This window comes from Xiphias gladius, chromosome 14 (assembly GCF_016859285.1).
Source record: "Xiphias gladius isolate SHS-SW01 ecotype Sanya breed wild chromosome 14, ASM1685928v1, whole genome shotgun sequence".
NCBI classification, from domain to species: domain Eukaryota; kingdom Metazoa; phylum Chordata; class Actinopteri; order Istiophoriformes; family Xiphiidae; genus Xiphias; species Xiphias gladius.
In genome coordinates this window covers 23,582,194-23,711,621 of record NC_053413.1, presented here as the reverse complement: position 1 = coordinate 23,711,621, position 129,428 = coordinate 23,582,194, and the positions used below count along the sequence as shown (strand labels likewise).

At 43.2% G+C, this 129,428-nt stretch overlaps 5 protein-coding genes, 1 long non-coding RNA gene and 1 pseudogene across 10 annotated transcripts; 1 reads left to right on the top strand and 6 right to left on the bottom strand.

Annotated features, from left to right (window-relative positions):
• Positions 1–5,317: 5,317 nt before the first annotated feature.
• Positions 5,318–7,821, top strand: LOC120799328. Its single transcript, XR_005708808.1, has 3 exons — positions 5,318–5,623; positions 5,767–5,907; positions 7,349–7,821. It is a non-coding gene; the product is annotated as an uncharacterized LOC120799328 (long non-coding RNA).
• A 29,230-nt stretch (positions 7,822–37,051) lies between these two features.
• LOC120798547 (acyl-coenzyme A thioesterase 1-like) lies at positions 37,052–46,884 on the bottom strand. 5 transcript variants are annotated; one of them, XM_040142891.1, is made up of 5 exons: positions 42,650–42,916; positions 42,413–42,435; positions 39,572–40,080; positions 38,989–39,191; positions 37,052–38,636 (listed from the first exon to the last, which is right to left on the bottom strand). In XM_040142891.1, exons 1-5 carry the CDS (start codon positions 42,695–42,697, stop codon positions 38,028–38,030), a joined length of 1,392 nt encoding a protein of 463 aa, XP_039998825.1. In that variant the 5' UTR covers positions 42,698–42,916; the 3' UTR covers positions 37,052–38,027. The 5 variants fall into 5 exon arrangements, with proteins under 5 accessions (XP_039998825.1, XP_039998829.1, XP_039998826.1 ...); XM_040142895.1 differs by lacking the exons at positions 42,413–42,435; positions 42,650–42,916 and adding an exon at positions 46,814–46,884 and having other exon boundaries at positions 37,053–38,636; XM_040142892.1 differs by lacking the exon at positions 42,650–42,916 and having other exon boundaries at positions 37,053–38,636; positions 42,302–42,640.
• On the bottom strand, positions 42,912–46,807 carry LOC120798549 (acyl-coenzyme A thioesterase 1-like). The gene is made up of 3 exons (XM_040142896.1): positions 46,007–46,807; positions 45,329–45,516; positions 42,912–44,883 (listed from the first exon to the last, which is right to left on the bottom strand). The coding sequence occupies exons 1-3, from the start codon at positions 46,584–46,586 to the stop codon at positions 44,275–44,277; spliced, it is 1,377 nt and encodes a 458-aa protein (XP_039998830.1). The 5' UTR covers positions 46,587–46,807; the 3' UTR covers positions 42,912–44,274.
• Positions 46,885–47,894: 1,010 nt separating the features above from the next.
• LOC120798548 lies at positions 47,895–51,785 on the bottom strand (annotated as a pseudogene).
• Positions 51,786–53,734: 1,949 nt separating this feature from the next.
• On the bottom strand, positions 53,735–55,976 carry LOC120798550 (acyl-coenzyme A thioesterase 1-like). The gene is made up of 3 exons (XM_040142897.1): positions 55,456–55,976; positions 54,808–54,995; positions 53,735–54,368 (listed from the first exon to the last, which is right to left on the bottom strand). The coding sequence occupies exons 1-3, from the start codon at positions 55,910–55,912 to the stop codon at positions 53,760–53,762; spliced, it is 1,254 nt and encodes a 417-aa protein (XP_039998831.1). The 5' UTR covers positions 55,913–55,976; the 3' UTR covers positions 53,735–53,759.
• A 3,198-nt stretch (positions 55,977–59,174) lies between these two features.
• Positions 59,175–115,585, bottom strand: LOC120798994 (supervillin-like). Its single transcript, XM_040143793.1, has 40 exons — positions 115,447–115,585; positions 103,750–103,917; positions 100,996–101,059; positions 99,877–99,968; positions 99,712–99,772; positions 99,401–99,549; positions 98,609–99,134; positions 92,510–93,862; positions 91,829–91,999; positions 91,597–91,634; positions 91,370–91,434; positions 90,967–91,103; positions 90,544–90,579; positions 88,549–88,840; positions 85,478–86,213; positions 82,872–83,352; positions 80,550–80,682; positions 78,811–78,867; positions 76,921–76,998; positions 76,197–76,344; positions 75,273–75,368; positions 74,882–74,962; positions 74,475–74,652; positions 73,975–74,153; positions 73,445–73,600; positions 73,024–73,160; positions 72,261–72,408; positions 71,935–72,080; positions 70,973–71,148; positions 70,517–70,664; positions 69,918–70,197; positions 66,973–67,124; positions 66,266–66,383; positions 65,769–65,976; positions 65,507–65,640; positions 65,233–65,388; positions 64,834–64,977; positions 64,103–64,224; positions 63,649–63,804; positions 59,175–60,100 (listed from the first exon to the last, which is right to left on the bottom strand). The coding sequence occupies exons 1-40, from the start codon at positions 115,583–115,585 to the stop codon at positions 60,014–60,016; spliced, it is 7,926 nt and encodes a 2,641-aa protein (XP_039999727.1). The 3' UTR covers positions 59,175–60,013.
• A 5,848-nt stretch (positions 115,586–121,433) lies between these two features.
• On the bottom strand, positions 121,434–128,677 carry LOC120798993 (junctional protein associated with coronary artery disease). Its single transcript, XM_040143791.1, has 3 exons — positions 128,352–128,677; positions 122,285–126,189; positions 121,434–121,468 (listed from the first exon to the last, which is right to left on the bottom strand). The coding sequence occupies exons 1-3, from the start codon at positions 128,675–128,677 to the stop codon at positions 121,434–121,436; spliced, it is 4,266 nt and encodes a 1,421-aa protein (XP_039999725.1).
• Between the last annotated feature and the right edge of the window lie 751 nt (positions 128,678–129,428).

Here is a 129,428-nt window from a genome sequence, read left to right as displayed (position 1 = left end):
TCAATACGTCCTCACAACCACTGCTCCCTGTAAAAAAAAAAAAAAAAATGCTAAGACTTGTGTAGCACACTGTGGGGTGCTGTGAGGGTGATGCCACATATATTAATATCATTTCCCACCTCTTTTCTTTTCTTTTCTTTTGCTGTCTGGTAACTGATATGCATTCACTTGTATGAAATACAATATGCAGTTTAAAAGTGATTGGTCCAATGATAGTTGAGATTGACTGAGAGAAAAAGTGATTCGCTTTCTGGTCAGAGCTTCTCACAGGAAAAGAATTGTTTTTCTTTATTGCATAAATTGAATATGTTTGGACTTTGTTCGTTAGAAAATGTAGGTTATCACTTTGGACTTTCATTGGTCTTTGTTTTACGTTTTATCGACTAAATGTGCTCTGGATATTATTACTTAGTGGTTAAAGCGCCTTGTTCAACTCAGATTGACTAAATAAGCAACGGCCAATCACGCTGGGACTTAATAAACAGGCCTTTTTCACGGCAGACGTTTTGACCAGTCGAAGTAGGAAAAGCACGGATGTTACCAACAACATCAACGATACCTCCGTTCAAGTGTCCCGGTGAGCCCTGACAGTGAGCCAGAGCGTGTACAATACCAGGACCCTGAACCTGAAGCAGCCAAACTGAATTCAGCCATCAATAACTGCATTATTTACACCTGTGATGTTCCCGCTGTGATATGTAAAATTGCCTCTGTAATTGGTTATTTGATAAACAGAGAGTCTGTGACAGTTCTGATTATTTGTTATTTGCTTTCTGGTCAGAGCTTCATATGTGCCAAGAACTGTTTTGTCTTTGTTGTGCAGGCTGAATGAGTTGGGACCTAATTGGCCAATTAAGCAGGAACCAATCATATTGGGAGGTAATTACTGCCTTTCTAATGGCAGCACACAGTCTCTGGCTCAGCTCGGAGAGTGTCGGGGATCTGTTTTCCACATGTGTTGAGCTTTAACTGTGGGAGCATAAAGACCTTGGTTCATATCTTAAAGAGACAGTCCACGAACTTTACATGTGTTACACATGTACGCAAGCTCAGTTTACTTGTCATGGGGAGCAATGCTCTGCCTGTGAAAGCAGTTGAATAATGTTATCTGTGGCTGTGGAGGGAGTGTTGCAGAGTCTGAAAAAAAAAATAACCCTGGTGATTTCATCTGGCCTGCATTACACACCGAGGTTATTGAGATTGAAAGGTGTGGGCATACCCAACGGGGATTGTCTAATGAAAGACACAAGTTGCGTTATGGGAAGTGTAGGATCCAGCGTGTTTGGAGCTTGACCCATATAGGAGCTAAAACTCAGGGTGTCTCAAGCCTCTGCTGCTTTGCTTTTTACCATTCTTTTTGTAATCCGTCTTTGGTGAGTCCCCCAATTTTAAGGGGGGGGTGCGGTACTAAATTGCCGGGATACTCCTTTAAGTGTGCATGCAGGTAAGGAAACACGTGTACACAGACGAGTATACACACAGTATACCTGGATGTAAAGATTAATCAGCGTTAAAGCCGTGCTCGTGTGCATTCTTACTCCTGCTCCACCGCAAACATAATCTGATTAACCAGCTAGCCCAGATTCAAATGTAAAGTCGACACAACAAAATTATTGTTGAATACTCAAAATAGTTTCTCTATGACCCGATCCTAACAATAATCATTAGTAGAAGAAATAAATAAAGCACATTTTAATGTGGCTGGAAGGTTTTGTGCGTCACAGTCTCCTTCCTCGGCACCCACACACATACACACATCCTTTTGGTAGAGAGCTGATCAGACCATCGGTTTGAAAGCCCCCCCTCAAAAAAAAAAAAAATCACAAGTGACCCCCGTCCAACACAACAGTAATGCTTTAGAGGAAGTGGTTGCCATTATTCAATGCTAATTCGGTATTGACACGAATATTGGCCTCAGAGGGCTTCTGAGTTTTTTCTTTTTTTTCTCTCTTTGGTAAATTTATTTGTATTTCAGCTGGAAAATCTTTCTCGAGGAGAGGTCAGTGGACTATGAGTATTGTTCTTTAAAGAAGAGCTGTACCCTCAGGCTAAATGCCTTTTTATTCCCTTGTCAGCAGTTACTTTTGTCACGCGTGAGGCAGGGGTTCTACCTTTAACAGTAAAGCTTTGGATTTGACTGGGCTATACAAGGAGTTTAACCCCTAAACCTGTTAGCGTTAATACCTCACTCTAACCTTTTAATGACACAGGGTGACAGTTGCTGCAGTGAGGTGTATAATTAGGTTTAAAAATAAAGATCGGATGCCATTCTCTATTTTGAAATTAGGGTGGGAAACTCTTGCAACTGTTGCAGGCCACGACATTAAAACTGGCAACTGGTTTTAAAGTTGTGGCTGATCGGTGTGTGTATATATACACACATAAAATCTCCTTTACCAGAGGCCTGAGAGTTCTGCTCAGTATATTAGCTGCTCCTACGACTGCGCTCTTGTGGACAGAGACCTCAGATGTTGTAGATAGAATCTGCTGGAGCCACTCTCCCAGTCCTGGGGTCACAACCCCTAATGCTCCTATTACCACTGGGACCACTTTGGACTTCACCTTCCACATCTGCTCCATCTGTACATACTATGAGGCTATATAAATAAATTTGAAAATAGCTGAAAGGCTAACAAATGTTGTCTATGTCCTTATTATCTGTCTGGGTTATGTACTAAGACAGTTTTAGACTAATTGGTTCCATAATTTTTATCCCTTATTATTTCTGTTTTTAATTCCTCATGTTTAGTTCTTTGAGTAAATATATAAATGTGTAGAGTTTTGTCCCATGTTGTGTGTGTGTTATGGACCCCAAGAACCTTCTCGTATGCATTAATAAAAGCTTATGAGGATGCAATAAACAAAAAAAAAACAAAGATAATAACAACAAGAAATGACAAATGCAAGCAGCTGTTATTATAGATGTTGCCAAAAATGTCTAGCTTTGCTAGACTAGATCATATTTAGCTCCTTTTTTCAGTTTCAGGTAGACCTTGAATGTTTTGTACCTGATGCACGCTAATGTTAAATGCTAACACAAACAAAACTAGTGTTAAAACCGTGACAGACGTGGGTCGGTGCCTTTTGATGCCGTAACTCTCAGAGACCTTTTCTACCCTAATGTGATACTTGTTTTCATTCTAATGTCCCAATAGATTTGGAGTGTGATGCAGAGCCGTCCTCACGGGCGACATATGTCCGTCGGTCCCCCTCCTCCCTGTTTTGTGCCCATGTGTGTCAGGTGGTACGCAGGTTAACGGAAGCTTCTGAGAGAGAAAGGGAGGACAAAGAAAGACAGAGCTATACTCTGTCTGTGATATGTGAATCAGCCCAAACATGTAACATTTCCTCCGAACAAATCAATTAACCTCAGCTCCGCTGCTCTAGTTCATTGACATAGAGGGGCTCTGTGGCCAAAAGATGAATAATGTAATTTAGTGTCAGGATGAGTAATGCTGGTACAAATCACTTGTCTGGATGAGTGGCTGGGGAACTGATAATGGCGGGCCTTCGAGTTGGCTTTATAAGGCAGGAGGAGAGAGGAAGATAATTCATCCTCTCTCTCTGTCACTCTCTCCGTTAATGAAATGCTGTAATGGCTGCGTGGACGCATGGCATTATGAATGAAGAGAAGGGCATGAACCCAGAATAAAGGAAACTATCTCCTGGGAAATGTTTTCTTTATGACAAGGTTAATTAAAGGGTACGTTTTGAAGCCTCAGTTCAGTTTTAAACTGGCATCTAAATGTCTTTACACAATGATATGGCTATAATTATTCTTTGACGTGACTCATTAATCTGTCTATTAGGATAAAGTCAACCTCGGGTATTTCTAAAACTTGATTATTGGGTTTCCAATCACGCAAAGCGCTTTTTATTGATCACGCATTGAGACAGTTTGATCTGAGCTTCAGCTGCATCCCGTTACCTGAGATAAGAGTTGTGTTTGACAGGACAAAGTCTGGAGGGGTGTTTTGGCTTTAACAGGTAAACCAAGGGTCAGTTGGCTGACCACTCTCACAGGTGTGTGTGTGTGTCTGTCTGTGTGTCTGTGTGTTTGTGTGTGTGTTATTCTGCTTGTCTATGCGATAACAGTCTAAACAGCAGAGGAAAGCAAATAGGTAAAGTGATGAAGTGGAGTCCACAGTATCTTGACATGTACGTTAGCTTATTGAAATGAACAAACACCCAGTGGACACAAATGGTTTCTTTGAATAAAATGATGATGCTCAAATTGATGATGGATTAACATAATTTAAGGACACTTGACTCAACTAACTAGTACGAGTACTAATTTAAACCTGCATTAAACAACATCCTTGAATAAAACATGCACTTAATTGATTGCACTGAATTCACAGTGCAGAGGTCACACACTGTGCACTCCGCTCTGCAGCAATATGGAGCTTTTACACCACTTTTAGTTCACGGGTTTGGTTTTGACAGCCTGCATATTTTCTGGACGGTTTCAGTCTCAGCCATTTTTATCACTTCAGCAGCTGGTGAGCACAGGCTAGCGTCTAGCAGCTGAAGAGCAAGACACCTAGATCATTTCCTCAGGGGTGTGTGAACAAAAAACAGAGCTAAAAGGAGGGGGAATGTTTTTACTTAAATTTGTCGTTTGGGCAGAACTCGAGATGAATGCTAATGTGGCTCCGTGACTGCTAGATGTGTAACTAGACAACTGTTTGCTAACGTGTTAGCGGTGTGAACTCGACAACACAGTTCACACCGTTTTTTTTTCTTTTTCCCCCCCCCCAGTGCTCAAAAATAGATGAATGCAGCTTTAAAGATACAAATCACATGAACGGCCCGATATAGCTGCTCAAACGCACACTCAGATACCCAAAACACCAACAGAAACTCACACGCACTCTCGCGGTTCACCTTCAAGATGAGCCAACCCCCTCGCCGCCTCTCCTCTCTTGCACAACGTTCATTTCCTGCGCAGTGACCATCAACCTCGCCACATCACAGTGGTGATCAATAGGCCCATGTCCAGTTCAGGTGATGTGTGCAGCGATAGCCTGACCTGTTTGCTCACCCTCAGCAGTGATAGTGCTCGGCCTTTGGTGGCCAGTGTAATGAGTCACATGCAGAAACGGGAGGGACTGATGTCATTTTGCATCACTTCACCTCCGCTGGGACCAGACACACGATGTTTGTGTGTATGCCTTTGTCTGTGAGAGCAAGTGCCACAGAGCAAGCCTCTCTACATGGCTGGATGTGTGTGAGAGTGTGTTTTTATTGCATGCCTGTGTGTGTGTGTGTGTGTGTACAAAAGGCAGTACTTGTCCTGAGGCGCTGCCTGCTGTTCAAGCCCATACCTGGAGGCTGACCTCATTTGTTGCAGCGCTGCAGCTCTGGACAAACGGACGTCACATGACTGAGCCCCCTTCACTCCATATGGAACGAAACCCTCCCGCTACAGACCCTGCTGACCTTTATTATCACAGCAGCCATTTTGAGCTTCGTGCTGGAGAGACCTACTTCTTCTAAACTTCCGCTGACCCCTTAAAATCAGTTCCTACCTGCGACCCAGTCAGTGAATTCCAGTGAGTGGTGAAGAGATTTTCCCTCCTCAGAATGTTTCAACTAAATATTTTTTGGAGGTGAAACAGAGGTAAGACCATCTGATATTCCACTGGAAAAAACATTTCCCAGACATTTGGAAAAAACAAAGAGTATGATTTTGTGTTTCCTCCTCTTACCTATCCTGTTTATCACCTTACGGCCCCTAACATTGATCCCCTGACCCCTTGGCAGGGTCGGGGACCCCTGCCTCCATGTGACTTCAATACAAAAGTGAGAATAACAGATGGACTTAACACTCTGTCCAGGCTCAATCGCCGTTTTAAGATCCACTACAGTAACCGAGGGACCTTGAAGTGATGACAGATAACTGAGGTACCTATTGAGCACCACATTTTACCCACAGACTCATGTTTGAGTGTCTTTGCTGCAAATCTCACAGCAGTCAGATGAAAGGGTTTTTTGGAGGCTGTCACGCTATCAAAGAAAATAAAAGGTGTATCTTATCATCCTCCACTGCGCTGCAGTCACCGACAGCAAAGGTGGCGACTCTCACCCGATCTGCTCTTCTGCGCGGTCTTGTTCAGAAGATCCCGTTCGACGCTCCGCTTCAGTCTGATCCTGTTGCGTGAGGTTGCTTGATGCGCTGGTTTTCGAACTCTTGGTTTTCAACTTGGCTATTGCGTCACAGTCCACATGAACGTACGTGTGTTGTTCAGTTCTGTTCGTCTTCCTAAGCTAATTGAGACCCTTTTTCACGGCAGATATTTTTGACTTTTCGCAGCAGGGACAATGGGTTGTAATAAATAACATTAATGACTGCTCCATTCTACTGAAGAGGACCAGAGAGCCGTGCCAGTGATTCAACATGCACATTGCCAGGCCCTCGAAGCGGGACACCTAAATAGAGTATTATTAATGTTGTTGGGTACGTGTGTGCTTTTCCTGCTATAAAAAGCACAACCTTTCCTGCATGTTTGCCCATGCTCCTGTCTACCTCTTTACTCTATGTCATCAAATACAGACTAAAATATACAAGAATAAGTCTTAATAATTAAATCTGAAAAAATACACCTGTATTTAAGTTATCGATGATCACTTAGATTTGTCCAAAACACCTTAATATCCGTCTGCAGGGTCTTAAAACCCAAAAAATTAAATTTTTGACCTCGGTTTTCCCACTTTTTCCCAGCATGCCGCACAAGGCAACATCAAGGCAAGTGCGTGGCTCCTCAGCGCAGCCCCGTCGTCATTCCCGCAGGATGTCAGTGTTTGGCTGTGTGACACACAGGCAGTACATAATTCCAGGCGCCGCATCCCATTTCCAGTCCTACCGTAAACTCTCGATCCAGTCCACATGCGGACTTTGTCACATCCGCCGGTGTACCCGCGGACACCCGGGCCAGCATTTTTACACCCCGTGCTAGACCTTTCGCAAAGGATTCACTGCAGGAATGCGTGTTACCTTTGGGCTGGAGCTCAGCGGGCATGTGCGTGGGAAGATGAAATATGCTTTGCATGCGGGCATGCAAATTGTGCTGAATTACACCACCTACTACGGCAAAATGTATGCCCATCTATGAAATTTCCATGCATATGAGAGGAGGTAACAGGCAGCGCTGCATAAGAATTATGGCTCCACACCCCTTACAACTGTGACATCTTAACTGCTGATGCACTGTGAATGATACACGGGCTTTACTGTTTCATTAACATTTCAGAGGAGCCTTAAGCTGATATTTTTGTATAAGGTGTGTTTGTATATTTTGTGCGTGTGTTTGTATTCTACTGATCCTAAATCCTGTGCCTCTTTTAGCAGCGGGATTCAGCAGTATAACATGATATTATTTCTAACCCATCCCCTGTGGTCTGACATCCCATCAGAGATGACCTCATCCCTACCTCAGCCCCAGTGTATGATGGGATAGGGAGCAGTGCTCTGTGTCTGATTGGAGGATAAGTCACTGCTGAGACGTCCCCGTGACTCATCCCAGCTGACATTATTCAAGATGAAAGTCAGACTTGCTGCTTGTCATGCTTTCGCTAATGACTGGAGGAAAAGAGAAGGAAGAAGTTCAAAGAAAGGAAAGAAAAACCTCATATTATTTATGCTCTGAGCAGTTAATGGAATTACTGGGAATGAATTCAATATGTAAACTCATGGTGCAAGATGAGTGAACGTCATGTGTCTGTAATTTTGCATAGATCATCTATAAAACTACATTAGGGTATGGTATTTGTTCCCCCTTATGTGTTTTCTACATGAAAAGTTTGTTTTCAAAACTGAGTAAATCCATTTTGGACAACAACCGTCTCTCGGGACTCACCTTTTACGTGATCTAGTCTGTTTAAAGGTTGTCAATCCAACAAGGGTTTATCTTTGAATCACGATTTCATGTGTATAATTTCTACTTTAAACAGTGGCTTCTTTTTATTCTATCATTTTATCGTAACAGTGTCTTCTACACCACAAAAATATACTAATATGGTGCAATTAAGTCGTGCAGATTAGTGAACAAAGTAATTCCCTGAGTGTAATGTAAGTTGAAGAGTTTCTACACTCCAGACCGTAAGTATTTGGACAGTTATACATTTTCTGTTCTTCAGGTTCTGAGCTTCAGCACAGTCAATTTGAGGTAAAATAATGGATACCACATCAAAGTGTCAAGTCTCAGCTTTAATCTGAGTAGGGTTACATCAATACAATAAGAACTGTGTGGGACATATAGCCCATGTAACATAAAGTGCCCAAAATGCAAGGGTTCACAAGTAATTGGACAGACACACAAAATCCTCATAATTAATATTTAGTGGAAAATCCTTTTGCAGTCAATGAGTGTTTGAAGTCTTCGATCCACAGACATCAGCACAGTCTTTGTTTCTTCCCTGGTGATGCTCCCCCAGAGCTTCACTGCAGCCTCCCTCAGCTCTTGCTTGTTGCAGGGTCTCTCTGCCTTTGGTCTGGTCTTCAACTAGTGGAGTGCAGCTCAGTCGGACTGAGACCAACTCGGCCAGTCGAGGATGTTCCACCTCTCCACCCCGGAAAGCTCTGTGGCTGCTTTGGCTCCTTGTCCCGCTGATTGACGAAACGTCGCCCGATGAGTTTTGATGCATTTGTGCATTTGGCTGAATCTGATCACACAGAAATGCTCCCGTAAACCTCTGCATTCATCCCGTTGCTTGCGTCAGCAGTGAAACCATCAACAAATGCCAGTGCCACAGTTCCATATTACCCTCAAGTGAGTCTGACAGGAAGCATGCTAACTCGCCGATGTTTAGCAAATGTGTCGTTCACCGTCTTAGTTCAGTGTGTCAGCATGCCAATGCTAGCAAATAACAACTAAACACAAAGAACAGTTGATGGGAATTTCCATTAGTTTTACACATATTTGGTCATAAACCAAAGCGTTTGGGCAATTTTGACCTGATGATGGCGATAGATGAAAAGCCAAGTCATTATGATTCATCCTGAGGGGGGGCATGAATGTTTGTACAGGATTTCATGGCAATTCATCCAATTATTGTTGAGACATTTCACTGAAACGCAAAAACCTCGTCAACCTTTTGGTGGCGCTAGAGGAGAAGCCAAGGGATCACCAGAGTTATTAGGAGACATCATCTGGGAACCGTGAATGTTCGTACCAATCCGGCTCTTAGTTGTTGAGGTATTTCATTCAGGATCAAAGTGGTGGAACAACCAGCGGATATTGTCGTGGAGCCATAGCGCTAGCGTGGCTAAAAACGATGGTTTCCACCAGAAATTGTACGTTGACAAGACCAATCAGAGACAAAAGCGCACAAATTGTGCAAGAATGGAAAAGAGGAATATTGTGTTAGCTAGAATATGCTCAGCATTTACTTCTATCCTGCTCATATCTGTCACTACGAACAGACAAACTGCGGGGTGCCTTGGCATTACCTTCACCACAACAGAGAGATCAGGACATTAACAGTATCTCCGCCCATTAGCTCTTGATGTGTACCTGTACACACACACACACGCAAACACAGTTAAACTGCTCTGGTTCAAACCCCTGAGCGCCATTCATCATCATGCAGGTAACTCTCGCCCTTCATCCTCGCTCCGTCCTCATCCTCAGATCAGCAGAATCCATCTACCCTCCACTCCTCACTGTTTTGACACTAATTGCACTTTGTCGAGATCAAACTGCCTCACGGTGTTTTCTCCGCTCGCCCCGAAATTCACTCTGACACTTGACAGTCACCGAGAGAGGCTTCAAATCTCACACATCAGACAGGCATCTAATATGATCTGATAAAAGCTAAATTTAATATTCAAACCTTTTTCTTTTTTTTTTTTCAACCTACCATCTTCTTCCTCCTCTGCTCCTCTCAACTTCAGAATCACACTTTAATCTGCCGGGGTCTTGTTCAAAGTGGGTTACGCTGGAAAGATACTGTCTTTACGGTTTGATTCAATCTTACTTCTGTGGCATGCTGTTGCATGGTTAATGATGAAGATTTCCTCTTAAAAAAAAAAAAAAAAACAGCCCGGAACCAGCCTGTAGACTTAAAATGGAGGGGGAACCAGGCTACAAAGGTGACAAACCAAAAAATGTCATGACAAAACAGACAAAACAGTCCCAAAAAAAGCCACCTTTTTTTTTTTGTACATTTTTCTGGCATCAATCACTGTGAAATAAACTCTGTCCTATTTTTCTTATTTTACAGCAAATCTTATAGACATGCTGGACTTCGGGAGTTTTATGATTGTCGAATTTTATTTTCGGCTCTAAAGTGATTGTGTCCGATATCAAAAGAGTGTATTTTAATAGAATTTACGAGGCGATATATAATGTCTGTCGAAAAATTGCAGTAAAACATTTGAATATAAATGATTCAGCTTAAAAAAAAAAAAAAAATCTTTAAATGCTCACAAATTCCCTGAAATAAAGCTGTAAACATACTAAAACAGCCAACAGCTTGTGGTTATTTGCATCAACTTGTCAAAAATCCACTGATTTTTTTTTTTGTTTTTTTTTTAAGAGACATTAGTGGATAGTGATGCATTTGTCCTTGTGTTTGCAGTGGTTTTCAGTCCAGTGTTGTGCTCTCAAACGAGCGTCATTGTCATTAACACAAGCAGTGAGGCTCACGTCAAACAATACATGTAGACGCCGCGGGTAGAGCACTTCATGAAAGTTTGGATGGAGTGAATATACACAGAGCTATTGTGGGGTTTTTTTTTATTTTTGTTTGTTTGGGGGGTTTTTTTGGAGGTAGAAGAAAAAGTGTGAAAATATGGAATTGGAGCCTGGTGTTTAAGTCACACGGGGCTTGATTTATCAGGTCACTGAAGCAATACGCAGCATCTGACATGAAAACGCTCAGGACAGGAACTTGATTCCGTCAATAAACTTAATTGTGCCCAGGGCAATTGAGAGCCGTGTCCTTCTTCAAAGGGGACGAAGCACGAACGAACCAAACTTGTCCTTAGGTATAATTCAGGGCATGATCAAGATCCTTGTGAAAATGCAGGATTCTGTGAGATAGTGTTGCGTGTTTGCATGTGGATTGTACATTTTCGTTCGAAAACTAAAAGTACAGTAGAAATTGCATGTGCTGACACTTAAACAGCCTCACTCCTGCATGTGGACTAGGCTCTTTTAAAAAAAATCTCATGGTTTCACAAGTGAAATATCACATTTTTACAAAGATATTTGGAATGAAGGCAAGATGGATTATTGAATTACTATTTATTCTGATTTTGCCAGTACTATGTGATATATGTTATAGACAGTGATGATCCAAAGATTTGATTGTGAAACATGCATTAGTTTGTTGTGTTGGTTTTTTTTGTCTTCTGTCTGTCTGTGTGTGTGTGTGTGTGTGTGTGTGTGTGTGTGTGTGTGTTTTCTGTTCATTTGGTGGGGTGTATTTAAAATTTTGGAGAAAAAAAAGGAGACAAAGTCTGAAAATCACAACGTGCCACGTACTTTTTTTTCACACGGGAAATGGTGTTCCACATATGACAAATTCTCGTGTGCACTTTTTGTAATGAATTATAAAGTGCTATGTTTGTTGCACCTACTTGTACAAGTGTTTTCTTCCTGATGGTAACAAGAGACTTGACGCATTCTGACGATGAAGCCAGTGCACTTAAAGTGAGAGAATTTACGCTTTGTAACGGATTTGATTTGAAATACACCGCCGTAGTAAAAAACATACTTTTAAATGTGATGAATTAAACGTACTACGTACAAAAAACACTTGATCAGGGGGGGGGAAGGACAAAAGTCAGTTAGTAAACAGTCACTGGACTGCACTGCACACCCACCGACGCACACCTACATCCCTCCTTCTTCCTCGTTCTCTCTTAGTTTTGTCTCGTAAAAAGCTCTTCTTCAGCTTCAGTCTCGAGCCACATGTCAGCAACAACAACGCTAGAGGAACAGCCACTTTAAGTGATCACGCGGCCGACCCCCGACGCTCCTCCCTCTGCCTGCGGGACGTCCCCTGCAAGGCTTCTCTCTGCCTACCTTGCCAGGAGCGTTGGCAACACCTAGAACACGGGAAGTGCATAAAGGATTAAATTATGAATGGAGATCCGGCGAGGCGGAAGGAAATGGTTGCGATAATAGCATGACGGCATATTTAATTTGCAGATAATTGTACTTTGGGGGCTTTCAAGAGGGTCGTCTCACACTGGCGGTTCAGACGAAATGGGCAAATCAGAGCTGTCGTCACCGTCCAGCCACTAAAGAAACTCAAGGTAGATGGAAAAAAGAAACATAATGGAAAAGTGAGTGAATGGACTGTGTCAGCCGTTTTAATGATTCAGCCTGTCACGTGAACACGGACGCCAGTTCTTCGCACCGCCGCTGCTACATGACAGCACTCTGACTTCAGCGCTACGGGTGGCACGGTGTGTTGCTTTCGGTTTTCGTTTGCGAGCATTTCGATGCAAGACATCGAAGCACAGTGAAAATTTGTGTTTGCGGGAACCGTGGCGGTAGATTGGGCGTCACACATAGAAGCTTTTCGGAGCTTTGAAGGCCTGTAGAAATCTTTCCTCTCGTCCGACAGACACGAATTCCTGGGCTGCACCTTTTCAAGTCCGGCGGCCCGTCGTATCCTGCCCTACACATTGTACTCTACATCGGGAAATGTAATTCTCACAATTTCTGATGGCGCCGGACGGGGCAGAGCACAACACTGATATCACGAAAACCCCCTTGATTTCTGAAGACAACAAGTGAGGTGACATGCTCACTGCAGTTGCTCTCTGAAACGAGCCTGCTTATAAATGATTCTGCTAAATGATTCACTAGTCAGTAATGGTTGTTCAAGCTATCTATTGCTTTAATAATCATTTATTAATAAATCAAGCTGAATAAATTATTCTTGCTACATAAATCCGACTGGACTGGCATCTGCTAATGGTCATCAGTATACCGCACATAGAGGCACACGCTGCTAGCTTACAGGCTAATTTAGCAGAGTTTAGCGGGCGGAGCATTAGTCCCGCCGCACTGCAGCCTGTCTGGAGGAGGTGCTCCACAGAGGGGCGCCCCGAATCCCCGCTCACCCTTGTGTTTGAGTCTGACAGTCAAAGATGTTTGCCGTCCTACATTCACTGGATACCTTGTCAGTGTCATCGCCTATACTTTGAAATGGGTAAACAGGAACATAGTGCCATAGGAGATGCAACACGATATTCCCGCAAGACCCCCCTCAGGGATGGAACCCAACGCCCGTCTCCGCTCCACCTTCGAGCGGGCGTTTGCCGGTCAGCTGAGCACGTGCGCACACTTGGCGGCTCACAAGCGTTTAAATCGACTGAAGCTGGGTATTCCTATTTTGCAGATTAATGAGGTAATTCATGTAAATGGGTTGGTTTTTCATTAGCATAGTGTAATGAGCAGAGCAGCCTACTTCAGTCACTGGCCTCTTCTTCTTCTTCTTTTTTTTTCTCTCTCTGCCTCATCATGGGTGAGCTACACTTGTATTTACAGGCAAATTAATACAAAGAGACAGCCGTGACCTCCTGAAGTGTGTGTGTGTGCGTGTGTGTGTTCGTGTGCGTGTGTGTGTGTGTGTGTGTGTGTGTGTGTGTGTGTGTGTGTGTGTGTTTTTGTTTGTGTGTGTGTGCTTATCAGCTGTTTTATTCAATCATCTGTGGTGTCAGATGTTTGTAAGGATACTGGAAGTTTCTCAGCTTGGTGTGACGAAAACAAGTGCGGATTTTGAGCATGATTTAGCACAGCCACACACACACACACACACTCTCCGGCTCTCTCATACACCATCTTCTCTTCAGTCATTAGTCATTCTCTCTCTCTCTCTCACCTTATTTTTACATTTTCTCTCTCCCTCTCTTTATGTCACTTCAGCTCCGTTCAATTTAATTCAGCTCGGTTCAGTTGGTGCTTTCTCGGCATCAATTTGCATAACTGCCACACCAGTGGGGGTGAAAAAAAAAAATTAATTACTATAGAACAATCACGATTAAATTATATCAGTGACATAATGTTTCAGTCTGTGTTGCTGCAGTTCTGAATCACTTACGTGGAAAAGGGTGTTTACGAACGCACGTTAGAAAGTGAGCAACCAGCAGAACGGCTTTTAACAGATCATTCTGGATTGATACAACTGGGGTTCTAGTTTCCTATCTTCGGCAATTTCATTTCTACCGGTTGTGATAACCCTGGGATCACCAGGTTAATTGTGGATTTGAGAAAAAAAAAAAATCACCTCATCTCTGCAGCAAGACTGCAACAAAGTTTGATGAGCAAAGGAACACAAGTGGTAAGATGACAGGAACTATGGCTAAAAACTATTAATCAAAGATCCAAGTTGTTATTATACCAGAATTATCCTCTAAGGTTTCTGGGGCACGTCCAAGACTCAGGTCTTCATAAGCAAATTGTGAATTAATTGAAAGACTTTTAAGTCTCTTAACACTGACCATAAAATGACACAATATTTTAACATTTCCCTTTCAAGGCTGAGTTAATAGTGTTCCAGAGCTGCGTCCAAGTTCCCCTTGAATGCGCTGACCTAATGATTAACTACGTAGTATAACGTATGCTGTCATGCTGTGTTGTGTGGGATTTTATCGGCTCAAAACTTGAGACTTAAAAGTCGTGACTCTCCTTGGGGAGGAAACTCTCGCAGTAGTCGAGTCCAAGTCGGGACTCAGGTCCAGATTTTTGAGACCTAAGACCGACTCGGGTCCTCACAATGAGAATGCGAATATGCAGATGTTAAGCTGGTATAATGTTTACCATGTCCGCCCTCTTTTTAACCCCCCCGTCTGTGTTCAAAGATGCTCTCTAGAGTTGAAGTTAATGCCCCTCCTGTCCTCCTTCTCTGCCCCCCCCCTCCAAAATCCCAGTTGATACTGTGCCATGTCCTGGTCTGGTCTTCACAGACGGCTGGTGTTGCCCGCGTCCGAGCTGTTGCATGCGATGCCGTACACGTACGCCGCTACAGCCCCCCCCCACGGGGCAGGTCGTGTCTTTAGCCTTCAGTTTGTGAGAGCGTGAGCTGAATCGGTCGTCGCGATGGAACGTGTGGAAAAGTAATGTCCTGACCCCCAACTGCTTCGGTGACGGCGCAACAGGAGATTACGTTTTACTGCCATTTGTGGATCTGGATCGGTGTGAAGCAGAGGGACTGAGAGCGGACTGCCAGGAAAAACACAGGCAGAAAAATAAATAAATAAATTAAAAAAAAATCTGTGTGTGCATCTCGGTTGGACTCCGTCTGATCGTGTCGAAAACGAATCCATAAAGCAAGCTGTTTCCCTTCAGCTGATCGCCCAGGTGATCAGACTTGAATGCCAGGATGCTGTAAAGAATTACAGAGCTGATGTCTGAACACAACAGCCAAGCAAAGAGCCGGTGAGATCCTTCCATGTACCTGTCAGCCTGAAATGATGGCTGACTTCCTGTAGGCTGGAGAAACACTAATACTCTCCAGCTGGACAGAAAGAAATCTGTGTGTGCGTGTGTGTGTGTGTTTGCCTCTAGCAGCAGGAAACTTTACACCTACGTTAGGTCAGAGGATGACTTAAACATCTGTGAATTTCTGTGCACACCTGATGTTGTACTTTCCCGGCAGAAGAAGAGCTTTGACCGTTAAAAGGTTGAGAGACGACGCGGAGGTGATTTCATGAACGCTGCACTCTATCACATGCTGGGAATTTCTTTCGTCCTGTCAGGTAGATGATACTGTGGAGGTCTGGCAACACAGTGTCTTACTTTCTGGAGGTTTTGCAGCTGCATTGCAGACGTCCTGCCAACACTACTGTCATGGATCTCCTCTGGAGAATCTGATATGTGCAAAAAGTGGCCAGATACACTGTGTAACAACCGGGCCAGAGATGGAAACAAAAAGATTGTGTTCATGTGAAAGGAGGCTGACTTAGGAAATGTCTTCAGACCCCTGCACTTTTTGCACTTCCAGTGGATAAAATTACCAATTTTTTTTCCACCAGTCTACACTCAGCAACCCATAGTGAGAAAGTGAAAACATGTTTTTAGAAATTTTTGCAAATTTATTAAAAAAAATCGAAAACTTAAATCTCTCCGTTATAAAAGTAATCATACCTTTTTCAGTACTTTGGCGGCCATTGCTGCTTAGAGCGTTCCTGGGTAAGTCCCTGCAAGCTTCGCACACCTGGATTTGGGCAGTGAATGCCATGCTGCCTCAAGGATCCTCTCGACCTCTGTCGGGTCGGATGGGAGCAATCTGTGAACTGCCATCCTCGGGTCTCTCCACAGATGTTCTATGGGGATTTAAGTCTGGGCTGTGGCCGGACCACTCAAGGACAGTCAGAGACTCGAGATCCATCGCCCCCGTCTCAGGTTGCGTGCACTCCGGGGCAGGTTTTTTCTTCAAGGACCTCTCCTTCGATTCTGTCGCCGAGAGGCTAGAGTGAGTTCTAGCCTTTTAATAATTCCATCAAGTGCACATTTTCATTCCTCTTACTTGCAGCAGATATGCTCTGTATTTAATAGTCAAACTTGGCGTCCAACTGTAGACACGTAACTGCAACCCGGACTGTACTCTGACACTTCTTCTGATTAAAGGCACATTGCTACAGTGACTGTGTACTGGGCAGTGGGCGCGCTCCTCGGCGCCGATGGAGGGTGGAAGCTGCCGCGGCAGCTCTACTGATGTGCTGCTGCCGCTTCACCGTCGGGTTTAGACGCGGTGTCACATTTACAGTGATTCATGCAGGTGGTTCATGGCCGCTTTTGTTTTGTTTTTTTTGACCATGTCATCATGTCGAGAGGACAACTCATTTACGGCCCATGTTTATTCATTTCGGCTGGAATTGAAGGAAACGTGTTTTAAAAACTTTCTCAAAGAAAGAAAGAATTTGTAGGAGGTTAGATTGAGTGGAGGCTGTAAAAACTAAATGAAGGTTGGTAGTTTTATTTGAGAAATAGGCGAATAGGCTCCTGCGGTCACAGTGGCCTTATAGTAATGGCCTCCTCAACAGTTTCTCAAACTGAGAGCAGGTAGTTCCCTGTCGACGAAAAGAGACACATCTACCCATCACACTGTGGCTGATATGGTTTTTTCTACTACCTCTTCTGCACATTATTTCACAACTGTCTACAAGCACTTACAGCTGTAACATAATTACATAAACCAAAGTGAAGGCAACGCGTGTTTAAAGCCCTGCAAAGCTGCGCGAATTCAAGGACAAGTCCGGAAGGTGCAAGCAGGGATCTTCGCTGGTCTGTAGAAAACAACTCCACCTCTCCCCTCCCCTGTCCTGCCTCTGGCCCAAAACCAAACTGAGCTGAAATCAGACATTATCAATTCATATCTCCACATCCTCCTAAAACATTTATTTTTTTTCCCCTCCTGTCTTTACAAGTTTTCTTTCCGCTTAAGCCAGGAATTCTTCTTGTAATCCTGTCATGTATGTTTCAGACATCCACTCAGCCCTGTCGTATCTACAGCTGCAGCTCAGTTGCTCTGATCTGACAGGAAGAACGGCGGTGTCTGTCTCAGGGGGGGGAAGAGACAAGCATTTCTCACATGTCTCCAACATGCATCCAAGAGTTTCCTCAGAAGATAAACAACTAATACATCAAATAGCACTTGGAAATAATTCCCAGCGTTTATCTTAAGGTGTGAAGTGTACGAGTAGTTTGCGGTTTAGCATCTCAACAAGCATCTTATATTTATCTTTGAATATTTTCTTGGAATCATCTGGATTTCTTGGTACACCAACACGATTTAACCCAGGTCTAATCTACTGAAACGGAGAGAATGAAAACATATTGAGATCATTACGGAACCTACGTGCTTTTCGACAATATTTCTCAGCTTCTTCCAGGTAAGCGCCGAAGTAAAAACCGCGGCGCATACTTGAGATATCTGGCTCCAGGAATGTGTGTGTGCCATGCTGCTTTTCATCCCGAGGTGTGTTTTCACGGTCTCCAGGCTGCACGGAGGTCCCCGCTCCACATTAAAGCCACATGTCTCAGTTTTTCTTTTTCCTACAGGCATGTCCTACCTGCAGCTCTCAAACCGACACACATGCTTGCCGCGGTCGTGAGGCGGAAACCTCGTGGATCCACACCGGCGATTGTCTTGATTTTACTCAGCGTGTAAGATGAATTGGTTCACAGAGGTTTTAGACACATTTATAGGCACATGAAACCTTTTTGAAACATATATGATGACTCAGAGAAGGGGTGAGGTAGCCAGTGACCGATGGAAAAAATGACTGGATGTATGTTCACGTTTCATTTCTTTTCACTGGGGAAGTCAGCGTGAAACACCCGGTGAGAAAAATCCTCACCGGTGCCAGTAAAAACATCTCAAAAGCCTTTGGCAGATATTTTGTAATAATCAATGAAACTGAAAACGTAGAAATCACTTTCAGAGCCCCTGAAAATGTGTTAAAGATGACTTCACAAAAGCTTCACAGAACTGCAGCAAGACACATTTCTTCTGGGATTAAATTCTTTAAAGCTGTATTAACTGATTTTTGGCCACTTGGGGGCAGCAGAAACACACACACCTCCCCCTTTTATTTATGGTGGACTTGGTCATCTGATGATTGCGAGTTCAACATTCCCTCTCCTTTAGCTCCGTTTTTACATCTCCCCCCGTCTCCTCGGGGAAATGTCTGGCTCCAGTGCATTCACCGGCTAATCTCTGATGTACTGGGGCCGAAAACAACACTAATGAGTGCGGTTAGAGCGAATGTGAACAGTTCAGTTGTTGGCCGGAACACCGAGACGGGGAGCTGAAAGACGCCAAAATGCTCCACGCAGCTGAACGGAGCTGCAGAGTCCGGTTACGATTCTCTGTGGGTTTATCGCTACCTATACCTTTGACATATACCTCATTACTTGAGGTTTGCAGTGTGTTTCAGTGGCACGTATGTGCACGTAAGCCGGTTTACAACAAAAAAAAAAAAAACAAACCAAAACAGACGTGCCGGAAATACAAGCCTAAATTCATGAGTCCTGACTCCGTATTCTGTAGGTCCTAATGTAAAGAGAACACAAAGTGACTACTTCAGACTTCGGTACGGTTTTATTTCTTCGTGCACCTTCTTGTCCTGGACGTTTGTTTGATTTACTGAGGATTTTTTTTTACAATCGATCTCTTTAAATCACCTAAAATCAAGGTAAGGGTCTGAGCATGAACCCTCTCTATCAGCACCAGGTTCGGTTACATACAGTACATTCACACACAATCATACCAATGTGATATGATACAATCTCTTTCTCTCCCACACAGACGCACCCAACACACACACACACACACGCACACACACTCTCAGAGTTGGACAGGAAGGGGTTGGGTTTCATGTTTCCTGTGCTGTATTCCCCAGGCTGTTGGCTCATGTCTTGATGTGAAACGTTCCCAGTTTCCCGCAGCTCCCAGGTGAGTGTACGGCTGTAAACTTCTGTTGTTATGGGGAAATGAGAAATCTCCTACTTTCACCTCCTTTCTGGTAGTTATTTTGTTCGTTGCGTTTTTTCCCAAACATCGCCCTCTCACACACACACACACACACACACACACACACACACACACACACACACACACACACACACACACACACACACACACACAGAAACGGGCAGGTGCAGTGTTAAAGCACAGGCACATATAGTGTAGGAGAGGATTTCTCTGCTGGCCTAGATCAATGCCTAAAAGCACCATTTTCACACATTAACACAGTAATATCGGGGTAGCACTGTTGGATAATACTCTGTAATTAATTATGATGGCAAATCTATGCATATTCAGTAAAAAAGAAAAAAAAAATCACTGAGAATTGACGGTGTCAAAAAATGTCTCTTATAGCTCATTAAAACAATTTGTTTTTAAGGAACGCAAGGAACTATTTGAGTGTCCAACCACATAAAACTGCATGTGTACAGTAGAAAAAGAAGTTCAGAGGCTCAACGTTTGCTTAAGATACTGTGGTTCTCGACCTCTTTGAAGCAATGTTTACATGCAAACCCCTGTCACCACACCCCCTGGTGACAGGGGTATGTTGTCTCGCTGATTTGTTTTCTAGTTTTTCTATGACAAAGGTGGTAAAATTAGACAGTAATTCGCCTAAAAATAGACTTCCTTCCTTTTCCTGTTAATCATCTTGCGACCCCTAAGACCCCAACCTGGGGTCCCGTTGGGGACCGCTGCTGCAGGTAATCCATCAACGGAACATCGCTAAACTAATAGCTCCAAGTTACGTCATCTCTGCGGAGCGATGCTTTTGAGCGCACAGTGCGACGTGAGGAGTCGCCACTGCACAGAACAGTAATGGCACCATGTCAAAGATAAGAGTACATTGAGTTTGTGCATATTGATCAGCTTGAACGGTTGGACAACACTCATCAAACATCAGACTAAACGCTGACTGTATATGGATTGGGCCTGAAACTGAGACCTGTCAAAAACTTTTACTTGAAAAACTTCCCCTCATCTCTGTAACTGTAAGCTGTATTTCCCACATCTCCCCTCTTCTCCGTCCATCCTCTCCTCCCCCTTTGGGGTTTCTTTAATTCTGTCCCCCTCCTCGGTCTCAATGCCGCTGAGGTGGAGTCGTCCCGTCCTCACGACGCGCTGGTTACGATGCCTCGGGGCGCACTTTCTCCACGTCGATTCCCCTCCTCAAACCAGACGCAGGCCCGCTCTGCCGAGCACGACCGGTTATGGCTCGTGTGCTGCGTGCACGGTGACTGCAGGTCGGCTCAAATCACGGCAGTGTGCAGAATTATGCCGGAAAAAGAGAGAGCGCTGCGGTGTACAGGGACACTCACAAAGTATAACCCGCGAGGAGTGAATGTGCCGCAGGATGCCCGCGGCCAAACTACTCAGAGAGGGAAGATGAATAAGCCGGAAATTCAGCAACTAAACTTTTTATTCTTCTTTAAAAGGCCTTCAAGGGTTTAGACGTGTGAGAGAAGAGAGTTACTGGGGCGGACAGCTGTGCAGCAGCAACGCCGGTGCAGTTCAAAGTTATGTTTTTTTTAATTGGAACAGAGACTATTAAGCCCTCCGAGTAAACGCAGTAATCTTGCAGGGACTATGAATTCAAAATAAAGCATAATACACACAACTGTTTTTGCCGGCAGACGTTTGCTATAATGATCCGTCCGCTGCTCCCACTGCTGCCACGACTCGTAGCAGCAGTGGGAGCAGTAGAAAGTAGTTTGACTGTTACACAGCTAAAAGTACAATCAGTACCAATTCTTTTTTACTTCTTCTACTGTTAAAAATGGACCGCTGCATCAGTGATGACGCTACTACTACTACTACAGCAGTTCTACTACGCTACGCTTCTGTTGCTGCTCCAATCATAACGGCTACCACCGGTACTACCGATACTATTACGAAAGATACTACCACCAAACTACTTCTACTACTGTTACTGTTATGACTACCGATACATCATTAACGCTACTACCAGCAGTACGACCACTACTACTTTTACTACTGCTACTAACTACTTGCCTAATACTAGTCTACTAACGTAATGATAGTAGTAATATTAGTTATGTGACCACACATTAACACTATTATTATAACTACTACTACTACTACTACTATCAGTACTGGTAGTACTACTAGCAATACTGCCAGTAATTTTACCAATTCCTTCTGACAAACTTCTTCTTCTACTTTTATTAGTACAGCCACTACTACTGTTGGTGCATCATTAATGCTACTACTAGTCATAATACTACCAATATTAGTAGCTCTACTACTATTCCGATTGTTACTACAACTAGTAGTGGTGTATTACTAGTAGTAGTCATTGTAGAAGTACTGCTTTTACGGCTCATCCATGCTACTGCCCCTACTGCTCTTAAAACTACCATTACTCCTATCACCAGTATCACCAGCAGCATTGCTCCTACCACTACTGCTGTTGCTGTTCTGTCTGCGACAATTACTGATGCATTATTGATGCTACTACCGGTTGTACCTCGATACTACAGCTGTCTCCTGCTGCTGCTGCTGTTAATACTGTCACTACCGGTAGTATTACTACTTTTTCTACTGCTGTGTTTACTGGTGTTATCACCACCTCCACCGTTACAACCACTTCCAACAATAACACACGTGCGGCACAGCGCAGGAGCTTATGAATGCGTAAACACTGTGCTTCTTTCTGAGAGTCTGATATCAGACAACCTGATATCAGACGCTGAGCTTATTTTCCATCCCCGTTCCCCGGCGCTAATGACAATATTTTTCCCACATTTAGTTCTGTGGAAAATGTATGAAAGAATAAATGAAAAAAAAAAAACCCTCTCCCGTGACAGAGGAACCGAGCGGCCTCTTAATACCTCCCTGGCTAAATATAGCCAGGAGATGCATGTCTGTCAGCCCAACGCTGCCCTCCCCCCTTTCACCGTCCCCTCAAGCCCTTATCTTAATTATTTCCAGACTTCACGGTCTAGGTACAGACGCTCACAAACACACACAAACGCGCACACAGCTGATTAAAAAAAAAAAAAAAAAAAAGCAGTGTTGTGTTTACAGGCCTTTCCTGCTGATGTTTAACTCAGGCAAGGGCGTGACTCTCTCTCTCTCTGTGTGTGTGTGTGTGTGATGACAAATATTTTGTTTGTGCGCACAGGGACATTTGTCTTTGTTTCAACGGTTTACGTGTGTGTATGTGTATCGCGACAAGGAATGTGAACATTATTGAGCAAAATTCCCTCTCTCATAAAGTCCACTGAGGAGGTGAATCGAGGTAAATGCGTGTAAAATTTATTTTGTCATCACCTGTCAAAAGATTTTTCGAGGACCATGCCCGTATGTTTTAGCTTCTTAACAACAACAACTCATGCATCCATGACAGTTTACCTAACAGTGTTTGGTCAGTTTTACATTTTTTGGATGCATTTTTCTTCCACCGTTCCATGAGACATCCGTTAATTTCCTTTAAAGAATCAGTTGGCGTGCTGCTAAAAACTTGCCTGAGGCTGCATAATGTATAATGATATAAAATCATAATCATATCAATGAATTAATGAATCTAATTAATTGCATACCTTAGTTACCCATTAGTGTTACATTATCACTTATTATATAATGCGGTTTAAGCAAACGTTGACTTTTAAAATCTGCACTGCGTCACGTCAAAACGTCACTTTGACGTAAACGAAACACCCCAGCAGCTCACCCGTTAATGTGTTGCTTCCATTGTGCTCTTCCTTGTGTGACAATGTCAGCCTCATTCTGTCAGCTGCAACCCCGGTGGAGTTGAACAGACGTGGCAGCAAATAAGATTTAAATATAAAAACATACTTCAAAGCGGTAAGTGGGCTCACTTTCATGCCTTATGTACATTCGCACACCTTAAGTACAACAAGTACGAGGCTTTAGTGCTTCCATCAGTCTCTGTTGTAGGATGATATATAGCGGTACACAAAAGCACAATGAAATGGCTTTTACATTGCTTGCAGACAGCAGGGGGAATAAAAAGGAAAATGAAATGAAAAAGACAGGAGGCAGCCCTCCTACACGAGTACACTCCTGCTGAGGAGCTCGCCTTCTGCACTAATGAGGGTCACTCGTATAAAAAAAAAATCATCCTCTCATGATCCACACACGAGCTCCAGGGGATCCTCTACGAATGGTGATGAACAGACTGGTCAGTAGGCGGTGTCTTTTATACGCCCCGACCCGTCATCTGGATCATAACCCAGGCTAGGTGTGCGGCCTAAGTTAGCGTGGCGATGTACCCCGGCGAGGAGCGAACCACCGTCGTAACCCTGCAAACCCGCGGTTTAAACCTCACCAACCCCAAATCCTGCTTCGTAGTGCAGGCCCCTGTTGTCACTTCCCCCGTGGCTCTGCCCCACTCTCTCCCTGTGTCGGCGTTTGTCTGAGCGGAAGCAGGTGGGCTGGAGTCAGAGCAGAGCCACGCCAGCTGCAGCTCACCACCATAATCGAGCCCTCTACAAATACCCAGCTCTGCCACCACCAACCCGGCCGGATCGTAGCCTCTCTCTCTTCATCCCCTCTGCCTCCGGCGTCCAGCTCCTCCGCTGATTTCACCCTCATCCACCGTATCATCTTCAATAAGTGATCTTCTAACCTACTACTTGCCTACCCCGTGTCTTTGTCTGCGCTTGGGTTCGCTAGTTCAGAAGCCCCACTTACCAATAACGTTGACAGAATCACGATGGACAGTGTAAAAAAAATAGTCAAAATCACTGCAGCAGGACCACGGGTATCGCCTTTCTTTGTTCCGTGCAGTCTTCTTCCTCGTCAGGACCTGGCGCCTGCTTCACCCACAATGCAGCTTGACCATCCACAGCTCGGGCAGATATATTGGGTGTGTTAAGCCCGCAGTGGCTGAAGTAGCCTCCAGCTGCTGGCCTCAAGCAGAGATGAGTAGCGGGCCGCAAAGGTCCGGGAAACCCACTTCTTTCTAACTCCACACCCCCGGATTTTCTCATTGTCAAACTTGTAGTCTTCAGCCCCAACCGACGCTGACTCAAGTCAGGTCACTAATGGCAGTTTGTCAGACTTTGCACAGACGCCTTCTGGAGCCACAAAAGGCTTTATACAACTTTTTATAATATGTAATAGTACTGCACAAAACCTGCAATCGGACTTTGATATGGTCGAGTTCCTCTTTACAAACTCATTCCGTGCAGCCAAACGTTGTTCAAACCAACGGACCTTTTATTTAAACTCTAGTTTAAATCCCAGTTTCCAAAGACGCCAAATATGTCTGTAAGAATTTTTGGAAATGTTGTTATATATATTCCCACTTGATGGTGCGGAACAGTGCAGCGGTAGAAGCAGTAGAGCCTTTGTTTTAAATATTTCACTCAGTGCAAACGTAAAGTTTCAGTGAAGTGCTGGAAGAGGCCGATACAGAATATACGGCATATATCCTACGCATATATTATGCACATTCTATTTTAAGTACCCACCAATCTGGTTTTAGAGGAAAGCACAGCACTGTTCCCGCCGCCCACTCGTTTTAAATGACATCATTTCAACTTTGGATAACGCATTGCTCTTAAAAATACTTCACAATTTTGGTGTAGATGAAGTTGCGTATAATTGGCTCCAGAGTTGCCCCGTGGACAGACAGCAGCGTGTAGCGATAGGAACTGTTAAATCAGAATCTGTTCAAATTGCAAAAGGTGTTCCACAAGGCTCAGTCCTAGGACCTGTTCTGTTTACGCTTTATATAATCAATACTGTTTCTGCTGTAACTGGAAGGAGTATTCATCTTTAAGCTGATGATACTATTTTGTATTGCACTGCTGATAGAATCTCTGCAGCACTGCTTTGCTGATTTTTGAAGTTGCACTCAGTAACCCTTAGTTAGTTTGAGACAACAATTTGGATAACCTTGTCATCACCACTAAAAGTGGCACCGATACTGGAAGAGTTTTATAACCCTGGCATTTCGATCGATGAGAAGATATCCTTCAAAAATTGTGTGCAGTTTTAGATTATGGCGACATCTTGTGCGGGCATGCTGCGGCTGCAACTCTAAAGCCCCTTGATGCCGTCTACCGTTCTGAGCTCAGGTTCATTATTGGTGATGCCTATAACACTCATCATCGCATCCAGTACCAAAAGGCTGGGTGGTCCTCCCGCTCTCTCTGAGAGGTTCGATTTTCAGATATATTTGTTTATTTGCAAGGCCCTTATCGGAAATGCTAGTTTGGTCCACGAGACCACGCTACACTTGGGGGATCTAGTTTTGGCGTCTCTGCACCTTCCACTACACTGAAACTAGCTACAATTCACTTTAAATATTATCTGTTGGTAACTCTTGGTCATTTTAAATCCATAATCTCAAACCTTTTAACTTCTGTTTGTACCTGTTTTTAATTGATTTTTTTGTTGCTGTTACGTCATTTATTATTTAAATGTTTGATTTTAATTGACTGTTCTTTTATTTTGTATATTTATTATTTTGTATCTGCTCGAGGTGATTATACATGAGGGCTTTGCCCTCAATGATTTGCGAGTTTAAAAAAAGACACGATAGTAATCATAACATATAATACTGTCAGACTGTGTGGCATGAGATAGCTTTTCCAATCTTAAAGCAGGTTAAGGAGAAATAAAAGAGGAAGGGTGCATGTTACGGTAGAAAAAAGTAGAGAAAAAGTTTTTAAAACACAGCAACGTGGTTTAGAAAATGTTTCGCTGTGATTTAAAGTATCCAGCAGCCAACGGCAAAAACACGCAAAACCACTGGTTAGGTCTGGACCGTACAAAAGGAACGCGATGACTTAATATCCGGAGAACATCTTTGCTCAGACAGTGAAAATCTATATTCTGTAGTGTGCGTGGCTCCGGGACAACCAGAGAGTGTGTAGAAATGGTCGTGTGTGTTAGTAATGATTAGATTACGTCCATCCTCTGGCCTCTCCTCCGCCTCATGGAGAGCTCTCAGGTGTGAGATCCACTTACCAGCTCTGACCGAACACTCCAGCACGCTCACGCGTAATGTCACCGCACGGATGCCGAGTGTGACTGCCGCTGGGTCCGGACCACGTGTCTGCAGTGAGGAGGAAAATCAGCCTACAACCAAAGTGCCCTCCAGCAGCAGGGGCGCATACTCAAGAATGCAATTTCGCGTAATTGTCTACTCGTGTTTTCCGAATACCTGTCCATTTTGGAAATGATAAAATGCATTTGGATAGCCGTCGTCATCGCCAACTCTGTGGGTCTTCAACCCAAGCAATAACATGAGATGAACCTTTAATGATCTCACTGGGGAAATTGGGTTGCAGCACCAGCAGCTAAAAAAATAAAACGACGCCAAAGACACAAACTGTAGATTTGAAAAACGTAACATGAAAGCAACAACAACAGCAAAAACAACAGCGAAACTATTCAACGGCTTTCAAGGAACTGTTGCCTCTGATATTGTTGGCAGTGAACACTGCAGGCTTATTATCTTTCCTATTCAGATGTGTCATATCGAGACAAATTCCCTGATGGCAAAGAATATCCACTCATCAATAATTCATCATTTAATTCAGATAATTAGCTGCTCTTTCAGAAAACACTGTAAATGTCAAACACTTTCAATTAACTGGTTCGTCTCTGCCATAGTAAATGAACATGTGAGTGGTCCTGGAAAAATGAAGAGGGGCAATTTTTTTATTATTTTTTTTTTTTAATATATAAAGGCCACTAATGAATTGCAGTAAAAAGCTGTTATCTCGAACAAATCTCTTACAAAACCAAACCTATAAAATCTTACACAGGAGGTACACTGTAGACCAGAAAATGATAATAATTACAAAAATAATAAAATAATAAGGCTGGTGATATTCTATTTTTTCCTTATTTTCAACAAATCCAAGGAAAAATAAAAAAAGGAACACTACAGTGGCCGGCTGTCTTAGGAAGTTACTTAGTCATAAAAAAAACAAAACAAACAAACTAGGTATCCGTGACATGCTTTTAAAAATGTGTCTTCAGACACGGTAGGGGAGTCAGGAAGGGTTGAGATGGACCAACACGTTGCTGGTTTTAGTCTTTTCATGGGATGTGTTGACAGTAAGACAAGTATAGAGTAAAACCGGCCTTATGCTTTAAGCTTCGAGACAATTGGTGCTTTTATTTTACTTTATTTATTTAAGTGCACCTCCTCTATGATTTGCCAAAAAGTAACAATGTGTTATTTGCTGCGTTACTTTTACAGTCTCCAACGATTCTGCTTATTAATAAACGATTCAGTCTGATTCCTGCTGATATTTTTTTTTCTCCAGGTTTCAAATGTGTGATCTAATCAGTCTCTGTTGATAATACACAAAGTTGTGCATTCCAGTTTTTAAAATTTATCTTATGCTCGTGAAAAGATTGAGAGGCGATAATGAGCCGGTAGGAAGTCCCGCTGTCTTTATGTGACCAGCAAAATCGGAGGCATCATCACTGTGGAAAAAAAGTCTGACATTTGGGCCCACAGCCAGTTCCTGATTTCTCTGGAAAATCTGAAAGAGAGGTGACGGGATTTAAAAGTGTGTGTGTGTGTGTGTGTGTGTGTGTGTGTGTGCGCGCACAAACTGTCTGCTATCGATGCCAGGACAGCGGATGGTCAGACAGTTTCCCACAGGAGAGAAGTCCTGCCTTTGTAGGCAGGACACATGCAGCAGATCAACCGTCACACAGTCGCTCTTGAATACGAGTGTGTGTGTGTGTTTGTGTGTGTCTGTGTGTGTGTGTGTTCGGACCTGAGTGTGTTCATATATGTGTCCATCCACTTTACATTTCATTGTTCTCCCCCCTGCTGGTGGCGTTCTTCACAGGACGAGAGCGGACACCTTACCAATACGGACACTTTAAAACTGCACAAATTGCTCAAACCGGTCGTATTTGAAGATGGACATAAGTAAACAATGGCACAGGGTTTAATGCAAAGGTCCCCGCACAGCTAAGCATTCTTACACGAATGTGGCCTTTTGTCGCCTGTACACACTGTTGTGACCGGTAGCAGCCACTAGGGGGCAGGTAGGCCCACTGCGACTGAGGGAAGCAAGAGGGAGAGTGTGTGAGAGTGTGTGAGGGAGCAGAAAAACATGGTTGAAAAAAACATTAGAAGTCGATGACTGCATTGAAAGCCCTGAGGCTCATGTGTTTCTGTTCTGGGTTAAAAAGTTAGATCAAGCAAATTTACAAAATGAAGCCTTTAATTCATTTTGCTGAAAAGGACTGAATGGCTGATTTCCCCGGAGTCCTTCGAGTTTTTTTCCAGGGTAATAATTCCCCATATATATATATATATATGTGGGTGAAAAGTCTGACACTGGACAGAGGAAACAACAGCCGACACCTGCTCTAAAAGAGCCCGTGCAATCGTACCGTGGAGTCTTCATCGCCGGTGCATCATCAGCATCAGCGGCGTAACCAAGAGGCGTAGGAGGAGGAGGAGGCTCGCATCCTTATTGCCGAGGGCTTCCTGCTTTGAACCCTAAGGGCCTTTGATCGACGTGCTGAACCAGCGTTACTTTATTTCCATCCCATGTGAAGAACGAAAAGAAGAGGAGGTGTTTCAGGAACCGCAACGTGCCAGACCCCGCCGGCCTGTTCGTTTTGGTTATTTTTCCTTGTGAGCTCTTGAATACCTTTTATACCCTTACGTGCCTCTGAAAATCCTCCAAAGGAAACAATCTGAGAAGTAATCACACCTGAACTGCTCACAAGTCACGTCCGCACCGTGGCCGTACCGTGGGAGGACGCGTCACGGGTGAAAGCTGCTTCATTTTAAGGGGGTCACGGGCAAAAAGCGGCCGGGAGCCACCGGTCTAAAACGAAGCGAGGTCAGACGAAGCCGTTGAAATCACATCGTTTGGAGAAGAGACTGGGATCTGTAGCAGGGGCGAGGCCCCAACGAGACTCGCCACCATCACTTTCTCTTTTTCAGCCAAAACCTTTTTCATTTTCACACGACGCACAGTTGTGCCGGGGGAACCACCGACCAGCTGTGTCCTGCTCCAGCGGAGAGGCTGGGAAGTACATGCCTTGCTCAAGGGCACGACGGCGTCCAAGGGGAGCGGGGGAAAATGAAACGGCAAGAATCCAGCCGCTCCTCTGCGTCTGATGGTTTTATCCTTCACCTAATTTGTTCAAGCACGCAGACACCTCCTCATCTCTCTTTCCCTTTACACATGGGATTCAATATATAACCACTGTGTCCCCTCTCTCGTCTCTTGGCTGTCACCAGACCTTAAAAAAGGAGGCCACAGGTTCATGTGAGGTTCGGCTGTCACACACAGACAGACACACACCTCCCAGTGGTTTCGTCTCTTGCGCAGAACTCACGCTGCGTACGAGATGAAGCTGCACTTTGCTTTCCCTCGACTCCATCCGCGCTTCGCCCACGCATCCATGCCGAAGGCGGGTCCAGACCTATTATTTACCAGCCTCTCTGTGCAGCTTCTTCCACGTTTGCTTTCATCCGTGTTCTTTTAATCTAGCCGGTGGACTACGAAAGAAAGGATCCCCTAACAGCAGTTCTTTCAATTCAAAGGTGAAATGCATGTAGGAACAGAACGCTATGGACGGGGAGAAAAAAGGAGTTATGACTGACTGCAAACGTCTCAAAGTGGTAAAGAAATCCTGTCTGTGCAATACATGCCTGTACCAAATTTCATGGCGATCCATCCTGTGTGCATGCACGGGCAGTATCGTGTCACAAAGTGTCCCGAATGGACACGTACTATTCATTTTTTACGTATGGTGTGTAACCACTGTGGGTATCCACTTGCCAGTAAACTCACCTATCAGTTTGCCTTATCCGAAAAACGTCGGAAACCCCAGCGGCGCCTCTTCCAACGTGCTTTATCTGCCCCGGTGACGGCCTGAGAATTCAATCAGGTTCTTCATTTGTGGTTCCAGTTGAGGACGCCCCAGCCACTGTCCCTCCCGACTCTCCCGATTCTTTCAGTCGGACCGAGAGGGGTGTTGCTGTCACCTGTATATGAAAAAAAAAAAAGAGAGACATGTGCCAGATCAGCTCGAGTAAAGGATTTGCAAAGTACGGTGTTTTAATTACACGCACTCTAGCTGCTGTAACTAAGGTAACTGGGTGCCTACTAAGTTCAGAAACTTTACCAAAGAGGTTTTTTTTTTTCTGAAGTATTGTACTCAACCACCTTCTGAGAGGCAAGAACTACGGATCATCCAAACAGTATAGAAACCCCCAGATATCTTTTTTCTCCTGAGGCCAGTCGAGTGTGTTCCTTCTCAGAAGAAGCCCGTCTGTGCTCAACAGCTTGTACGTCTTTCATGTAGTAAAAAAATCAAAATGAAATAACAACAGGAGCGTTTAAAGTCTTTTTTAAAGCAAGATCCAGCGCAGCGTATGGCTACTAGCGACTACTGAGCTGTGGTGGTGCGGCTGCGTGCCCGATGAGCCGCAGATGGGCTGCTGTGATCGGTTGTGAACGGGCAGTTGCCTCAGTGCTTCCTGGTCGCCGATCGGTTTGCCCAGGGCAGCCCCTAGGCGTACAAAAGCTGTGCCGCCACTAGTTTTGCACAGGCTTCTCTCCGCGCCGCCGGGGGCGCCAGCCTGCTTTTGCGCGACTACGCCGTTTGCAGGATATCTCGGTGGTTTAAGTAGTGAATGGAAGATGTGGCAGGAAGCCGCTTTGTTTATTTTGGTTTGCTTTAGTTAGGAGCTAAAGTGGTGGGGTACGTCATTGATACAGTGGTTTTTAGGACACAAGTATAGGTTTGATTTATTTAAACCCGCTCTCTTGGTTTTCTGCTGCATGTTCCCTACATGAAGCTGGTGCTTTAATGTCTTAAGTCTTTATTCTTACAAGTAGGGAAGGGGGGGGTCCCATTTCTTTGCTGATCCAGGGAGATACCTTTGTATTTAACATGAGTAGTGTGGAATTCAAGAAACCCCGAGTCTACTGGCCGCTTGAGGCTTACTTAAGTTATGTAGGACTCTTCTTCTTCTTCTTCTTTTTTTTTTTCTTTCCACCAGTCCCGCGAGAATGCGTCATCCCCTCGAAAGTGGACCACCGTTACCTGCGGTGTTGTGTTTCAGTCTCCAAATGTTTAGCTATATAGTACCCTCGTGAGGCTGTGCGAGGCACTACGTCATTAGGGGAAACCGTTTCGCACCGGAATACGTGACATCCAATGACCCAGATGCAGACAGTAGTAGAGTAGAGTCCAAAAAAAAAGAAGTACCTCTACACCTAAAGACAGGCAGAATGTCTCAGGGAAAGCGGGTTTTATGGATGTGATCGCCTCTATTCTAACGGATCTATCAGAGACAGGAAAAAAATAAGGGTATAAAGTTGGATTTTCTCATCATTTACTGCCTTTTTTGCATAAATACATACATTTACACAGCATTAGCGAACATGACTCCGAAAACTATAAATATGCACGCTTCCATGCAGCTCTGACACGTGGAAATTTGCTGGGGCCGCCCGTGTTGCCGAGCCTCCGTGAACCTTTGCGGGTCTCGCTGGGATTAGTTCAAATGACCGAACCTGCGGGACGAACAAGCAGATTTTATGCCTTTGCCAGAGGCACGGGAGTCTTTGATCGTCTGTTTCCAAAGCCTGGCTCACATGGGCCTTCGCCTGCATCTTGGCGAAGGCCTGTGGAGAGCTGCCAAACTGCTGAACTGCTGGGGGGATTTGAATAAATGTTTCTTCAGTCGCCGATTCCTTGTGTAGTTGTTAAATGAATTAAAAGGAGATGATATGGCAGCTCTGCTTGTTTTTGAGTGTGTGATGCAGGGAAAGAAACAGGGTCCAAAGATAAAAAAGGGTTTAGAGGCGCTCCTGGTTATGTAAATGAAAAGGCAATTCATGTCGCTGGATGAAAACAGTGAATGTGAATTGACACACTCTACTTTTTTACTGTTGCCCATTTATGTATAAAATCAAACACCGATTTTCTTCACGGGTCATCACAGATGCTCAAATCATATTGACCGAGCAAGATTTATTTTCCAGCTAGACAAAGAAAAACTCTGTGTCGGGGGTTTTAACAACCTGGGTCATTTTTTTTTTGTCATAGGCTGATTCCATTGTTTTTAAACTCACTATATTAAAATGTGGCTACTTTTTAAGTCAACTGACAAATAGAACGGTAAAGCATTGACGTGTCTCCCCACCAGGACTGAATTTTTGCCGCGTGAGGAGAAAGCTTTTAGTGAACTGCATTCACAGAAGATTTTCATGATGAGAAGTAAAATTTACACATGGCATAAGTGACAGTGAAATAAAATATGAAAATACCAAAAAGATATATTTATTTATTGATTTCTAATTATGACATCAGACTGGAAACATTTGGGGAAATCCCTTTTTGATTACGTTCTTCCTGGGACTTAAATGAGATTTATTTTCAATTTCATATTCTGTTCATTCATTACAGACTTATACTGGATTCATGTCGTCGAGTCAGAAATAAAACTCATTCATTTCAGCCTCCTAGTTGTAATTCGGAGTTGGAGATATTGGGAATATTGGACAGCAATGGTCCCGTCCCCCCTAACACTCGGTGAGAAGAACTACATGAGGTATCGACAACCCTGCGGCCCAATGGCGGCCAAACTACCACTGCCGGCAGTTACATCTGAATAACCTCGAATGTTAACACCCCATCTATTCAGCTTATTCAAAGGAGCCGCGCACAGTTTGCTTGTATCTTGTTAACGGACCTCTACAAATACCCGGCTAAACCATGTGACTGCACGGTTGGCGGTATGGGTAACCATCTCGGAAAAATGCATGAGCACTACCACAGCGGGAATGACGGGGGGGAGGGGCTTTCCGTCTCTTCTCATTCTGCCGACTTTGCGTGAGCGCAGCATGTGCTCCGGCGCTCGCTTAGCTTAGCATCGACGCCGGGAGCAGAAGGACGCTGCTAGCCCGGCTTCATCACCAGCGGCGTCTGACCGTTCCGAAAAGCCGTCGTTTCCCCCGTGTGCGTATCAATTTAACGCGTCGATCGGCAAACTGCTTCGGGAGCCTCTGCCATGGGGCTTATTTCAATATCAATAGCCCAGTTGCTACGCAGAGCATCTCTGATGTCTTGCCCTCATTGTAAATTTGCCGGCTTCGCACAAACAAAACCCGACTCACTATTTTTGGGACGAGCTTGCTAACAAGATAGAGATAGAGATGGCACGGAGTGAGAGAATTTTGAAGCTTTTTGAAGCTATACTGTATGTCTCCTCTTTTGGCGGAGGCTGGCTGTGGGTTTTTATTTTTATTTTTTTCCAGTCTTTGTACTGAGCTGGGACCGATGTGTACCAATTAGGATGTACAGCAGCAATATTTGATTCCAAATCTGATGATGGTGGGTAGTTTTCTTATGCTGCCGTCTACTGTCAATCAAATCTGATCAAACCAAACGCACAAAGTCCAAATGAAGCAGACTAGCGGAGTTTTTGACTGCTGAACTCTTAATAAGGACGTTTTTAGACTAAAGTTTAGCTAATGTTAGACTTGAAAAAAGGGCTTTGAAAGAATAAGACAAGATTTCAGTTTCAGGTGAGAGGAAAACAACAAGTCTTAATAATGCTCCTATTCCAGACTCCAAATCAACAAACATCAGCACCAGTTTCCACCTGAAGCTTCGAGATTTTGACTCCAGGTTTGACAGATTTTTCCTGTTTTTAAACTGACCCAACATTGTACACAGCCGTTATTTTTTAAAAGCAGGACGGGCTTCGTTTGCAAACTGAAATAAACACATTTTAAAGGGTCAGAAAGGTTAGAAATCCTGTAACACCCATTTGGACTAAAATCACTGTTTCGGTCTGTAGCGTCTCGTCCTCAGTCGGCAAACGAGATAACAGACCCTGGAAACCAAGGGCTTTTTAGAGCAACTTGGAATGCGGAAGAAAAGGAGGTTGACGTTTGATGCATTATTGAGCAAAGTGCAAGAGATTCTTTTTGAGTTTCAAATATAAAAAGAGTTGTGGCTTTCAAGAGTTAGAGCTGTCTGAATTTAAGGAACTGTGGGCTCTTTTATGTCTCTAATGTGTCCCGTCTTTTGATGCTTTCAACACTTCCCAGGTTGTGCCGGTTCACGGCATAATCAGAACTACGGGACTGACAAAAACATGCGCGATGCGGTCTCTCTATCGTCTACAATCGCTCAAATGAATAAATAGATACATTTGCGCCAGATGGGAACAGAGATCCTGACTCCCATCAGCCCTTGCCATTGGCCCGCTGTGCTAATTACATGTATGGCAGCTAATTATACACAGGGGTGACATGATAGCCGGGTCTTTTTTTTTTTTTTTAACCAGTTTAAACACACAGCACAAACCCAACACAGTTTGTTTTTTGTTTTTTTTTTTACTCTGGCCAACCCGAGCGATTGAACACAGCTGAAAAAAACAAAAAAAAAAACGAAACAAAAAACACTCGCATGCAAAGATCCGTGGGATGTTTTGACCGATGCTGAAATTCGTCCCGTGCTTATGTACAGTCAAAGTAAGCATGGGAAACATTAACGAAGGCTGTGCAAGGCAGAATCATTGTGCCAGTAAGAACGTAAACATTTTCTTTTGGTCACATTGTTCATTCTACTTTCACCGAGTCTAACCCTGTCACCTAGAAATGACTTTTATATACTACGACTAAATAAAATACCTTTTCGAGGAACATAATATGCCGCCTGGGTTACGTTCACTGTCAGCGTGTGTTTTTAAGTCAGGGAAGTGTTACATGCTTGTACCTCGGTCAAGTTGTAGGAAGGTGACCCGGGTCTCGTTTTGGTCAAAATTTGTTTTAACAAAGTAAACACATCCAGTCATTGTCAACCTTTCTCCAGCCATTTATCCATTCAACATTCAAATCCTGCATCACCTTGACCAGGTGCTGTGTGACTGAGCGTGAACTTCAATTTTTAGCTGCTAACTCAAGACAAGGTGCTGGGGCCTGCCATCAAAATCCAGATTATTTAAAAAAATGCCCACGAAATCTGGCACAAAAATAAAGTTGATTTAAAGAAAAAATAATAAACACACTCAATCGCAGCATTGGTAGAAGCCTGCTAAAACCCGGTCAAGCTGTGCCTACATCTGTGCCGCTCGAAACGCCTCTATCTGAGGCTAAACCAACGGGCGGGACGGGGTTTCGCGATCCTCAGACAGACCCGGATCACTTTAAAGAGCGTGTTGCAGTATCTGGATGTTTGCTCTTTGATTTTGTTTCCCCTTTCAGCGCGGCTTCCTGCTTCCCTGTCATAACTGCTCATTAAAAATCCAGCAGTTGTGGCTGGCGTACACGGGGCGCCTGCAGCTACAATCGCAGAACGCGGCATCGTGATGGATATCCTGTCAGAGGCAGACTGGCATTTGTTCTCAATCAGAAGAGTAATGGCAGACTGCTGTAGGCTTAAAGTAAAGTGATGATAAACTGCAAAACAACAACAGTGTGGTAATGGTATGGGGGTAGAGCTTCTTTGTTTCTGTTAATGCTGCTGACGCGACTGTTGGAGCAGCGAGATTTATGACGCAGGTGTGTAATTGTGGGCACACCTAGATCGGCACTGGATGTGTCACGCTTTCCTAAACCTCCCTCTCTTTTCCGTCCCCGGCAAAAGACACGATTTAACCATAGCGAAGAGATGAAGGAAGCGAGCCAGGCAACTGAATTCATGACCTGAGGTTCAAAAGTTCAAATTTGGGCGTAGAAGGGAAAACGAGCATCCGTAGTATTTAACTTTCAACAACAACATTCACATCCCATGAGCTGTCAATGCCCCGGGGGAGTTGTAGCTGTCAAAGCCTCATGTTATCTTTGGTGACGGAGGAGGTGCTCACGCTTTACCATTCGGTGCAGATGGTATATTTGAAATCAGAATCACGTTTTCTTGCGCAAATGTGCACAAATATACGAGAATTTGAGTCTGGCACTCTGGGTAGTTGTGTGCTTGCACACAGTACAAATAACAAACTCAGGAGAGAGACCAACCTGGTCACACAGCTAAATTAAAGGACAACAAAGATAGTAAAAGAAGCATTCGTACAGATACAGGATTATGTGTGGGCTCCAAGTGGGTCAACAGCAGCAGCACAAACACATTTTATTCAGAGTTTTGGTCCTACAAAACGTTAAGGACATGCTTCAGCTTTTCAGACAGACAAGTGAGAGAAGCCCTCTTTCAGAAAATGCGCAGACACTAGTAGAAAAGCAATTTGTGATCCTGCAGCGTACAGGACAGCGGATCAAAAAATACACACCATGACCCGACTCCGGTTCATGGGAACTCGCGTGGCCTCTGTTGCTACACCGTCCCTCCCTAACACACCAAAATGAATCCGCTTTGACCCGAGGAACACGGAAGTTCAAATAGAACCTCGACCTCAAGTTCCTGATGTTTCTACATCTATTTGTGCAGATAAAGTAGTGAAACAAATAATTCCCTGCCTTCCATAAGCCAGAGGTGGCTGAAGGCTCTGTCAAGCTGAAATGACACGAAAGGAGCAGTTGGAGACAGAAACACAAAGAGCGGCAGAGGAAGAGAGAGGGAGAGAGAGAGAGAGAGAGAGAGAGAGAGAGAGAGAGCGCATTTCAACAGTGCTGCCTGATAAACTCGGGAGGCAGATAAAGGCTGGCTCTGCCATCTTGATGAACGTACACAATAGTGAACTTGCCAGGAACAATAACCTGTTATCCATTTGCAACAGAGACAGGGTGAGATAGTTACCCATAAGTTGTTTTTTTTTGTTCCCAGCCTCTCATTTCCTTATTAGTTCTATTCTATTCGGTTTTGCCAAGGCTGTTGCGATGTAACCAGCTGCCGATTCCTGTACCCTATCTGAAGGAAAGCTTGAAACATCAACTCATAAAAGCTTTACAATTTTCCACCAAGTCTTCTTCAATACAACTAAATACAAGAGGCGTAAAAACAATGAAACCGAAAACAGTGGAAAGTGTTTTGAGGCAATCAGTGTTTAAGACATTCTCTCTTTTTTTTGCCTGCGTGACATATTTAGCACATTTTAATCTGTTGTGCATACAAATTTTATGTTGAAATGTTTTATTGCAGTTTAAGATTTTACACACAATATCGACTAATATCATAAAATGTTTTTCTTTTGGTGTCACATCTCCAAAATAGAAAGGAAAAGATCCTTAATTCTTTCTAATGTCATACTCTTACTGTATTATAATCCTGGTCTTTACAAAAAGTTATTACATTTACATTAGAGTAACACTACAGTCTTGATTCTAATAAAGTCAAACTTTTCATCACCACAGTCCAGTTTGTAAGCAAAGAATCTACATGATGAGCCACTAAGAAAAATACATGCTCGCACTCCGACTAGAGCTACCTGCTTATAGTGAGCAATGAAGTGCGCAGAATTTAAACAGATAAAATGCTTCAAATAAAATGCCAGAAAGTAAGTTTAGAGCAGTAACTACAGAAACAAACAGAAAGTGAGCCACAATGTAAGGCACTTTTAGTTGGGTCAAACAATTTGTGAAATTCAACGTAAAACAGCTTTTTTTTGCCTAATGTTTGTATCGATATGTTTGCATCTATAACTTGGCTTTAGACCGTGTAGCATCACAGCTCAGGTGAGTTCTCAAGAACTCCTGGATCTTCTTCCACAGGTGGACTTCAGCTGCTGCGTGGGACCTGGGCTCACCCCCCCACAGGACCTGTGCACCCACAATCCAGTGATGGCTGGAAGGGCAGTAGGGTCCATAAGGTGGCTCTAGGTAATGTCCTGCTCCCGGGTAACTCAGACTCTCAAAGTTCTCCTTCCCATGACGCTTCAGTCTCGCCACCATCTCGTCCATGTAAGCCTTGCTGTCCCAGTTGAGGTCGTCCTCTCCAGCAGCAAAGAGGAAATGTCCCTTTGCTCGTTCAATGGGGACCAGACTGGCCTTGTTCTCCTCGGCCAGGGGATTTTTCATAACATACCTGACTATGCTGGCTCCCGAATCAGTGGGAATGACCTTGCTGAGGTCAAACATCAACGCAGGATGGATTTGGCTTTTCTTATAATAGAGGGGTAAAGCTGTGTTGGCACAGCAGCCGTTGATCCACACTGTGGCCTTGACATCTGGCAGGTAAGAGGCTATTGAAAGTGCAACATCTCCGGTTTTTGAAAGGGATATTACACCAACTCCTTTACTGGCCACCTGTGGAAAAAAAACAATTACAAGTGACAAAAACAAACTACAAATATAAGTTACCTTTTCACTGTATTTATTCTATTTATTGTGATGTCGTACAGATGGGCTTGTCTACAGATAAACATGAATTGCACTTCAACCAAGACTTCTCTGTCAGAACATCCTACAGGGACTGTGTATCCCATCTGGCCTGGAAAAGCCTCTTGATCCACCAGTAAGAACTACAGGATGTGGCTCGGGAGAAGAGCATCTGGGCTACCTTACTTAGCCTTCTCCAGATAACACACTGTAACAGACGCAACCAAACGAAGAGATGTGTGTCCAAAAATCAAGATTCTCAGAGATTCGGAGAACTAACCTTGTCTTGTTTTTTTAAAAACTCTATCGCTTCCTCAAAATAATCCAGATGAACCTCTTTGATGTTCCTCGGCATGTCGTCATAGCCATACGCCACTACAGACAGAACCACAAATCCTTGACTGGCCAGCAGAGACGCCTTTTTCTCAGATAAACGTCCTCTGAAAGTGTACAGATCCAACACCCCAGGGAACGGGCCTTCTCCTGAATCAGAGGACATAATACAATGCAAGATTACATACATCTGAAAATATGATGATGCATCTTTTCATGTTTTCCTATAATTAATATGTAGAACCGCTACCACTAAGGCACAGTCTGGTTATGTTCATTATAAAGAGTTATGCCAGCCAAAAAACAACTTTGAAAAACATTGGACTTGGCACGAATCATAAGCTATACATATTAGTATACATTATTATAATTAGTGGCTACACAGACAATACTTGTTAGGATAAATTCAGACTTGGTTTGTCTTCTAAGATTTCGATGAAAAAAAAAGTTAACATAGCACAAGTATTGTCCTTTAAACATGCTAATTATGTTAATTAAAGCCTGAAATAGACGACAACAAATCCACCAGCCTGGGGGAGTGAACAGGACTCCACGAATATTCCCCTCTTTGACGGGGAGCCGGCTGACCCCCTGTCTGGTCAGAAACCTCTCGTTAGTCTCCTCTGCTAGAATTCTTCCTTCGCTCTCCTCCTCATGCACAGAGAACTTCACCACGTGGGGGTTTAGCGAATTCATTTTTTGAAACTGTTGGTGCAAGGTGTCTGCCTTCATTGACCACAGCAGACCCATGGGTTCGACCCCGACGTAGCTCCCGCTGAGTGAGGGGTCTCTGTCCAGGTCGATCTCCCCGGTCTCATCAGCCCTGTAGGTGGCTGAGGATCTGAACAGCACTCCCCTCTCGTCTGTTGATCCGGCTCTCAGGGTGACCACCTGCCTCGACCTCAGCCCGGCCACCTTCACCTGAACGGGCTCGTCGAACAAACATCTGGCACTCGGCAGGAGCCTCAGTCTGACTTGGGACGACATCTCTTCAGGAACTAAAGATCCTGTCTGCACAGCTTTAGACTTCGTTCTGTGACTGTAACAAAGTAAACAGGTCAGTACCACTTTCTGGCCAGCGTGACATAGCAGACACAAAAAATATCAACCATAACTGCAAGGACCCTGCCACCTTTACACCATTAATATCTAAGTGTCCCTCTAATACACACATTCTAAATTGTTTCACTGCATTCATTGTAACAGCTATACTGCACCTATGCTATTCAGTAAATAAGCATCTTGACAACAGTTTGTCACAATAATCATAACTTTTTAGCTATTTAGTCAAGAGTTCTTATCTAAAGTGGCAAATGTGAAAAAGTTCCCGGATTTGGTGAAAGTACAGCAGAAAGAAAAGTTAAGCACGAGAATGCACAGACATACGGGTGTCCTGTGCTCAGATGATGGACCACTGGTTAAAGCAACCGCATATGTGTTTGCACTGTCAAAACCCACGCAGTCCTCATCAATGCGCTTTTTGTATTTGATCAGTGTCTTCCCTCTCGGACACAAAAGCAAACGACACATAAAGATGTGTGTTTGCTGTCCCTTTAACAGAGGATGACGAGGCAGCTGATAACTGCGGAGCCAAAAATCAGAGGGCATTTAGAAATAGCACTGGACAAATTAACTCTGATCTGGCTGGTGAGGAAAATGGTTTGGCATGGAAGAGGGTTCATTACTTACGTGGAAGCAGAAGTGATGAAGATTGGCTGTTCATTGAAAAAGAAAATGATTAACTTTGGGTTTAAGGTTCCCCTCTGTGCTTCACTGTTTGTAAACGTTTTTCTCTGAACTGTTGCTACAGCACAGGACGTTCCTCCAAGGAATGCGGGTGCATGTGTGTAAAGCACACTAAGCAAATGTCACTCAACGTTTCAGCTCACTGGGCTGTTGCAATATCTGGACAATGCTTAACATACTGGGCATAAGAGGAAGATCATTAAGAGGTTTCTAAGGAGGTTTGGATTCTCTCCCTTTTTGCTGTGACAGTAGTTGTTGTGGACATAATCGTAATAACAATATCTTGCCTTATAAAAACTAAATAGACTCAAACTATATTAGTCTGTATGTTTGTTCTCAGATTTGTGAATGTATAAAAAGAAAACTGAATTTAAATTTGTATACACACGTACCGGGTCTTTCACACATTCACATGTCAGGCTAGGCCTTTACAGATTCTTGCACACATTCACAAATCTGAGTACACACACACACACACACACACACACAGCTTGAGATACAGTTAAACAAGTCTCCACACACATTTGTAGAAAATATTTCTACAATAATGCCCCTGTATAATAAAACTACACCAAACATCAGATCTTGCTGCGAGCATTATTTTATTATTATAGTGGCTTAAGTTTGGAGTAGTCACACTTGTGTTACAAACAGTGATGATACAGACCAAGTTAGGCCTGCGATTAACATTTCATTTCATGATCAATTGATCCGCAGGTGATATCCTTAATTCGCCGATCAATCATTTAGTCTATTACACACCAGAGAACAGTAAATAATGCCCGATGTCCTCGGAGCCTACGGTGACAGCTAGCTGTCTTCCACGACGAGGAACAGAAGCAAATCTCATCCTCAGAGAAGCTGAGACCAGTGGATGTTTGGCCATTTTTTGGTTGAAAAATGACCCTAACGGCTATTAAAATCGCTGCCGATTGAGTGATTGATAAAAATGTTAAAAAAAAAAAAAAGGCCCCTAGATCACATTGTGTGCAGCAAGTGTGTTTTGATTCTGTTTAGTTCACTTAGTAACTCCATTAGCAGTGTACCCCACTTTCTCTTTGACAGCCCCGGATGCTGTAAGTTTTGAAATAGGGACGTGGTCGTTAATGAAATCGTCACTGAACGTTTTTTGCCAACCCCGTGGGCCCCTGCCGTAGTTTTCCCTCGGTTCACGCAGCGTAGACAGATTAAACTTCCTCACTAGAACTCTCAAGACACGGGCTGAGACAGGATGGCTGGAAAACAGAGGAAAGGGCAACGGGAACGAGGCAAAAGAGGCATTGCTCTGGCTTCGGCCGTGGCTGGTTGACACGAACATGATCGATTCACACAATCGGCTACTGTCGTCGTTCGCGTCCCTACTGCCGGAGGTCGGCAGAGTCCGTCCTTCGGCCCGACACCAACGGACGGCTTTACGGCTTACCGCGAAGCGCTATCGTGGACGGGAGAAAAATGGTGTTAGCTTAGAACTGCTCTCCGGAAAAAGAGGGTTTCAGAACACTCGTCTGGCTTACATTTCGTTAGGAGAGCCGGTAAAGCTTAAGCTCTTCTAACACCCTAGTCTTTACAGTAGGCTACTCCCCTCGGATTTCAAACGGTTGAGATAAAAAACACCCGTTTCTTACTTTAGTGGGTCCACGTCCGTCAAGTGTCCACTCGCGCCTTTTAATCTCTGTTTGTTTGTTATTTTCACTCCCAGCAATATCTAAAGCAAATATCATTTGTTAAAAAGCAAACAAAGACACACAAAAAAAGAAAATAAACAGTGAGACGAACTGTTTTCACGGGCGTTTTTTTTTCTTTTCTTTTTTCTCCCCCCCCCCAGATAGAAAAGTTATCTTCTTCCTGATGTTCAGGAACAACCTCACCGGAAGGTGTCGCTGTTTCACAATAAAAGCCTCACGTTGCATGAGCCGTGAAGAGCTTTAATTGAGAGCAGCAAAAGGAAGTGTCGCATTTATGTCATCGCAGGAAGCAGGAAGAATTCAGTAGACTTCCGAGGAAGAGCTGTTATAGCAGTGAGGAAGAGACTTTTAAATAACATAGGTTTATGCCGATTTTTAACTTAATCTAAAAAGCATAAATTTGTCTTGGATTTTGATCATTTTGTGAATGCAGTTTTTTGTTTTTTTTTTAAAGTCATATCGTGCTCAAAATGAAACTAAAGCAGTGTGAGAAATGAGAGCAGACAGTGAAGCCCCCCCCCAAAAAAAGTGGTGCCGGCGGTATCGCGTCTGTGCCGAGCACCACAGTGGGGGCCTTGGTAACGAGGCTTATACCGCTCTCTAGTGGCCAGACCGATGACTGACAGGCTCCGAACACAAAGACAATTGAGGGGGGGGCAGAGAATGGGCAAAAGAAAAATGGCCAGAAAAATGACCACTTTTCTGATTTTAAATATTTCAATTGTTCAATTAATCATTTAAGTCATGGGTTTGCTGCTTTTCTTTGTTTGTATATGATTCTAAATGGAATATCTTTTGTTTTTGGACTGTTGGTCAGACAAAACAGACAAAAGTAATTTGAAAAAGAAACTTTCTATGCACACAATTCATAATTTTCTGACACGTTACACTGTAGACTAACAGATTGAGTGACAAAAAAATTGCTATATATCTATTACATGAAAATAATTGCTAGTTGCAGCCCTAATCCAATCAGATAAACACACCCACACATGCCTGGATGTTCACAGAGACGGGAAGGGAAGTAACATGTACGGAGATATAAGGCCATCACTTTCTAGCCGCATTCAGTAAAACAACTGCTACTTTATAGTTAGAGTTAATCTGGAGTTGACCAACAAACAAATACAACACAGAGCTGCACCCTGAGTCAAGACTTCAAACCACATTTCTGTTGACGGGCAGACGTAGGTCTAATCCTCAAACGGTCAGATAACTGCTTAATTCGCTACGACGTGCAAAAGGCACTGAAAGCACCCCACACTGCACTTTGAGACTTCCATTATAAACAGCTCCCTCGGAGGTAAGCCTTTTCAAGCCTCTCCACTAGAGAAGCTCAATTATTTGAATGCTTTGTTATTCATTAAACTCAGACACCTCTTTTACCAAAAATGTTATTGCCGTTGGAAAATGTATCACTTCTCCAACAGAGCCACTTGATGTTTTCGCATTTTTATCAGCTTCTGTCTCACAATTTAGCAATCTTTAAATGGCACCTGGCATTTTCATCTTAAATTTGTATTTTACATTTTCCTTTTAAATCATAACACAGACTCATGGGCTGATTGTGCTTATTAATGCATTAAAATATTTTAACAATATCTCTTTTAAATGTAAAAACCCTGCATCAGGTTCAGTCGTAATCTTTTAATGTGTGAAATATTAAATGCTCTATCAGCTAAATCGTTCACTTCATCACAAAACATTAATCCATGATATATAATTATCCACAGTTATGTAATTGTCAGCGAAGATGTCGGGATTTATCTCCTCCTAAGTCTTTCCTATCATCCTATTTGCATCTATAACTTGGCTTTAGACCGTGTAGCATCACAGCTCAGGTGAGTTCTCAAGAACTCCTGGATCTTCTTCCACAGGTGGACTTCAGCTGCTGCGTGGGACCTGGGCTCACCCCCCCACAGGACTGGTATATCCACAACCCCATGAAAGCTGGAGAGGCAGTAGGGTCCATAAGGTGGCTCCAGTAAGTGTCCAGCTCTTGGGTAACTCAGACTCTCAAAGTTCTCCTTCCCATGACGCTTCAGTCTATCCACCATCTGGCCCATGTAAGCCTTGCTGTCCCACTGGAGGTCTTCCTCTCCAGCTGCAAAGAGGAAATGCCCCTTTGCTCGTTCAATGGGGACCAGACTGGCCTTGTTCTCCTCGGCCAGGGGATTTTTAGCACCATACTTGACTATGCTGGCTCCCGAATCAGTGGGAATGACCTTGCTATGATCAAACAGAATCGGTGAGAGGATTTGGCAGTTCTTATAGTAGAGAGGAACGGCCAAATTGCCGTTGCAACCGTTAATCCACACTGCGGCCTCAACCCCCGGCAAAAAAGCAGCAATGGAAAGAGCAATATCTCCTCCCTTTGATCGAGATACTACACCAACTCCTTTGCTGCCCACCTGTGAAGGAAAACATACACATTAGAGGTGATAAAACCTCCCAATGCTTGGGAACTGGACTATGAAGGTGAATCAGGATAACAATGTCAAAACTGGGTGTAATGTGGAGGTCTCCTCAAGCATAGGGGCTCAATCATTGTAAAAAAAAAACAACTGTATTGCAGACATAATTAGTAAACTGTAAAATAAAAAAATAAAACCCCATGACAATAAAGATATCTTGCGTTTGTTGTATTAACTGATATTATAGGAATGAACATGCTTAAAGAAATGGGGCACCAAAGTTGCACATAATAGTCACTTAATTTTAGTGTATCCCTCCTTTTTTTTTTTTTTTTAACTAAACCCCCAATAGAATGTTTTTCTTTCTTTTTCAAAATCAGAGTCAAAATCAAAGGCTTGTTACTTTATGCTGCGGTCATTAAAAGTTACTCAAACAACTTACCTTGGTTTGTCTTAGTAAGAAACCCACTGCTTCTTCAAAGTAGTCCAGATGGATGTTTTTGACGTTGTCAGGCTCTTCATTGTACACCGCTACAGCCAGAACCACAAACCCTCTGTTGGCCAGGAGACTGGCTCTTTTCTCACACATAAAGGTGCACACATCCAACACGGCAGGGAACGGACCTTCTCCTGGACCATAAGACACATTCGAGTCAAAGTCTGTAGGTCATACTAAGTTGTAGATCTTACATAATGTGCATCCTTTCGATGAAGTGTCAAGGCCAATGTCAAACAACATAAACCAAACTTCAGTGGAAAAAAAATCAAATTCATTGTAAATGATCCAGATCTGCACCAAAATTTTGTGGGCTCTTCCCTGGCCCATGCCCCATTTCTCCACCGCGTTTGGTGCAAAGCGGTTCAGTACTTCTTGCATAAACCTGTTGACAAATAAACAAACCAATAAACAAACAGACAAACCAACATACAAGGCTGATTACATGACCTCCTTTAATTAAGGACTTTCATGACAGCCACATTCCTTTTATTTCAGCTGGTTTCAGGGGCCTGGTATTGTGCCTGCTGGCTCACTGTCCCACCGTCAGGGCTTACTGGGACACTCATAGCAAGACTCTATTAGGCTGTTATTAAACTAAAGAGTAAGCTGAGAGCCACCAACCCGGGGGAGTGAACAGGACTCCACGAATATTCCCCTCTTTGACGGGGAGCCGGCTGACCCCCTGTCTGGTCAGACACCTCTCGTTAGTCGCCTCTGCCAGAATTCTTCCTTCGCTCTCCTCCTCATGCACAGAGAACTTCACCACGTGGGGGTTTAGTGAATTCGTTTTTTGAAACCTTTTGTGCAAAGTGTCTGCCTTCATTGACCACAGCAGACCCATGGGTTCAACTCCGACGTAGCTCCCGCTGAGTGAGGGGTCTCTGTCCAGGTCGATCGCCCCGGTCTCATCAGCCCTGTAGGTGGCCGAGGATCTGAACAGCACTCCCTTCTCATCTGTTGATCCGGCTCTCAGGGTGACCACCTGCCTCGACCTCAGCCCGGCCACCTTCACCTGAACGGGCTCGTCGAACAAACATCTGGCCCTCGGCAGCAGCCTCAGTCTGACTTGGGACGACATCTCTTCAGGAACTAAAGATCCTGTCTGCACAGCTTTAGACTGCGTTATGTGACTGTAACAAAGTAAACAGGCCAGTCCCACTTTCTGGCCAGCGTGACATGCCAGAGCAAGAGGAAACAGCATTTGGAAATAGTGCCATCTACCTGCAGAAACTCAAACTTCATCCAAAAAAAAAAAAACCCATCAAAACCAAACGGGCTAGTTCAGACCTTAAAGTAGACTAATCATAGGTGTAAATTTTCAAATAGTAAAAAAACTAAATTATAAAATGGAACAAGGATAAAAATTGCAGATGTGTCTTTTTTAACTGGTAAGAACACAAACACTCTCAGCCATTTCAAATAACTCACCTTATCTTGTTTCACCTGAACGGGCTCGTCGAACAAACATCTGGCACTCGGCAGGAGCCTCAGTCTGACTTGGGACGACATCTCTTCAGGAACTAAAGATCCTGTCTGCACAGCTTTAGACTTCGTTCTGTGACTGTAACAAAGTAAACAGGTCAGTCCCACTCTCTGGCCAGCGTGACATGCCAGAGCAAGAGGAAACAGAGCGATGAAAGAGCCAAATGTGTGCCAATACAAACAAAAGCTGATTAATACTGTAGTCTGGTGACACAGACCGCTCTGTGCAAAAAGGTCTCACGTTTTGGGGGAAAATTTCAAATATTTACGGATTTGCCTTCATTGAAGAATATAATCCAGTGTGTATCCAGATAGCTGAGCAATTTTAGTATCTACATACAGCACACTCCCATTTATATCAATGAAGGTACGCTACACAACAGAAACACCTCTTTGCACAACTGTTAAAGATCAACAGCACCACAAACTACTTGAATCAAAACCTCTCTCTGAAACAGTTTCAACAAAAAAAACGGAACATTATAACCTTCATGAAGGAGGATTTACTGCAGGACTGTTGTATTAGACTGGATCAGTCCTACCTAGGTGTTCCTAGTAAACTGCCAACCGAGTGTATTTCAGCAGGTCTTTTCGGGTCACTCGACGACTCTCCTGTCCATCAAAATCTGCAGTAAAGACTGACCAAATTTCTTCCATGTAGCAACCCAATAACATTTTACTGGCTACACATTAACCTCATACAGCCAGATTACGTTGTATTAAATCGTTCACTAATGTCATAAAAGGACGTGTTCAGGGGACATTTTTTTCATGCCTGCCAATAGAATAATATGTGACACATAAGCTTCAAAAATGGAAAAAAATCCCTTCGCAGTGTTGAAACTGAGCCTATTGCTCTTGTATGTCCCTAGAAGAAAGTGAAGACATTAACACCAAATTACATTAAAAACGTTGGCAATTTTAATTTGTTTATTAGCAAGAGTCCATGTATCTTTTGGTCACTCAGCATAAAACCTGTCTCAGAATATGAAAAATTGATTTTTTTTTCATCCCTGTTTACTGGTGATTTTTTTTTTTTTTTTTACGAAACAAAATGGTGATCAAACAATTTTTCAAAGTTCGCTCATCACTTTTTGACCATGAAAAAGAAAAAGCCTCGTATATCAATTTTAATTTTTGTATTTTAAAAAGGATCCACATCTTAATGTGACTAGTGAGGGCACGCTGGCATTCACCATGTCAAAACATGCGGTACGCAATGGAAGCCCCAACCCCCCCCTCCCACAGTGAGCCACAATGTAAGGCACTTTTATTTGAGTCAAAAAAATAGTGAAATTGTGAAAACGTGAAACCAATTTCAACGTAAAAACAGCTTATTTTTTTCTGATGTTTGTATCGATGTGTTTGCATCTATAACTTGGCTTTAGACCGTGTAGCATCACAGCTCAGGTGAGTTCTCAAGAACTCCTGGATCTTCTTCCACAGGTGGACTTCAGCTGCTGCGTGGGACCTGGGCTCACCCCCCCACAGGACTGGTTTACCTGCAACCCCATGAAAGCTGGAGGGGCAGTAGGGTCCATAAGGTGGCTCTAGGTAATGTCCTGCTCCCGGGTAACTCAGACTCTCAAAGTTCTCCTTCCCATGACGCTTCAGTCTCTCCACCATCTGGCCCATGTAAGCCTTGCTGTCCCAGTTGAGGTCGTCCTCTCCAGCTGCAAAGAGGAAATGTCCCTTTGCTCGTTCAATGGGGACCAGACTGGCCTTGTTCTCCTCGGCCAGGGGATTTTTCATTGCATACCTGACTATGCTGGCTCCCGACTCAGTGGGAATGACCTTGCTGACGTCAAACATCAACGCAGGATGGATTTGGCTTTTCTTATAATAGAGGGGTAAAGCTGTGTTGGCACAGCAGCCGTTGATCCACACTGTGGCCTTGACATCTGGCAGGTAAGAGGCTATTGAAAGTGCAACATCTCCGCTTTTTGAAAGGGATATTACACCAACTCCTTTACTGGCCACCTGTGGAAAAGCAAAATGCATATTACAAACTGCAGATTTTCTCTTCTGTCGATGAACACGAAGCATCTGATTGTATGCATGTGCCTGTAAAAGTTCACCTTTTGATTTAACATTTTTTGAGACACTATGGCGAAGGAATAGGAATGTATTTCCTTTGTTGTCCTGCAGTCGTGCTGCGAACATTGCCCAAGGCAACCTTCACATTTGCCACTGTATGTTTGCTTTTTAATGCTCCCTGTGAAACAATGGCAAGTGTGTTTTGCTACCACTTTATATCACTGATTAGTGTCGATTTGACAACTTTTGCATTTTCTGATATACACCACTTATGCGCAGGTATTGCTTTGCTGTGGAAAAAAAAAAGTCTGCTGCACAGAAGATGATGCATTTCATGTTTGTTCAATCAGCATTTGCCACCGTGTCTGTACAGAGAGAGGAAATAGTGCCATCTACCTGCAGAAACTCAAACCTCATCTATAAAAAAAAATCCATCATAACCAATCGGCCTAGTTCAGACCTTAAAGTAGAGTAATCATAGGTGTAAATTTTCAAATAGTAAAAAAACTAAATTATAAAATTGAACAAGGAGAAAAATTGCAGATGTGTCTTTTTTAACTGGTAAGAACACAAACACTCTCAGCCATTTCAAACAACTCACCTTATCTTGTTTTTTTAAAAACTCTATCGCTTCCTCAAAATAATCCAGATGAACATCTTTGATGTTCCTCGGCATGTCGTCATGGCCGTAGAGCGCTACAGTCAGAACCACAAATCCTCGACTGGCCAGCAGAGACGCCCTTTTCTCAGATAAACCTCCACCAAAAGTGTACAGATCCAACACCCCGGGGAACGGGCCTCCTCCTGGACCAGTGGACATATGAGACACTATAAATAGCACCGCATATCATAAATCTCATTTCATGTTTTTTATGATTTCTTACTTCTCGATATTTTATTAGTTATTTATAGGTTTTGGATGACAGGGATTTTCTGTGGCATGAAATGTTGACTATATCAGCCTGTGGCTGAACAGACAGTACCTGATGAAGCATAAATTCATTTTTGGTTTTGTTCTCTTAAGAGAATTAGTAAATTTTAAGATCATTAACAAATTTAATAAATTAAAAAATGTCAAAGATATAGACAGAAACAAATAACAAATCCACCAGCCTGGGGGAGTGAACAGGACTCCACGAATATTCCCCTCTTTGACGGGGAGCCGGCTGACCCCCTGTCTGGTCAGAAACCTCTCGTTAGTCGCCTCTGCCAGAATTCTTCCTTCGCTCTCCTCCTCATGCACAGAGAACTTCACCACGTGGGGGTTTAGTGAATTCGTTTTTTGAAACCTTTTGTGCAAGGTGTCTGCCTCCATTGACCACAGCAGACCCATGGGTTCGGGCTCCAGTGGAGCTAGCTCCGCTGGGTGAGGTCCGATCTCCCGCTCGCCAGCCTCATCAGCCCTGTAGGTGGCGAGGATCTGAAAACCACCTTCTGTCTGTCACTCTCTTCTCAGGGTGACCATCCGGCTCTCAGGGTGACCACCTGCCTCGACCTCAGCCCGGCCACCTTCAGCTGAACGGGCTCGTCGAACAAACATCTGGCACTCGGCAGGAGCCTCAGTCTGACTTGGGACGACATCTCTTCAGGAACTAAAGATCCTGTCTGCACAGCTTTAGACTTCGTTCTGTGACTGTAACAAAGTAAACAGGTCAGTCCCACTCTCTGGCCAGCGTGACATGCCAGAGCAAGAGGAAACAGAGCGATGAAAGAGCCAAATGTGTGCCAATACAAACAAAAGCTGATTAATACTGTAGTCTGGTGACACAGACCGCTCTGTGCAAAAAGGTCTCACGTTTTGGGGGAAAATTTCAAATATTTACGGATTTGCCTTCATTGAAGAATATAATCCAGTGTGTATCCAAATAGCTGAGCAATTTTAGTATCTACATACAGCACACTCCCATTTATATCAATGAAGGTAGGCTAAACAACAGAAACACCTCTTTGCACAACTGTTAAAGATCAACAGCACCACAAACTACTTGAATCAAAACCTCTCTCTGAAACAGTTTCAACAAAAAAAACAGAACATTATAACCTTCATGAAGGAGGATTTACTGCAGGACTGTTGTATTAGACTGGATCAGTCCTACCTAGGTGTTCCTAGTAAACTGCCAACCGAGTGTATTTCAGCAGGTCTTTTCAGGTCACTCGACGACTCTCCTGTCCATCAAAATCTGCAGTAAAGACTGACCAAATTTCTTTCATGTAGCAACCCAATAACATTTTACTGGCTACACATTAACCTCATGCAGCCAGTTTACATTATATTAAATAGTTTTTTTTCTCAATTACAAAATAGTAATAATAATAATAATGATTAATTAATTAAAACTGATCTTTCACTTCCTATGTGTCCCTGGGAACACGAAGAGGTTAGCACCAGATTTCCATTCAAAAGTTTGGCAGTTTAAATGTTCCTCATTAGCTAAGGACGACATAGCCAACTGCGTCGCAACAACAACAAAACGTAATGAATCTCTGGGTTTAACAATGGGAACGTAGGGGCCAAGGTTTTTGCTGTTAAAGTCGGTGAAAACATCTCAACCCATGGTGGGGTTCACCATTTACCGTGACAGCTAGGAAATTATAGCAGGTGTCCGTCTTTAAAAACAAAACAAAAACAAAAAAAAAATGCCAGACATGTGATCTTAACCCGTAGCTTTCGGTATGTTTGAAATGTGCCGAACTGTTGACCGGACACCGAGAGACTGTTCAGCCGTTTTACATTTAATTGATCTGTGCTCTTCTCCCAGTAGAGAGAGAGGACTCGTCAGAAAAAGAAGAAAAAAATAAACCCGAGGGGTTCTGAATGCAGAGGAACGTCTCGAAGTTATGTCAGGACGCCATTGTTGTTGAAGTTACTGTCCCGTATTAAATTAGTATTTATTTTTTTATTTTTTTTTATTTTAAATAGAGAGGTTTAAAGACAGGCCGGTGTCTTGTGTTAACCTTTGCCTTACAGAGTGGACGAGAGGTAATTGTCAAATAATCAATTTACCCGTTTTGTCAAATCAGCATCATTACGCAATGATGTTTACGTTTTTTTTGTTTTTTTTACCTTTTTTTGTTTTTAGCCTCCGGGCTTCCACCGCGAACCCTCGCCCTTTACGTCACAGCACTATGAACTATGGGTAGTTCCCTCAGGCAAAGTGTGCGGACACGCGGACTCCAGAGTCAGCGAGTCCGTGGCTGTGGACCTTGGCACCGGGCCCGCGTCGGCGCCTTCGCGCTGACCACGTGCGACGCGGTCTCGTGCTCCGTCGCAGCTCCGCGCGACTGGCCGCGCAAGACGTCTCCTCGTGAACCACCGAAACGAACGGACGTTAACGACTCAAACGCTACGCTGCATTCGGGGTCAGGTGTTACCCCCTCCAGTCTCGAAACCGGTGGACGTGTTCACTTCATTGTAAAGTGTACCGGGCGAAGACCGAGCAGCCTATAGACACGAGAGGATGTTTACAAAAAAAAAAAATTAAAAGTATGATTTAAGTTTTATTTTCCTCCATTGATTCAGGCCTGACTGCAGTGAGTCTGCCAACTCACTGCCCCACACTGTAACTGGCGTAGCCTATTATTAGTGCTGTGTAAAATATGCCATATTTTTGGTGATATATATTACTTATGGATTCAAAACAATCCACAGATTATCTGACGATTAAAAAAAAACAAAAAAACAACTTCCCCCCCCCCCCTGTTGTACATGGCGGTTTCCTCATTCCCCCAGGCACCCAGAAACCAACCAGTGCTCCGGAGCTGAAATGACCAGATAGTTAGTCGACTAGTTGATTGACCAAAAAAACTTAATGGGCAACAAGTTTGACAGTTTGTTGGTCTCTTTCTGGCTGGTTCCTGCGTCTCCAATGCAAATATGCTAGTTTCGCAGTTTTTTTCTAGTTTTTATACGTTAACTTTTAATATGTGAATAATGATGGGCATTTTTCACTATTCTCTGACATTTTATACAATGAACAATCAATCAGTTGATAAGATAATTGTCAGACGTATTCATAATGAAAATAATCGGTTGTTTTATGAGCTGAGATTTGTGATTAATTGTACGTGTTTTCAAACAGCACGGTTTGTTTTAACAAGAGAAAAGAGGTCAAGGGATGAGGACGATCGGGTTAGTTTGTCAAATTTTTAATCAGGTTAACTCAAATAAGGAGGAGAGGGCTAACATGTCGTCCTAAAGAGCTGCGTTTTCAGTCACTATTTCAAACTGTTTCCGTTGCCTGACAACAGAAACAGAAAGAAATGTAAATGAGAACAGCTTTCTAGGTAATTCATCTGTATTAAGATATTCAATATGTGAGCACAGAGAGTAGGAGAGAAGCAGGCTGAAACCGGTTGACACAAGGCAGAATCACTTTAAGCATTTCATCTGATAATTTCCACTTTAAGTCTTAAGTGTTTGGTAATTTTATGTTTTCTGTTCAGTATAGTTGTTTTCTTTTGAATTTCTCATTGCACTTCTCGATTAGCTTTTCCTTTACCCATTTCAGGCTTTTTGATTTCACTTTCCATTCTCATACTGCCATTTCATGATGCCATTGTCAATCTCACATTTCTATTTTCCATTTCCTTTTTACAGTGTAACATCAAATTTTGGGCAGATTATCCCTAGTAGTTTACTGCAGTACATACATCTTACCATTTTCTCTTTTAAACGTGGTAAGCTTGCACCAGGTTGTGATAAACCTTTCAATGCATGATATAGTCAAACATCAATCAAAGATTCAATTTTTGTATTCATTACAGAACATTCAACCATAACATGATTTTCTACAGTTGATTGGCAGCCATGGTCTCATGATCTCTTCCTAAGTCTTTCCTATCATCCTATTTGCATCTATAACTTGGCTTTAGACCGTGTAGCATCACAGCTCAGGTGAGTTCTCAAGAACTCCTGGATCTTCTTCCACAGGTGGACTTCAGCTGCTGCGTGGGACCTGGGCTCACCCCCCCACAGGACCTGTGCACCCACAATCCAATGATAGCTGGAGGGGCAGTGGGGTCCATAAGGTGGCTCTAGGTAATGTCCTGCTCCCGGGTAACTCAGACTCTCAAAGTTCTCCTTCCCATGACGCTTCAGTCTCTCCACCATCTCGTCCATGTAAGCCTTGCTGTCCCAGTTGAGGTCGTCCTCTCCAGCTGCAAAGAGGAAATGGCCCTTTGCTCGTTCAATGGGGACCAGACTGGCCTTGTTCTCCTCGGCCAGGGGATTTTTAGCACCATACTTGACTATGCTGGCTCCCGACTCAGTGGGAATGACCTTGCTGTAATCAAACAGAATCGGTGAGAGGATTTGGCGGTTCTCATAGTAGAGAGGAACGGCCATATTGGCGTTGCAACCGTTAATCCACACTGTGGCCGCAACCCCCGGCACAAAAGCAGCAATGGAAAGAGCAATATCTCCTCCCTTTGATCTAGATACTAGACCAACTCCTTTGCTGCCCACCTGTGAAGGAAAACATACACATTAGATAAAACCTCCCAATGCTTGGGAACTGGACTATGAAGGTGAATCAGGATAACAATGTCAAAACTGGGTGTAATGTGGAGGTCTCCTCAAGCATAGGGGCTCAATCATAGTAAAAAAAAACCAACTGTATTGCAGACATAATTAGTAAACTGTAAAATAAAAAAATAAAACCCCATGACAATAAAGATATCTTGCGTTTGTTGTATTAACTGATATTATAGGAATGAACATGCTTAAAGAAATGGGGCACCAAAGTTGCACATAATAGTCACTTAATTTAAGTGTATCCCTACTTTTTTTTTTTTTTTAACTAAACCCTCAATAGAATGTTTTTCTTTCTTTTTCAAAATCAGAGTCAAAATCAAAGGCTTGTTACTTTATGCTGCGGCCATTAAAAGTTACTCAAACAACTTACCTTGGTTTGTCTTAGTAAGAAACCCACTGCTTCTTCAAAGTAGTCCAGATGGATGTTTTTGACGTTGTCAGGCTTTTCATTGTACACCGCTACAGCCAGAACCACAAACCCTCTGTTGGCCAGGAGACTGGCTCTTTTCTCACACATAAAGGTGCACACATCCAACACGGCAGGGAACGGACCTTCTCCTGGACCATAAGACACATTCGAGTCAAAGTCATTAGTAGGTCATACTAAGTTATAGATCTTACATAATGTGCATCCTTTCGATGAAGTGTCAAGGCCAATGTCAAACAACATAAACCAAACTTCAGTGGAAAAAAAATCAAATTCATTGTAAATGATCCAGATCTGCACCAAAATCTCCACCGCGTTTGGTGCAAAGCGGTTCAGTACTTCTTGCATAAACCTGTTGACAAATAAACAAACCAATAAACAAACAGACAAACCAACATACAAGGCTGATTACATGACCTCCTTTAATTAAGGACTTTCATGACAGCCACATTCCTTTTATTTCAGCTGGTTTCAGGGGCCTGGTATTGTGCCTGCTGGCTCACTGTCCCACCGTCAGGGCTTACTGGGACACTCATAGCAACACTCTATTAGGCTGTTATTAAACTAAAGAGTAAGCTGAGAGCCACCAACCCGGGGGAGTGAACAGGACTCCACGAATATTCCCCTCTTTGACGGGGAGCCGGCTGACCCCCTGTCTGGTCAGACACCTTTCATTAGTCGCCTCTGCCAGAATTCTTCCTTCGCTCTCCTCCTCATGCACAGAGAACTTCACCATGTGGGGGATTAGTGAATTCGTTTTTTGAAACCTTTTGTGCAAAGTGTCTGCCTTCATTGACCACAGCAGACCCATGGGTTCGACCCCGACGTAGCTCCCGCTGAGTGAGGGGTCTCTGTCCAGGTCGATCTCCCCGCTCTCATCAGCCCTGTAGGTGGCCGAGGATCTGAACAGCACTCCCTTCTCATCTGTTGATCCGGCTCTCAGGGTGACCACCTGCCTCGACCTCAGCCCGGCCACCTTCACCTGAACGGGCTCGTCGAACAAACATCTGGCACTCGGCAGCAGCCTCAGTCTGACTTGGGAGGACATCTCTTCAGGAACTAAAGATCCTGTCTGCACAGCTTTAGACTGCGTTATGTGACTGTAACAAAGTAAACAGGCCAGTCCCACTTTCTAGCCAGTGTGACCTACCAGAGCAACGACACTATCACTACAAGAGAAAACTGACGACTTAAAAGCCACTGACTGATCTTTTGAGATAAATTAAAATAAATAAATGAATCAAGAAGTGCTTACCAAGACAAACAAGTTGATTTATAGTGTAGTGGTGCTGGCATAGAATCCACTGTGTGAAAAGGTCGCATATTTTTGGGGAGATTGCAAACATTTGTGAATGTGCATTGACTGAAAAATGTTATTTAATTTGCAAACAAATAGCTGAATGGTTTTATCATCCAGGTTTCATTTTCTTGGATCTGATATATATTTCAGAAGGTCTGTGGGAACAACTGCACGGGTCAATAAAAATAGCACCCCAGTCCAAATAGCATGAATATCAACATATAAAACTATGACCGAACAACTATTTTTTTTTCCAAAAAGGAGCTCCATAAGAATTTAGTACACATTAACCGACTTTAATCAGTTTAAGCTGTATAATAAAATACAAATCGGGGTCACGTGACGTGCGTACAAATGGAACGTGATGAGATACCTTCACAGGAAGTCAAGTTTAGATTTTGTTTTGTACCTGTAATAAATTAAAAAGGACAGTCAGTTTTCCAGATAATTTGGTGCAACACACATAGAGGTGAGTTCAGTGGCACAGCAGCCAAATTCGGCCCCCTGACTAAAGGTCAGGTTCTCTCTGTAGTTTGCACCAATAATGATAACAACATAAATACAAATAAATCCCCTAATTATGACAGAGTAACATCTAATGCAGGCCATTTGAACAGTTCACGGTGCTGAATACTGAAGCCAAAGTGTGTGTGTGTGTGTGTGTGTGTGTGTGTGTGTGTGTGTGTCTGTGTCTGTATATATATATGTATGTATATGTGTATATATATGTATGTATATATATGTATGTATGTATGTATGTATATATGTATATATTGCTGTATGTATATATGTATATATGTATATGTATGTATGTATGTATGTATGTATGTATATATATGTATGTTTGTATATATATATATATATATGTATGTATATTTATAGAGAGAGAGAGAGAGAGAGACTAAGACCTTTGGTCTTGTTTACATTGCTCACTCTCATTCAGTGAGTGCAAATAACATTTTAACTTTAAAATATGTCCTGACAGTTAGAATTAATGCATGGACTCAGTGAGCATTTTCCTAGCAACACCTGTGCTCCTGCTTATTCATGCTGTTGTCCAATCAGCCAGTCATGTGGTGGTAGTGCAATGTATAAAATCATGCAGATACAGGTCGGGAGCTTCAGTTCAAGTTCACATCAGAATGGGAAAAAAAGTGTGCTCTCAGTGACTTTGACCATGGGATGTGGCTGGCGCCAGACAGGCTGGTTTTAGTGTTTCTGAAACTGCTGATCTCATGGGTTTTTACACACGACAGTCTCTAGAGCTTAGAAAATAGTGCCACAAACAAAACACACCCAGTGGGCGGCAGTTATGCGGACGAAAACACCTGATGGATAACAGAGGTCAAGGGAGAGGGGCCAGACCGGTTGGAGCTGACAGAAAGGCCCCAGTAACTCAGATAACCACTCTGTACAACTGTGGCGAGCAGAAAAGCATCTCAGAATGCTCAACACGTCTACCCTTGAGGCGGATGGACTACAACAGCGCAAGACCACGTCGGGTTCCACACTCGTCAGCCAAGAACAGAAATCTGAAGCTGCAGTGGGCACAGGCTGCACCAAAAACAGTACAGTTAGAGACTGGAAAAACACGGCTTGGTGTGATGAACCTGGATTTCTGCAGAGGCAGCAGATGGTTGGGGTCAGATTTTGGCATCAACAGCATGAACCCTTGGACTCAACCAACCTTGCGTCAACAGTCCAGGCTGGCAGTGGTGGTATGAATGTTTTCTTGGCACACTTTGGGCCCCTTAATACAAATCAGGAATGGTTTGAATGCCACATCCTTCCTGAGTATCGTTGCTGACCATGTGCAACACTTTATGGCAATTTATCATCTCCTAATGGCTACTTCCAGCATGATAATGCAGAACAAAAGTCGTCTCAAACTGGTTTTAATGAACATGGCAATGAACTCAGTGAACTTCAGAGGCCTCCCCGGTCTCCAGATCTGAATCCAGTAGAGCACCATGGGGATGTGGTAGAACAGGAGATTGGCAGCATGAATGTGCAGCCGACAAATCTGAAGAAATGATGTGATGAAATCGTGTCTACGTGGACCAGAATCTTTATGTTTCCGCCATCTGGTGAAATCCAAGCCTCAAAGAATTGAGGCTGTTTTGAAAGCAAAGGGAGGCCCTGCCCAGTATTACGTCCTTATAAATGTTCCCAATAAAGCGCTCACTGACTGTAAGTAGAGTGAAAGACAGTAACTGTTATGGGTTTTAGCTTAGTCAACCAAAAATTAAGTGAGTCATGAAAACTATTCAAACTTGGTTCAATAAAGAAAACTGTTTGTCACAGAAAAGCTTGATTTTTTAATGTATTTCTGTGACTGAAATGTTTGATTTTGCAACCCAATATAAAAATGGTTTTAAATAAGTCTTTTCTGTTTTACTTTGATTTAAAAAAAAGTTAAAATGCAACTTACCTGCTGTTATATATATATATATATATATGTGGGTGTGTGTATATATGTATATATATATAATATGTATATATATATATATGTGTGTGTGTGTATATATATATATAATACGTATATATATATGTGTGTGTATATATATATATATGTATATATATATACATATATATATGTGTGTATATGTATATGTTTGTTTATGTGTATATATGTATATGTATATATGTAAATACATATATATATACTTTTTATAACATTTAAAATTTCTTGTTACATCAAGTCAATTAAATGACCAAAAAGGGACTCAAACCAACTACAAAGACACAAAACGACTACAAAGAGACACGATACAAAGAGACGCATGAAACACACCATTTGATAACATTCTCTTAGCTCTTTGAATCTGTGAATTTTATCACCACATTTTAATGTCAGAAAATAATTGGCTTATCTGCTGACCATTCAGAGATGGAGATACAGTAACTGATAGTTTCAGCCCTACAATTTTAATGAGGTGTTTTTAACGTATGTAACAAGAGACACGGAAGACACAGAGTCCTGGTTTGATTTGAGCATTATTGTGATTTAATTCACTATGTCTTATATCACAAAGAAAGTCTTTAAAAATGCAGACTAGAATTTCTGTATATAAACTGTACACAAAAAGCAAGGCACTATACATTCAGATTCATCAAGCCGCTGTTTCTCTTCCCATTAAGGTCAAGCCTTTCGATTACAACCCCCTTCGCTCTGCTATCAGGAGCTCAGTGCACCAGAGTCACCTCAGCAGTTTAACACAGTCGAGCAACATGAGTTACCTGCGTGGCCTGACAGCATCCAGACACTGTAGACAGAAAAAAAAAAAGAAAAGAAAAAAAAAAAGACAACTTTCCTCACAACATCTGACATGACAGGATTTTTTACATAGATACAAAGTCACCAACGCACAGCCTACACACACATTTACGCAAAGAAACATTACACGCGCTTACAAACATTATATACAATCGCACACACATACATACACCACCATAGCATGGCACTCTGACACCGGGCGTCCTTGTGTTTTCTTTCACGAGTCCATGAGCGGTGACTTTAGTGCTTGGAGACGACTCCGAATACACACCATGTATGGACCGAAGCAAGGTGTTTTTCACCTTCAGTTAAACCGCTGGAGTTTAATTTTGTTACGTAATGACAAGGTTGAGAAGTAAAACATGACCACAAGCAAGGCGAGCGCATCTCCGGTCTCATCCTTCATGTAGGTTTTCTTCAGATTCAGGTTCCCTCTTCAGGACACTGTGGATTTCTATCCCGTGTCCTCACGCGTTACCACTAAAACAGCTTCGTGTGACATTTCCTGTATCCCCATCTCAGCTGTCCACTCTCTATACAGCTCCACGTGCCGTCTTCAATTAAAAACTTCCTTAAAACAGTCCTTTGGCCTTCTTTAAATTCACTTGCTTCCACCCTGGCAGACGTTCATATTCCTCTCTCTTCATTTCCAAACCTTTCTGTAACAGAAAAGAGAAAACAAAGGCTTCATTGATCAAAGAGAAAATGAGTCTGAGAATTCGACAGGCTCTTGGGTGAAGTTTAGATATATAGTTTTAAAGGAAGGCATTGATGTTTGAGTTTCAGAGGGAGCTTAAACGAGAGCTGAAGAGTATATCGGGTATCCTCTGACTATTGTTTTGGTTTTTTTTTGGTTGTTTTTTTCACAAAGCCAAAAAATTGTAGTATACTGTATGTAAGACAGATAATGCCGCCTATGTTTATTAATCGGAAATAAGGAGTTATCAAAAACTCTAACTCCAGAAAACCTTACATACATTACATACGAGTAAGCAACTGCCCTTTGAAAAAAAACTGGGATCCTTTTTTACAGTATGTGGATTTTTTTTGTTTTGTTTTAATTTTTTCTGACATGTAAAGGAACGCCAAATTTTAAAGTATGACCATAGTTTTGCCCTTGATATTCTCTAGGACTGGGCGATGAAAACGACCTCGATAATTACTGCGACAACGGAGGACAATGAAGTTGTCCTCCGTTGTCGCAATGGTTTCGATTTTTGAAGCTGGAGCGATAACACATACGTGTGACCTGTGCCGGCGAAGACGCGAGACACAACAAACCAGCGTCTCCAGCGTTTGAAAAGATAACGTTACCATCCCACCGGGTACACGGGGAGCCGAAAGCCTGGCGCTCCCAAACTGCGAGCACCAGCAGCCATGCGTGTGAACAAGCCTCCGGCGGTTACGTTAGTTCAAACACCGGCAGCAGTCGCGCCTGTCTGCCTCTTCAGGCGTCAAGCCGTCGGATGAGAGCTCGAAAAGAAGCAGGGACACGAGAATTTCATTTTTCATGGCAAGAGACACGATGCCAGTTAGAAAGGCGGGAAAAAAAAACCAAACAAACGGGTTTCAAAAGCCAATGAAAGTGGTTGACTCTGGGTGTAAGAACATGTAAGACCCTTACATGAGCCTAAGAGGAACAAATGTTGTACGTTACTCACCATAACAAAGTGTGTGTGCCCTTGAGGTCTAACCAACATGCTGGATACCCTTCCTTCCTTATTGATGGTATTAAATGGTATTAAAAATATATAAATATATATATTGTCGGTATTGATCACCCAGCCCTAACATTACTCCTCACATTGGATGCAACTATGTTTTTGCTTCCTTGATGTTCGAGGTTTTTTGATGATATAAATAAAAATACTGGAGGGAAAAAAAAGTATTGGTGTTTACTGCTCAAAAAAAAAAGGACATTCAATATAATGAGCAGCAAAAGGGGCCTTTTGTTTTTTCAAATAAATCTCTAATGTACAGTGAATCTTAACTTCTTTCCAGTTGGAGATTTTATGTTAAAAATTGGTTTTAGATGTCAGACTAAAACGAAGATTTGGAGTAGAAATTTAAGTATTAAATTAAATCTTTGTCGTTCTGCGATAAAATAATGCAATATCTTGTGCACTTGGATGTCTCTAGTACAAATATTTTGACATTTTCAGCTGTTAATTCAGTTTCTGTAATAATACACCTGCTGATTGTTCTCAAGGGGGGCGATGTCAGAGCCTACTCTCACCATATTGAGTGCTCCGTGGGCCTTTGCTATGAACCAAAACCTCAGTAAACCTCTGGTGAGATGTACGGACGGTTCAGTTGTTTCAGTGTTTTCATGCCTCCGTTTTTGTGCTCCACAGACATTGTGAGTCAGACTGGGGTGTGTAGCGGATGGTGAATCACAAGTGCATTTATTTAAACTAAGAGAAAGGAGTCTCAGGTGGAAGGTGTGTGTGTGTGTGTGTGTGTGTGTGTGTGTGTGTGTGTGTGTGTGTGTGTGTGTGTGTGTGTGTGTGTGTGTGTGTGTGTGTGTGTAAAGAGAAGAGTAGCAGCAGCGGAGAAGTGTAGAAAAATGGAGGTGGTGTAAAGAGGAGAAGAGAGGAAGTAAGGCTGCACAATTAAACGTCTCAATTATCGCGACAGTATAAATTTGACAAAAGTCTTTAAACGCCTCATTCACACTCGCAGTTGTTCATGTCAATGAAGAGTGTTAAAAACTGTTGAACCCAGGGTTATCATGGGTTATATGGAAACTCATTCCTGCCGGGGGAAACAAATAGATGAAATATAATGAATTTAAAACAAGGAAAATGTCTCTGTTATTGAAAATTACAAGATACGGAAATCTTTTTGACTTAATGTGGCTGCAAGTAATGATTATTTTTAGTATCAATTAATCTGTTGATTATTTTCTCGATTAATTACCTGTTGTTTTCGTCTATAAAATGTTAGAAGATAGTAAAAAAAAAAGAAAAAATCCTCAGTGCAACTTCCCAGAGCTTAAAGTGAAGTCTTCAAAAGTTGCTGTGTTTGATCCAACCAGTATTTGATTTAAAATGATATGAAACAGAAAAAAAACAGCAAATCCTCAACTTGGAGAAGCCGGAAACAGACACGTTTTCTCGAAATAGCTCTGTGAGATATTCTATGAAAATCTCACAAATTCAAAATTATTATATGGTGAACATTTTTGCTGTTTACTCATGACTAACAACAAAATATACATTTTAGGCGTGGGTTATTTGAAGACATACCGTCTTTTATTTTTTTAAGTTTTGACTCACTGAAGTTAATCACATTTCTATTTTTATCATTTCTAAAATTTCACCTACTTTTTTTTTCCTAGTAGGAATGGCGCCTGCGTTTGGGTCACCCGTCTTTCTTTTTATATTTCTCATCTGCCGTGTGAAGAAGTTGGAGCGCTAAAATTCTTTGTGACCGCAGCTGATATAAAGAGGACCTGACCAAGTGTAATGTCTAACAGAAGTAATCGGGATGATCTTTTCAGATGTAACTGTGCAGCCAAGCACAAACCTTTCCTCCTCAACCAGCACCACCCTTCAGAGACAGGACAGGGGTGAATCAGAGTTTTCTTAATCCACATAAGAACAAGAAAAAACACAGTGCTGACGTGCTGGAAAGAGGAACAGGCCGCCGGTGCCGATGAGTCACACGAGTGGCTCTTCTTACCTGAATCCACCTACAACTTGGTCTGTAAAGTGAGAGTTAGATGGAGTTAGCATGGATGGTATGAATGACGTGTATAGATTTAGAAGAAATATCCGCCTTTGAATAGTCTGACCATTTTCTACATACACACTGATCAATCGCAACGTGGAGCGGAACTTATTCTGCGATTAATTGTTGTCGTTTACTTGTTTTTGACATGTTTGCTTTCCACCGGTGCATCGAAAATGCACAGCACATCATCAACAGAAAGTTACTAAAAAACACTCAATTTCACTGAAATGAGGAACTATAACATACATTGCTGTCAGTTTCCAGGAAGGGAGACCGAAGCATGAGTTGTTTGACAATAATGTAATGCAAATGTGCTATTTCAATTTAGTAGTCTTTTTTAATTTCTACTAAAAGGACACAAATGCCCTCAAAGTCTGATCAAGGGAAGGAAACCCTGCCTCCACAACTGCAAACAAAAACTTAAAATAAAGCTATCCAGCTCCCTGCGGTGGCATCTGCCAGGTTTACTGACCTCAAAGTCCTGATCGGACAGGTAGATCTCCAGGCGGAGCGGGTCGACTCCCTCGGGGAGCGGCCGGGCCTGCAGCTGAGCCAGAGGGAAGGTGTTCTGACAGAGCCGGGCCAACACGTCCTCCACCAGGATGATCTGATTACACACCTCCGCCTCCTGCAGCCACAAGAGGAGATACAGCGTGAAGTCCTTTTGCAGTAACGGGAGGTGTGAGAAATAAGAAGAGAAGTGAGACTGCACGTGAATGTATATGTTGCATAATATCAGTGTTAGTGTTACCTCAGCTTTTTGCAAGCTCAGTGTTTTCACGTTGTGTGACTCTATTGTATGTGGAGGGGAGGGGAATGGTTGGCTTGAGGCATATAGTGGTAATGGTTCAGGTTAAGGTGAGTCTCCAGGGAATTAATGTCCTTATAAGTCTGTGTGTGTGTGTGTGTGTGTGTGTGCTGCTGACCCTCTCGGTGATCTCAGCCACGTCCTCCCTGTGCTCCCAGCTAGGAAACATGTTGGTGAAGGTGAGCGGCTCCAGACCGGCGTGGATCAAATAAGACTTCTGAGGCTTTTTCTCGTTTTTCTCTGAAGGAAAAAAAAAAAATCGGCGCAGTAATTCTGACCTTAAGTTAAAAAAGAAAAAAAAATTACTGACACGACGAAAATTTGCTCCACAATTATCTGTTCTAAATACTGCCATTTAATGTCAGAGTGCTTGACTACACGTGCAGCACGTTTCTAGTCCAATTTAAATTTCCTTAATTTTAAAGTTCTTACTTTATCCAGGTAGAAATAGGTGGTTGGGTATGAATATGAGTGGAGACTGCTTGTGAAGAAACTGTGAACACTTCGACTTCCAAATTTAAATCACAGTAAATAATAAAAAGAGAATCACTTTCTTGTACTTTACGTCCAAATTGTGTCACACTCATTAGTATTTTCCCCGTATTAAATTTTACTTGATGCTTCATGCAATACCAGTTGTTATACTGCACCATGTTTAACCTGTAATACCAAAACTGATTTTTGACCCCCCCCCAGTACAAACTGAAAACCTGCAACTTCACACATTTAAAAAAAAAGCTCATTCTTGAGTGTTCATCATTGGCTAGAATTTATAGCATTATGATATATTAAGAATGTATCAGTGCAGCCACCACCTGCCGTTCGCTGAAGCATTTCCGGTTTCCTTACCTTTGCAGTACAGCAGCACAGTCTCCATGGCACACTTCCTGTCGGCGTCCCAGCGGATGCGAGCCGAGCCGGTGCTCTCACTGTCCTGAGGCCACCAGCCCTGCCACAGGTAAACCTCGTGGAAGTTATCCACCAGGAACAACGCTGCGGTGGGAGGGAGACACGTCTCTTACTCTTTCCATGCAAATGACAGTGTGTGTACAGCCTGCACGCAATCAAGTTGTAAATCTGTCAGCCCGTGATTGTGGAGCGAATTTCCATAAAGCCAATGGGAGTCTCCATCGCATCAGCTCTGCAGATGAATTTTCTCCACGTGATCCACAAAGTCAGAGCGTGACAGTGAGGATAAAAAAAACCCCGGTCGTGCTGTGCGTGTCTGTGTTCGTGTCCCCGTCTCACCAGGTTGTGGTACGTTGTACAGGTCCTCCTGCAGGAAAGGCAGCGAGCTGACCAGGTCTGGAGCTCTGGACAGGTGGAAGAATTCGTTCGCCACAAATTCTCCAGATGTGCTGCTCAGCTGGAAGAGCCGCGGGGTGAAGTTGAATTTACCAGGATCTGAGAAGAAAACCAGAAACCAACAGTAGAGACATGAGAGTAAATGAGAGTACATTTACGAGTGTATATCGATAATCAGGTTCATGACCAAATGAAATAAGTACAGTGTTCCCTGTACCTTGCAGCATGCAGTCGTAAGGCTTCCTGTCCTTTCTGCCCAGAGCCTCCCAGAACCCCGGAGGCTCCACTCCCTCATCACACTCATGGATGGTCACCTTACTGCTGCTGTGGAGACCTGCTTCCAGAGGACACCTGAGAGGAACAGGAGGGGAAAAGAATTCAAATCGTGTGTAAGAAAATGAAACGTTTCACGTTTAGTGAGGAGCTAAACTCCAACAATAGCCACCACTGGCCGAATTTCCCTCCTCATAAAAACTCACTGTTCTTTGATCTTGAGTGCAGCCGTGTTTCCCACGCTGCGAGTGTGTAGCTGCGTCTTGCAGCCGTGCCACAGGTAGATGATGGCCTTGTTGATGTTGAGCAGGATCATGGAGGCTCTGGAGCGCAGGCTGCTGCTGTGGCACGCCACCTCCAGCAGGTGGCCCTCCACCGGCACCTCGCCCCGCACACAGTACAGGCGCCACTCGCCTGGACACAGATGGGCTTCATTCATCACTCGGTATCTCGAAATACAGTCATGTCGTATGCGTCTTTGCTGTTTTTTATGTATTTTTTTCTATGGGCTTTTTAATTGCCTTTAGACCCTGCTGCCCGGTCACCTCTTGACTGTCCCAAAAAAAAGACTAAAAAAAGCTGCTAACAAAATCAATCTGTATAGTTTAGGGACTGAAATCCCCTTTTGCCCCGTCTCCTTGCTTTGGAATCAAGAATGGTGAAGCATTTATAACGCGTGAAAAAAAAGAGTTAAAGCGATTACTCTGAGTGTTCTCCTCCTCTTCCTCCTCCTCCTCCTCCCTTTTGCCCGCGTGGACGATCATCCCCCCGTTGAAGCACTGTAGGAAACACGGAGGCTCCTTCCCCTGCTGCACCTGGACCTGTAACCCCCGGACACGCACAGCGCCGGTGAGGAAGGTTTAGACATACTGCTGATGCAAACAAAACACTACTTTATACAGTTGTGTGCTGTAGTACACGGAGTAGCGGGAATCTGGAGGACCTGTTGCGAGAAGCCAACGTCGGGCCAACACCTGAATGTCATTCATTAACCTGTGATGCTACAGAATCGGTGTTGACATCGATAATAAGTTCTTTTCCCCCACACGCAACCCTTAACACAGGGGTCGTTGTGCTTATTGAGAGAGTCCTGTGTGCAAAAATGAACATCAAATGTCAGTTAGGTATCATTGCTCAAACATCGAATGGTCCACTTTTATGTGTTTCTACCTCCTCTTTTCATTGGACAGTACCTCGACACTTCTGTCCAACCCTGTTCTGTACATTAGCTGAACAAATTAAAAGACACAGGGGAAAAATAAATTGTGCGATACTGACACTGCATGGATGTTGCTCCCTGTCATTTGTGGGTATGATAACAGTTATATATTATAATTTTTGTTGTTCTCACATTAGAAACCAGCTCATCATCATACTTCACTTTCTTATTGATCTATATTTCTCTTGCACCTGTGCCCCTCTCTCCTCGTCCAGCTCCACCGTCATCAGCGCTGACGTTCCTTTCTCGCTGACGGTGGAGTGTCGGCCCTGCCAGAAGAAATAGCAGCATTTCTCCTTCCCTGGTCCAGTACTCCTCGCCTCAGGGTTCTGCCTACGACCAACTGGGACACACACGCACAACACAGAATCAACAAACTACTCTGAATTTTCAATACTCTTAAAGTAATAATGCTCTTATTGCAACAAAGTCTAATTTGATATCCCTGTGGAAACGTTGGGGCTTTTAAAAATGGTGCCTTTACTGCTTCTGGGTTTACATGCAGTGGTGATTTGGATTTTGTCATTACATTCCTCCTCCTCCTCCTCCTCCTCCTCCTCCTCCTCCTCCTCCTCCTCCTCCTCCTCCTCCTCCTCCTCCTCCTCCTCCTCCTCCTCCTCCTCCTCCTCCTCCTCCTCCTCCTCCTCCTCCTCCTCCTCCTCCTCCTCCTCCTCCTCCTCCTCCTCCTCCTCCTCCTCCTCCTCCTCCTCCTCCTCCTCCTCCTCCTCCTCCTCCTCCTCCTCCTCCTCCTCCTCCTCCTCCTCCTCCTCCTCCTCCTCCTCCTCCTCCTCCTCCTCCTCCTCCTCCTCCTCCTCCTCCTCCTCCTCCTCCTCCTCCTCCTCCTCCTCCTCCTCCTCCTCCTCCTCCTCCTCCTCCTCCTCCTCCTCCTCCTCCTCCTCCTCCTCCTCCTCCTCCTCCTCCTCCTCCTCCTCCTCCTCCTCCTCCTCCTCCTCCTCCTCCTCCTCCTCCTCCTCCTCCTCCTCCTCCTCCTCCTCCTCCTCCTCCTCCTCCTCCTCCTCCTCCTCCTCCTCCTCCTCCTCCTCCTCCTCCTCCTCCTCCTCCTCCTCCTCCTCCTCCTCCTCCTCCTCCTCCTCCTCCTCCTCCTCCTCCTCCTCCTCCTCCTCCTCCTCCTCCTCCTCCTCCTCCTCCTCCTCCTCCTCCTCCTCCTCCTCCTCCTCCTCCTCCTCCTCCTCCTCCTCCTCCTCCTCCTCCTCCTCCTCCTCCTCCTCCTCCTCCTCCTCCTCCTCCTCCTCCTCCTCCTCCTCCTCCTCCTCCTCCTCCTCCTCCTCCTCCTCCTCCTCCTCCTCCTCCTCCTCCTCCTCCTCCTCCTCCTCCTCCTCCTCCTCCTCCTCCTCCTCCTCCTCCTCCTCCTCCTCCTCCTCCTCCTCCTCCTCCTCCTCCTCCTCCTCCTCCTCCTCCTCCTCCTCCTCCTCCTCCTCCTCCTCCTCCTCCTCCTCCTCCTCCTCCTCCTCCTCCTCCTCCTCCTCCTCCTCCTCCTCCTCCTCCTCCTCCTCCTCCTCCTCCTCCTCCTCCTCCTCCTCCTCCTCCTCCTCCTCCTCCTCCTCCTCCTCCTCCTCCTCCTCCTCCTCCTCCTCCTCCTCCTCCTCCTCCTCCTCCTCCTCCTCCTCCTCCTCCTCCTCCTCCTCCTCCTCCTCCTCCTCCTCCTCCTCCTCCTCCTCCTCCTCCTCCTCCTCCTCCTCCTCCTCCTCCTCCTCCTCCTCCTCCTCCTCCTCCTCCTCCTCCTCCTCCTCCTCCTCCTCCTCCTCCTCCTCCTCCTCCTCCTCCTCCTCCTCCTCCTCCTCCTCCTCCTCCTCCTCCTCCTCCTCCTCCTCCTCCTCCTCCTCCTCCTCCTCCTCCTCCTCCTCCTCCTCCTCCTCCTCCTCCTCCTCCTCCTCCTCCTCCTCCTCCTCCTCCTCCTCCTCCTCCTCCTCCTCCTCCTCCTCCTCCTCCTCCTCCTCCTCCTCCTCCTCCTCCTCCTCCTCCTCCTCCTCCTCCTCCTCCTCCTCCTCCTCCTCCTCCTCCTCCTCCTCCTCCTCCTCCTCCTCCTCCTCCTCCTCCTCCTCCTCCTCCTCCTCCTCCTCCTCCTCCTCCTCCTCCTCCTCCTCCTCCTCCTCCTCCTCCTCCTCCTCCTCCTCCTCCTCCTCCTCCTCCTCCTCCTCCTCCTCCTCCTCCTCCTCCTCCTCCTCCTCCTCCTCCTCCTCCTCCTCCTCCTCCTCCTCCTCCTCCTCCTCCTCCTCCTCCTCCTCCTCCTCCTCCTCCTCCTCCTCCTCCTCCTCCTCCTCCTCCTCCTCCTCCTCCTCCTCCTCCTCCTCCTCCTCCTCCTCCTCCTCCTCCTCCTCCTCCTCCTCCTCCTCCTCCTCCTCCTCCTCCTCCTCCTCCTCCTCCTCCTCCTCCTCCTCCTCCTCCTCCTCCTCCTCCTCCTCCTCCTCCTCCTCCTCCTCCTCCTCCTCCTCCTCCTCCTCCTCCTCCTCCTCCTCCTCCTCCTCCTCCTCCTCCTCCTCCTCCTCCTCCTCCTCCTCCTCCTCCTCCTCCTCCTCCTCCTCCTCCTCCTCCTCCTCCTCCTCCTCCTCCTCCTCCTCCTCCTCCTCCTCCTCCTCCTCCTCCTCCTCCTCCTCCTCCTCCTCCTCCTCCTCCTCCTCCTCCTCCTCCTCCTCCTCCTCCTCCTCCTCCTCCTCCTCCTCCTCCTCCTCCTCCTCCTCCTCCTCCTCCTCCTCCTCCTCCTCCTCCTCCTCCTCCTCCTCCTCCTCCTCCTCCTCCTCCTCCTCCTCCTCCTCCTCCTCCTCCTCCTCCTCCTCCTCCTCCTCCTCCTCCTCCTCCTCCTCCTCCTCCTCCTCCTCCTCCTCCTCCTCCTCCTCCTCCTCCTCCTCCTCCTCCTCCTCCTCCTCCTCCTCCTCCTCCTCCTCCTCCTCCTCCTCCTCCTCCTCCTCCTCCTCCTCCTCCTCCTCCTCCTCCTCCTCCAGTGCCAAAAAATAAAGATTATGATTAATTACACCATCAAAACGTAATGCTTATTAAATAGTTTAACATGTTGAGTACGACTTTGTCTTGATTTGAATGCAGCTGCTGTGAAATGTTTGTTTTGTTTTTTTCACAAAATGAAACAGAGGTGTTAGAGTGTAAATACACAGCGACCAACCTGAGGTGCTGACCATGAACTTCCACTTGACCACGTAGGCGTCTCCCTCGTGGAACTGGCCGATGCTCTGGCGTGGGAGGCGGCTGTAGTCGAACTCCAGGATGTGCCAGACGTCCACCGACACTGTGCCGATCTCCTGAGTCCTCATGTGGTCCTCAGTCTCCACCGGGCCGTAGCCGCGGCCCACGTTTACGCCGTCCAAGATGGTGGAAATGGACGACTGGAGGACGGGTAGCATCAGGGTGGCGTTGTAAGGCCGGCACTCTCGCCCCGGGGCCTCCTGGGGGCGAGAGCCACATCACAGATAAGATTTATGATAAAAGTAAATATTCAGATATAATAGTGAGAACTGTCAGCCAGAGCCAACAGGCAGAATCAGGCACTTTGATGCGCTCATGCTTCTCTATGATGCTTTGTACAGCATCTACCCAAAGGCATGAAACAAACTGTTCCTGGCTACATTAACTGAGATTGAGTGTGAGCCACATTTTGATAATTAAGCAGATGGGAAGACAGAGGAAACATATGAAGAGTCACTGATGTGTGCGACCTGTGTAATTATTGTAATTATCCTCATAAAACAAGCGCCGGATTTGCACCTTCTGCTCAGGTACGGGCTCGCCGCCTTCCTTCTGTGTCAGCAGTTTTGCCTCGGTCCAGTCCATGAACTTCTCCTTGAACAAGATCGTCTCGTTGTGCTCTGTCAGCCTGCCAAATATCGCCCAGTCAGGGCGGCCCTGGCCCTTTCTGTGGGGAGTTGAACACACACGGACACAAGGAACAGGAGAGGAAAAAAAAAAAAAAAAAAGTATGACTATCTTTACTAAAATCTTGGGAGCGAGTGTGAATATGCGTGGAACAGAATCCTAAAGAGAAAGTTTGGGGGCAAGCTAAATGGAAAAGTAAACATCAAACTGTCTGTCTCATGAGTTTTTGACCATCAGAGTGAGGATATTTTTGGTTTACAGTTAAAGTTATCGGGGAAGGGAATGATCATATTCTATATAACATACGCTGCCCTCGCACATGATGAAAGTGCGCGTGTATATCCTCACCTGGGTATGAGTGTGTTGCAGCCCCCGGGGTCCAGTGGGTTGATGTCGCAGCAGGTGTAGTCGAACGTCCCGTTCCAGAGGTGCTTGGCGAGCTGGAAGGCCACCTTCCTCTGGGCCAGAGTCACCTCCTTACCGTGCCACACGTACACCTCGCTGCCAAAGTCAAACACCAACACCTGCAGCACACGCAGACAACAACAAAAAACAAAACAATGGGAAACAATTTTCCAACTAACTGACATAATACACATCCATACTACGTGTTATACCACATGGAGTTTAAGTAACTAATTAAAACTTTTCAGGAAAGTACAATAAAAAACACAAAATAAAATATAAAAACACAAAATAGAATATGAAAAAGAAGCAGTAGAAGAAAATGACATAAAAAAAACTAAATCACAATATACTAAACAGCATTCAGGGGTCAACAGACAATTCAACAACTTTGTACAGTGATACTCCATCAGTCCTATGCAAAACAGACACTGTAACAGCAGTGGACTCCCTGGCCTTAGCCCGAGCCCGTTTAATTTTTTCAGCAGAAGCAGTGAACGCATGGATGTAGGAGGTGCTCGTCACAGCACCTGCTGTTGCCAAGCGACAAATTAAAACCAGCTTGAAGCACAGGGCTCCTCTGGAAAACCCTAAAATGTTTTAATATTCATAGGTTGGATAATTGAGGTTGGGCAAGTTGATGCGTTGCATTCTGGTCTTGTGGGGGATACGGGAAAGTAGAAAATAAGAAGACAAGCTTCTTCTCGGACCAGTCAAGGCGCGACTTGAAGCAAAGCTGAACAGTGCCAGTAAAAAGGCACCACTCCTGCTCATTTTATGAAAGCGGATTGATCTGATCCACCAAACTCAAAAGAACTGCAGCACATCCGTTCTGCTGCAACATGAGACCAAGTACGAGAAGGATGTAAAGAGCTTTTTATGGACAAACATTACGTGCCACTGACCTCCTTGGACGCCAGCAGAGAGCTGTGAGGGACCTTCCCCCACTCATCATCATCAGGAACCAGCTTGTCATCCAGCAGTCTGAAGATACAGTTGGTTTCCACGATGGCATTCTCAAACTGCTCATCCTCCTCTGGTGGACCCGCAGCTAAGGAACAATTAGGGTATAATAAGCCGTATAGCAATGTAAATGTCTGCAATGGTCCAAAAGCACCCAGTAAAACGGTCAGTGTTAACAGGGAGACCATTAACAGTGTTTATCAGTAATTCTGAGAGAAAATGCTTCAAACGTCTTGTCAAATCTGAGTTTATAGCGTTCGTTTCTTACGTTGGTAAGCCGTCTGTCCTCCTAGGACGGTCCAGAACTGCTGGCTGTCTGGGCCCTGCGGGTTAACCCCTTCCTCGATGGTCTGCACCTGGTTCGCCCTGCAGCCCATGTCCTTCTTCATCTGGATGAAGGTGGCCAAATCTATCGCCTTTAGGCAAAAAAAAAAAAAAAAAAAATCTCTTTTTCAGCCTTTGATGCTAACAGAAAGAGATGAAGTGTTTTTCTGTAAAAAAAAAATGAAGAAATGTGACTTTTCTTGATTAATCAAGGGGTGAGGAACTGACGTCTACCACATCCTGGTTCACATTTATACACAAATTGAGAGAGAGTACAACTTAACAAGTCAGATACTGAAGACGAAACGAGGTTGCTGTGAAGAGACTTGGCTGTTATTGGGCTTCGTGTGCATAAAATCATAATGCTACTGTAACAGCACTGAACGGGGGGGGGGGCGGCATAGAAAAACAAATGTTTATTATGAAGTGTCTAGACAGACCGCCTTTGGGGAAATGGAGGAGCTGTAGACTAGCCAGCAAGAGCGTGTTCAATGGGGAGCACAGATGGGCATATGGGCCAGTGTGTGTTTGTGTGTGTGTGTGTGTGTGTGTGTGTGTGTGTGTGTGTGTGTGTGTGTGTGTGTGTGTGTGTGTGTGTGCAGGGCATGGATATGAAAGGCAAAAAATCACCAATTAATCAGAGGCCTTGATACTCGGCGTCAAAAGCAAAAAAAAAAAATCTGTCGCCATACAGGTACAGGGTTCACCTTAGCCTTCTCGATCACATTCGAGAACTCTCCTATCCAGACGAAGCAGTGCTCTGGAGTGACCAACAGGAAGCAGTCGCCGCTGTTGAGGGATGACGCCCTCGGCTCCACTAATCGGGTCTGAACGTGACGACGACCTGGGGAAAAAAGTAGGAAAGTACCGACGGGGATATCAGGGTCTGTCTGTGCCAAGGAAATCACATTCAGGCCACTCAGCATTTTATCATCCTACCTCCGGTTTCTTTCCACGTTTAGAAACCTAAACACAACACGGACAAAGAAAAAAAATCTGACAGAAAAAAAAACAGTTTCTACTTATCAGCTATCAGTCGAACTGCAAACGTAAAGACATTGGCAGGGAAAGGAGCCTCAAGCGACGGCAGCAGGTTTTTATGTGAAATCAGTCAAAGATGTTCAATACCTTTGACCTGCATCAGCATGAGATTCTTATGCGGCACGGCGCTGTTGTTGGACACCTGCTCCGAGACGTTGACGCTGCGCAGATTCACGCTGCTGAAGTTCTCCTTACTGGCCAGACCCGCCAGGGCAGCCTCGGAGTACTCCGATGTTTTGCTCGCTGGGATGAGAGAGTACACAAAAAATAAAATTAAAAAAAAAAAAACCAACGGGGGACAGAAATAGAGTAGCGGAGTAACATTAAAGCTTCGCGGAATTTTTAAAGCGACAAGATCCCAGGACATGAGGCTCAAATTAAACCTGCTTATATAAAATAAATAATAAATGAAGAGGCGGAAATAGATGTACCTTTGTAGGCTGTAAATAACTATGATGAGTCAAATTTTCCACTGATATTGTTTTTATTACAAACAGCATGTCAAACGTGTCAGCTCTGTATTCCGTCCTCTGTAGCACAGACTGTTTCTATCTCTTTCCCAAACACACACACACACACACACACACACGCACGCAAAGACAGGCCGCCATCCTCACACTCACTCTTCTCGGCCTTCATCCTCTTGCTCTCCAGCTGCGCCACATTCAGCCTCTGCTCGGTGTACTCGTGTCTGATGTCCTCCCTGGCTGCCAGCATCCTCAGGGGGTTTCTGGACGACGGGACGTTCCTGGACGGACGCACCGACAGCCTGTGCTGCACCATGGCCGAGGTTAACCTGATGGGGGGGGGGGTGAAAAGAAGGCGCATATGCAGAATGGAAAGTGGAAAATAATTACAAAATGCTAGCTGTTGTTCTTTTATCACTAAAGATCTTGCACAGTACATTGACGGAGTGATTACTCGCTTGCTCACCTAAGTTGCTAACCTAAATACTTTAATGGCTTAATAACTGACGGAACTGCTTAATTGCTCAGTTAAAAAGGACAGTGGAAACATTTAGGTTTCCTGCCCCACATCTATCCAACACAAAGAGTCAAGATGTGTCGTGTGCAGTCCTCCGCTACAGCCATCATCAGAGGATTTTCCATTCTCTTACTTGGGACCCTGAGAACCGAAGATGGTATCAAAGTCCTCGCTGATCTCGATCCGGGTGGGCATTCGTGGAAGTTCAGCGACGCGTCGGTAAAACTTGGAGAAGATTTCGTCATCCAGCTTCATGACTTCCTTCACCGCCTTCTCAGTCACTGTTATGGTGGTTTCCTGCAGACCTGCCACTGATCAACAAGAGAGAGACAAGATTAGGCCCTAATGCAATAAGAAAACCAATGCACACAAAAGGAAACAGGCAAACGGATGGAACTTAATGCCCAGCAGTCCCATCACTGAATAAACAAATTACAAATAACACACGCTTTAGAGGTCTACTACAGGTGAAGATGACGGAAAAAATTGGTTGTTAGAAGCATCACTTAATGAGCTCAAAGTAAAGCTGGAAGGACACACCTTTGCTGTTGAGACGTCCTAAGAAGGTCTCCAACTTGTCTAGCTTCTTATCCGATTCCATGTCTTGTCGAGCCTCAATTTCTGGAGATGAAGTAATTCAATTTTACAAAAAAAATGGTGACATGTAAGGTCGTTAAGTTATTCGTTGGCTTTAACTATTTCCAATAAGTATGGCAAAAGTTATAAGCTTACAAGTGAAGGTACTGTTAACTTCTGGGTAGATCTAAAGGTCAATTTTGTATGACTGAACTGCCGTTTACAGAGCCACCACAAATGGGTAAAGCATCTTAAAATCCATCCAGGCTTAACTGTGGTTTATGAAACCCCTCTGAGTGGGATTTCTTTAGCTGAGGTTGGGGGCGATGACACAGGACTTGCTAATCTTTCTCACCCTCTTGTGGTTTGCTGACAGCGGGCGTGTTGCTCTTGAGTTTGGTGGAGACTGGTGACAGGATGGGGCTGATAACTGAGGACGAGGCTGCAATGCCTGTGGACACAGGGACACAAATTCACACAAGATGGGACGAAATATCTGACACTGTGGAAAGATAAGGAGAGATAAACTCCTTTCTATACCAGTACATTTCATTTGTTAACATTATATATGTCAGTTTACAGTGGCAATAGTCATGTTGCATTGCAAAACCAAATCATAATGAGTTCATTCTCAGAGATATCAATTTGACAAAAAAAGACAAAAACGTCAAATTTTCTACATTTCACAGCAAAAAAACCCCCCCCCAAAAAAAACAAACACTGAATCATTTGACTTTAGGTGTCACTGTTGATGCTTTATTAGCCAACTACACACATTCGCATTAGTGGTTTAAATTTTGGGAATAACCAGAAAATCATTTAAAGTGAGAGAAAGCTCTGTTTTCTAAGTGGCTTGTAGGAGGTGGAGAAGGTGTTTACTGGCTAATTTTGTGGCATCCAGCTTTCTATGTTCAGAGCAGCAGTTTAATAGAAGACAGAAGACACTTTGTATTTCACTCTAAAATTTAAAATATTTTGGAATGATAACGATATTGGGTTTCAGTTCAAGTATTGTTGGATGGCGCCCATATTTCTTTGCGTTTTTATCAGCAGACAATGTTAGCCTCATATAACAGAACTTAATTAAAATACCTGCATTAAGGCTTCAGATAGGGAATGGGGACCAATGATTTTCTGTTGCAGCCCACCTTCTCATTCACTATGAGAAAATGGGTTTATTTTATTTATTTTTTTTACAGCTCAATCATACCCGGTGGCATTTTCAGATGCTGTACACCTCAGTGAGGATTGGCAGATAACCGCAGGTTTGTGCACTGACCTTTCTTGACCATACGTGCAGCCACTGTGTACTGGGTGGAGTCATTGGCTGCTCCTTTGCCCCTTGACTTCCAGGCATCCTCACGAGTCGAAATCATCTGTTTCCGCTCCTCAATGGTCATCTGAGCCTCAATCTCCTCTCCCATCTTCTGCACAGACAAGAGGAAATCAGACCAATTATCAAATTATCAGTGATTATTAATGAAAGTGCCAGGTCTTGCATGCAAAGCAATAAAATCTGCACCATGAGGCTGACCGTAGGCTTTTATTTCAGCGTATTTTCAGGCACGTTTTTGTTACTTAACAGGTTTTAGAGCCATTAAAACCTAAAAAGAGACCACGGAGCCAAATCAGAAGCTTCCGAACACCATTGCATTTACTATATGAGACTAAAAGAACAACATCACTTTTGACACAGCTTCACTATAACTTCATGTGACTCCTCTGGAGCAATTATTCACGTAGTAGCAGTATCAAACCAGGCAGATATAAAAAGATTTGATGCATTCAAGCGTGCTAGTTGCATATCCTTCCTAGACTATATGGTCTTCACTATTCCACAGTAGAAGTGATGGGTGTACACTGAATTGTAGTCATGCTGTCGAAAACAAATCAATCTCAACAACTCAGAGAGCGCCCTTCACATGAGTTGCTGCAAACCGAGCACGAAAGATAAAACTCCAGTGCATGCAGCCCATTCAAGCGTGTCAGGTTCATGTCCTTACCTGACTGTGATGGTCAATATACTGACACTTTTGGCCAAGTGAGATAGGAGGAGAAAAGGTGGAGGAGAAGACAGGTTCCTGGAGGACGTAGAGGTGGATGGATAAGCGGAAAAAAAGGAAAAAAAGGGGGGAAATGGAAGGAAAAAACGATGAACATGCAGATGATGGAAGATAAGTGACGGATGCAAAGGAGAGAAGTCCAGGACCAGAAACTGGGAATGCAACTGGCTGTCCTTCAACTTCTAGAGCTAATCCAAAAGCTCTGTAAACAACAATTTGTGTACAAAATAAACATAACTTTATCGGTAACTTAAATACATTATTGAAACACACATGCACAGCGTATATATGAGTGTGTTACTCTGTTACTCTATTTTTAAGAGATTATAAAAGCTTTAAAAAAAAAAAAAAATGCCTGCCTGAATCAGGAGCCATAACTAAAAAGGAACTTAAAATCATTAATGGCCACTAAGATCTAAACTACTAATGTTAGTAATAAAGCAGCAAACTGCAAAAAAACATTGTCTCTCTGGTGCATTGAAAAAAGCTTTAAGGTTAAAGGTGCATTAAGTAATGGCTGGTCTTAAAATGACTGTTTTTACAATGATGTTTTGTTGTTTTTTGCCTCCTCAGATTGTCTTGAAAGCGCCTCCAGACAGAATTCTCTGCTTTTAATCCAGAATCAGACGTGTTTTCAACCAGTCAAGTGTTCATTTTCTAAAGTTTAACTGCTGAACACAAGATGTGCCCTGCTTCACCGAAAAGCCCGTCCTCAGTTTATGTGCAATGCGGGTTTCAGGTTTCCACATCGCACTTGTTTACGGCGCATTTCGGACCACAGCTGGCTCGAAAAAATTTTGTGATGACACAAAACCATGTTTGCACGTGCATGTCCTACAGTCAGATTTAAGGTGAGCACAGAGAAACTCTGCTCCCTCAGCAGAGGAATGTGAAAACAGTTTTCTAGAGTCAGTCAAACATCCAAGGTCACTTCTGAGTGGAGGAGGACTTCAATTTGAATGATTTTTTAGAAGCTTCAAAATTTTAAATGAAAACGATCCAGTATGTTAGAAAAAAAAAAAAAGATACATGTCCTAAAAAATAAATAGAAAATTATGGGGAAGGAAAAATGTCCTAATTTCTTAATTATTTCACGACCCCTCAGATGTATTTTATGACCCCTAGGTTAGGAACCGCTGATCTACACTATAGTGTTATAAAGCACCACTCATTTGGAAGGAGGCATCAGTCTTTCAGAAATGTACTGTCTGGTCTGCATACTTCGTTTTGGATTTTGCACTTTTTAAACATGAAGACTTTTTGTTCTCAGGCCAAAAACAAACAAAATGAAAACCCAACTGAAAGATGAGGATTGATATGCATGAATACCCTTTTTCTTATGTATCTGTTCTTTTATGAAGCTTTAGTTTTTTTCTTTGACTGTGAAAACGTCTGGCTATTTCAGAAAACTGCTGATGTTACATTCACTAAAACAAGGCAGTAAAAGTTTATTTTGACTAGGAAAGTTTCTCTCAGTCACCCAGGTGGTGCTACGTCTGGAGTAACTTGAATCCAAATAATTGGACTAGAGTGATTTACGCAGATTTAGATTTAACCTTCTCTACAAAATTCTAATTTGAGGTAAATCGATTATTTAATGCCCCTTTAAGACAGAATCAGCAAAAGAAAGCTTAGAAATACTTCCTGCATCAGCCATTTTCCAACTGCCATCCTGCTGCTTCAGAGAGCGGCGGTACGGACCGCAACTAAAGAGCGCCCCAAAGATTCACAAGAAGCAAACGGCCTCGCACAGCATCCAAACGTAACTGTGATTGGACAACACAGGTCCCACACCAAGCGGATTGGTTTAGGGATGGTGTGCGGTCTTACCCACAGCTGTTCAGACACAGACACAGCAGAGTAGTCTTGAACAACGACCCCTTCCTCCTGAGGGGTTAAAAACAGGGGAAGTACTTGGTCAGAAAGGGGGGGGGGGGCTTTGTTGCTTTAATGGTTTTAGGGGTGAGAGTGCCTGGGGGATTACCATCCAGGGTTTAAGCAGGCAGTTTCGCAGTACAGAATACTAATGTGAAGTAGATGAGCAGCAAAAAAAGCCCCCACCTAAATCATGATATCAAAGGTTCTTTGAGCTTATAAATTTCATTTTAACTGCTTTCTAAACTAATACTGACGCATATAAATAAATATAAGAGATCCTTGAATCATTTCCTTCCGTCAGATATTCTTTCAAAGTCATTATCTTGAGGTTTAAGTGAAACTTAGCATGAAGCTTACCCGGATCTCATCTCGTAAAAGAGAAGACTTTATTCCCAGTGCCGTAGACCGCTAATTCTACAAGCAGACTGCCCCTTATGTTTCTGTTTTTACAGTCTACGAGGGCTGGATGCTGCCGGGATCTGGACGACTGGGCTCAAACAACAGATGGACTAAAGGGGGAAATGAAAGGAGCACTTAACTAACGGAGCGGAGGACAGGAGCTGGCATGGCAACCATGAAGGATGGGGGATGAAATGTGGCACTGGTGTTTACTCAACCATAATACCAGACGGCGTAATATTGTGAGGAATATATGCATTTTCCTATTCACCGGTTCACAGCTATTATAGCACAAGCCCCCAGTAAGATCACAGCACAGCTGGGGAAAGTACAATAAATGGTTCAGGGTGAATTAGAAAGAGGAAGGTGAAAATTCTTTTTCTCTTCACACTGGGTTTTATTTCCATTGTTTTGGTCGTTGTTCATATGGGTTACGTTAAAATGCGAATCACCAGCAGTGCTGCAGAGATTTAAGAAAAAAACTATACCTTGACAACGGCGACCATTAGAGCAAGCAACACAAACTAACGGCTCTAACAGCTCTAACACTACGAGAAAAGTCCAATTTAATGGACTTTTTAGGAGTCAAATCATAAATTACTGTTAAGCCACTGGAAATTGTATTGCAATCATCGACTACAATGCTGATGTACTGGTTAAATTTGGAGGATGAGTCATATTCGCGAGCAAACATAGTTTTGTTTACAGTGATGAAAAAGCCACGATATAGTTTACTTGGGGGAGACAGGTGGTACCGCAGAGCCTCTGCCCATTTCACACCTGTGCGTCAAAAAAAAAAAAAAAGGGACAGCAACAACCCAGTCAGCAACATCGAGAAGTCTTACAGAAAATAAAGTCATGTACACAATGAATCCCAGATTGTGGGGCTGACTCATATGTCGTCAGATGTCTCGAATGTAAAAGCAGCGAGTGAATGAGAGGGTTGAACTGGGGACGGCACATTTTATTATGTTATAAAGACACAGTTACTACTGATGCTGTTTGCTCTGACAGACGCTGCTGTGACTGAAGTAATCAAGTTAAAAGAAAAAACAGAATATTGATACTGATAATCAAGAACAAACACTACATTATAACACTAATTTTATATGTGAAAAGCATTATATACTTGTCATAAATACCTGTTTTGTTAGAAGATACCACAAATGTGTGATGCGAAACGATGTTAATGTGACTGAACTGTGTGCACGAGTGCATAAGCTTGCGATTATCGTGGATACGAATATGATTAAACGCATCCGTTATCGACAGTGCAGCGCGTGGAGACTGACCTTCTTGTGACTGGTCTGCTCTGTCTCCCATAGCTGATCCTGCTGCTCAGCAGACGCCACTTTAACCACTTCCTGTTTCTTGTTGATCCTGTTCCTCCAGTCCTCCTCACCACTCTTCTTCAGCAGCGCCACTCTGACATAAGACAGAAAAAGTGTCAGGTAGGCTGACTTGATCTCAAGAACAACAACCCTATCACCTTCCCTGTCTTATGCATCCTTTTCTTGATTACAGTTTGTTTGTAATTCAGCACCGTGATCATGTTTTGTATTCAAGGTTGGAGGTTTATTCTTCTCCACAGCGCCCACACTAAAGGAAGTGTTTTCAATAACCAAACATGACGATATCATCTTATGTCATGGTCATGTAAATCTGAAGAAAAACCAAACATTATAAACAATAAGTGCAAACAGTTCCAAGAAGAAACTTTACTTTAGCTGAGAAACTTTTCTCTATTTAAAGACAATTTCTTACACTGAGAATATCTCTGGTCAAAGCAAGTTCAAGGATGAAGGATGAAGTTAGGATATTTCGAAACAGCAATATACAAAAAGAAAGACACAAAATCATAATGCAAAATAAATGTTACCGTTAAATGTTAATTTTGTGGCAAAACAGTGTTTTGGTGTGATGGGCTTGGACCTCATGACTTGCTCTGCCAATGACAGGCTCAGTGACAGTTGCTGCGATCTATCTGTTATTAAAAATCAATCAAATAAAAGGGGCTGAAGTTGCTTTTGTAGCGTACCACGACCATTACCATTATTTCCATCAAGGTCATAAGAAAAAAAAAGTCCTTCGGGGGTCGAAAAACCAGGTCAGATTTCTGCTCTGCAGCCTGTAAACATGACGGTCGAAAAAAAAAGGCCTCCAAAGACTGCATGAGGAGCGCTGATAACGGATGGCTGAGGGGTAAAAGAAAGTATGTCAGCGTCTCTGCTGTTTGAGTGTGGACAGGGCAGAAATGAGGGCGTTAGGAGGAATCGGCTACATCTCAGAGGATTTTATCCAGTCCACACAGCTCCGTGCTGGCTGGGAGGAGAAGGACAATCGTGCTAAAAATGAATCTCTCTCTCTCCCCTCCGAAGGTGTGAAAGGGTGGAAGAAACCCACTGTATATACTGCAAAGAAGGGCAGGCAGTGGCTCCTGCCTGATTCTGTCAAACACTGTAAATTTATGAGGCACTGGCTTTTGACCCAGTCGGCAAAAAAATCTCAGTCGGCGTCTGATCTTTGCTGAGGTCTCACTTTTCCCCTTTTAAGATCTCGAGCTCTTGACGGGATCCTGGATTTGTGAATGGGATCAAGGTTGAATACTGCTTGCAACTTTGCTAGGCTTTAGGTTTAAAGGAGCACTTTTCGCTCGGCCTTTATTTTTACTCATTTGGTTTTTTTTTTTTTTTCAAACGGCTAAAATTAGAGACCCAGTTGCCGTTTGAGTACCGGCTTTTACTTGAGAATTCACAGTAGACTGAGAGAGTTTTCTGACAGTGATAATGATAGTACTGGTCTAAGGAAGAGCATTTGTGCTTATAATTCACAGCTTTTGATCCGGGAGATTTCAGTGCGCAGACTTAATTGTTTAGATTTTTGCTCATGTTTCCTCATGTCCAGTTTGTCTATATTTTTATGTCAGACAGGCAAGTTTTGTTCAGTAATTCATAAAGAATGCAGAAGTATTTTAAAGTATTTTTAATTCAGAAAAGATGAGAATTGAGCCCCTAAACATTTTTTTCTGGTGACACTTCTTCAATAAGTAACGTTAATTGATGCAAAGAAAATGATGCCTCTGCCCCTCCCACACTGTCTTTCTAGCCTTGGATGACTGTTGAACATCCTTGCAAAATTACAGCTCTGCATTTGGTGCTTTATTCCTGACAGACTCAAAAACTTGACATTTACCATTTATCTTCTAATTACGGACTATGTTTCTGCTACTGTATTACACAGAAGGTACGGCTGCGAATGACACTTGTCAACATTACACTGTCCCCATTTGGTAACTATTTAACTATTTTAACTAACTGACTGTAGTCAGTTAGAGAGAAAAGGTAATGAGGGGAGAAGGAGACGGGGAATTAAATGCATCAGAGGTAGTAGCCTGGAAGCGAACCAGGGCTGGTCCAGCTCATCCAATCCTTTGTTGCAATAAGATTCTTTGTTGTAATTCCCTCACAATCACTGCCACACTGTACTGTATGTAGTTTTAAAAGAATACCAAAACGCATTTTTAAAAAATATATTACAAAAACAACAAAGCAAACATATAAGTACAATTTGGAGAAGTACAATCTATCACTTTCAAAACTTCAGCCACCACTCACCTCTCCTTGATAGACATCTGTTTGGTGGACATGCCGTCAGAGAGTTGGTCCCCAGACTCTGCGGGGGACAGCAGATCTCCAGAATGGACACTGGTCCTGCTAAAGTCCTCGCTGTGGTCCAGGGGCAGGGACTGGGATTTGACCAGGGCCTTGGGGAAGGACTGGGGTTTGGGTGGTGTCTGCGGAGGCACCTGAGGTTTGGACTGAGGCTGGGGGGCTGTCTGTGGAAAAGGCTTGGGGAGAGGCTGGACAAATCCCTGAGGTTTGGGCTGGGTTTGAGGGGACTGGGTGAAAGGTTTCTGATACGTCGGCGGGGGTTTGTGCTGGGTTGGAGGAGGCTGCTGTGTGACGGTTTTAGGAAGAGCTTGAGGAGGCTGGAGGACATTAAGCTGCTGCTGATGGCTGCTTGACACGTGAGACACTGTCCTGGATGACACCTTAGCTATCAGGGGCCTCAGTGGTGCAGGATGATCCAGCAAGTCTGAAAGACAATCATATAATGTCTCAGGTTAACTTTCACTGGTCAGAATAATGTATTTTCATATTATATCATATTATCAGATATCCGACACCTGCAACAATATGTTATTTTCTCTGTATTTTTAAAGGTTTAGAATCTGACATTAAATGTTAAAATTAATCTTTTATTCAGTAGAGAAACTGATTATTATTTGTTTTTCGTTATGTATTGCAACAGAGTTCCAATAAAGCTATAGCTGATACTGACTCTGGTGTGCATCGCATTGATTTTGACCGATCATAACATCAAGCTGGTTATTCTCCTAATTTTTACCTGATTTCCTACCAGGCAAAAAATACCGTTTTCTGTTCATTTCACTGAGGGTTTAACGGCTCCGCGCACTCGCACGGGTATTTTCAGTTATTTTGACTTGTTCAACATCTTCTCAGTTTGAAGTTGGGCGCTATTAGGTGCAGCACTGAGAGTCTGCTGAGGCCAGGTCTTACACGTGTAAGTTATCCCACCCTTAAAGGCACGACAAAACTATGCTCTGGAAATGACCACATTATTCTTTCCATATCATCAGTTTTAATATATTGTCTGTCCTCTAAATTAGGCTTTCCGACAACACACAGTAGCATGTCATCCCAATGCTTTTGAGAGGGGGGTACCTGTTCTCCAGTGTTGCAGCATGTTTTAATGCATCAACAAGGATCATTTCTATACAATTTAACAGAAAGAAACAGGCAAACATTTATTTTTTATGTTTGATGGCTGATCAGCTAAAATATTCAAACCCTCTGATATAATATGGTCATCTTGGATCTTGTATATACAAACATGCTGACATTGGCGGACCATCAAGTCGATAACTATACAGTACGGATATCTGGAGACATAAACATGCACGCGCACATCGACAAATGTCCACAGATCCATATTAGATTGCTGTGTAATCCCCTGTGTAACCAGTACTCATCCCATAAACACTTGCATGTACATGCACATGTGCAGTAGGTTTGTATGGAAAAATGTAATTAAGGTGATACAAAGCTTGCTGTGTATGTAACACAGCAAGTCAGTATGTAACTGTTTAATTACATTGTGTGGACCAAAACCTGTCCATCTGTCCACATTATGGGGACTCTCCTCCCATTTGGGACAAAAAGCTGGTCCCTACAAGGAAAACCGGAAAACCGCTATATACCTTAGGCTTAAGACTTGTCTTTTGTTAAAGTCAGGGTAAGGGGATTGGTGTTAGGCATGTAGTTATAAGTCCTCAGGGAGCTGGTGTAAATGCAAGTCTTCCTAACCTCACGATACTATATTATAATAGACTAAACTTTAGTTAAGATCTATCCGTGCAGAACTAAATGATAGTGCAGCCTGCAGACAAGGCTTCCATTGTGTCCTTTCTGTCCTCTACCTGCTTCATGTAAGTGCCAGCCAATTGTTCTGCACTCTCTCACTGAGGGCTTTCATCTCTCTGTGGACTGTTTGTGTGCACGCATGGGAAAAGACCACCCCTGGACACATTCTGCATTGGCACATAAAAACAGGTCAGGGCCATTACACTCTAGCATGTGCACTGCTAACCCACAGGCGTAATCTGGTGCAAGGGGACCACAGCCCCTTTACGGGCAACGACAGTGGGCACACACAGTTCGATCTAAAAATCAACTGTGTCTGCTAGCTGACAAACAGCATGTCAAAAAGGGCTTCCTCTCTCTAGACAAAGAGAGCCACGAGGCAAATAAATGGAAAAATATGCTAATCAGATGCAGCTATAGATGCAGACGTCTATCTCTCTCTCCTTCACACACACACACACACACACACACACACTCGCTCTCTCCGTATGAGCCAAATCAAATACCCCCAGCTGGGACAAGTGTGTGTGTGCAGTCGGCAGAAAGCAATCATGTGTGGGAGCATGCTGCATAAGACAAGTAGGATAATGAGAACAGCCCCTTCCCTAGACATTGCTTCTTCTTTTATTTCCACACCCTTTCTCTCTCTTCTTTTTTGTCCTGTTTTCATTTTAACAACCCCCTCTGTACCCCTCAGTTATTCCTTTCATTTTATTATTCTTTCCCCAACTCCTCTCCATCTCTTCTCTCTAAAAGTCATCAGACTAGCTTCCTACCTGAGATGCCTGCCTGGCTCCGGCCGCTGCTCCTCTCCTGCGCCTGTGTGGAGGAGCTGTGATCTGCTGCCGTCTCTCTCAGGTAGCCTCCTCTTCCTCTTCTTCCTCCCTCTGCTCTCTCCCTGCGCTCCTGGGAGTCTCCGTCTGCGGCTCTCCAGCTGGACAGAGGCTCTGACTCGCCCCTCCACAAAGAGGGCTCGGCGGAGTGCTGAGGCGGGGGATGCTGCTGCTGCCGGCTGTCCCAGTCCCTGTCGGGAGAGTGTGGCTTCCCCTTAATCCTGCCGCCTTGGCTGTCTTCTGTGGCTCCTCCCTGCTGTCGCCCCCTTACCTCCTCCTCTTGCTGCTCTCTCCAGCCCTCCTCCACGGCCTCCCCCTGCTGCCTGTCACCAGCGGAGGAAGCGGGAGCAGCAGGAGCCCCCACTCTCTCTCGGCTCTCAGAGAGGAGAGGGGAGGTGTTGAGCTCGGGCTCAGGGTGGCCTGGGGCCCCGCTCTGGGTCATGGAGAAATACCTCAGCGCCCTCTCCTGGTGGCCGCTCGTGGTGCCGGAATCCTGTTGTTGGGCAGGGATGTAGGGGGTGGCGGTGGTCTTCCCTGGATGGAGCCCATCATCGCCAACAACGCTGCTGCCTGGTGTCATGGTTACCGTGGTGACAGATGCTTGGGAGGTGACTGCTGCCACAGATCGAACCAGGGAAGCTGACAAGGGCTCCACTTTGATCTCGCCTCCGTTTTTCAGCTGCAGGAAAAAGCAGGAATCGGGTCAGAAGAGTCAGGATGGATAGAATCACAGCAGAGGAGCCAAAGGGATTGATGTGGAGGAGCAATGGATTAAATGAGGTTGAGGCGAGAAAGTTATAGATAAATAGAGGGATGTGTGGATGTTAGAGGTAGGAAAGAAATGGATTGATGGATGGGGGGTTGAGAGAAAGGACAGCAGCAATCAAAGCAAATTAGGGAAAAAAATCTGACTAGCTCAGGTTTGCTCATGAAGTCGCAGCTGTATGGCAACTCTGTCACGGACAAAATGGCAGCAAGAAGCACAGACCATAACACAAAGGATTCTTTCAAACCCGCCAGAAAAAAACAGTTACCCTCACCGATGGCAGTTATTTAAGCTGTGTTTGCATAGACAACGTTAATATCACAAAGACATTTTATCATGCATGGAATGGAATGGATGGGGAAAGCGAATAAAACGAACACAGAAACAAAACACTCCCAAATACATTAACAACTTCTGTCGATGTACCCCCGAGCAAGGAACAGTAACTAACTAGAGCTAGATGATACTTAAAGAATTACATAATAAAATACCATTATACTGATAATGTGACAGTAAAGGTGACTCTATGAAAATATTTAATCAGACCGATTAATGATCTGATTTCCAAAAAAAGATAGAAATCAGTTATGTCTTTATGACGGCAAAGCACATTGAGGGATTTATCGTCTATTTTATTTATATACTGTTTATACCAAATGAGCTACAAAGATCAGATAAGTTCAGGAAATTGTATTACTTACCTGTAACACATCCAAAAGGCCAGAAAAACAAAACATTAAAGCTGCATCACCATTAGCATCGATATTGGTGTACTGTATATTGAAATGCGACCCTTCTCCCCTTCCAACAGCTCCAGTAGTTACTTTAATGCGATCAGTGGTAGTTTTCTTCTATGTCCAGTGCAACAGCCAAAGGTTTTGAAATATGCAACCATCTGTGAGATGCTCAAACTCCACACAGGACTACTGGCAATTGATTTTTGCTTGCAATTCACGGTCTTGTATTGACCCTCACTTATTTCTGCACACAGTCAATATCAAGGCCAGATCCATCCACATACTCATTCCCTAGATAAGCCTTTTTTTCCCGCTGGTTTATTCGGGTTCGAGGAGGCTTGAATAAAGTAGCATGCACCATTTGCGTTCAACTATTCCATGCTTGTTGCGCAACGAACAAGCAGTTCACAGAAGCAGCTATCATTACAAAATGAGCTGCAGAAAACAAACAAACTTTAACAACTAAACTTTAAATCGATGCCATGTTACAAAGTACACATCTCAAGTTTAAGGGTTCAAAGGTCATTTCAACCTTAAAATACCCACTTGATTGTATTCACAGACATTGTTAAGCTCAGCATTAAAAGCCACTGTAAGCATCCACTGCCATACCAAGACTGGTCACTGGAGAGCCCAGTTACATTAATCATTCACACAGTCAATCAATTAAACCAATCACAAGCTCTGCACAGGCAGCAGGGGTCTTACATGTTCTCCCTGATTGGCCTCTAAGACGTCGTTACAGGGGGCACGGGTTACAGGTGGTTCGGCTTCCTGTGTGGACACCAGTGATTGACTCTGATTCACTGCTGACGATATGGCGGGGGTTGATGTCAACCTACTATGCAGTGTGTGATACTGTGTGTTTTAGGACAACATGCTTAGGTTTGAGTCCATTACAGAGTAGCTGAGGAATGAATTTTAAGTCATATTTTCCATGTGTGACACCTAGAGGCCACTGTATTAAAAGGCAAAAAACAAAAAAGAGTAAACTGTGTGTCCTCTGATCAGTTTTCTAGTATCTAGATTCATCCAGCTGCACAGAGATCCACGTCATCTATCTTCAAGGCATCAGGGGAAACTGGTAGACGGCAAAACACTCAGGGCGCTGAGTGCACGTGACCTGGAAGTGAGTTGTCTGTAGCTGGGCTTTTTGAGAGGATCTGACATCCAAGTAATGTAGTGTTCTAATGGCTACTGTGCATGAAAAGATTGATTCAGGAATGTCACAAATGTACTCATTACTCTACTTCACTACTGTGAAGTAGGAACATCTACTGACCTGTTTTTCTAATACTACATCTTTCCTTTATTATAACGGTTGTTCGTTTATCCTATTTTACAGAAGAGAAATTGCTCATAAGTGTAGGAAAATGTCGTCTATTAGGTATTACCACCCTTCATCTTGAGCATTGTCTTTCAACATTTATTGCTGACAGTTTATTGCAACTATTTATAGAGTGCCACAGTTTTCGTCCAAAGAAATGTTACATGAATTTAAACTTTTGTACCTGCTCCACCTCTCCTTGAGTGATGGGCTGGGTCTGAAAACGGGCATTGGCCCTGCGTTGGCGGGTGTCCCCTCGGGCCCCTTCAGTGGTCTTGCCAGTAGACTGAGCAAGGCGGTTGAAGAGGGCCATCTTCTCCGCCAAGCTGAGGGTGGACAGGTCGGGCTCGTCCGGGACAGGTTCCTGGCCATCTCCTTCCGCCCCAGCGCTAGAAGCTTGAGCTGGTTTCTGGTGTTCCTGGGTGTCCTTCTGCTGTTCCTGGACTATTGAGCCTGGCTGGGAGGAGGCCTGAATGCTGAGGGAGTGACAGGGGGATGTCAAGGGGTGTGTAATGGGTGTCAGTCTTCAAGCATCCACTTAATTTAAAAAGTCATCTTTTAGACCAGGAAGTGTTCGTGGCTTAAACACAGCAATAAATGGCTAGGGAAAATGTTATTTTTGCTAGTGATAAAAGATCTTATCCATCAAAATCAGCACGCTCATCACCAACCCTGCATCCAAAAGGGTGAATTTAGAGACTTGACGTATCTAAAATTTAAAATACGAAGCATCTTAATTCTATTAGAATATATGGTGTCTAAAACTAAATAGCAGGGTATATCTTTGGAGGATCGTATCTTTATCTCTAGAATAAAATCACTAAATACAGGTAGCATTGACTTAGTACTTTTAGATATCCTATCACCTGGGTGAATGAGTATTTAATCAAAATCTTGATAAATTTAAGTTTTAAATGAGATGACTGTAACCTGTATCTATTCAAACAGACGCCTGAACCGTTATATGAAGTTTTTACTAGATGTCCTGTCTTAACTTATCAAAAGCTTTCCCTAAATATCAAACAACAACAAAGTCATAAGTGGATCAGCGCAAATGTGCCAGATAATCATATAATGCACTCAGATGTTTGCAGGAGTTATGGTGATCCAAGCAGCCTGTTGAGTTAAACCTGGGTTCGTAAACAAACTGCAGGACACATAAACCCAGACATGCAGAGGGCTTTAACTGGCTCAGCCGCTGACCTTTCCATAAGATATGTCACCTATTTCTCCACTGACATTTGTGACCTGCATGCGGGTAACACGGCAAGAATCAATGCCTGGAAACTGGGCATGGAAAGTACTGAATGAGTTATTGTGTAAACACTGGCTTCCTTCCCTTAATAGGTGCACACAGCTAAGAAGCAGCAGATAAGGGGGCAGATAATAACAAGGTAAAGCGAGCTGGATGAACAGATCTGCACTGCAACCAGGAGAGGGAGATGAAGAGTAAAATGACTGTGTAGCACAGTAACATTGTTCAGACTCAATACAAATGCGAAATTAAGTTCATAAGAGGAAACAGGTGCACTTCTGTCCAAATTGACTCTGGCACTTAATTTCCATCGGTTGCGCTGCCTCAAAAACAACGAAAGACTCCAGTGTGTTTCTGACAAACATGATGCATTTTGGTGTCAAGCTACCATCAGAGCTAATACATCATGCACCAACAATTTCCTTTGTGGTAGAGTCAGAATGTATAGCGAGGGATAGCTCTGTTTTTAGCTTAATTGCAAAATCATCTCTAGGGTAATAGCAATGAATCCGGCTGGTAAAATAGTCTGATTCATTAAACTCAGATTATAACATGTCTCTCTCTGAATCTTTTATCTCCTCACTTTTTTTTAAAAGAACAAAGAGCAATTTACCAAAAACCAAAGGGTTCAGATTCGCTAAAATGATCAAATACTAGATTCAAGATCATTAAAATTCTTTTTTACCCCATCCCTAGAAAATTTATAAACCCACATTAGTACATCTAATGCTTTCATTGAATTGAGATCTTGAAAATGATTGAAACTTAGATGGTTTTGATGCAACAGAGACGTTCTGTAGGTTAAAGTATAATACAAACACATATTTCCCACACTGGTACAAAGACCATGGATATATGTTATTTAAGTAAGTAAACAACACATGCACACACATGCAGATAAAAAGCAACCCAGCCCAGTTGTACCTGATGCTAGTCACATTGGTTTTCACTACAGTGGGGCTGGGGACACAAGTTTCAGCAGTGTGAATGCCCACGGGTTGTAACGATGTGGCAGGATAACAATCAAGTGGAGAAAAGGAGGTACGAATGGAAAAAAGACAGGGAAATATAGATCATTCAAGACAGGGGGAAATACAGTCACCGAAAAAGTAAGGACAGGAGAAATTTACAATGCAAAACTTGAAAGACGTTGACAGAGGTTTTTGAAGATGCAGCGAAAAGGGTACAGATTGAAAAGGAGAGGAAAGGAATAGGAGACCAGGAAAAAAAAGAGAGAATATAACTGAAGAGAAAAGAAAATACCAGAAAGATAAAGAGATAGAGCAATGGTATATTCTCAATTATATCATACAAACTACAGCTATCTAAGCAATATACAAGACCTACCTTGAAGCATTGACCACCTCCTTGTCGGTGACGGGTTGTGTGTGTGATCGGTCCTGAACTTTTCTCAGACGTCTTTCTACGGCAGCATTTCGAGAGCGCGGTTTGGGAACACCTCCTTCTAATGTCCTCTCCAGCTCCTGGAGGAAGATGTCAGGAAAACATCAGGACTGTTTGGTACAGCTGAGGCCGTGACAGGGATATGCGAAGTGTTCAGAAACACAAAAATATCTATTTGAACATTTGTGAAAAGCCATATAGGCACTTGAAATTACACAACCACGAGTATCTGTTATTAATCTACACACAACTTCAGATCTTGGTGTTGAGATTATGAGATTAAAACATTATTAATATAAAAATATATCAATTAAACTGTATGTCTATTGTTTAAAAGGACATGTACCCTGAAGAGAGACCTCTTGGCAGCCACACTCATCTTGGCTCTTTCATCGAGCTTCTCTTCATCTACTGAAAAAAAAGACAGAAGAATTCTGTTACATGGCATCGAATGTATTTAAACTTCTGGAAAACACCTCTGAAATTTCCTTGATTCATAAAGAATAATGTATCTATATACTTTGTATATATAGCGAGAGTATATTGTGCATGAATGCAATACGCTGAACTTACTCTCAGCATCCTGTAGCTGCGATGGGCTTAGACGTGACCTGCAGAAAACATGAATATACATCAAGCATCAGCATTTAGACTAATTTTTTAATATGAGGAACCAGTGGATATTATCATGATCTCAATATAAACCTAGGACCATGCTCTGCCACCCAGTTCAGTGTACTGTACATTGTAAATAAAATGATTCTGAAGAGCTCCTGCGAATCGCTACAGAGAGCCTCTCCTGTACCTATCGGACTCCAAACGCTCTGCAGAGGTAATGGGCTGGGTCCTAAACCTCTCCGACATCCGACTGTCTCCTGGAGTGATGTAGCGTCGAGGCCTCCGAACACCCCTGTCTCGATCACTGCTGCTAGCTGGATCTACCTCCATTGCTGAGAGATCTACTTTAGTAGTCTCGCTTTTGGAGCGATGGGTCAATTTGGACGACGATTGACGAAGACAACAAAATGGGAAAGTACAAGTAAAAAAATATATTAACCATGGTTGGTTTTGATTTTGTTTTAGTAGGTCAACAGTTTACCAGAAACTCCACTGAAATTAGAAGAACAGGGCCTCACACGCTGATATTGCCGCACACAGTGAGCACAACCTAACTACAGCCCAACTGTGAAGAGCCATTACCCGGTGTTAACATGCAGCAAGAGACAACTCCTAAAGGATAACTTGCAAGAACTGATGTGAACTTGCACAAGTAAGTTAAGCTCAAAAAACAAAATTGCAGACACGATAAACATGATAATGCTAGATATCATGGTAATACACCCGACACATTTCATGCCTCAGAATTATATTCTATCAGCATTATTTTCCTACATCATCACTGGATTATTTGTTTGCAACATCTCACTAATGCAGAGTTAGACAGTTATTTAGTGATGCCACACAGAGCCCATGCCACTGGACGTACAACTCAGGTTTCCGGTTGGCATTCTCCAGATAAGAGTGGCGCAGCTGAGCTACTGACACCCTGGTGTCCAGGGTGCCCATCTCCCCGTTTGCCATCCCTGAAGAAGGAATGGCCCTGGATGTCTCTCTACTGGCTGCTGCCCTCTCCATACGAAACATGGCAGAATGCTGACTTATACCTATATCTGACATGGAGCGGGTTCGTATTTTGGGTTTGGGCCCTCCACTCATCTCCATGGCTCTCGGTTTGGCCTGGGGCAAAGAGGAGCCCCTCTGGAGGTAGACAGCCGAGTCAAACCTCTGATGCCCTGAAGGATCCTGCTGCTGTTGCCTCTGAGGTACAGACTCCTCGTCTAGTTGGGGATCTTGTTGTTTTCTCTGGAAGTCTTGCTGCTGACTTGGAGGTTCTTGCCTTTGGATTTCACACTCCTGCTTTCTTTGAGAATGTTTTTGTCTTTGAGGCTCTTGTGGCTGCCCCGAGTGTTCATACTGATGCTGACTTTGAGGATCTTGCTGCTGAATCTGAACACTATGTTGTCTCTTTCTGGGTTCATACTGCTGTTGAGTTGGGGGCTCTTGATGCTGAATTTGGGGCTCTTGATGGTACACAGGCTCTGAGGATTGATGCTGCCTCGGCTGCTGGCGTAGAGACGAGTGAGAAGGCTGCATTGATCTAAATACTCTCTCTTCTTGGATGTCATGGCTGGATAGATGCTCTCTCCCCCTCTCTCTGGTCCTCACGACATTTCTCTCCCTCCCCCTCTCCTTCAGTCTCTCCCAATCCCAGTCTTCCTCTCCTCGACTCCTCCTCCTCTGTTCTGGGCTGTAGTTTTGCCAGTCCATATCTTCATGCCGGCCCCTATGAGTATCATCCACGCTCCTTTCCCTTCGGCGGATCTCCGAGGGCAACACAGCTTTCCTGCTCTTCAGCAGGCCCTCTGTATGGGCCTCATCCTTCAGAGCCTGCCTGGCCTCTAATCTTGCCTCCTTGTGGGCAGCATATATTTGGTCGGCACTCACTCTCCTTCGTGGTTGTACCTCAGGAGGTCCAGGAAGTTTGGCAGTGGCCACTGGGGCAGGCATGGCCAAATAGGGCTGAGAGTCCACTGCGGGGCCAGATTGTTGGTACTCAGGGGCAGAGGAAGAGTAGGCTGTTTGGCCATGGGCAGGATGGTGGCCTGGGCTGGGCTGAGGCTGGTGAAAAGTCCTTTGTTGAGTGGATTCTGAATGCTGGGGCATATACTGAGCAGTGTTCCCCTGAGTACGGTGTCTGTTAGCCTGGTGCTTGTCTGGACTCCAGTCAGGGGATCTCTGGACAGTTTCATCCCTGGACAATCGTTCCCTTGCTCGGATTCTTGGGGAAAGGAATGGATAAGGGAGACTGAGATTCTAGTTCAATTAAACAGCTTCTGCACTCTCCGTACTCAAAACTCAACTCAAACAAGAGGTGACCTAAGGCATGAACCAAGTTTTTTTTCATGGTACACAAAGACAAATAAATAATAAAATAGACTACCCAAATTGTACTATCCAACTAAATATTTTGAGTAGATTGCTGTATCTAAATAATATTTGGCTAGTTGTCTACGTGGCTGGTAGGGCAGACAAACTTAACACAGCTCAAATCTAAAAACATTTGACTAGTTTTAATTTTGCACACTCTCAAGTTAATTCCCACTAAAAAATTAATTCTGACATATCACAAATCTCCTCTATGAAGCATGCTCCGAGCGCCAATTGTGAAACATATTGCACAAAAGTTTTGACATGAGACTATCATGGGACCAATTTGAACTCCCAAATCCTGCACTAGCATTGCAGCAAGGCAAGTAGCAGCATACCCTGGGTTTAAATTTTAGTCTTAGTTGAAACAACTCTTTCTCTCTCTCTCTCTCTCTCTCTCTGATGTCTCTGTGCCAAAATATTAAGCCAAACTATTTTCATCTACAACCTTCTGGCCCCTGGTAGCCATAGGTCGCTCTAATCTCATTGTAGACCACTAAGCCAGACATAATTGATGGGCCTCTGCTTATCTGACATGGCATGAAGGATTTAGATGGTGCTCGTGCTACATGAGTACACACTAATGGTAGCTAGCATAAGCAGCTGATAAGGCCCCAAAGGCATTCAGTGCCAGTGCCATACAATAGACATTTATACCAGCAAAAAAGTGATCATGATATCTTCCTTTGAGATACATTACACTTTAAAAACCAAATAGACTACAGAGATAGTATGTTTGGTGTCCTTTCTTTGGAAAAAAATATAGTTTTTAAAATGTCTACGTGTACCAGTGAAACCAATCAAGCTTTACTAATACTCTCTCTAACTAAGATATCCATGCCTATATGATTTTCACCATTCAGCTTGAAGGCAGGCCATGGCTTCTCATCCTTTCATAGCCTATCAGCAAGCCAACTATGCCATACATCTGGGCCACTGATCAATCAATCAAAGATTTCAGATAATCTGTTTCTCTCTAAAATGCTTTCAGCACAAAACTATATCAGGTGATTTAAAAAATAAGCATCCAAGTTCTCAAGGGGATATGCAAGTCTTATGCAACAACATTGTCAAGGTCACTGACAGGTTACAACACTCAGATGTAATTTCACAGGGGTTAACGGGGGTAGGGGGGGGGGTTGGGTGGTGGGGGTTGTGAGTACAGCCTCAGCTGACAAGTGCTGAGTCAGTGGGTCTGCGACTGACTGGGTCAGGGTCTGAAGCTGACTAATGTTGTCACCCCATCAACTCTGGTTCACTAACACCAATCATCTGCTGATGAAACCCAGGCCAAACACAGCCACACTAATTTAACAAGAATGTAGGTGCAGGGGATGGTACTGTACTGATGACCAAATGGCCAGTTTTACAGACTTCTGGGTATGTTCATAGAATGTGACAGAGGAGTTGTGACATGAAGTGGGTCAAGTGCCTCTGTTTCCTGGAACTTGTGATCTTAGTGCGAGGTCTTTTAGCGACAGAGTACTGAGTTAGCAGAGATTGTTTCTCCGATTTTGGCTCAATAAAGCATAGATGAACTCATGTTCTAAGAAGTCAAAAAGGAAGTTTGGTGTCTAAGGCCTAAGATTTCGTGAACAACAATTTAACTAGAAAATTTCTAGTTTGATTAGAGGGGATGAATTCACAATTCTGTCACCATTACTAAGATCCCCTTAAGCAAGGCCTTTATCAGACAATCCTGATGTCTACAGGCTGGACATTATTTTAATATTAAATTGTTTGTTATCTTCAATCAGTCAGTCAAACTTAATATTAGTAATATATAGCACCTTTCATAAAAGTTGAATGCAATTCAACTCCTACAGTTGAATTGCATTTTATGCATAGATATAGAAAGAGATGCCAAGGAAACATATACAAATTAAAAAGTAATTTTCCTAAAACTGATCATTGGTGTACCCCATAGATAATGTTACAGTGCTTGGAGGAGTGGTCGTGTATTGATGTAAAAAAAAAAAATTTCCTCTGCTTATCTAAGCAGAGGAAAACTTTTTAAAACTTAGATGTCCCAGAAAAACAGACAAAAAAAAAAAAATCAGTGATAATGTCTGGTATGTCTTTGGATAAATAAATGTTAGATAATGAGACTAAGTTACGAATGTCTGTTTGAAAGTTTGTCAGTTGAAAAATGAAAATCTATATAACCCCAAACAACTGTTAAGTGGGAGACTATGACACCAATTAATAAAGGAAGTATTGCTGAATGAAATATAATAATGAGTAGTTAAAGGTTTTATTCATAGGAAAGAGTTAGCTGCTTGTCCACCGGAAATGTGTTTCTAAAAGTGATGGCTTGGTTATCTTATTACTTTCCCTTATTAAGGTGTTCCAAGCAATATTAGGACAGGGTATGTGCAGGTTTCACAACACTCAAGGTTTTTGAAGACCTAGAATGTTGTATTTCAGACAGTTCTAATTACTTGAATTGTTTTTAAATACATGAATACCCTGTGAAAAAGCCTGGTTTTCAGTAGCATAAAAATACCATATGAGGATTTATGGCCAGTTGCTCCCTGAACGTTTGAGTGCTGCCAGCTAAAAACACATGTACCCGGTGGATGGTGGGGTTTTGACAGGTCCTCACACTGATGGCATCTCGAGTGGACAGTACCTTGAAGGCAAGCTGAAGACTGTCTGAGTGTCTCTCTCTGACTCTGTGTGGAGAGACCAGTCGCTCTTTGACAGCGCAGCCAGGCTACAGGATGATGTGGTGACAGTGTCAAACCCTGAGGGGAACTTCTGATCATTCTTCGAGGATCGAAGCAAATTGAGCTACACTAAATCAGCTGAACCATAATCAGGAAATTTTTCAGATGTTGAGCAGGGTGATTACAGTATTGTTTAGAGGGTTCTGTTTGAAATTGGCTGCGTTGAAGGCGGTTATGGTTAACATGTAAGTATTCTCAGTTGTTGCTGATTTATTTTTGGTGATGTCACTTCATAAATATGAACAGCATTATTTATGGGCTTTAGCTCAGTCACTTAGTCTGTCACTTGCTGCTGCATTAAGGTCATCAAGTCAAATTCTTCTTCATTTACTTAACTTGACAACTATTTCGATTCTCATTCCTTTTCTGGAATCATATTAAATTTATAATAGAAAGTGACATAAGCACTTAGCTGATGAACCAAGCTGCTGTTAGATCAGGGTTACCTCTCGGGACAAACAGGGAAATCATATCCCATTCCAAAAACCTACCCTGCAATCTTCCCTCTTGCCCTGCAGCCTTTCCCTGATGAGCTCCCCAGAGCACCTTTCTATGTGAAACTGGAGCAGGGCAAGCGTGACAGAGCTAGACCTACAGTCAAGAAAAGATCCCGACACTGGCATAGTGGTAAAAGCAGCAGGCTAACGAAGTCAGCCGGCCCACAGCTCAAACTGCACCAATTCATGAAATTTGGTGTGCTAAAACATCTTGGCTTCAAAACACTTTTCCATGTTCACATTTTTGCACACACACATTTGTGCTTGCACTTTCTACGTCATGCAATCGTATTTAATAAATAATTTTGTGTCACTTAACTTTATAACAACAACAAAGATGGACCTGTGTAGTGTGTTCCTGCAGGAGGTTACTAGCAGCCAGTGGATTGGTTTGAATGTCGTTTTAACTCTCTAGGACTAAATTTTCCCTAAAAATACATTGTAGACCAAACAGAAGGGTTTTCTTGGAAAGATTACCTCATGCTCCATGGACATCAATACACAGCAAACAGAACTGCCCAGAGAGGAACTTAATGACCTCTGGGGATGACGTTAAGGCACATCTAGGTCGTTCTCATGTTAAAAAAGAGCTAATGAGCTAATGTGACTATTATTATTATACTGTTACATCAGCAGGTGCACAAAGTAAAGACAAATTCAAAACAGAAATAAAGAAACATTCATAATGTGGTGTGGTGGTGATAAAGACATGACTGGGCAAACCTTTTACAGACCACATTTATGGGGCTGTGTTGTGTTTTATGAAGCATTTCATTACTTTGACATTAAAAAAGTCAAAACAAACTTTGAAACAAACTGCAAGGACCAAGATATAAGCTGAGTACGTGTATTCCTGATTGTAGTGCAATGTCAGACATTTAGGACGTGTTAGATTTAATTTACCAAACATAATACTAAAAACCAGGTATGCAAATTAGTTTTTGTTGTTGTTGTTTTTTTAGCTGTGCTATGGTATCTAAAGGAAGTTTTATCCTCTGAGTCATAAGCATTCATCACACTATTTAGATCCCTGTCTTGAGGTCTGTCATTTTTAATTTCTTCATTACCTCCGTCAAGGAGGTTATGTTTTCACCTGTGTCTGTTAGTTGGTTTGTTTGTTTATTTGCTTAGCAGGATTATGCAAAAAGTACTGAACCGATTTTCACCGAACTCGGTGGAGGGATGGAGCCTGGGCCAGGGAAGAACCCATTAAATTTTGGTGCAGATCTGGATCATTTACTATGAATGTGAATTTTTTTCCAATGAAGTCTGGTGTATATTGTGTGACCTTGGCCTCTGTGCTCCACAGCGTGCCTTACAACCTGAAAAGACGTGTTTCATGAATGTTTAACCTAGTTTTTATAAACTCACCCCTGCCTGTTGAGGATGCTCTGGGCCTGCTGCTCTATGAATAAATCTCCAGGTGAGATGCCGTAGCGAGTGGAGGGCAGGGAGGCCCTGCGGGCAGTGCGAGGAGAGTTGGGCATTGCTGCAATGCTGTAGTCCCTAGTAGAGGCGGGGCTTGGCTCCTGGTGGGAAGCATCTTGATGGTGTTGGGGGTTTTGTTGTTGTTGGGGCTGCAGCAGATGCTGTTCCTGGGTTCTGGTTCTTGAAGTAGCTGAGCGCTCTTGAGTACGTCCACGCAGGTTGTTCTCCATGTTCTTCACTCTTTCCCGCTCCGAAAATCTGCTCGATCTTTCTTGTGTGGGGTGAGGAGCTTGGTTTGTGTGGGCGGGGCTTGATGTGTTAACAAGTTCTGGATCTGGATGAGTCCTCATGTAAACCCTGCCCACGCCAGAGCGGTATGGCACCTTGGGATCCTGCCCTGGTTCCTCTGCTTCTTGTCTGTTTTTGTCTCGCCTGGCAGTTGTCTGTCGACCAGAGGTCTCAGGGTCTCCTTGCGATCAGTAGCGCGACCACTGAGCAGCTCCACTGCAGGAACTAGGGGCACTTAAGTGCTCAAGAGTATCTTGAGATAACAGTGAAAGTAAATTGTCAGGCAAAGAACTTATCCAACATAATAAATCCAATGGGTCACAAATACTGAATGACAAACATTAATTAATAGTTCTTTTTCAAATATGAGACGCATTTCAGGAGTGTTAATCCAGGTCCCCTAAAGGCAGCAACATATATTTTTACAGTGCATCTTGCCATGCTTACCCATCACACAAGGGTCACAGGGGTCTGAAGCACGGGTGTATCGTGGTGGATCCTCCTCCAGCATTCTGTGTGCTACCAAACCACCAGGCACCAGAGCAGGAGGAGCATCACTTTCAATCCCCTCCAGGCGCCGGGCTATCCTCTCCTTCCTGTCATCGACAAAAGGCAGAGGGTAAAGGTTAGCAGCTTCTAAGTTAGTCTTTATGAAAATATTTAGATGTGTGTGTGTGTGTGTGTGTGTGTGTGTGTGTGTGTGTGTGTGTGTGTGTGTGTGTGTGTGTGAAATTCAGAGTAGTGAGCCCTGAAGATACCTGTTCATTCCCAAATCCTCTCTCAAATCACCTCTCTCAAAGTATTTCTTCAACTCTGAAACTGATTGTTTACACAGAAAATACAAAGTTAGTATCATAAAAATGTCAAAAGTAACAAACTGAGACTAGTTTGAGTTATCATGTATGTTTAGAACCAATGCAAACCCTTGGGAAGGACAACCAGAAGTTTGGCATCTGTGTCTGAAACACTCTTGACCAAGGTGGTCTTGTCACCAAAGGAGAAGTCACTCTGAAAACTGAATGAGAAGGCGAAGTCACAAACCTTCTATCAATATGTAAATTATTTTATTCTGGATTTCCTCTGTAAGCAAAAGAAATATCAAATATAATAGTACAAATAGTGAATAAGAATTGCTCTTTTATGAAGATGGGAGTATTTCATCTGCAGGTGCTTTATTTTAATTTGCTCAAATATAAAAAAAAGAGGCAAAGTGTTGACACTGAAAGAACAGAATTTCTAAAATGAAGTAGCCTAAAACTCATGACAACCAGTCATTATTTGCTGAAAAGAAGTCAAATAAAATCCAAATTACGGATAAATGATGCCTGGATTCTTATCTGAGCCTTCACTACAACTCTGCCTTAAATGACTCCTCTTAAAGAGGTGATGGCAGCTGAGGGTGAAGCTCAGCTGGTGTCCCTTCCATCAGGATCCAGCTTAAAAACTGGGTCATCAAGTCTTGACTGTCCTTCAAAAGGAAACAGACAAGACTTCTCTTAATGTCTTTAAGGTCTTTACGTGTCAGCATCAACAGGTCAGAAAAGCCCACCCAAGCCCAATTAAATAAAAATGGAAAAACAGGAACTGCTCATTATGCAGCAAATTCTGTTTTCATAGTCTGATTTTAGAGTCTAAACTTTATTTTTTAAAAATGGAAATCCTTTTTTCAACAGTTACAGCAATTTACCTCCGTGCCAGAGCTCTAGTGCTGAACAACCAGAGGAAACTCTGTAAGTTAATGAAAAAAAGGGTGCAAAGTACTCTTGAAGGAGGTATTATGGCTTTAATGCCATGTGAACAAAAAAGTGTCTTAGGGTAAGCTGTTCCAGACATCTCCAGCTTTTGATGCTTACTGCACATAATAAGCTAAAGCACTCCAGTAAACCTATATCCTTACATATCCCCATTATGTTGACAAAGTAAATAAGAGGAATGTAAATGCTCTTAGAAGATGCTACATGTCATTTCTGTAGTTCATTTTGTCTTTAAGTGGATTGAAAAAAAAGAAAAGAAAAAAAGAAACAGACTTTTTTCTTCCTCACCTTAAGGCGTTTGTTGGTAACGAGGCTGAGGTGCAAAGTTTGGCTGGAGCTTTAGATCCAAATCCTTAGATGGAGAAAATGAAACTGAGTCAAGAGCTTGAATTACAAAGAAATTAACACTTCACCCCTTCAAAACAATGGTTAGTATCGCTGTGCTGACATTGGGAGTGTTGGAACTTGTTGAAACAAAATGTACATTTCTGGAGTAACTGTAGCATTTGGAAGTACAATAGATCCACATCATAAAAAGGTTCATATTATGTTCTTCATCCATACATTAATGACACAACTGAACATAAAAGAACTTTTAATACAGAATTCAATCCACTGCTCAACTGCACAATGCGCACATTTAAAATACCTTTACTGGAGAAGCATTACCCTTACTTTCTAGAGAAAGGCCACGCTCAGATTCACATTATCACTCCATGAAAAAAAAACACACAGCACCCTCATTCATTTGATTAAAACCAATGAGTTGCCACAGTACGCAGTCCTGGCATAGTGGCCTCTGGCAAAAAAAAAAGAAGTTGAACCTGGCATGACACCATCCAGTATGGTGCTGTGGTGGCCAACCACATATCCTATCCTTATAAGGTATGATCAAAAATATTATACACTGCAGTGTTGTGTTGGTGTCTGATAAGGATTTAAACTCATGGATGTATTACCCAAACTCCCGAATCTTATTTCATTGTCTTTCCAGCAACAGAAGCAACGTGTCCCCACAGCTCAGTTTTTCTAACGCAGTGTTGTTTTTGATCTGAACACCCGATCAGGCACCTGCTAGCGGTTTGTTGGTTTGATTCCCACTAAGGCTACCAATGCAAAAAATGTACAGGCTAGTGATACTGCAGCGTGCCCGCAAAACAACAGGTGTTTGACAGACTAGAGTAAACCTAAGCCCATTCCCATTACTTGGAAGATGATTCACAAAATCTTTTATGATCCATGGAAATTATAGTTCCTAGAAAACCTAATTATCAAAGTATTTTTTAATGGCTGTAAAGAGTTATTCACATAATGACTATGACTGCACTGCAACTACAGTATTCAGATCATCTGTACCGTAATAAGATCAATTCAACTTTTTTTGCCTTTTTTATTTTACCTTGTCCCCATTTTACCACTCCTCTAGCAAATGATTAATTATTTGGGTATTTTTAAAATAAAAAGACAATGCTGATAAAAGAGAATCTAATGGTTTATATGCAACTGAAAATTAAATTAACAGAAGCTGCATTTCCTCTCTCTGAGTAAACACCAACAATGTGCTAGCAGGATTCTTCCAACCACACTTTGAGCCACTTGTCAAAAAAAGGTTACTCAGAAAGTTCACATCCAGTTCCCGGCTGATAGTTGACCCTCTAACTCGCAGGTCACAGCAACAGGAGCCTGTTGTAAAGTTGTATCCCAGTATAGGAGACAGATCGTGTTACTGCTCCGGACGCCTCTAGAACACCTCTGACTTCTTTTGGCCACCAGAGACTGTGCAGCAATAAAGCGGGGAACTTTTGGCAGGACGGAAAGTATGAATGTGGAAATGTGTGGTGTATGATGCAAAGTCCCAATGCTCAATTGGACATCAAGTTCAAGGGCTGTCAGTGACTTGTGAAGTGACCTGATGAAATTTGTTAGTTTTGACCTAACACGAGACGAAAGTCAGAGTTAAACATCAGAGTAGCCAGAAATCTGAATTGGAAGTCTTCATTTTATAACTGCTGCTGCATGGATGTGATTCTTCATCACGTGTGTCCTAAGGATGTAAAGAACTGATCCTATTTTCATACCCCAAATCAATAAATCCACAAACATTCAAGGTTTTCAAAGCCTGTGGGACTCTTGTGGAGGTGTTGGTACATGTATCCGTCTGTTTATCCGTCTGTGATTTCACAAGTCTGCCTCCTCCAATGGAAAGCCCCTTGTACAGAAGTCAGTCCAGCTTTCCTTGGAAACGCCTGCAGGTTGTCAACAAAACAAGCAGCACAAGGCTCAAGGCTAGCAGTGCCAGAGAGCAGCTTAGGCTTCTGACCGTCCCAAAACGAGCATGGTGAGGAGAGGGATTTTCTATAAATATTCAGAGGTGCAAAATAGGTTCCATGAGTTAACTGGGCCCTCGCTTGCACACAGTCTGTGTGGAAAGGTTGCTGGTAGAACGTGACCAGCCATCTTCCACCTCAGCAGGCAATGAGACATTTTGTGATGTTTGTAAAGGGCATTTCATGTTGAGTACATTAGCGAGGTAAAACATCAGCCATGAAGCAACAGGAAAAAGCTTAAGAGATAGCACACAGCAGCAGCCAACGTTTGAAAGCATAGCACCAAATGAGTGTAGTAAAAATGCTCTATCACTACCAACACAAGAGACTGCATTCATACCTTCATGCCCATAGTAATAGAAATACATTTAAAACCTCTGTACCTGCTCATCATATTGCGAAATCCTTAACTGCATTAGACAGGGATGATCGGAATGTGGAGTTCTTACACTCGCCATGGATCCTTGTTTTAACCAGTCCAACAAAAAGTAAGGAAGCAAAGAAGGGAATCAGCCTCTCAGTACATCTTGCCAGGCGCAATCCCCCTGCCTACTGTAGTACGGACACCCACCAAACTCAGCAATCATTTAGCTCAGTGAGGAGCTAATTCGCATTAGCCAAGTCCCCCAAGCAGTCTATAGAGTTAGAGGAATTCAAGTGGGTTAAGCTAGTCATCTTATAGCCAGACCAAGCCTTCCCCTGCTACAGGCCTTACCTTGGCCACAGGGCTGCACATGGTTCACATGATAACTAGAGATCCAGGGGTTTCGAAACATGTTGAACGAGGTGAACAGCAGAACGCCTCGCTGCTTGACTCCCCTCCGGTCACAGCGATGGTGACGGTGGTGGACAGCAGGAGTGGCAGCGTCGGAGGCGAGGGCCGCTACCAGTAAGCAGCCAGGCAGGGATGAAGGTGGTGACACGACCACACGCGCACAGACAAGCACACAGCCACAGCAGAGTGCCTGCCCCGGCTATGCAGCAAGCTACAGCCTACATAAACTGGCTGTCATACAGTATGTGTGTGTCAGTGTGTGTGTGTGTGTGTGTGTGTGTGTGTGTGTGTGTGTGTGTGTGTGTGTGTGCACGCAAGGGAGAGAGAGAGAGAGAGAGAGACAGCACAGCAGGGTGCTAATGCAGCTCAGAGCCCTTAATCAGATTACTGTCAGAAATTAGCCTTGATGATAAAAACTCTGGAACAGGATTGGGGGAGGGTGCCAGCAGGGCTACTGGGGCTAGTATGGGGTCCGGGGCTACTGGGAATCAGATGGTATCGTTAAAGCACACTACACATCAGGCATGCTTTAGCCAAGATGGCCGGGTGCCATCAAGCTTCTAAAAACCGAAGCCAAAAGACTGCACCGATATTAATATTATTATGAAGTCGTCAGATAGTTCGGCTGTGAAATCTCAATTATTCTGTTTTTAAAGGCCGTTGCCATCCATCAGATAGTAAATTTAAGACGTGATTTATTAATCTGTCACATGCAATGCGGCAGGACAGCATTCATTGTTTCCTGCCACATTCTAATCTTTTCCTCATTAAACACAACCGCACTGGCTAGGACTTTTGACAATGTTAAAATTTCCGTCCTTCCTTGTGTTGTCCCTGTTATTTATTGACTCGCTGTATTTCTCCATCTTCTCGTACTCTCTAACAAACAAACTGTGCATACAGGTGAGGCGCTCTCACTCTGCCTCTGCTTAAGTTGGCCTGAAATCACAAGTGCAGACATGGTCAAACAGAGTGGGCGCAGGCCAAATCTAATGTAAGAAACGACGAAGCCCGCTTGTGTTAGTCATCGCATCATCCCACCGGGGAGTGTGAGACAAGTATTAAAGTCAGAGAAGAAGGCAGAGCGGCCTGGAGGTTACATTGACTGTCAGATGATCAATTGACACATCATAGACTGAGTCCCTATCTGCTCCAATACTGGCCACTTTAGCGCACTGACCCTTTTGGTCAAATAAGTAAAAACCTAAATACCTGAAAACTGCTTTCCTGGCATTTACGGTTGATTATAGCCAATCAATTAATCTCTCCAATTCTCGTCTCTCCCTTAGATCATGTCCCTCTGAAGTCTTCTACTTTAACACGGGGACTGACAACTACAGCTCCACCTGCCAAAAATGAAAAACTGACCTTGAATCACAAAGAGTCAAAAGGTGTACAGTAATGTAGCCTTCTCTGCTGTACTGTCTGAATAAGTTAAGTTCAAGCTACAGTGCACATGCACGCTTACACAGACATGCCATGACACAAAAAAGCTCCAAAGAGCAGACACTGACAACAAAAAGCAAGGACTTCAGTCCAGAATGAAAGAAGACGAGCAATATTTTGTGGCAATACACAAGGATAAAATAGTATTTTGTGATTCTTTGACATTAAATAGATGGATAAACAATGGTGATGTGGTATTCTGCAGGGACTGCAAGAGAACTGTAGACATGAATACGTGAGTATAACACAATAAACTGTCTTTATGGTCGTTGTAACACACGTTTACTGAGATGTGCACATTGTGTGCGTCACCTGCAGATGTATAACATTCAGTTACCGTAGCCCTTAGAACCAGCGTGTGGGACGTACTGTTTACTTAGAACGCAGAAAATGCATCATTTTTAACATCAGAAGGTTTTTTTTTTTTACCAATCTAAAATTCTACACTTTTGTTATTATATTGTGATGCTGCTCACTAACATTTTTCATCATTTGCACTTTGCACTTCCTCCTAGAAAAAAACCCTATCCTTGTAAACCTTAACTATGATATAATTTAAAAATGTATGATTTGTATTATTGATGTAAGATCTACAGTATGTAACACTGAACACGTGAGGGAACCCTTCTCTAATCTAGAAGCTATCTGAACTGCATTGGAACGGTAACCTGGTAATAAAGACCCAGCTCTTTTACTCTTGCTTTGCACTTTTGGACTCCCTCTTAGTCTTGCCTGCTCACTCACTCATTCCACTTCCTCTGTGTGATGCTTTTTCTCACCCTTTCACACACAACCCCCCCCCCCACCTTCCCTAGTCTGCCTACGATCCCTGTAGACGCCCCTAATAAGGCAACATGTGTTGTGAGTGGCTGCCTCGGGGAGAGGACACCCTGTCAGCCAGCAGGCGCGTGTTTATCAGGGGACCGTCTGCACGACGGCTTGCTGCTCTGCCTTGTTTTCCTTCCCACTCCTTCTCCCTTTCCTTCACCGGATTTGTCGTCCATGCCATCCATCTCGCTCTCTCTCCTCTGGCCCTTCCTACTCATTCCTATCCACTCCCTCTCATTCCTCATTTTCTTTTCTCTCTTCTCCTCTCTCTGTTGCATTTCTTATCTTTCTTCTGTTTAGCTTCCTATCTTTCTCTATCCGCTTCTTCACCCGTGTCTCTCCATTTTACTTTTTGTCTCTATGTTTACCCCTCCTTTCAGTGCCAGCTCCCAAGCCAACATCCACAGCAACAAGCATGATGCATCCTCCGTCACTCTCCGTCTCATCAGTTGCATGCAAATTTACGATTTTAAAACAGGCCACACGTCACTCATACGGCTTTTCTTAGTAGTAGACCCCACTGGCCTAGGAACACTTGAAGCCTTCCAATAACTAAACTGAGATGGACTCTTAGTGCCGAGTCGATGACAGCTTGGGAAATAGTGTCAAGAATCATGACCACAGAACTGAGATCTGGTTTGCAGACAGTCCTTATTTGCCCAAGTTAACAGTAATTCGTTGACGAATAGGCTGTTTAAGTTTGGAGTTGGATGTTTTTAAGAAGCCATTTAGGAGTCTCGAAGAATTCGCAACTTGTTTTGTGTTTTTGTGCTTTTCTACGTTTTTGTGTACAATAAATGAGCTCTTACTGTTTAATTGCAAAATGTCTGAATGTACAGAATATAATTCAGGCTTTTCCACCCTCATAGGAAAGAGAGAAAAGAAAATGACAATAAAACTAAAGACACTGTGAGAATACAGGATCACTGTTTTTGAATTAAAAAATACTACTAGTTCACCTATCTACCTATCTCTGCTTTTAACTGGCTCTTGATCTGTTGGGTCAAAGCCAGATAGAAATGTGAAACTCAGCACAACAATTTCATCTGACTACACAAGACGCACAAACCAGTCACACACTTCAATATAACTCAACACCCAGGACATCGCGTAAACACCACGAGACGAGGCCTCAACACATCCCCGGGTGACTCAACATCAAAGCATCTTCTCAGCAAATCAAACTTTGAACTGTGAAGCTCAGCAGCACACTGGTTTAGGGTATGAGGACGACGTTTTCCCGGGGAGGACAACACCGTCAGAGCCTGTCTTTATACAACCTGAGCTTTACTGAGTTGGATTCTTTATGTGATGCACATTATGACTGACTGGAGATGACGGCCACAAACTTCTGTTTTAGCCTCGCAAGCTAAAGCCATGGTTTTAACTCACAAAAACTCCCAACTAATGACCATCCTTAGTGCTGAAAATGTTAGTCACTTGCCAAACAGTGAATCTATCTCAGCTGTTTTGTATTCCAATTTCTATTTGGGGAGAGTCATTCGGTGAGAGACTCACAAAATATGTTGTTTGTTGGATGAAGGAAATTTCTGTCATGAACGTTTTTTGACCAGTACTTCAGTAAGTACCGGTACTTACATCTAATATGACAACCACAATATTAGCCACAATAAGTCAATAAGAACCATTATACTGGACTTTTTTCTTCTTGCAGTCATTAGAACATTAAAAACTAAATGGCAAACATATAGTATCATGCTGAATCACTAAAATGAACTGTCCAGCCCGTGGCACAGTTTGGCCTCGGTAGTCCTACATTTCTACCATGTTTGTGCCTCCGTAGCTTTGGTTCAGTATCTCTTATTCTCATCCTGACTTTTTGGTTGTACAACTTAAGAGTTACATTTCAAAGGAGACCAGGGTTATGGCTGTAATCGAAAAAGAGCTGAAGAGCAGTAGCCTTTTTATTTTGGGTACGTTTGTTTTGGGCTTGTGCACAAAAATGGCAGAGTCTGGTACAGTTAATATTATCATTAGTGAAACAGACAGTCACTTTACAGGGTATTTAAGATGAGGAAAATCACAGGTAAAATTGGTCCAACAGTTTTTTGAGAACTAAATCTCTGACATTTAGTTCTGCCATTTTTGAAAATAAAGGCTCTACTGTAACCGGCACTCTTAACCACCGTGACTTAAAATCAACGAGTCAGTGGGTGCATGTCTTTCTTGAAGACACTTGGAATGGACACATGACCAGAAGCTGATGTATAAACTGCTTGTATTATCTCTAATATCTACCTCACTCTCACAGTACCCTGTTTACAGGTGGTTCGGACATGTGAAAGCTGCAGGTAGTGATCTTTTTATGGCTCCAAAAAATGACTTGTTGACACATGTACCTTAAAACTCGTTCATTCTCCCGTTGAATATGTGCTTTTAAAACTGGGATTGTTCTTCAGGGAACACGTCCGTATTCCTAATCAGGTTTCGAGCCAACGCGCTGACGAAGGAGGAAGATCAAGTGTGGATTTATACAATATTTTGTCAAAATCTTTAGTAGCAGTTATTCAGTTAGTTGTAACAGTGGTGCCCTACAATCATATTAATTAAAAAGACTCTGTGACTTCTTTTTTTTTCAGGTTTTCAGACAGCACTTTTTTTTTTTTCATTTGGCTGTTCAGCCGTACTCGTATATAGCTGCTCATACTAACCATTTCACGCCTTGTGTGTGTTTTTAACATTGAATAAAGGCATTACATCCTGTACATCCTGGAGGACTTTACCCAGACCACTGTTACCAGACACGGGTTGCTTAGAATGCCAAAGTGGTTGCTGTTCTATCTTGACAATTATTATTAATTCAGAGACTTCGTTGCACCACAGGCAGACACTGTGGTCTGAGCAAGACTGCCTTTATTAGGAGAACCTTTCTGTGTTTAGGTTAGCTTGCAGAAATGCGCTAATGTAGACTGAGACACAGACACACATGCACTAACATCAACACATGGGCACACATGCAGAAGAAGTACGTGATCCGAACTACCTCTCACACATACAAATGTACGGGTCAAGTGAGAGCCTGAGGCAGCAGGGCAGGAACCTTCATCCTTCCTCCTTCCTTAAACATTTACTCTGGCATTCCCTCTTTAGATCCAGATCTGCGTTTGTCTCTGCTGCCTTGCATCAACTCTGCCTGACACTCGGCACTGAAATCTGCCTGCTCTGCTCTTATATGGATATCGATGAGCACAGAGCCAGATGCTGAGGAGAGACACATAGGAAGTTCCGCAACTCTTAGGCAGAGCTGGAGGGAGGGAGGGAAAGGAAAGAGAGACAGAGTGAAGGAGGAGGAAGATGAGGATCTCAAGCCTGAAATGGTTACTTGAGGAGTTGCCTGTCTTTTCTTAAAGGTACCTCATCCAGAAAGATCTTCACGTTATGTAACATGATGAGGTAACTTTAAAGTAACTCAAGATCAGACAAAAGAGTCAAATCAATTTAGTGTTCAACTTGATACAATAGTAGTTAGTCGTTGGTAGTATGGCTCAGTATTACTGCAGGGGTCATTTCTACAGCTTCGCTACTTTTGGCTGGATACAACACAGAAAAGTAAGAGGCGAGAGAGAAGATGATATGCAACATAAGCCACGGCTCTGGTTGTAAACCAGTGTTACAGCATGTACCGTAACACTCTGACACAGTCAGCTGTACCAGTCCTAATGGGAATACGGTACACTTTCAAAAACAAATCTTTAAAGACAAAACGAATCTGAAATTTAAGGGTCAGTTAATCATCATTAATAACCAAGTGAATGTTATGAACGTAGATTAAATCCACCCGTGTTTCTTTCCTAGTAGTCCTGAAGTAGACGGAAATTGAATGTATAAGCTACTCAAACAATAGACATATACCTTTGACCATTTCTCCACGGCACATTTACAAATCTATGTTGGTTAGACATTTTTGGTATAAACTACCTGCTGTACATATAGTTATATTCATAATTATGAAAAGAATTCTAAATTTCATAATACCAGTATAAATGTGCTTGGTGAATAGCGACATCTGTATATAACAACTTTATGTTGTAATATATTGTAACTGCAGCGATAACTACAACTTAATCACGGTAACCTAAACTTATACACTAAAATGACTAAACCATGCAGTTTTTAAATTTCTTATTATATGTGTGCGTATATGCCACTTACACTATCTTATCTCCGCTGAATCTTACTACATCCACCTTAGTTCCTAATGTGTTAAATTTGCAGTGGTTACAATGTAGTTGTTTTTCCAGATGAAACTTGAACTGACTGGATTTCATATCTGCTGAAATATCCTGACAACATCCAGAAACACTTTCAATTACTACATACTACCAACATGCTTGTTCCCATACTTAACTAAAAGTACCATAATATGATGCAAAAACATGCCAAAAATATATATGTCATTAGTTAATAACTGTGAACATCCTGGAGCAAACCACTGATAGCCATTACTTACATACTCACCCATTTGAGAGTATGTAAGTAATGGCTATCAGTAGGGATTCAATTCCCATACAAGCCAAACAGCACCAATACATTCAGAAAGATCAGAAAGAGGACAGCATGTTAGCAGGCCAGCGGGAGCTTGTGGACAGCTCTCTGCCTAACTGACATACTAGGTGCTGACAGTAACAGCAGACAGCGGGGACAGTCGGAGGTGGTGCTGAGCACAAGCTCCAGGGATAACTGGTGCATGAACACAAGGGAGGCTCCGTGAGCTGGAGTCACTTCGGTCATAACTGCTCCTCCGTTGAATTGGAGCAGGAGCATGATGAGAGGATGTAAAAGAAGTTGTCAATCGCTGCCAAGAGTCGGGGCTGTTGTTCAAATTCTTGCTAGGGAACACATCAACAAGCCACTTTGCTGTTGTGAGAACTGAATCTTTGCCCTTTCATTTACATATAAAGTTATTCTTACAACTATGGCAATCTGCTGTTACGATCTCCGTCATTGCCAGTACTTTCATCCTGCGAACACCAACGACAAGAAAGAGGAGTTACTGTATATTTCAGCACTGGCTAACTGAAAAGTGCAAGACTCTGCACTTGTTTGCTAAGAGTGAAACATACTTGAAACTTTGTTGTGCAAATAAGAAGAAGAAAGGCATGTACAGTATTTGTGCATTTTTATTTTAACCATATTTAATGAAGAACGTGGGCCTTCAACAAATCAATGCATGTATCACAGCTGGTTGATAATTCAAACGTCTGTACAACACTTGGTAAAGGGTGCAAGTCCATAGTCTTATATGTAGATAAATAGAATCCATTGGCAGAGGGTCAACAAAGGGGCTGGCCGGTAAAACTGTCTGTTCATTTTGACGGGTGCAGCAGGTGCAGAGCACCGAGCAATTCCAGTACAGAGTCACACACACACACACACACTCTCTCTGTCAACCACACACACACACACACATACACTATGAAAACAAAACTGTGGAGAACAACGCCTGCCCAGTGTTGGAACAACACACCAGCACAGCACATAGCCGATAGATCAGCTGCACACACATACCACCATACAGCCATAATCTGGAGCTTGGAATGCTAATACCCATGTGGTTACTTGAGACAGCACAAAGCAACAAGAGGGGGGTCTCAGTTGGGACACTACGTTCAGTTCTCCGGGGGATAAAAAATTAAACCGGACCCAAGTGAAGTACTGCTGAGTTCTGGTGTTGGCACAAAATGGCACCAAAATGTTTGCCTCCTCTTACTTTGTAGTTTGGAAAAGACAATTATATCTATATATCTTACAAAATTCGCCTGCTGTTTTCACTTTTACGTGAGAATTTAGCAAAAAAGAAAATTTTAAAAAAACAACAGGCCAAACAAAGCTTTTTCATATGTACCATCAATGGCAAAATTCCTTTCATTTTATTGACTGCACCCAAGCCAAATTTACCAATTCAGCTTAGAGGCAAAAATCTTTTTTTGTTATTCTAGCTAATGCAAAATAGCAAGTTATATCACATTTTTTATGTTTGCGGCGAGGTGAAGCTATTGTAGCACAAAAAATTTAATGAGCTACCATAATGGCCAAGCAATCCCTTAGTTTGGCATACACCTGAGAATTTATGCTTTGCAACTCACCACAAAGCTACATCATAAAAGATTAATTGTCAGATTCCTCATAAAAGAACTATCTACTCACTTGACCTAATATGCTGTATATCATAACATGCATGGGATTAAACTAAGAAAGAGAAAAAAAATACTTACAGTGCTCTAGCTCCGGTAATACAGGACTGAGAGAAATGCTTCAAAGGTGAAGTCCATTTATCCTGACAGTAGAATTCAGGGATGTGAAACCACCAACTAAAGGGTCTCACTAGTTCCTTATTCAGAGAAAAACAGATGCCGAGGAGGCAGGAGGTGCAGGTGTGAAGGTGAACGCAACAAAGGACCCAAAGTCATCCAACATGAAGCAGGTCCAACCTCAGCAGCCGACTTATATAGTCCGGTGCTTTCCCACCGGCTCTGCTGCACCAGACCAAATAAAACAGTCCAGGAAAAGCCAAGCAAAGAAGAAAGAGAAGAAGGGAGAGGGAGAAAGAACGAGAGGGAGTAGGGTATGCAGGAGAGGGGTGAAGGAGAGAGACAGGGACTGAGGTGAAAGGAGGGTGAAACTGAGAAGAAAATACACAAGACGGGTGCTACAACAGGGTGATACTCCTACAGTAAGTGGTTCTTCAAACTATTCCAAAAGTCAAGACTGTGGTTCCTAAAACGTCCATTCTTGTGAGCCAGATTTGGGACCCTTGTCTGATAGAGTTTAGACTGACGGAGAGAGGCGACACAACACTGCTTGCAAAGGGTTTGGGGAGTGCGGGCCAAAATCGGCATGGTAACCTCATCCCAAAGCAACCATGTATGGACTGAAGAGAGCAGCCTTGATAGAGGGGCATCTGCCATAAATAGCCAGGAAGCGTCAGGCTCCCAGTGCAGGGGGATCGAAACAGCTGTTAAAACTACAATCCAGCAGCACAGTGTGATCCAGGACCTGCAGGGGCTCCTATACTGCAACACTTTGGGTCTTACAGCACAGGTCGGAACCAAATTTAATTTAAAACTTTCAGTAAGGAAGCAAGGTTCCTCAACACATCGACGTTATATCTACATTAATTTTAAGACAAAATCGTAGGATACATTTAAACATATGTTTCATCAGTTTTATAAATATCACACTGTAAGGCCACAAGTGACAGGTGTTTCAATGGACCTAAAATTAAAGACAAAGATTGAAGCCTCCATCTACAGTATCACCACTCATGATTTAATGCATTATGACCACGATGCCTGTCAAATTACTTACCACAGGCATGCTGTAAGATGCACACAACAGGATCGCCTCTGCACTGTTCATGTCCAGGTGATCACCTGCACAAACACACATGCAAGGCAAAGTGTAATTACCTGGGAAAAGTTACGCAACTATCGTTTTCATCTGCAAAAATGGGACAGTGAGGGCCACACGCAAACAAACTTTATTTGCCACCGCAGTCGAGAATGAATTCAACAAAATCGTTTGACTTCCCATGCTCCAAACAAACAGAATAAAACTGGAAATTGACGGCATGTGAAGAAATTTACGCTGCTGCAATTTAAAGTTCCTTTAACATAAAGGTCCGGAGTTGCACGACAACAATGACATTGTAGTCAGTGTAGAAATCAGCTGTTTTTTATAGGACGAGGTGTCAGTTCTGGCACATTCTACTTTCCATGTGAGCATCATGGGCAAGTGCAACCTACCAACATATGTTCGGGCGACAAGATATATGCTATATATGCCTTAGAATAAATAGGTTACAGTCCTCTAGTGAAAGAGAAGGAGCAGGGACAGTTTATGATATTGGTTCCTATTTCTGTTTATTTGTTGTTTGTCTCCATCTTGTGGACTTAGCCAGCTGCAGCAGGACACGCGGTCCCGGCTTTAACCACAAGTGTTTACAAAGGACGTGCTGAATGTCAATCAGTTAATCCTGAATTTTCTAGCATTGAATATCAATTCATCAAAACACAGACAAGGAACAAAGCTAACGTACCCGAAGTCTTACTTTCCTCTACTAGTCTTAGTAGTTGCTTAAGAATGCAAATACAATCTATGAATATTTTTACTCACAGCAAACACTGAGAAAGCTGCTACTTCTATGAGTGCATAATATTTATTAGTATATCTGCATCTTGTATTTTGTATTAATTTAACCAGAGGATGAGTTTTGTTACTTTCATGTTAATGGTGTTTTTTTTTTTCATTTTATTTACTTTCACGTTGTTCTTAATTTTAATTTTGTAATTTTTTAAATTTTTTTTTTACTAATTTCATTATGTTTCCATTTTGTTTTGTTTTTAAATGTTCAACTCCATTGAAATACACAGTATTATAATCGCATATCAAACTGTATATTCATGTCTATGCTACAAGAATATACAGTAAATAAAGCGTCACACCCTTGTAGTTCCATCACCCACATTCATGCATAACTATCAGCCGCTTTATTAATACATCTCATTTGCTTCAATCATGTTTACAGTATTTTTTATTTTCATACCACACCTACCTCTGTTTGCTGCTTCAACAGCCAAAGTCTCCACATCGCAGGATCACCCTCTCTGTCACTTTTGGGGTGTGGTACAGCCGAGAATGCGGTCCATGTGTGAGGAGCGGAGGAGAGGGAGGACAACTGCCACTGAGTTGCTTCTTCCCCAAGCAGCAGGGGCGAGCATGCTTGACAGGTGCACAGTAACGACACATACGAAGTTTACTTACCGAGGTCTGGCATCGCAGACGGAGGCAGCTGCGTTGGAGGGACAGCTGGGGGGGATGGATGGCAGTGCGGTTCCAAGAACAGTGGCATACTGTTTTATTTTGAAAAACACTACATATCCACAGTGAAAACCGGGGTTGACTCATTAAAACGCGATTGATGGATCTCCTCATATGTGATGGGAGTATTATGACTACAATATTCTATAATCAATAGTCAGTAACATGACAGCGATTAGTGCACGTGACACAGTAACTGCAGTATTAGCCAGTGGTGGAGGAAGTACTCAGACCCTTTGTTTTAGTAAAAGTACTAATACCACACTGTAACAATATTCTATCACAAGTAAAGGTCCTGCATTAAAAATGTCAGTTAGGTAAAAGTTTGGTAGTATAATCAAGAAAATGTTCTTTAAAGTATCAAAAGTACTCAATGGCCCCTGTGACTGATATACTATTATATATTATATTATTACCCCTGCCAAGGAAGTTATGTTTTTTCTACCTGCGTCTGTGTGTTTTTTGATTTGGTTGTCTATCTGTCAGCAGGATTTCACAGAAAAGTACGGAACCGGTTTGTACCAAACTTGGTGGAGGGATGGGGCCTGGTCAAGGGAAGAACCCCTTCTATTTTGGGCTGATCTGGATCATTTACTATGAGTGTGAATTTCTTTTCGTTGACATTGGCCTTGACGGTGGTCTGCGCTCTACTGACTGCCATTCTTGTAATGGGTTAATCTGCTGATTCTTTTGTTGATTAAACTATTGACGGATTGGTTTGTAAAAACTCAGAAATTAGTGAGAAGAGCCCAAAGAGTCACTATCACAACGCTTGTTCCTACCAACTACTGGATAAGTTATAAAATAACTAGCAGGGCACTCAGTAGAGCGCAGACCCTCTGCCAAGGCCAATGCCAAACCACATACACCAGACTAAAGGGGGAAAAAAAATTAAATTCATCGTAGAGAAGATTTTGATACGCTTGATTTTGTCTATCATGATAGAAGAAGTAACAACTGGTAAATACGGTTGTTCGTATAAGAAGTTTAAAAAAAAAAAAAAAAAAGGTTTCCCATAAGCTGCCCAATGTGTTAAAAAGTGAAAATGAAACCGTCATATTCTGCATTTCTATACCTGAGGAAGATGGTTACCAACGGTTACAAACGGCCATGTCGGAAGTTAACTTTAGCCCCTGAACAATACGAAAACTGAAAAGACTTGTGGCGCCGGCCTCGGTGTGCTTTTCATGGAGAAAAGCGGAAACTCGTCGTGGTCAAGACTAGCTTAAAATTTTTGAGGGAAAAACCTGCTCTGAATGATGTCAAGGTGGGAGAGCAGCATTACCGTGGCAAGACATTCTGCGGAAAATTATTTGTAAGTCCGGAAACGAGTGTCCCAACTGTTAACGTTAGCTAGAGCAGCTAAACTAGCTAACCCTTCGGCGCGGCACTTGGGCTAGTATCTGAAACGCAACTCACCCTTCGGAGTTTTTAAAAATTGCGCAACCGTGCTGAATGACCCGTTGTCTGGACTCCTCTTATCACTCGAGCCAAGCCTGCTGGACCGGCAGCGCCACGTTATCGCAGTGTTTACAAATAATCTAATGCTATAAGCTACCCGAAGGTAGCCGACGTTTGAGGCTGATAGAGAGATTCTGGCTAAAAGGTGGTACTAAAATGAAAACACGTGTAATAAGAAGAAAGAAGCTAAATAAGTATACATTTTATATTTGATGTAAGGTGTCATTATGTCATCAAAATGAAATTTAACTTTAATGTGGCCCAGGTATGTTTACAAATAATAAATTATGTAGTCATGAGTGGTATATTACATGAATAGGTTTATATAGAATTGAAGAATATTTATGTTGTCACATGTCTGTTTTATGGCCTTAACATTGCATCAAACCAGCATTGAATTAACTGTAATGCAGTCATACACAATGTTGGGTTATAACATTATGTTATACATAAATCTAAATTAAAGCAACATAGAAAAAAATTAGTTTACTTTTTGTGAATTCACCCATGGATATAAATTTAATATCTGCCTCTTTGCAATTATGTACAGGGTATCTGCAGGTCTTGATAAGTCTTAAAAAGCCTTGAATTTGGTTTCCTAAAAAAAAAAAAAAAAAAAAAGGGGTGAGTATAATTATTATAATCTAGGATATGGTGTTCAGCTTTCGGGAGACCTTATAGATGTAGTGAATTGTGAAGTTATCGTATTTTATCATTTTTATTTATTACTATTCCCGCGAGCCACAGTATCTAGAAAGGTCATCGGCTGATAATGGGCAACTGTCAAGTTTAGCAAAGGCCTTATCTGGGTCCAGATCGCATTAATGAACGAATGAATTATTAACGAAGATCTATTGTGATGTACAGCTGGGAAGTAACGAAAAAAGGGGTATAAATTCAATAAATGAATGTACCTAATAAATAATTCTCTCCCTTATTGTCCCAACTGGTTTTCCTTCATTCTCTGACAAGTATGACCATGAAACTGGTATTAAATTCAATTCTATTCGGTATTAAAAAGTTCTTAAAAGTCTTAAATTTAATTTGATGAACAATCAGGAAACACTGTATATATATCACCTCAGTTTGCTAAATATTGCTTCTTGAATATGTTAACTAGCACTGACAGATGCTGCGTGTACATTATGGGACAAACTAAAATGTTATCCTTCCATATAACCCTTCCTCCTTCTCCACCTTAGAGCAGAACAGTGGGAGGAAAGTGAAAAGAGAGAATACCCACATAAGAAATAAAGTAATAAAGCATCACATAGGAGGAAGCACTAATCACATTCCCCTTTTAGAAAAAAGATGGAACACAGAGGAATTTGAGCAGCGTCTGAGGATGGATGCCCTCCAAGCCCCGGAGAGCATGCTGGGGGGGGGTTTTCACAAGGCTCAGTTCAAGTATTGTCTTTGCCAACGCTTTAATCCAGCAAGTGGAGCTCAGTGTGACAGTCTGGCAGGATAATTGGGCTGAAATTGCCAGTACACAAGTCTACATGTGTGAAAACACACACACATACTTGTGCAAATACACATTCATGCTTTTTCTATTGCCTTAATATTACTTTAAGAATAGAGGTCAACTTTTTGAAAATGAAATATCTATGCTGTGAAAAATATGACACCAATTATGACAGCCTTCTTGCTTAACTTGCTATAGATTACTTTTTATGTTTGTATTGCTTCCCGTGTCCCTCCCATACAATTACATACTGCACATTATAGAGAGAGGAATTTGTGTATTTCTAAAAATATTCTACAAAGAACAACAAAGGTATTATTCACAGAATGTATGAAACAATTCATGTAGATGTGCCTTTTAAGAAATTGATCACAACCAAAACTTTCATGCAAAGAGTTTATTTATGAATCAGACTGCAGTATCATACAACAGTAGCACAATCATATGACTATGGATTATGCTCATATTTATAGATACAAAGATAAAGGCATGTGTTAAAGGAAAAAAATGAATGAGTTCTCTTTTGATTTATTCTAAAAATAGCTTTTAAATACTTGGCATAGTTTTGTAAATGAAATTATGAAACATAATGTTTTGCCCACTGGTTTTTCTATTGGAGTACCAAATGCAAATATACTTTATGAAAAACTTTTTTTTTTTTTTTTCCTCCTCTCTCTTGCATTTCATGCAAGGAAGAAAAAAAGATGTCAGTGAGTACAAAAAGCACTTAAATCTCATATGAAAATAGAAAATATTACAAGTGTGCATAATTACTTCATGTTGCACATAACCTGCAGTACAAAAAGTCCAATGACACTATGTTCAAGTGTACCTGACATGCCAATTATTGGGGGGGGGGCATATGTACTGAAATAGCTATTTAAATGTCATCAGGGGCAGTTTACACACAAGACCAAGGCGAGGCCTTTCAGTCTTCAAAATGAATTGAAAATGAGATGTTAGTAATTATGGGCTTGTCAGCTTGTCCTCCCTGTGATGCTGACTATGGGCTTGTCTTGAAACACTGAATCTCATCCTGTTCTTTTTATATTTATGCTTTTTGTATTACTTGAAGTTCACAGTTTTGATTCAATGTTCCTACAGATAAACAGCATGAAGAGCAGAAACTATCCACAATGCTACTGTACCTCTCCAGCCAGAGGGATGGCAGAACAGTAAGTTGTTTGTATAAACCTAAGGTATGAAACAGTGCTTAGTACGTTAATATTTGGCATTGCCTGGAGTATAATGTAATGCACACATAATAAGGCGACATGATTATTCCAAATTTACAAGAAATGTTTGAAATACTAAGACAAAGTTTTGAGTTGATAAAATGCTACAACTGTAAAATGCTACATAACAATTAAGTGATACTTCATGAAGGATTTAACAGTGATGGATTCCTACAGATCTGTTGATACGTTATACCAATGCAGTGCTGCTGTTGTAGAAAAACCATGTAAGTGCAAACTTGTTTTTGTCCACAAGAAGATTTTTTAAATCATTATTGAGATTTTAAATCTATCAAAAACCCCTGTATTAAAGGAAAAAATCTTTTTTCGTACTTTTGGCAAATACGTGGTTTTTAGCCAACAATAGCATACTGCATTGTATCCCTTAGTGCAATAAGTGTTAGTGACAGCAGAACAGTTTACACAAAATGAACACGCTGTGGAATGAAAGAAACAAAGAAAGAAAGGAGAGAATTAGGTGGAGGGGAGAAAGAAGAAAGGAAGGGTTGAAGGAAGGAAATGAAAAAAATTCCCAATTTTATTTTTAAACAAGTTTTGAAGAACCAACGACGGAACAATACATGATTTGAACTGGAAGACATACAAAGACAAAAATAAGACACAGGTCATGTCTTACTACCAACATAGGAAATACAGCTGAGATGGATTATGTATCAAATATCACAAGGAGCGTCCAGCATTGACTCTGTTAGCGTATGAAAAGCACTATCAAATAGGAAATCATGGCACAATCAAAAAGTTTCCATCACGTCAACACTCGCATCGATGAACCCTATCGCTCACTGAAACCGAATCGTGTGATCAAGGCACACCACAGGGTCATCCCTTCCTATATCTCTCTGTTAGATTTTAAAGCACTAGAAAATTAGGTATACTCTCAATATGATACTATACAGACATATGATACTTTCAGCTTGATATAAGCATGGAGAAATAAAATTTCATGGTTGAATACAAAATATCTCTTAAAATATTTAAAATATACTTTATTTTGTACATTATGCAAACTGATTAACAATTTGATGATTAAAAAAAATAAATATTCAGTGAAATGTCGTCTCTTTGTGATACAGATGTATGAACATAGATATACATATATCGTGAAGTAAAGCACCCACCCCCTGTTAAGCGCCCATGTACCCTGACACAATTCCATATCCCTGTAATATGCTTTGAATGACACGTTCACATTAAAACTCCTGACCGTGGCTCCTACACATAGTTCCACTACACCACTGAGCTGTTTGTACAACAATATTGCTCTACAGATCTTTTTTTATTTTTTGTTCTTTTTCCCTATATCCATCTTTAACGTTTATCAAAGTTGCTGACCACCATTTCAACTCAATCTGTGCCTTTATTGCTTCCTGAAATTACCTGGAAATGGGAGCTATACATCAGATTAATCAGGTGACTAACCAGAGACTTCACATGATCCAACCGGGAAATACACATCTGGTTAAAGAAGGCAACTCTCCCTCTCCAGCGTAGAAACCAGTGTATCACATAATAGGTCACTGATGTATCATGTCATGTGGTATACAGTCACTCTTCATTGAAGAGCTCTATGGGTTATGGATGCATTGTGTACAAAAGCAATGAGCTAGGGCACAATGTCATTAAATTTTAGAAAAACAAAGGCTGACTTATCTCATCTGAAAATCAAAACAGTTCTTGAGCCAAAGACAGTGATGTCCAGTTCTAAAACAGCTGTTGCCTCACCACAACAATCAGACAAGCAGTTTATTTTGGTGTATTTTAAATGCAACATAACAGGTTTGTGACAATAACCCTTCTATGTCTATGTAAGGTTAAACATAAACGCTTACATTCATGTCCTTAACGGCTCAACCGTAAACAAACGGATTCGTTCAGTATGTGAAAAAATTCTCAACTGTACTCACTATGGACATTTTAGGGATTCTAGTATGCGGGACAGAATTGCATAATGTCTGCCAATGAGAAAAGCATACGGAGGATAGAATTGAAAGGACAAGCCGCTGCCAGAGGACTAACTAGTAGAAACACTATAAGAGGATGGGCTTGGGGATGGAGGACAGGTGGGGTAGTGGGAAGTTAGTTTGGGAAGGCCGGGGAGGGATTCGAAGTGGAAGTTGCCCCTCAGGTTAAAGGGGCACCTCCCTTTGGCAGTGGAACAGCACTCTTAGTAGTCAACGCAGCGCCGAGGGTGAGGGTGTACACAATGCTCTTGTCGGACAAGAAGGCCATTTTAGTGTCAAGATGAGATGAAGGCATTCTAGTAGGCAGCCAGGTCACAGTGTTGGAGCTAAAAACCTCAGATGGAGATGATGGTCGTAGTCTTTCTACAATGTCTCCACTCGGCTGGGATCATGGGATTCTGAGACATAAAGAAGAGAATTATTCATTTAGAAAGGGTGTATTTTTATCTATATCGAGTAATGTATTTTAATATTCATCTAAATTATCTAAACCAAAGCAGCAAAGTCCAAAAAAATTGACAAAAACTACACTATCTGTCATATTGAAAAATAATTATCTTTTGAAAGGTCAGTAAAAAATGTGTTTTTATTGAATTCCTTAAGGAGGGTAGAAGATCTTTGGACACTGACACCACCTAGTGCTGTCAGTGTCCAAAGCTTCTTCAATTTTGATAACTTGCGACCATTTATAAACAACACATTTTTAAGATTTTATGCACACTTGCCTTCCCTTCGCTATTCCCCGTGAGATTATAACTTTTCTTTTAAATTTGGATTTTTAAGAATGGTAAGAAAACTGCCCGAACGTATGGGGAAAAAAAACAGATGCCATTACAGGATAGAACCTAAAGCAAAGTTTTGGTCAAAATGGACCATGTAGCATACACTGAGTTTGTTTCTGAATTGCCATACGCTCATTATTTCCTATCTATACCTTTAAACTTATTCATGGTTTGGTCTGCAGTCACCCTGAAGCATGCATAATAAATTTGTGGATAGCAAGAATGAAATTGAATGATGCCCTGAACAAATATTTTAAATAATTGTATTGGTATTTTCCTTTTCCTTTTGGTTTTGGTAGTCTTCTTGGTAGTCTGCAGGAACCATGGGGGAAATATTTTTCTTTTTAATGTTACCTTGGATAATTTTTAAATGTGGGTCAATTTTTTAAAGCTGTACAGGACCCTTAATTTCATATCATTTTCTTATCTTACCTGAGAGAGATGACTCCTCCTCATTTTGTAACACTGTCTCCTCGGAGACCTGCTGTGAATGGGTGACCTCTTGATCCTCTTGTCTCTGAGGAGCAGGTCGGGTCTCCTCCGCTTGTTCGTCCTTGCCCTCCCCCTCCCCCTCTACCTCTGCCTCTGCCTCCCCTTCCCCAGAGTCAGTACTCCTGATGCTGAGGCGCCTCATACGATACATAACGTCCACCTCCCTCATCCGGGCCAGACGCTCAACTGCCACCCGACCTGGAGAAACAGCCAGCTTGTTCTGCAATGCTTCGATTCGGTGGGACGGGCCCCTGCTCCTCCTCTCCCCCTCGAAGCTAAGAGACAGCCTGCGGTCTAGGTTTGGGGGAACAGAAAGTGGCAGTCTATCTGGCGGAAACTCTGGTAACCCTGGGTGGTCTCGCCCCAGATGAGTCCGTAGACCAAGTCTATGATCTGGGACAGCAAATGGCTTCTTCTCTTGCTCCTGCTTGTCATCAGGCATTGCATTGTCTTGTCTCTCACAATCACTTTTCATTTCAGCTGACTGTTTGTCTGCACTGCCTTCAGGTGTTTCTCCTATAATGGCTTCCTTCTCTGCTTCTTCTACTTCCTTAGTTACTGTTTCACTAACTCTCTGTTCCTCTGTGACTTGGGGGTCTGCAGGCACATCATTTGCTAATATTGTGGATGCGCTCTCCTCTGTAGTTCCATTCACTGGTATACTCTCAGTGAGATTAACTGCACACGAATTGTCCAAGTTTTCTGCCTGAGCACTCTCTGTTTTTTCACACTCTCCGACATTTTCCTGTGTCAATGAATGCTGCTCCTTTGTTTCAGCACACAGGTCTGACCCTGACTTATTCAAACTTGAGTCATTTGGCTCCTCTGTTTTTGTATCTTCTGCTGGACTTTCTAAGGCAGCACACTGTGGTGGACTGCCATTTTGATTGGCTGAGCTGTCTGAGCTGTTCTCCTCATGAAGTGGAGGCAATGGGCCCTGTCTCATCTGATTCTCAAGCTCTCTTTTACAAATAGGGCATTCCTCCTCTGATTCAACACTGAGATCTTGAAGAGGCTCTGCGTCATTAGGTTTGGAATTGCCTGTGGACGCTTTATTGACATCCATCGGGTCTCTAGACTGACGCAAAGCCTGGCATATGTCCTCATAATCCGGAGGACTAGTGAGTGTAGAGGCATCCTGCATGGGCTGTCTATCTGCCCACGGCACCTCAGCTGCTGTGGTGTGCATTGTTGGACTGAAGTCACAAAGTGGTGTCTCAATAGGCTCATCTGGCAGGTCTAGCTTTACAGTCCTGCCATCATTGCTCCGTCTGCGCGAAAGATGCGCAACAACCCTGTATTCTCTGAAGCCTGTCTCCCGAGGTGGGACGGGGAGTTCCTCCCTAAGCTGCTTGCTGAAGGTTACTGACTTTGTTGCAGGCCTGGAGAAGGCGCTCTTTACTTCCCTGTATTCTGGGTCAACAGACCAGCTTACTGCACTGCGCCTAAGGCTGCTGGGCTTGTTGAGAGGTTCTGATGATAATCGGATTTTAATACGCTCAGGGATTTGTACTGAACCATTTGGGACTTTATTGCTGGCAGTGCCTAGCTCCAGGATGTCTTTGTAGGCCTCGTTGAGGTCCTCTATGCACTTGTCAACACTGGGCTGTTTGCTGCTCTGCTGCTGCTGTTGATCCTGGACTTCTTTTTTGATGGTCTCCAGCTCTTTGACAGCATCCCATGGTCGCTGGCTGGCTGGTTTCAGTAACAACTGTTCAAATCCTTCCTGCCCACTGTTTGCTGCTGGTTTGGTCTCCTCCACATTTCCTGAGGATGGTACTGCTGGCTGCTGAGCTGTGCTCTTGTTCAGCTGGTTGGAGAAGGTGGCTGTCAGGGAGAAGGCGCTGTTGCTTGACAGTTTCAGGCTCTTCACTCCCTTTATAGGAAAACTAAAGGCAGTGCCCACTACACCGCTGCTGTCAGGAGGGACTTCAGTGCCGGGAGGGGCAGGTTCTTGTTGTGCTTCCTTGTTTTCAGGGGCAGGTTTTCGGGCCTCTGGGCTAGTTTGTGTCTCCTGGTCTCGATACTGGTTTGCAGGCCAGGATCCCGACAGCTTCAGCTCCTTGTAATGGTTTATCTTAGGGGGTCTACAGGGTACTTTTTTAAACATTTTGCTGCTTGCTCTACTGCTTGTTTTGCTGCTCGCTATGCTACCAGTAAGTGCTTGCAGCTCAGCTTCAGCTGAAGATGTGCTTTGGAGACTTTGGTTTGTTAAGTGGCCAGTTTTATTGTCACTTGGACTGTCTGCTGGGTCTGGTGACTTCTCATTGTTGTTATTCTGATCACGGATTGTCCCACTGAGCTGCGGGGTAACAGGGACAGACACCAAACAAAAAATTGTCTCACTAAGTCTCTTTTTTAGATTCTTGGATTTGTCTTTCTCTGGTGGATCGGGTTGCTCCACCTTTTTTACTTCTGTAACAGTTTCAGAGACACCCTGGTCAGCCGGCTTGCATGGGGGAGGTGGTGGTTTACCCAGAATAGATGAAGGAAAAAACTGACTACGATTTTGTTCCGGAGCTACACTGTCACTTTTTTTGTTTATTCCTCTATTGCACCATCGATTACTACTGTCGTTGTCATTGAGAGCTGTTTTGCGGCCGTCAGTATTGAGAGCTGGCCCCTGTTGGGGAGGAAAGGCACTATCATGTGTAGATTGTCCTAAAATCTTAGCGGATGGAATCTCTTTGTTGATGTTACGGATCTTGTCTGAGTCAGTGAGAGAATTTCCGCCAGGCCCTCCTGAGATTTGCTTCACTCTAGGTTCTTCTGTGGGTAATTGACGGGCATGACCTGGTTGTTCTTCATGTCCAGAATGCACCTGTTTTCGATAGGATGCGCCACGATCTCCATAATGCTCCAGCCATGAACCACTTGTCTGTCTGGAAAACCACCTACCAGGATCTGAGCTGTGCATTTGCAGAGCTTCTGCCCTCCATCTTAGGTTTGCCATTTCATTGCGGTTGATTGAAACTGCTCTTGGGGGTGGGGCTCTTTTATAAGATGGGGGTGGGATGTAGCCAGGGGGCTCCATTCCAGAGATGGCAGAGTGTTGTGCGAAATAGTCTTGTCTCAGCTCCCCACCCCTTGGATAATAGATAGGCCTGTCTTTTTGTTTGGCACCCTGGTCTATAGCAAGCATTTCTGCGCTACCCCTAGTCTGCTGGTGAATCTCATATGATGGAGGCTTTAAAGGCCTGCTGAACCTGGGCTTTGGTAAAAGTGCAACATGGCTGCTTGGCCCGGCATTCCTACCCCAGCGTTCTCTGCCAACAGCACCACTATAGATATACCTACTATAGGGCCCAGAGAAGACAGTGCTGTTTATCCTCTGTTGTCTATCAGGTAGGCTAGGCCTGGATGGAATGAGCTCTCTGCTGTCAATTCCATCAGGTGACAAAACTCTGGGGAGAGACTGAGACTTTGCTTTAGTTCTTGGATGAAAAAAACCCTCAGGTGTCCTCAAGCGATACTGATCCTGAGCCCACCTGTCCCCGTCTCCATCCGACAGCTGCCTTCCCAGGCCCACAGCAGGCCTCCACTCCTCTGTACCAAGGCTCTGGCACTTCCTCTCCCCAGTTACCCTTAGCTGACCAGGGGCTGCATCTGGGTCCCTTAGCCAGGAAATGTCCTCCCATAGCTGCTGCGCTCGCCTCTCTGCCCTGTGTTCCTCTGCAGCGATCAGGGCCTGTGGCCTCCATGCACCAGCAGAGGCCCTCAGCTCCCTTCCATCAGCATAGTCCAGGAGGATGCTGAAGTCCTGGCCTCGCCTCCGCCAGTAGGAAACATCCCTTTCGTCATGGCTCAGTGGCTCTGAATAAGTCAAACTAGGAACATCGTAGAACCTACAAAGACAGAAACGTTCAGTGTTAACAAGACAGCCACAGTGTTAAAGATGGAGAGTGAGGTGGACTCGCTTAATATTTTCTCTAGGTGTAGTCTGACACACAGTCTTTGCGTTTAGACACAGACCATCACAAAAGCATCTGAAAGTCAATATTCTTTGATGTGATTGATAATTTGATTGTATGACATGGTTTAAAAGAAACACAAAAAAGAAACCTTACTTGCAAGTAGTATTTCATACATTGATACATCAATCTGCAAACAGACTTTCAAAACAAAATGAATCAAAATTCTAAGTATTATCTCAATTTATATGATAATAGAATAAAGCAACAACACCCTTTTGAGATTTGATGATTATTAAATATTACAAGTGACATGTCAATGTCGGTCTCAAGCGTGTGTTTTGGCTTTGGCAGTAGTGGCTTTCCAATGCAGCTTAATCAAGGAGAGCCATACATATGAGACAGAAGTGCTTGGGTCAGCGGCTCCCAAGTCCCTTAAAGACACCATGAAATTGTGATGCTACTGCAATATGATCTGCATATTAAATTGGGCTGACCTTATCTTGGAAGCTGGTCATCTGGACAGCAACTGTGGGTCTTAAAGAAAGTCTAAGTAAAAACATCCTATTACATGATTTGACACAAAAGCACTTTTGTAACGTTCTGCTTCAGTGTGTCACAGTAAAACATTAAGGAGAAAATCAGAAGAAGTGGGCCTTTTTGATTGTTGCTAGGGCATATATGTAATATCACGAGCATTCCTATAATTTTAAAAATGCTTGACGAAGCCAACACAAAATGGCAACTGGGTGACGAGTGGCTGTTGGCAGGTTCAAAACAGAGGTTCCACTGTAGTGTGATAAAGCAGTGCTGCCCGTAGATAATTTTGGTTATGGTTCCATATTTACCTCTTAGGTGCAGGATATGGCTATAATTCATGTTTCAACTGCCAAAACAGTTATTTTAGAAATAGCATACTTAATCATAACAGGTAATGTCTAAAAATCTGAGCTTCATTTCTTTTAAACAGGGTCATTTTGTTAAATTACATTGTAATTTTAATTTTCTAATAAGCAGTCGTGGTCCTTTTTTTTTTCCTGTGGCGGAGCAGCACTGCTGAATGAATTAAAAACACTGTGGAGGAAACACTGTGAAATCCATGAATATCCCCAAGTCATCGATCACATCCAAGCATGTTTTAAGCCACCCTGTTGACTGTCAGTTATAATGGAACGAGACAGCGTGGATTTTAAATCCTTGTTTAAATTCAAACATAACCATTAGATCTTTCAAATAAAATAAATCAATAATTGTATTTTCTTAGGGTAGTTTATTCATATTTATTATACAGCCACATACGGCCTTGATTTGCAGTTAGCAGTTCCGTTAAAAAACAAATAAAAATGTAACCATGAAAATATATCATAAATACACATAAGAGTGTAAGTTTGTAAAATATCAAATCTAATAAATAATAATAGAGAACTGAATGAATTACAATTAACCTTTTTAAGAGCTCCATCTCATATCTGCACTGCACTAAATCACTGTGTTAGTCACTGTACTCATTCATTTAAGCAGCAGAGTCAATGGATCATCCTCAATAGCATATGCCACTGTATGGCTGAGGGGAGCCACGCTGTACACACTTGCCCAGCAACATGCTTACATCACAGAGTACGCGCTGGGCGTGATCCAGTGTGTCAGTGTTTACAGTGGAGTGATTACGCACCTGTCTTGAGGCATGTTCAGTCCCCCTCAGTTTGCTCACTGTTTAGTGCCGCTGTTTACATCTGCCTACCTCGTGGAGGCTGTGGAGACGATGCCAGTGCATGGGTGGGCTCCACAGAGACACAAGCCACCTCTCTGTGCAGGCATGTAAACAACTCAAACGAGAGCAAAGGCACCTTTCATAATTCCTTATATCCCAGCGTAAGATATGTCAGTGGTGCTGCTGCAGCCACAGTGTTCTGCAGCTCTGGAAGGAGGGGAAAGGGAAGAGGAGAGAGAAAAAAAAAAAAAAAAAAACCCTGCGCAGTGCAGACTCAGTTTTGCATGCAATACCGAAGGGCCCCAGTGAGAAGGGGGGGAGAGGAAAAAAACAGGGAAGGTGAAGGGTGTGGGGGATTGCAAGAGAGAGGGAAAAAAACACTTACCCACTATCTGTGGCAAGAGAATCACCCAAGGGCTGAGCATCACCTAGGATACCAATGCCGGCTTCTTTTCTCCTTTGGTTCCTTTCCCCACTCTCGTTGTCTGTGGCGGGGTAGCCCTTCACCAGTGCCTGCCTGCTGCCGTAGATGCCTGTCATAGATGCCCCCCGGTCAGCCTCATACCCATTCAGTGTCCCTCGGCCGGCCCTGTTGTCCACAAGTTCGCGCTGGCAATCGGCAGGGCGCTTGTCATAAGGCGTGGCAGATGGAGGGCCGCTCTTGGGCAATTTATATCCGTGCGAAATGAGGAGGTCCTCCACACTGTACATGGTGGTGTCTCTCTCACTTCTGGGCAGGAGGGCAAAGGTGGGTGTGTTGCCTTATGCGCAGTGCTGCTGGTGGAAGCTTGAGCACATTTGCTCAGCAGAGGCCATCACTAAGGAGTGGACAGGGGAGTGAAGAGGTAACATGTGAACAGATTATTTTTGCTTGTACCTAAATCGAGGATGTGTCTGTGCTCAACACACTAGCTGAAGCCAGAAAACAGATGTCTGTGTTACCTTTCAAGATGATTCAATACATTACTTTTTAAACATTTGCTATGTTGAAAGCTAAATTAAACATGACCATGTGCTAAACATAACTCAGTCTTTTGTGCAGACATTATTATGTCTCCAAGGGCAACTCTGGATTGTGCAACTTAAGATAAAAAGGTGCACACTATTCTGTAGTACAGTCTAGTTGAACTGTCTGAACACTGGACATTTCTCTCCCAAATCTATAAACCAGAAAATGTGGGTTATTAGCCACACCCTTCGTTCCACCGAAAGACATGTAAACATCTTTCCAAAGTGTCTAAAACATTTGTCTAACATAAGAATTGCTAAATTGAGAGTTGTTCTTGTCCACTAAACCACTGCCTACATAATAATTTCTCTATCCTTTGTCTGGGATAAATACAGTGAGAAATGTGATTTATCCTCAACAGAAACAGCTTCTAGGGGGAAAATTTGTCATCAGTCAACACAATCACTGTTATTGTTCTCCAGACACAGACATTTGGACAGCTGCACTATTCTA

Excerpts from the sequence above, each read along its gene's own strand:
- LOC120798547 (XM_040142891.1), bottom strand. The coding sequence starts at position 42,697 with ATGCAACGTGAGGCTTTTATTGTGAAACAGCGACACCTTCCGGTGAGG. Across the intron at positions 40,081-42,412 it reads ACGGACGTGGACCCACTAAA|TCACAGAACGAAGTCTAAAG; the intron begins GTAAGAAACGGG and ends ACTTTGTTACAG. Across the intron at positions 38,637-38,988 it reads TTTTAAAAAAACAAGACAAG|GTGGCCAGTAAAGGAGTTGG; the intron begins GTTAGTTCTCCG and ends TTTTTTCCACAG.
- LOC120798549 (XM_040142896.1), bottom strand. The coding sequence starts at position 46,586 with ATGCTGTTTCCTCTTGCTCTGGCATGTCACGCTGGCCAGAAAGTGGGA. Across the intron at positions 45,517-46,006 it reads AGTCCTGTTCACTCCCCCGG|GAGAAGGTCCGTTCCCTGCC; the intron begins GTTGGTGGCTCT and ends CTTATGGTCCAG. Across the intron at positions 44,884-45,328 it reads TCTTACTAAGACAAACCAAG|GTGGGCAGCAAAGGAGTTGG; the intron begins GTAAGTTGTTTG and ends TTTCCTTCACAG.
- LOC120798550 (XM_040142897.1), bottom strand. The coding sequence starts at position 55,912 with ATGTCCTCCCAAGTCAGACTGAGGCTGCTGCCGAGTGCCAGATGTTTG. Across the intron at positions 54,996-55,455 it reads AGTCCTGTTCACTCCCCCGG|GAGAAGGTCCGTTCCCTGCC; the intron begins GTTGGTGGCTCT and ends CTTATGGTCCAG. Across the intron at positions 54,369-54,807 it reads TCTTACTAAGACAAACCAAG|GTGGGCAGCAAAGGAGTTGG; the intron begins GTAAGTTGTTTG and ends TTTCCTTCACAG.
- LOC120798994 (XM_040143793.1), bottom strand. The coding sequence starts at position 115,585 with ATGGCAGTCAGTAGAGCGCAGACCACCGTCAAGGCCAATGTCAACGAA. Across the intron at positions 99,969-100,995 it reads TTACCAACAAACGCCTTAAG|TTTTCAGAGTGACTTCTCCT; the intron begins GTGAGGAAGAAA and ends CTTCTCATTCAG. Across the intron at positions 80,683-82,871 it reads CAGATGTCTATCAAGGAGAG|AGTGGCGCTGCTGAAGAAGA; the intron begins GTGAGTGGTGGC and ends GTCTTATGTCAG.
- LOC120798993 (XM_040143791.1), bottom strand. The coding sequence starts at position 128,677 with ATGTACAGTGTGGAGGACCTCCTCATTTCGCACGGATATAAATTGCCC. Across the intron at positions 126,190-128,351 it reads TCTCTTGCCACAGATAGTGG|GTTCTACGATGTTCCTAGTT; the intron begins GTAAGTGTTTTT and ends CTGTCTTTGTAG. Across the intron at positions 121,469-122,284 it reads GGAGGAGTCATCTCTCTCAG|AATCCCATGATCCCAGCCGA; the intron begins GTAAGATAAGAA and ends TTTATGTCTCAG.